Below are 107,131 nucleotides of genomic sequence, written 5' to 3' on the forward strand. Positions count from 1 at the left end.
GCAGAACCTCTGTATGTTCAACCTACCCTTGCCCTTTGCCGTGCTGTGAAACACTGGTAAACAAGACTTGCTAATATTAAGCATTAAAAACCCATAAATTAATATTCACAAGTTCTGTGGAACTCATCTAATGCTTCAAATTTGTAGATGGTGCTAGGAGGCAGTAGTTAAGAAAAGCTTGCATAATTTCTGTAAATTATTAGTTCTAATGTAAAGCAAGTTGCTCATAAATGGTGATGGTTAACAACTGGTAGGTTTTGCTGATGGGACTCTGAGCACCTTTCCCTGGACTGCTTCTTTGGCTGTAGTTAATAGTTGGCTTGTGAAGGACCGAATTAGGGTATCAGTGGTTCACTATCGGATGACTGAGAGGCCACATGAAGGGAACAAATGCCAGTTTTATGCTGTGGAGCTAACTAGTGAGTGCACTTAGTGCTGTGCCTGCACCCTGCATTACTCCAAGCTGCTATTCGCATCTTGGGTGCGGCTCTAAATCTGGCTGCTTAGGTTCAAAGCCCTAAAAGGGCTCAGACAGCCTTATCTCAAAGACTGCCTGGTTCTCTGTAGCAGCTTCTCCCACAGCAGTAAAGCTACTGAAGTACAGGTTTGGCCTCTACTTTATGAAATGCTCAGGCACAAGACAGAGGGTTGAACATTTTATGGTCTTCAGAAAAAGGCAAACCTGGTTTTCGTTTTCTGTTTGCTTTTTTAAAGCAATTACCCCTCTGACAGTTACGGTGTAAAATTGCTGCTTCTGATAAGCTTCCAGAATAAACAGAGCAGGTTCAACTCATAAGCAGCTTAGCTTCAAAGCTGTAGCAGGGGATAGATGGGAGAATCATTTACTGCAGTGGGTGATAGCGTTTCTGTGTGTATCTGCACATGAACAATCCCACGTGCATGTACCATACCTGCACACATGTCCAACTGTAGTAAAAGGAGCAGTGCTCAGATCTGTTTTACAGGGTTGGTTTACAAGAGGGTCTGTGTGTGATGTTGCTTCTTACACACATGCATGTTACAGACAGCTCCAAGTTCAGTGGAAGGGGTGATCTGTTTGAGGATAGGAAGGCTCTACAGAAGAAGCTGGACAGGCTGGATCAATGGGCTGACACCAGTTCTATGAGGTTCAACAAGGCTAAGTGCCAGGTCCTGCAGTAGTGTCACAACCACCCTGTGCAACGCTCCAAGCTTGGGGCAGAGTGGCTGGAAAGATGCCTGGTAAAAAATAACCTGGAGGTGCTGAATGACAGCCACATGAACCTGAGCCAGTGTGTGCCTAGGTGGCCAAGAAGGCAAACGGCATCCTGGCCTGTATCAGCAATAGCGTGGCCAACAGGAGTAGGGAAGTGATTGTCTTCCTGTCCTCAGCACTGGTAAGGCCACACCTCAAATACTGGGTTCACTTTTGGGCCTCTCAGTACAAGAAGGGCACTGTATTGCTGGAGTGTATCCAAGGAAGGGCAGGGAAGCTGATTGAAGGGTCTGGAGAACAGCTCTTATGAGGAGCAGCTGAGGGAACTGGAGTTGTTCAGAAGCCTGAAGAAAGGAGGCTGAGGGGAGACCTTCTTGCTCTCTACAACAAGGTTGTAGTGACGTGGGAGTCGGTCTCTTTCCCAGTTCGTAAGTGACAGTTTGAGAGGAAACAGCCTCATGTTGCACCAGGGTGAGTTTAGGTTGGACATTAGGAAAAATTCCTTCACTGAAAGAGTGGTTAAGCCTTGGAACAGGTTGGCCAGGGAAGTGCTAGATTCACCATGGAAAAGGTCTTTTCCAACCTTAATGATTCTATATTTAAAAAAGAGGAAACTTACTGAGGTTGTAAATTCAAGACTTAAACTCAGAATACCCATAATTGATGGTGGCCTTGCAAGAGCAGTCTGGTTCCTTTGCATGTTTGCATAATCTTACAGGTTTTCCACAGGTTTTTAGCAGAGTCATCCTGGGTTATACTTGCAACATTCAAATCAGTTTTCAAAGAAGCGTTGATTCTGTCATGGACTTCTCCATTATGTAAACTGCTGTAATTTCAAAAGGCTTTACAAATGTTTATTTCCATAATAGGTTTTCATTTTGCCATATAGATAATCTAATTTTTGGTGCCCCATTCTGAATACCCAACTCTCGAGAGTACTTCATGCTATACAGCATTTGAAGCATGGAAAGCACAGCTTTCACTGATTTCCAGTTCAGTTCTGGTGGTTCAGTGCCCCTGATCTGCAGCAGATGTCGTGATTATTTCTAAAGGTCTCATGTGACTAAATGGAAGGAAAATCATTCCTGAAACCAAAGCCATGAATACTCATGCATGTTTTATGCCAACCTTCCAGTCAGTAGGGACTAAAGTTTTACCAGTTACAGGTTTCCCAAACTCAGCACAATGTATCTTCACTATTTTTTCCCTTAGGAGAGGTAACACGGTGAAGGATGGATTGAGCATCTTGGAGGTGGAACAGAGACAGGCCACACACTTTTGAAGTCTTCCTGGTCAGAAGTATCCAGGAGGCCACTTTCCTTCTGCAAGGAGAAATCAATCCATAGTAAAGATAGCAGCCTCATGTTCTGCTTAGGTTCTGGGTTAAAGTACAAGTGTCTTGGTAACAATGCTTTGACATAGTTTGTTTTTGTTAGCTCTCCCACCTCCTTTTCTTACTCCTTGCTTTCACAAAATAAAACCTATGAACTGCTGCATGTGAGAGCTGGGAAACAGCAAAAGGAGGATTGTCCATTCAATCACAATAGGAAACAGCTTGTGCTCACATAATGAGACTTTCACATATCATGATGAGGTGTTCTACTGTCTCAAAATGTAATATGGTTTTAAAGCTTATCCTTCATAATATGTCAGTTAGTAGAAATATCCTTGCTGAATCCTGGTCTTAAAATAAAATTACTGAAACTATTAAAGGTGTCCCGCAGGAGGTTGCTTTGTTGCCCTTTGTATGGTTCACACTATGCCAAAGGCATAGATTACAAATGCTTTTCTATTTGATTGGTTGTAATTAAGTCTGTTTAGTGTCTATAATTAACAGTAGGAGCAAGAGATTCAACAAATTCTCTTCTTCCTCTTAAAATTTTAAGTCCTTCTTTATTATTTCATTTTGCTTGGAGAAGCTATGAAAAAGATACCTGCTGTGTGAAACTAAAATTAGAGATCCAACAGTGTGTGTGGGTTCAGGGACCAGGAGAGGGAAGTTAAAAAAGACAGAGCCAAGCCTGTGTTACAGCACAAACTTTCTGTTTCCCATTGCTCTTTGTTGGAATAGGATACTCAGGGGACACGAAAGATTTCTCTTCTCTCTTTAACTGCATTTATCTGAACTCCACCAGAGTTCAAGTTACAACCAGCTCAAGATATCTGACCTTGACAGCCCAAAGCCCTGCAGAACAGGTGTAGACCACCTGAGATTGCATCACACAGGCTGGGCATTGTGAAATAACTACAATAACTACTTGTAAAGTGGGTTTGTGCATCAATGCTGCTTTGTGAGTCAAGTCCTCATTAGAGTCCTTTGTAGCCTCTTGAAGTGTAGCTCCAGCCTGGCAAACTGTTCAAGGTGATGTTGGACAAACGCTGCTCTGCTCAAAAGTTATCTCCTCTTTGGAATAAATGCTCATTTGACAGGGATCTCTGGTAAAGATCTATGTGGTGAAGCAGCTTACAGCACTGCATCCACTTCTGTTCCCAGTGCCATTTTAGGCACCATGGGTCACAATTAATGATTGTTTTCAGGTGCATTTCACACAGGTTATCAGTTTTCTCTTGGCTTTTTGAGTCCTTCTTTTCCCACAGAAATTCAGCAGTAGAGTATGTGTGAGTGGTTGGGTAAGGTGTAAGTTACTCATCAGCACCCTGTTTTCTTGCAGTTCTCCTCCTATTTCCCACCCCTGATTCTGATCCATCAAAAGATTCCTTATTCCTCTTTGTGATGCCACTACATTTGCAGTTTTCTGAGATTTCACATATCTGAACATTTTCTTTCAAATACAGGTATTTCCTCTAGGGAGCAAGTTACCCCAGGGGAGGGTTGTGTGGCTAAAAATGTGAGGGATTTGTCTGTATGGGATTTTTAACCTGTTGCTAAGTCCATGGTGTAAAGAACAGAACTTTGGAAGAGCAGAGGGAGTTTATCAGCTGCTGCAAGATAAGATTACGTTGTGTCCAAAGTAATCTGATGTTTGTTGTCATGAAGCAAGTGCTTTTTAATGTTTGAGAGCCGCCTTTTCTACCCTGAGGAACATTTTGTTGGGAAATGTTTTGGTTCCACTATGTCTTTTAATCAAGCATGTCATTTCTTGATAGTGGCTCTTTCCATATAGCACCTCTCCTGCCTTTTTAAGGTTATGGATGTCATCATTTCATTTTGCAGAGGAAATGTTTCTCAACTTTTTGAGAATTTAACTTGCAATCCCTGCTTGGTTTTCCTTGAGAAGCTGCTCTCCCAGTTCCTGTTTGAAAAGTGTTAGGGGATTTAACCTTGGGGTAGAAAAATGGCATAAATTGGTGCATGCAGAGCATCCAGAATCCCTCTGGACTTTTTGAATACCTCTTTTTAGGTATTGGAAGATGTAACCACCTCCTAGTTTTAGGAGTGACTGGGTCATGGTGAATTCCCTCTCTCACATCACTCCCATCTTGGTTTTCTGCTCAGCAAGTGGGGACTCAGCAGAGAGGAGGCCCCTGAGTCGCATCCTGGATTCTACATAGGTGACAAGAATCCTGCACAGGAAGGGTGTGACTTGGGAGATCAGAATTCATGTGCTGTAATAGTTCACAAAATATTGTCATTATAACCTTAATTCATCAATAAATGATAAATTGATGTAGTAGTTCCATTGATTGTGGACCTGAGGTAAGAAACTCCCTTTTTACCAGGAGTCACATGGAAAAGATGAGGGTCTTTGATAGCAAGGACAATCAGCCATTGGAATGATCTTCCCAGGAGTCCCCAACATTGGACAGGGTGCTGGGCCATCTTGTTTAGACTGTGCTTTTCCCAAGAAAAGTTGGGCCAGATGTTCCTTGGGGTACCTTCCCACCTAGTATTCTGTGAGTCTGTGATAATAAAGGTATTATTAAACTGTCTGCCCTGCCATCAGCATATCCAGCCACAATGATATTCTGAGCAGAAATAAATCACAAGCAATCGAGCCCCGAGTTGGAGCGCCAAAAATAAAAAGTGTGTCGGTGTGAGCTGAAATTCCCCCCCCACTGACAATAACCAGGTTAGCCCAGTCTGGAAGCAAATGAAGGCTGTATTTACAAGCAAAGTCTAAAATCTACAATGAAATGCAATGAATATATACACATATACAAAATTCACAACATTCACAAATATATACAATCAACAGAAAAGCACAACCAATCTCCCTTTGCTTCCCCCCAAGGGGACCCTCCCAAAGGGGCCTCTCTCTCTCCCAGGAGCTTCCCCCCAGACCCCCTGGACAGAGAAGCAGAGTTAGTTAAGCAGAAAGTTGTTAACTTAGCTGCCAAGGTCAGTACGTGTTATCTTCAGCCAGAAGAGAAGAAGAAACAGCAGCCAGACAGCCCAGCAACTGCCCCCACTGCAGAATGCAGAATGTGCAGAATGCCTACTTTGTTTTGGGTAATAGTTCTTAAACATTTCTATCTATCCAATGGAAGTGTTTAGAACAATCGTTATTTTGCCTTCTTACACCCAATAGTGACTTATTTACATTCTTTCACTTTCTCTGTTCTGAACTTTGCAAGGAAAAATTAAAAGACAGTTTCAAACCATCACAGATATTCATCCTCCTTTAGCTAGGGGAAGGAATTCCAGTGGGTTCTGCTCGATGCTCAACACAGGGTGTAAGCGCTGCCCAAGATATCCCAGAGGTGCAGCTACCTGCCATAAACTTCCATTTAGACAGAAACAAGGCTGCATCTGAGCTGCCCAACTAAAACCACAGGGCTTGTATTGCAAAATTATGGCCTAGATACTGGCTGCTGTTATTCTTTCTGTGCTTTCTTAATAGTTTTGTGGTTATTTTACAGCTTTCCAGTTGTTCTTTAGCCTTGCATTGAAGTTATTTATGATGTTTCAGTCTCAATCTGTTGCATTAACAAATGCCATGTTGCAAGACTGTAGAGCAAGAGGGTTAGTGTTGAGGACCTGGTGTTCATGGAATATGTGTCAAAGTTGCTTTATTTCAGATGAGATTTCTTCTCAGTGTGCCATCCACGAAATGAGTATATTAGATGTGCTTCTGGATTTTATTTTCCTTTTTAAGTGTGTCCCAAAGGAGCCCCATTTTGCACAGCACCCCATGATGCAACCCAAAAGCTCAGAGAGAGATGGTGGGCAGGTTCACTTCGAAACCTCTGTCAGATCTCTTAACATCAATACTAATGTGAGTTCCCCAAACAGGAATGTGATCAGTCAAAAATCTCTTCTAGTAATGTTAACAAAAGCTCATTTTACTTGAAAACTGAAGTGCTGTTGTACCTTTTAGTGATTTTAGATGCTTCATCCAAGCATCAGTTTAGCAGCCCACAGTGAACTGAGACATCATTCCACATTCAGCATAGGATGGGTAATGAAAGCAGGACTGTGAATGTATTTTCTATCCCTTTATAATTCATGAGCAGTAACTTCTTAATTAGCAAGTTATAGAAGAAAAAGAAAAAGTTTTTTACAGGTCCAGTAGTTTTTTAATGCTGTAGCCCCAAAATGTGACTGAACAAGAGTGGTATATGTGGGCCCTCAGTTACGAATGATGCGGAACTGGTCAATGTTCAAAGCAGAGCTGGTAGGTCTGGTAGTCATCTCAAGTTTCCTCTCATAGTGGCTGCTGTTCCTTACAAAACAGTGACAAGTGGTCTGTTGTGAATCAGAATCTTTTCTTAAACTTTACAAAGCTCAAAATACTCCAACAGAGAATTAACTGGATGTTTTGTAATAAGATGGCAGATGTTTGGAGGAGAAGCTGTAAATCAGTCTGGAAAAATTAGCTGTGGTCAAATGACTGGAAGCTAATATTCTATCTACTCTAAGAATACTAAATCTTGCCATCAGCTGAACATTTCTCAGGAGTTGTTACAGTCTGTATCTGTGGTGGCTGCTGGCCATCCTGCCTAACATTTCATATTTCATATCGTAGTCTCATATGAGCAGCAACTACTGAAGCATCTGCTTGTTGGAGAAAGATTGTCCCTGAGGCCATGCTTTCTAGTGAGCAGTAATCTGCAGCTCGAGGTCTACCTTCTGCAGAAGGAGCAACAGAAATAATTTTTTTCTCTTGAAATTTTTTTGGTACAAGTTTCTAGGCCAGACACTTACATAGTCCCATTGGTTGGTCATATAATGAAATACATTTTAGTAGGGAGATGTGTTTAAAATTATTATGAATATTATTAATTACCTCAGTTTGAGCATCTAAAAAGAGAGAGCTTTCCAGAACAGAGAAAAGCTTCATTTCTTCTGGTAGAATAGGTTTTATTAGCTTGATTAGATAAGGCAGATGAGCAGGGAGGGGGTTGCATTTCCAGTCTGCTTGTTCCTTTGCCCACGGACTGTGTTGGAATGTCATGTATTGCTCCATGAAAACACATCTAAGTGTAATGGAAAGGTCCTTAGAAATTTTAAGGGATTTTATTTCATTTGGTAAAAAAAAATATTAAAAAAATCTAAAAGAAAACACTGTATTTGGTTTTAATCTGAGGGGGAAAGTGGGTTTAGACCAGACCTTAGGAAGAAGTTCTTCAGTATGAGGGTGGTGAGACACTGGAATAGGCTGCTCAGAGATGTTGTGGATGCCCCCTCCCTGGAGGTGTTCAAGACCAGATTGGATAAGGCCTTGATCAACCAAGTCTACCTGAGAGGAATCCCTGCCCATGGCAGGGAGATTGGAGCAGATGACCTTTAAGGTCCCTTCCAACTTAAGCAATTCTGTAGTTTTGCTCCACTCTGAAATCTCTTTAACATTCTGTTTCTCTTACTAATAAATCTCAGTTTGAAATAATACTATGATTTGAATTAGGCTTTGTCTTGTTTTTTTTGCTGACTCAACTTATCTTCATAATTTTGAAGTAACCAGACCTCTTTTAACTGTAATAACTAGGCATTTCCTAACTGCCATAACAAGTATTTGGTAAAAAGGCAATGTTCATTGGTAAAACTGGAGATCAAGGAAGCCAGAGTATTGTAAAAACCTAGACAAATTGTCAGAGAGAGGATTATATTTACCCCAAGCATTTTATCTGAAAATATTAAATAGCTATGGCAAACAGCCCTGCTGTCACTCCTTGTTAAGGCTAATTTTAGCTCTTCATATTAAAATAGACACTGGTATTTTATTTTTAAGATGCCACTTCTTTTTTAAGTATAGCTTTGAGGTTTCTGCAGTGCTGTGCTTTCTTTTGGCCTAAAGCCAAAGCTGATGTGTGGTAGCACAGAGAGTGCATCTGCAGTGCATAGAGAATGCACAGAGTAGCACAGAGGATTTAGTTTTGGGCTTTCTTGAGGCTTTTCCCTTTTCCTAAGGCAGTCAGGAAAGCATGACTTTTTTTCAGCAGTCGGTTCTCTGATCTGGCAAGACCACACTGCAGCACAAGGACTTTGATATTAGGAGAAGAGAGGTGAGGGTGACACCTACCCACCTGCCCTGGTTTGAGCAATAATAGTTATTCCTTAAAACCAACGTGCTCTGAAATGGTTTCACTGCACTTTGTCTGACACGTACTCACGGTCACGAGACTGTCCTCCTAGGTGAGGTTTCACCTTCACATTAACATTGACATGGTGCAGGCAGTTTGACAGTTTACATAAGAACACAGCTTTCTGAAGCACAGTACAGGTGGACAAAGGAGAAATATAATCCATGCAAAAGAGCTAATGAGGAGAAATCAAACCCAAATTCTGCAGTAACTCTGAGCTCCAGAATTCACAGATGTGAATTGTTCACTGGCATTTGAAATGTTGAACCTTTGATTCCCTGGAGGTAGTTGAATAGATGCTCTTTGAAACCAGTTTAATTGAAGACCATTAACTCCCTCAAGGCTAGCAGAATGGACCAGTACAGGTTAGGGGTTGACCTGCTGGAGCATACCTCCACAGAGAAGGACTGTGGAGTCCTGGTTGATAGGAAGTTATCCATGAAACAGCAATGTGCCCTGGTGGCCAGAAAGGCCAGTGTTATACTTGGGAATACCCTGTACAGTTCTGGGCTCCCCAGTTCAAGAGGGACAGTAAACTACTGGAGAGAGTTCAGTGAAGAGCTACAAGGATGGCTAAGGGACTGAAGCATTTCTCTTACGAGGAAAGACTGAGACACCTGTGGCTGTCTAGTCTGGAGAAGAGAAAGCTGAGAGGGGACCTTACCAATGTTTACAAAGCTCTGAAGGGTGGCTGTCAGGAGGACAGAGCCAGTCTTTTTGCAGTGATACCCAGTGGTAGGACGAGGGGCAGTGGATGTAAACTCGATCACAGGAAATTCCATTTTCGACATGAGAAAAAAATTCTTTACTGTGAAGGTGCCTGAGCACTGGAACAGGCTGCCCAGAGAGGTTGTGGAGACTCCTCTAGAGATCTTCAAAAGCAGCTGGATGCATTCCTGTGTGACCTGCACTAAGTGTTCCTGCTTTGCAGGGGGGGTGGGCTGGATGATCTCTGGAGGTCCCATCCAACCCCTGGAATTCTGTGTTTCTATGATTCTGTGATGACTGTGCTCATTTAGGTGAAGAAATCTAGGCTTATATTTGTAATACAATGATAGTTTTATTGGGGGGAGATACAAAATAAGAGAATAAGAAACGAAGGTTCTGTGATAGAATCAAAGGGGTGTGGTTCCACAGCTGTGGTTCCTATGGAAGTCCAGCAAACAAACAAACAAACCCCTCTCCAAACCAAACAAAACCTCCAACCCCCCTTTTTTATTTCCTCAAGGTGCAATGATTTCACTTGTAAGAGAAGTCTCTGCAGAAGCAACCTTTTTTTCATTGTGTTTGATCTAGAAATTGCCAGTCAGTTTCTTTTTGAGCTATAATATGAACTGTCATGCTGTGTGTATTGCAAAAGATGTTCCCAGAAGAGTGTGTGGATATGATAAAGTTTGTAAAATGTTAAAATTCTAAAGGATATAAAAAATAATTTGGGATTCTTCATGAAATTAAGGACCAAAATTTAAAGCCACAACATCCAAAATCATTCAAACCTTGCCTTTTCCCCTATTTCTTAAACTTGAGGTCATTAATTCTCTAGACTGGTAGATATAATTGCATTGGTATAACAAGACAAAGGGATGATGCTGTCAGAATTTATTTCTTCTGAAGTTTAGAACAATCTGATAGTCTAATTTTAGGAGCTATTTTCTCTGGCTACCTGTGCTACTTACATTTAAATAAATCACTCTGAACATCTTGCTTTATATTCTCAAAGAAAAGCCATTTTGTGCCTTGCATTGCACCCAGTTGATAAGCCTCACCATTAGCCTCAGGCATGTACTTGTCTTCCTTTTCCCTTCCCCTGGTTTATAGGGAACAAAAATCATAAGGAAAACTGGATGATTAGAGGCACTTCCAGCTGTGTTTAAGCCTGTGAGTGTGACATGCAGGAATACAATTTAGATTTGCACAGTGTTTCTCATCCCAAGCTTTGACAATGGGTCAATATCCTCATATAACAGGTGGTAACATTGTTGTAGGAGAGAGGAAATGACCAGTGTGAGGTTTTACAAGAAAGGAGCAATTAAGGAAACACCACAGGACCTTCATCCTATACGCCTTCTACATGGGAAGTTGTCTCCAGTAGTGGATGGAAGAGGTAATGCCTGGTTTACAGTGTGGTTTAGGAAGGGCAGCTCATCTTATTTTGCTGGGGAGTTTGGGGGGTGTAATGATGAGACTAATGTAGGATTTGAATGCTGTGGCTGTTTTTTGTGTGTTAAGACAAGGCCACTATGTTCCAACTTTTAAAGGTGGTGTGGCATCACTTACCTGGAAGCTATACGCTCAGAATTTTGGTTGGTATTTTACAAAGTGTGATGTTTTCCAAGTCAGGAAACTGGCTGCAGTATCAACATAATGCCCTGTCATTTTTTAACAGGCAAGGATCCCATTCTGTCACTTAAAGGATGCTAATGTGGCTGGGAAGATGGCATAATACTGCTGTATTATTCTAGTTTTCAAAGTGGCACAAGTCCCAGAGGATTTATACTCCCTGTGTACTCTGTTCTTTTCAAGCCACTGAGGAATCTTTGAGGAGCTTGCTGGGAATCCTTGATCCAGGGATTAATTGTTTAGGACCACATTAGAGCTGTCCTAGGATGTTGCTGTAGATGTGACCAGTCCCTCTGCCCTGGTGTTCCTCCTTCCCCTTGCATCCATGTTACCTCAGATACACATTCACATATCTTGTTTTGCCTTGTGCTGAGGATGAGTAAGTGGCTTGTACAGGAACTGACTTTAGCACATCCATTTACAAGGTCCCAGCACAGGAGAAACTCGGGGTTGGATCTTTTAGGTCTAATCTATGAGCCTCTCAAGTTTCCCAAGCAGTGCAAAATGCACTGAATAGGACAGAAGATTTCACCTGAGAGAATTTTCACCTCAACAGTTTTGCAGATGACACTATGCTAAGGTGGGTGGTTGACATGCCTGAGGGACAGGATGTCATCCAGAGGGACCTGGATGAGGTTGAGAAATAAGCCCATGTGAACTTCATGAGGTTCAAGAAGACCAAGTGTGAAGTCCTTGATCTGGGTCGGTGCAATCCTTGTTATCAACACAGGCTGGTGGATGAAGGGATTGAGATCAGTCCTGTGGAGAAGGATTGAGGGTGCAGGTGGTTGGAAAGCTGTACAAGCCACCAAGCACAGGAAAGGCATGGAGCTGTTGGAGCAGGTGAGCAAAAAAATGATCAGATGGGTGGAACCCCTCTGCTGTGAGGATAGGTTGAGAGAATTGGGGTTGTTTAGCCTGGAGAAGGCATCACGAAACCTTACTGCTGGCATTTCAGTACCTAGAGGGGTGTATAAGAAAGATGGGGACAATATTTTTAGAAAGGCCTGTTGTGGCAGGACAAGGGGTGATGGTTGTAAACTAAAAGGGGAGATTTACTCTAAGGAGAAGGAAGAAATGTTTTACAGTGAGGGTGGTGAAACACTGACTCAGGTTTCCTGGAGAGATGGTACATGCCCCATTCCTGAAAACATTCCAGGTCAGGTTGGACAGGACTCTGCTGTAGTTGCAGATCTCCCTGCTGACTGCAGGGGTATTGGATTAGATTGTCTTTAAAGGTCTCTTCCAACCCAAACCATTCTATGTTTGTATTCTGTTGAGGCAATAGTTAATTGCTTTGCATATTCCTTTTCCAAAAAGACTTCTGCCCCTTTTTGGTTCACCAGTACCTGTGCAGGTTTTACATAGATACAAATGTTGGAATTGTCCCTCTCCACCATTGGTTGGATATTCAGTAACTTGGCAGCTATCTAAGCAGCTAAATTAATTACCTAGATAGTATCTCAATTAAAAGGGCAAGCAATGAGCATTGTAGAAAATCTGGCTGCATTACAGGTTTCTGCAAAGAGCCAGAGTTAGGAATGCTTTGGGTTTGGTTGTGGTGGTTTTTTGTTTGCTTGGTTTTGTTGTTTTTTTTTTTAATCTAAGCAGAAAATACATACTTAATTTTTTAAAAAAAATAGCATAACACCTCTGTGAATGTAAGCAAATCATCACTGTATTAGAATACACGAATATTGCCATTATTGGCAGAGCACAATAGTACAGTGCCCAGCAGTTTTTAATCCAAGAATTAAGGAAAATAAACTGTCACAGTTCAGCAGTTTGACAACTTTGCGAGCTCACTGGTGCTAAGGTGCTTCATGCCTGAGGTTATAAACTCTGTGTTTTGTATAGCAATAACTTTTAATGGTGACAGAGAGATGTTTTAATATGGATATCTTCTTTGGGAATTTCACTGTTGAGAAGGAAATTGAAAACTCTGAGTGTCCAGAGGGTTGTTTTTTTTTACCCAGAAGGCAAACCATATCCTAGGCTGCATTAAAAGGAGTGTGGCCAGCAGGTCAAGAGGGGCGATTCTGCCCCTTTACTCTGCTCTTGTGAGACTCCACCTCAAATGAGGCATGGTGGAGTCTTCATCTCTGGAGACATTCAAGACCCTCCTGAATGTGTTCCTGTGTGACCTTCTGTAGGTGAACCTGCCTTGGCCTGGAAGTTGGACTTGATGGTCTCCAGAGGTTCCTTCCAACCCCTACCATTCTGTGATTCTGTGAATACTGTGTCCTATTCTGGTGTCCCCATCATGGAAAGGACATAGAGTTAGAGCGAGTCCAGATGAGGGCCACATAGATGATCCAAGGGCTAGATCACCTCTGCTCTGAGGATAGGCTTGAGGGAGCTGGGGTTGTTTAGCCCAGAGAAGAGAAGGCTCTGGGGGAACCTTATAGGTGCCTTCCAATACCTGAAAGGAACCCACAGGAAGGATGGAGGGGGACTTTTCATAAGGGTGTCTAGAGATAGGGCAAGGGAGAATGGTTTTAAGCTGAGGGAGAGTAGGTTTAGACTGGATCTTAGGAAGAAGTTCTTCAGTACGAAGGTGGTGAGGCTCTGGAATAGATTGCCCAGAGAGGTTGTCGATGCCCTCTCCCTGGAGGTACTCCAGGCCAGCTGGATGAGGCCTTGAGTAACCAAGTCTAGTTGAGAGGAAGGCTGGGGAGGAACTGTTTGGAAGGGCTTGTAACAATAGGACAATGGTTTGAAACTGGAACAGGGTAGTTTTAGGTTGGACAAAAGGAGGAAGTTCTTCACAATGAGAGTGGTGAAATACTGGAACAGGTTGCCCAGGGATGTGGTTGATGGTTGAGACCACGTCCCTGGAGACATTCAACATCAGGCTTGAAGTGGCCCTGGGCAGCCTGATCTAGTTGAGATGTCCCTGCTGACTGCAGGGGAGTGGGACAAGATGACCTTTAAGGGTCCCTTGCAACCCAGTGTGATCTGTGAATCTGTTCTGTGGTTACGTTTGGGCTTGTTTCTTGACATCACAGAATCATAGAATCAACCACATTGGAAAAGACTTCAGAGATCATCAAGTTCAACCTATTACCTAATACTTAACACCTTTTGACAACTAAACCATGGCTCCACATCCAATCTCTTTTTGAACACCTCCAGGGAGAGTGAGTCCACCACCTCCCTAGGCAGCCCATTCCACTGGCCAATTAGTCTTTCTGTGAAGAACTTTCTCCTCAACCTCAAGCCTAAACTTCCTCTGGCACAGCTTGAGACTCTGTCCTCTTGTTCTGTTGGTTGCCTGGGAAAAAAAGACCAACTCCCACCTTTCTACAACCTCCTTTCAGGTAGTTGTAGAGTGCAATAAGGTCTCTCCTGAGCCTTCTCTTCTCCAGACTAAACAACCCCAGCTCTCTCAACCTCTCCTTGTAGGCTTGTGCTTAAGACCTCTCACCAGCCTCATTGCCCTTCTCTGGACATGTTCAAGAATCTCAATGTGCTTCTTAAACTGAGGGGCCCAGAATTGGACACAGTACTCAAGGTGTGGTCTAACCAGTGCTAAGTACAGGGGCAGAATGACTTCCCTGTTCCTGCTGGCCAAACTATGCCTGATGCAGGCCAGGATGCCATTGGCTCTCTTGGCCACCTGGGCACACTGCTGGCTCATGTTCAGCCTACTGTCAATCAGTACCCCCAGGTCCCTCTCTGCCTGGCTGCTCTCCAGCCACTCTGACCCCAGCCTGTAGCACTGCCTGGGGTTGTTGTGGCCAAAGTGCAGAACCTTGCACTTAGACTTGTTGAATGCCATCCTGTTGGACTCTGCCCATCTGTCCAGCCTGTCAAGGTCCCTCTGCAGAGCCCGTCTACCCTCCAACAGATCAACACCTGCTCCCAACTTGGTGTCATCTGCAAACTTACTAATGGTGGACTCTATCTCCTCATCCAGATCATCAATAAAGATATTAAACAGGACTGGGCCCAACAGTGATCCCTGGGGGACACCACTAGTGACTGCCAGCTGGATGTGGCACCATTCACCACCACGCTCCAGCCAGTTCCTAACCCAGCGCAGAGTGCTGCTGTCCAAGCCACAGGCTGACAGCTTGGCCAGGAGTTTGCTATGGGAAACAGTGTCAAAGGCCTTGCTGAAGTCCAGGCAGACTACATCCACAGCCTGCCCCACATCCACCAGGTGGTCACCTGGTCATAGAAGGAGATCAGGTTGGTCAGGCAGGACCTGCTCCTCCTAAATCCGTGTTGGCTGGGCCTGATCTCTTGGTCATACTGTAGGTGCTGTGTGATTGCCCTCAAGATGATCTGCTCCACAATCTTGCCTGGCACTGAAGTCAGGCTGACAGATGTAGTTTCTAGGATCCTCCATCCGGCCCTTCTTGTGGATGGACATCACATTGGCCAGCTTCCAGTCATCTGGAACCTCTCCAGTGAGCCAGGACTGGTGGTAAATGATGGCCAGTGGCTTGGCAAGCTCATCTGCCAGTTCTCTCAGTACCCTGAGATGGAGCCCATCTGGTCCCATGGACTTGTGAGGATACAAGTGGGTCAGCAAGTCTTTAACTGTTTCCTCCTGAATTTTATTTTATTTCAGCATGGAGTCTTGGAATTAGTCCATTTAACTGATAAGAGAAGCCTGCTAGGAGTCAGAAGGACATGTTTTTTCAGGAATCAAAGAAGATGGATTGTAGGAAAGCTGCAGTTTAACCAGAAGAGCTGTCATGTTCCCAATTCTGAACTTTTTCAGGTGCTTCATCTGTCTTTTGTGAAGCTCATCATCTGTGAAATACTTGAAATGCCCACCACATACCTCTGACAAATGGCGAAACTAGGCTAAGTTTTGTGAGATCTATTGAGAGCTGCTGCTGGAAAGGTTCTAAGACATGCAAATGTAAATCTTTAATCAAGAATTTGTATTTGAAAGAATCACTTTCATGGCACAGGTATTCTGTTTGCTTGGCTTTGGCAGTTAATTTTGGGGGAAGTTGGTGTGAGAAAGTTCTCAACTCACAAAAGAGATGGTTTATATTGCAGCAAGTGTTTATTCACTTTGATTTTTGGGTTAGTTAAATGGGAGCCAAGCCTGTAGCAGGCAGTTGCAGTGGTTTAAATGAGTGGGAAGGTGGAGAAGTTAATGCAAAGTGACTTTTTGAATAGATTAGTTGAACTGTGTAGATACTTTGACAAAAAGTGGCATTGATTTTTGCTTCTTGACTACCATAAACTGAACTGAATCAAAGCTACTGTAAGCATTTTATTATCTTTCTTCTACAGCTTGTCTGACACACCATGGGCAGGTAGGCAATAACCAGCCAGGTTGAAACCAGCTGTTCATGAATCCTCAGGATCAGAGCTACTGAACTAGTTTCATTCTCCTCTCTACCATTTTTTTCCTTGAGCTGGTCACTTCTCCCTCTCACTGCAAAACCTCTTGCTGTGGTTAATCTGATAAATCTGAACTAGATAAAGCTTTAGTCAAAGGGCTGGTTTGGCAAACACCAGTTTCTTCCTCTTGCACAATTTGACCCTCTTGGAGTTTCTGTGGCCTGGTTGTGCTTTTGATAGTCAGCTAAGGTCTTTGATTCTTCTCTTGGCTTGCTTATGGAGTTCAACTACCTTTTATTTCTATATAAAAAACTATATGTAGATGTTTAACTATATTTCTTCATTAAAACAAAACTTTGTTTAGGTCTGGCTTTATTTAGTGAAGTCAGCAATGCTCACGGGTTGCACATGCTGAAAAGAATAATAATTGATTTGGTTGGATAGATGCAGCATTAAATGATTCTTCTGTAATAGTAATATCTGTTGCTTTATCAGATTAATTATTATTAATAATTATTAATTAATGCTGCATTGAAACTTCTATTAAAAAAAAACAAACACCTTTTCTGTGTAAGAAGCATTGTGCCAGGGAAAGTTTAGTTTGGATATTAGGAAAAAATTCTTTACAGAAAGGGTGGTGAGGCATTGGAAAAGGCTGCCCTGAGAGGTGGTGAGGTCACTGTCCCTGGAGCTATTCAAGAGGTGTCTAGATGTGGTGCTTCAAGATCTAGTTTTAGTGGTCATGGTAGTTGGGTTATGATTGGACTCGATCTTAAATGTCTTTTCCAACCTGAACGATTCTGTGATTCTGAGCAGTAACAGCAGTTTTATGGCTTTGGTGTACATGAGATGGGAACTAGAACAGAAGTGAGTGTTTTGAAGCAGCATTTACACAGTCATTGGGGCTTTCATAGAATTGTAGAAAAGACTTCTAAGAGCATCAAGTCCAGCCATCGACCTGACACCATGGCCATTAAACCATGTCATGAAGTGCCATGTCAATATGTTTCTTGAACCTCCAGGAATGGTGACTCCACCACCTCCCTGGGACTCCACCATCTCCCTGGGCAGCCTGTTCCATTGCAAATGGATTCCAACCATAGAATTGTTCATGTCATCACTGTCTCTTCTTCACATAAGTAGGATCAGGAAAACATGACCTGTATTTCAAACAGTGATGTGAACAGATGTGTGCTGAAGAACTTTGAAATTACTTTCACCATCTGCATTACTTAATTATTGCACCGAATTCTTTTCCTGGAGCTTCAGCTGTTAGCTGGAGTCTCCACAGTTAAATCAGGGAATTTAATTTTGTTTTCCTCTTCAGGGTGACCTGTCACTTTGACAAAATTCCTTCAGATTAGACCAGTTCCTTAATAACAGTAACAATTTGCCTTAATCTTGGGGATTATAATGTATGAACTAAAACTAGAAGAAAGTGAGGTTTTTGTTTCAGTATTCGAATACAGCAGATAAAATGTAGGTTGAGACTGATACAATGGAATAAATTCTACTTTCATCTGTGCTAGTAAATGCCAGTTCTCCTTAAATAATATCTATAGTGAAATGTGACCAACCAAAAAACATTGAAAATGATCAGAATATTTGAGTAAGTTGTGGGTGTATATTGCATTTGAGCCTTAAACTACTTCCAGATGAATTACTGCTGCTTCACTAGAGGCAAGTGAGCTCAATACATTCACATTCACTTTGGGGGGAACAAAAAACACCAAAAGAACAAATTATTCCCCTTTTCTACATTTTAGGCTTGTTTTGTGTCTTCCACTGAATCTTTTTTACATATACCTGAATAGTGGAAAGAATTCAGTAAGTCAGTCTCTCTACCCACTTAGTGCATTCAGAGATGCATGTCTATGAAATTGTTTTGAAAAAGGTCTGCCCTGAATACATCAGAGAAAATTTCCTAACTCTGAATGTATCAAAACCAGACTGAATCTTGTTAAAGGATGTATTTAATGTCCTTTCATATTTATTTTCTATTAGACCTGACATACTCTGGATTTTATATTTAAATTATTTTTCCCGCTTTATTATTCTGCTTTGCCTCAAGTAGCAGGGCTCATTATATTGCAGAAAGCAGTATCTTCTTATTTCAGTAGCAAACCAACATTGCCTAGAAGCTAAATAATCCTGTATCTTAAGTCTGTATTCTTTGGAAATGAGTGATTCATCTGCTAGAAATGTTACGAATCCTTGCTGCTTGCCTGGATACACTTGAAAGTTTTTTCACTGTTCTTATTTGACAGTCTATTACAAGTTGCTCTAATTTAGTGAAGGTCGTATTTAAATTTAGCAGTCTCCCCAGCTATTAAGACCTGGGTAATGCCAGCCTGTTTTCACAGGGGATGCTGTGGTAAAGACTACAAAAGTGTACCGGAGCTATGCAGTGACAGCAATGCATCTCTTGGAACAACCTATTTAGACATACTTTTCCATGAGGTACTCCTGAGAGTTATGTAGGGCATCTAAGGATGAGGTAAATAACCAGAAGTTTACTTTGGTTTATCCTAACCTCATCATTTGTTCACCCTTCCTAAAACTTGGTCTTTTTCAGTTCCTGAATTGGATACTGAAGAAACAACAAATTACAAATGCAGATGATAACCAGAGCATTGCCCCCTGTGTCATCTAGCTGGAGAGAAGTAGTTGGGTTTACAGAAAATGTTAATGTGCCTGTGTTCTGGATTGTATTACAGAATTTTAGCACACAGAATCCTGTGCGTTTATGTGTCTTCTCCAAATGCACCACAGAAAATTTAAGATCTGTAACTCTTGACTTCAAGGCTGTCTGTGGATATGTTTACTCTGCATGTTATGATTCCAGAAGCACAACATGGAGCTCCTAATTTAGAATCAGCAGTAGGAGAGGTTGGTCTTTGCAGACGGACTTAAGTGCTGCCTAATTCCAAGGAGTGGTGGCAGAGAGAAGCTCTGCTTTAAGGAGTGGCATGGCTAATGCCAGCTCTGGACTCTCAACCCTCTTACTGTAAGGCAGAGTCATTCTGCTTTGTGAGGTGTGTTGGAGTTCACCTGCTAAAAAATGGGAGCTCTTGATAGTAGTATAAATTTCTAATAATAAATGTGTTATAAGTCATAAAGGGACAGTGCAGTAGTAATGCAGATATTGTTGGAACTGGTTGCCCTATTTGAGGTCCCAGTGGGAAAGCTCAGAGTTAGTTGACTCAGGAGCTGGAACTTTACAACAACTTCAGTCTTATTGTTAGGGATATAAAACATGAGTGTCTTTTGGAAGAAGAGAGAACTTCAGAGGGGGACAGACATTTGAGCTGCTGGAAGTACAAGTCTGTCCTTAGGCTTTGTTGCTTTGTTTGAAAACCGAGGCAAGCCTAGAAAGGGGATGAAAGCTCAGACAGTGCCCTATTGTGTGTGGGGGGAAGTGGGGGGGAACAGTATGCAGATTCCGCCTGTTTTCATCCAAGCTTCAGCAACAATCACAGATATATATATATATATATGCTAAAGGGATGGGGGGGGGGGGGGGAGGAAGGATTCCTCTCTGAAATTAACCCCCAAAAAGATAAACATATTCCTTGCAGTCATTTCACTCAAGACTTCTGCAAGTCTCAAACCTGTTTGGTTCGTGTACAAAGGTTTTGTATTTGAAGAGTTTTTGAGAGTCTGAAATTGTCAGTGTTCATTGCAAGAGCACAATTGGTGTCATATAAAAGACCTAAAACCATAATGAACCCCTTTCCAAGAGGCAGTGTGGGAGGGAAGATCTACTGAATGGAAAGTTCCAGGCAGTGTTTATGTACCAAAATAATCTGAAGAGTTTGTGTTTGGGTTTTGCTGTGTGTGTAAAAGGAGCATGAGGACACTGTTTGTACATTGTGTTTGAAGTGCTGCAGCAGCTTTATCACAACTTGTTAGAGGAGAGCAGTATAATACCAGTCCAGACTGGTGTAGGAATGGAAAGAACACTCACAGTGAAAGAAAATTCCCCTCTTGCTAATGATTTAAGCACAACAGAGTACAAGTTCAGTCTGTGGGAAATGCTGGTGTGTTGGGATTGGTTTTGGTCTGAAGCCACGACTTTCAAAACAACTTGGTGAGAAGGTGTGAAGCATAATAATGCAGACTTCCTTGTTTATTTTTTAAAGTTATTTAGCCACGTATTGGTTTGCAAAGACCAGGTCCTTTGCCAAAGTTTCAAGCAACCAGGAACAAATGAGTTCTAAAATTCAAGGCGCAGAACTTCCTTCCCCCACCCCAAGTCTTATTTCTTTCATATTTATCATTAGTGTTGGCACTTAACTTTGGCATCCTGCATTTGTTTTTGTGTGTCAGTGTATTCTGCTTTAAAAGAGCCTTTCTTACCCCTTATTTTTCCTGCTATGCCTCTGTTTTCACATCTAATTGAAAACTATGCCAGTGGTTGTCACCTGTTAGGTGCCAGAAGTATTTATTTTGTGGGAAGTTAGCAAACAGTGCAGTTTAGAACCAGTGACCTTTTTGTAAGTAATTAATGCTTTTAAAAAAGAATATGTCCTTGATTATCCAACTCAACCCCTCACAGATTTATCAATTCATCCATTCAGCTGTGAAAAGCTTTTCCTTTTCTTGTGTGTATTACAGGCCAAGTGACAGCACTCAAACGCTTAAGCAGCAGTGGGCTGACTGTCTAAACTTGTATGTTCTGCTTCTAGTTATATAGGCTTAGAAATTTTATTTGTGTGAAGTTATTTTGGAAGCATTGATGACTCTGTAGCTTTTGTTTGATGTTTGCATGGCACTTGTGTGGTTTTACAAGATCTTCAGAAAACCACTGCTACTGAAAGTGCTGGTGGTTTGAAGTTCCACTGCAAGTCAAAGCAAAGTTTCTCACTTAAGATGTTTACTGCTTTGTCTTTCAGCAAAAAGACTTTGTGATACTGACAGTCACTGAATAAAAAAGGTTTCAGTCACAGCTTCTAAATAAGGAGCTGAGAAACTCAAATCCAGGTCTGAATTGGTGCCATTGCAGCCTTTTGCGTTGTGTCAGCTTTGCATGTATTATGGAATCTGTTCATAGCACATGAAAATGCACAAGCAAGCCATATTACTGAACTGCAAAAGCCCCACTGCTGATAAATCAAAGCAAGCAGCAGCTGTCATCCAGTTTTAGCCACGGTGCTTTTGAACGCCTTAATCCTTTTCCTAAACAGGAGGCAGAGAGAGTGCACTTTTTTTATACCTCCACTTCTATTCGTTTGAAGTGTTGGTGTAGCAAAATGCAGAAGTTACATTCAGCAGCCACTGCTGCATGGCACAGGACGTTGTTTTCCTTGCATCCTATTTGGCCTTTGCAGTCTTCCTTATATATGGTATGCTATTTCCAGTTTAGTTTTTATTAAAGTTAGAGGTTGCTCACATTGGTTTTTACTCTCTGGTGTTTAAAATATCAAAGTGGTTATTCAGTTATCCTTCACTTTCATTTGAATCCACTTCAAGTTGAAATGGAGTTGGTATTCCTTATTCCCTTTCAGTTGCTGAAGAGGTGTGCGTTGAGGTTGTACTCAGGAGATGAGTTACAGGAAAGATGTGTGTCTACCAGTACAGTATATTTTATTTGGTGACATTTTTCACATTTTCTACAAGATATATTCTAGAAGATGGTTACTACAAAATACCTTCTCTGGAGAAGCAAGCCAGATATGCTGCAAACATAAAGGCTGATATGTTACAGCTGGTTTTAGGATTTATATGGTGCAGTGTTCTGTCTCCAAAGTGAGTCAGGGCAGAAGTCTGCCCGGCTTTGCTGCCCAGCTCTAGCTCTGGAACCCTCAGCACAAGAAGGACATGGACCTGTTGGAGTAGGTCCAGAAGAAGCTGGAAAATTATCTGAGGGCTGGAACCCCTCTGCTGTGAGGACAGGCTCAGAGAGCTGGAGTTGCTTAGCCTGCAGAAAAGAAGGCTCTGGGGAGACCTGACTGCAGTCTTTCAGTACTTAAAGGAGGCCTAAAAGAAAGATGGGGACAGTCTTTCGAGCAGGATCTGCTGTGACAGGACAAGGGGTGATGGTTTTAAGTTGAAAGAGGGGAGATTTAGACTAGAGAGAAGGAAGAAAATTTTTATGGTGAGGGTGGTGAAACCCTGGCCCAGCTTTTGCCCAGAGAAGTGGTGGATGTGCTATTCCTGGAAACATTCCAGATCAGGTTGAATGGGGTTCTGAGCAACCTGCTCTTGTTGAAGATGTCCCTGCTCAGTGCAAGGGGGTTGGACTAAATGACCTTTAAAAGTCCCTTCCAATCTTACAATTATATAATGCTTTAGTCTGAGGAAGGGTATGAGAACTGAGCAAGCAGGCAGTGTTGCTTCCCTGGTATACTTTGCTGTCTCACTGGCATTTCCAAGTCAGAAACTGTTCTTCCTTTATTAATTTGTGTAATTACCTTTTTTATCTGCATTTTAAGATTATTTTCCGAATGCATATAAATGCATTTCAAGATAATTGCATTGGGAAATTATTTATATTGAAGAGGGTTATCAAGAGTATTGGAAATAATTTGGAAGAGGCTGTTGTTTTTTACGTTTGCTTGTTTGTGCAAAGTGAATTTGTGCTGTAAAGCGATCCCAACAGAGGAATGAAGTATGCAAGTGTAAAGCTGTCAGACCACAGCTACTTCATTAAATTGTCTGTCTTGATAAACTAATAGGATATTACTTAAAGTCTTTGCTAACCTCCAGCTTCTCAGACCAAAATACTTTGCTGTGATGAAATAAGTAAGCTATTGAAGTCAAATATAACGTTTTAAGAGTCCATCTGTTTGTCCTATTTAGCCAAATAGAATTGAAAAAAAAAGTGCATTAAAAAGTGTGTTGAGCTGGGCAGTACTGAAAGCCAGCTGAGAGGAAATGGCATTTGATAACAAGGTTTGGTGTGTTTAGAAATGCCCCTGTTATTAATGTTGCTCAAGTGCCAACTACTCCTACACTGGAGCCTGCTTGTTTGTGTGACAAGCCAGCCGTCACAACACACATGGAAGATCAGAGAGTGCATGTAGCATCTCTAGTCCTACCTCCATGGTCAGACAAGGATCTCCCAGCAGTGACATTACCTCCTTGTGGTTTACTCTGGGAAACCCATTTTACCTTCCCTCTCCATTAATACCCATTTCCAGACTCTTCACATTGAAGTGCCATCTCTTCACAGCTTTAAAATTCTAGAAGCTTCAATATCACTCATAAAGAAAATAATTCATGCCAAGAAAGAAAATGTGCATTCCGCATTTTGGTATGTTCATGACAATTTTTTGCCAGCTTACACTATGAGGTTGTCTGTTTGCTCTGCTCTTGACAGAGCACACAAAAGAAGCCTCACATTCAGTGAAAAATGGAGGTGTTATCTCATTACTAAGAAATCCAGTTGTAAGTAGTTTCAGTGTGCCTCCACCAGCTGTGCCACAGGCAGAAGACTTCCTATGGGCTGATGTCCCAGTGCCCAGTGAGCTAACACTGGGATGTCCAGAGCTGTGTCCAGCTACTTCTCAGGTCAAGGACGAGCTGCAGAAACCGAAGGGCACTTTCCAAATGTCATTAATTTGTGGGAGGAGGGAAGCATCTCATATTAGTTCAGTCTTTCCTTTAATTTTGTCTATCCCTGCCCCCACCTAAAGCAGTCATATGTGTGTAATACAGTCTTAGGAATCTAGAGCAATGTTATTTTGAGGTTTGTTAGATTGGAATGAAAAGGGGGAATAATTTTTATTTTTAAATTTCAAACTTCTGTTTCACAATTTGAAATAATAAAGCAGTAGGTGTGTGGCTCTTGCATGCTCTGTGTTGCATTACTGAAGTTCTACTATATTAGAAGTTGAATTTTCTCTTTAATTTTGATGTTTATCGCCCTCTTCAATGCTGAGCTTGTTACACAGGCACTAGAAACAGGTGTTCCTGGGCTGACCTTCATCCCAGTAAATGGCATTAATAAATATTTCTTTTTCTCTTGTATAGGTTATCGAATCGCTGGGGATTATTATATACAAAGCCCTGGACTATGGTTTGAAGGACAATGAAGAGCGAGAATTAAGTCCTCCACTGGAGCAGCTTATTGACCACATGACTAATTCCACAGAAACAGATGGGAGTAGGGATGAAGGCTATGATGCTCTGGATGACGGGGTGGAGGATGATGATGACGACGATGAGGAAGTCGAGGCCATTCATTCCTATAAAGACGTCATGAAGGTACAGCAATGGGCAGTTTATCTCCTATTTCACTGGTTTTATCAGCAAGAAAATAAACCCTGTTTTCTATGTTATTGTCTAGTGTGGTACTGGCTGTATCATTTTTTTATTTCCCTGGTCATTCTGTAAGGTTTGCTTGCAAAAATGACATGCAGGAGTGTTTCATGTTTGACAGTAAGCAACAGAAAATCCATGATCAAATTCATCATTGGATGTACCATTAACATCCCATTCTGATGTCAGCCATGCACTGTACAGTCAGCCTTCCATGTTGAATTACTTTGTGTACACTTGGACACTTGGTGGGTTGTTTCAATTAATTCACCTTTTCATTGGTGCAATATTGATTATTCCTTATCAGCTTCTTCCTTTGCCATCCTCTTCTGCTGAAGGATTGCTTTTATAAGAGTAACTTATTTGTAGGGGGTGAATCGGGCACAGTATTTCAGTGATGATCATCATGGTTGTGGTTCTGGAGCTGAGCTGTGAGATTTGGAAATAGGGTTGATGAGTTTTAATTGCAACAAGTTCTTTAATGTTATCTGGGCTACTGTGAACAGTCATTTAGAAGTATTAACCCCCTAATTTATGCAGAACAAATTTAGAGCCCAGTGAGCTCTTAGTACAGACAAAGGTATTAGGGAGCATGGATTTTGACAAAATTTGTCTAATAGGTTAAACTTGTAAATAATCTGAGAGTTTAATACAGGTTGGAAAATTGTGTGCTGTTTATTACCACTTCATAAATGCAGGTCATAGTTAAGAACCAGAGGCTTAGTATATTACAAAAATTCAGAGTGCAGTGGTGCACTCTGACTTTAGAAGAGTATCCCAGATTGTGCATCAGGACACTTCAACACACAGGTACAGGACCCTACTGAAACCTGCCCCTTCTGATGGCTTGACAGTAAAGACGGAACACTGGAATGGGAGTAACTTTTGAGATACTTTTGTATCCTCTTTGCACCAGAAATAAAGCTAAATGCTTCATGCCTTTGTTTTTGATCCCTGTCTCAGAGAAGCAAGGATTAGACAGAGAAATGAATTCTCTGCGCTGGGCAGAGTCTGGCTGGGTGAAGTACTCTGCCCTTCGAGCCCCTGCTGTGCTGAGTCTGTTCCCTCACTGTGGGCAGGAGTGAAGGTGGCTTTGCTCTCTCTTCTCTCTGCTACTCCCATTGCCCAGTCACCTTCTCTAGAGGTGGCCAGCAGCACACTGCAAAGCCCACATGACAGCTGCCCCAAACAGCACGCTGTTAGCATAGAGGATAGATGCAATGTATTGTGTCCTTTTTTCCTCCAGTATGGCAAAATACAGTCCCAGTTTTTGGGAATAGGCATCCATTACCTTACTTACCATTTTCCAGGTTAGGGGAGGGTTGAAGAATGGCCTTATAATCAGTTGGGTTGTTAGAGGTAGTTTTACTTAGTGCAAAGGCAGATGAGAGCTTTGTATACACAGAGCTGAGAGCAGTGGCTAGTAGAAGTGATTATTTTGTAAGGTTTTTACTTGATTTCTGCAAACAGGAAATGATAAGCTGGATAAGTGTTGCTGAACTCTTGTCAGTTCCTCTGGTGCACATCTCTGAAATAAAAAAAAGGGTAAGAAGATGCTTGGTCAGGTTTCAGCTATTAAGGCTGATGAATGGCATCTCTCTGGTCTGCTTCGTTAATGCCTTATCTCTGCTAGTCTGAAGAACCTGCCTATTTATAGGCTTTAAAATCAACATCTGACATTTTAAATTACAGCATCTTTTGCCATGAATTACTGCTTTTGTGTCTTCACCTCGCTGAACTGTTGTTCAGCTGGCATTTCTACATCATCCTAACTTCTACTCCCCCACAGCTGTCCAGTATCTGAAAGGGACCTGCAAGAAAGCTGGGAAGGGACTTTTTACAAGGGCTTGTAGTGATAGGGCAAGAGGGAATGGATTGAAGCTTGAGGAGGGCAGGTTTAGAGTAGATATTAAGAAGAAATTCTTTGTAGTGAGGGTAGTGAGACAACACAGGTTGTCCAGAGAAGTCATGGATGCCCCCTCCCTGGATATGTGCAAGGCCTTGAACGTGGTCTAGTGGAAGGTGTCCCTGCCTATGGCAGGGGCGTTAGAACTAGATGATCTTTGAGGTCCCTTCCAACCAAACCATTCTGTGAATCTATGAATCCTCTTTTCTGTTGTTGCATTTGCATGACATATTTGCTGCAGGCTCAGCTCTTTGACTGGGCTGTATTCCTGCTCTGTGTCACCACTGAACTGGCAGTACCAGCATTGTTCTGCCACAATTTTTACATGACTGCAAACTTGGCACATCCTTTTTGCTTGACTTTGTACCTTTTGAGGGCTAAGACCATGTTTTGCTTGTGGCTTTTTTTTTTTTTTTTTCCAGAAGTGATAATCTAAGTTGCAGGCTACGCCCTTATTTACCTGGTGACTGATTCATAACAGTAGTATGTGATCTTGTGATTATTGTCATTCTCTCTTGGCAAGACTCACTGTGGAGCTTTCTCCTTGCAGGTTATAGTGAATGAAGAAGTAGGTTTGCTCCTTGAATTGAGCAATTGTCATTTTTGCCTACCCTGCATTCTCTGAAGTGCAAGCTTGGACAGGGGTGAAGATGGGCTTTGTGCTGCTTATATTTATTTTTAAGGTTTTTAACTATTCAGTCTCCAGTATGGACATGATTTTGTCCTTAAATTCTTCTGTCCTTCTACAGAAAATCTCATTGTCAGGTCCACAGAATCATACAAAATCACAGAATGGCCTGGGTTGGAAGGGACCTCTGAAGGTCATCTAGTCCAACCCCCTCGGCAGTCATCAGGGGCATTCTCAACTAGATGATGTGGCCCAGAGCCCTGTTGAGCCTCACCTTGAATATCTCCAGGGATGGGACCCCAACCACCTCCCTGGGAAACCTGTTCCAGTGTTCCACTACCCTCATGGCAAAGCACTTGTTCCTAATATCCAATATAAATCTGCTCTTCTCTAATTTCAAACCATTGCCCCTCATCCTATCACCACAGACCTTTGTAAACAGTCCCTCTCCATCCTTCTTGTAGGCCCCCTTCAGGTACTGGAAGGTCTGCCTGCTACCAAGACTGAGTTTTTCATCATAAATCACTAGTATAGGTGAGCCTATTTTGTGATTAAAAAACAAAAATACATATGTGTCAGGTTTTTCTGTAATGTGGAGCAGGCAAAGTCATTCCTGATCCCTCCTGTAACCTGGAAAATGCTGATTAATGTGGTGGACACCCAAGAACTGGTAAGTGCTAAATAGCACTGCCAAGATAATCATTGGCAGAGGTCCCGTTGGGAGAAGGCACAGACAAGCTTCAGTGCTGCTCCTTGGTGTGTTTGTCTTATTTGGCTTTTGATTTCCTTGGCAGGACCAACCTGCTGCACAGACTCCATCCACTGTTTTGAAAACTGTATCTATGAAGAGAGGAGACATTGGTTGCCAGACACTTAAGTCTTTTAGTCTTTGATGTGTTTTGGGTATGGCAGCCTTAGTGCAAAGGAAGGGAGAGACAGTAAGGAGTGGATGTTTTCAGGCAGATGCTTCCCTTGTTTTGGGGCCTTCTTCCCTGCCCTCATCTGCAGTCCCTACACACCATGCACGTAGGGTACAGCAGAGCAGTACATCTTGGGAGTGCCAGGCTCGCTCTGCACATACACAAGGACATTGTACGTGTGTACAGTGAGCCTAAAGGACTAGCAATGCTGCAGGTTGGCAGCACATGTATGGCTTGAGGAGCCTTGAGTCAACAGAGGTTATGGACAGAGTGGGCCTGGCATGCTGGGTGGTGTTGGGCTTGCTAAGGGTGTGTGAAGTCCTGTCATGTGGCACCTTTATCACAGCATGTGGCCCTCCCTGATACCAAAAGGAGATGAGGCAGTTTATCAACCTCTTCCAGGGTATAGTCAAACCCTAATTCCACTCCTAATCTTAATGTTATCTCAGTCCTTATCTCAAAGATCTCTGCAGCCAGATGGCTTAAGCCAGCACCAGTTTTCAGCTTAACCTGCCAGCACTTTCTAAGCTGCACTTCATCAATATCCGCTGGCTTGAGTCTCAATCCTAAATCTAATTCCAGTATTATCCTTTATTCTTGGCCAGTACCCCCTTCTAATTCCAGATGTAAATAAGGCCACAGAACCCCTCAGTAGGGGTTTTCGGTTTGTACTGATATTTGCTGGGTGAACTGCCATCCCAGCCCTGTCATTGCTTCCAGCTTTCAACATCTCACTATAGCCAAATTACTACTGCCAGTATTAGACTTAGCTCTTCTTCAGAGCAGAGGTTCTCAGTAGTATCTGCAGGTCGTGACACTAACTTTTGTCACTGCCTCTGCTACTTTCTTCTGCAGGTCTTGTAGAAGTCATATAAGGAGGCTATAAATGATCTTTCTGAACCTATGTTTTGCTCATACTCATGTTCACCTTTTGTCCTGACAGTTAATTTTAACAGGAGCTTTATCTGTACCCATGCCACACCTTATTGTCTCAGAGTCAAATATAGGTGGATGGCCCCCAGTGCTCAGTGGCCTTGCCTAAGTAATTATTTCCAAGTAGTGCAGTAATAATATTCATTAATTCTGACCCAAACATAACTGTTGTGCAACTGCTGCTTCACAAAGATGAATTAGTGACCCAGGTCCCATAGTAAACAAACCTCATACATAGGAAATCTCTTCACAGAGCTTTGAATTTGTATGAAAATTCTTTTCAGAGCAGCATGTGCAGTATTGTGTTATCTTGCTAAAAGAAATCGTAGAATGGTTTGGCTTGGAAGGGACCTTAAAGATCATCTAGTTCCAACCCCCCCACCATGCAGGGACACCTCCTACTAGACCAAGTTGCTCAAGGCCCCATTCAACCTGGCTTTGAACACTTCCCAGGCTTGGAGCCTACACAACTTCTCTGGGCAACCTGTTCCAGTGCCTGACCACTCTTGTGGGGAAGAATTTCTTCCTAATGTCTAGTCTAAACTGAGCTTCTTCCAGTTTGAAACCATTAGCCCTCATTCTGTTGCTACATGACTTTGTAAAAAGTCCCTCTCTAGCTATCCTATAGGCCCCCTTCAAATACTGAAGGTCTCCCTGGAGCCTTCTCTTCTCTCAGCCTGTCCTCACAGCAGAGGTGCTCCAGCCCTCCTGTCCCTTTTGTGGCTTCATCTGGACCCATCCCAAGAGGTTCATGTCCTTCTTGTGTTGTGGCTCCAGAGCTGGACCCAGCACTGCAGGTAGGGTGTCACCAGAGTAGAGTGGGAGAATAAACAAGATAATGATTTGCAGTATTTTTATTGGTAGGAATCCATCTTTGTGCTTTGTTTTGTAAGCAAAGAGGAAGAATCAGTTCTGTTTCTTGTCCAGAAAGCACCCATATTTCAGATATTGTCCTTTGAGCTCTGTCATGGTCTCTAAATGAGAACCTTGTAAATTTAGGTGACTCGTATGCCTTGGTAGATCAGATATAGGACTGACCTCTTTCACCTGGAAGAAACTGAAATTTACAGTGGTGATACCAATCTGCTTCTGTTTTGTTTTGAGTACTGTGATGGTAGCTCAGATCAACGAGCTATGGCATGTGTAAATTTATAGTGGAAAAGGAGAAGATGTCCTTTCTACATGCAATTACAGGTGGGATGAGGACATCTACATTTAGATCTGAGAATTTTGGAGGCTCCCTCTGAGAACATACATTATTATAGTGTGAACCTGTGAGAGATGAACCAGAAAATGCACTGAAAAACAAGTCTGGATATTTGCTTGTGGCAGTTACAGAGTTCATGTTGCTGGAATTCAAAAGCCCATAATTTTTGCCTAGTCCATGGGGTTTAAACTAGGTTCAGCTTTCTGGGAGTGGAGTTCTGTTTAGGTCTGGGTTTGCTTGAGGGTTTTTATATGAGCCTGCAGAAGAGTAGTTATGTTTCAGTTCAAAACAAGCAACTTGGAGTGTACCTTGTAACTCACTCTCTAGCTGGTGAATATTTTGGAACCATACTGAGATAGTAACCAGTGCCCCAAATGTTGCCAGTGCATTTTGTGTTAAAAGAAAGACAGCAGCATTAAGCATAGAATCATATTGTAGAATCATAGATCAGCTTAGGGTGGAAGGAACCTCAGAGATCATCTAATCATCTCATCCAACCCCCACTGCTATGGGCAGGGACAGCTCTCAACTAGACTTGTTGCCCAAAGTCTCATCCCATCTGGCCTTAAACACCTCCAGGGATCTACAACCACTCTGGGCAGATAGCATTTTTCAAAACCATTGGAGTCAATACATTAAGACAAGTGATCAGCTCTCTTTTCTTGAGACCTGCTCTTAGTGCACTTCAGCATCACATTGCTATTCTTGATGCATCTTCTTTTGTGAGAAAGCAGTCTGTGTCTCCACATGATACAGAGGGTTCCCTTCACTTTTGTTGTAACAGTACTTGAGCTTGATTTGCTGGCTTATCCAAAAATTAATCATCTTCTGCCTGTGAATCTTCAGTTGGTCTTGAGACCCTTTTTGTAATGTCAAGGAACCTCTTGTCCCAGCCATTTGATTCCTTGGAAGTGCAACTGTCTAACTTCTGTACCTCTGAAATTCTGAGGGGCCAAGTTCTCCTCTGGGTGTTCCTTTTTGCAGTTTAACTCTTTGGATACATGGGTTAGCAGCAGACTTGGTAGTGTTAGATAAGGGTTGGACTCCATAATCTTAAAGGTCTTTTCCAACCAAAATGATTCTGTGATTCTATTTGTGCAGGCTGAGTAAACTGTGCTGCTGACTGAGCCATGAAGGGAGTCAGTGTTTGAAGCTCTGGTGGCTGTGCAGGCTGTGCAGGAGGACAGACAATGCAACACAGAGCAGAAGTGTCTCTCTCCATGTCTGAGTATTTGTAATGTGTTAGCAATATCTCTGTGTTGTTGGGTTTAAAAATAAAATTATTTAACAGCAATAATAGAGGTTTGATCTGAAGGGCTTTATAAACAGCTGCAGAGCAAATGGATTTATGGCAACTGAGAACTCTGCAACCAACAGATAAGTAGAAGTGGAAGTAATTTTGTACTGTTCACAAGGTTTGTTTTGAGAGGTTTAGCATAGAACTGAATTATACCAAATGTGCTTGGGAGGAAATTGTTCCCCATGACTTCCCATTAGAAAATGGGCTTTTTTTTTTTTCTTGCTTTATTCTCACATAGAGCAGTGGAAACAATCTCTTCCATCAGTGTGGGCTTAGATAGATTGGAGTTTCTTATTCTGGGCCAGGAGAGAAAAACAAATCACATTTTCTGTGGTGATTTTTATCTTCCCATTGTGGCTCCCAGTAATGCATCTGCACCAGTTAAAAACCCTTGTACCTATAATACACATAATTACACTGGTATAACCTGTCTGGGGTCTAAAATAGTCTTGAGGAATCCAAGAAGTTGTCCAACAACAGCAGGAAACACAGATGGAGTGTTCAGATTGTTTTAATGTATGGGGAGGTTACAATACACCTGAAATTTGTGTGTGGCCTTTATGCATCTGAAAGAAGCAGCGCAGGGCATGGACTTTTTTTACCTTCTGTTTTTTACTGCAGTTATTATAAATCATTTATACATGGCTAAAAGAAATTTGCAGTTTTTAGTGGAGGTGGAAGAATTCTTTGGTGGTAGTGTATAAAATGCAGGCTTGGTCATGACAGAGCTTCAGTTTTCCCTTCCAGAATGCCAATATGTCAAATGTGCAAAGCAATCTGCTGGCAATAACATGTTTGAACCTGAGGTTTAGTCTGAAGCATCCATCAAAGAACTTACGTTACCCTGAGCTGCCTAAAACAGAGCCGGGAGACTAAAGCAGATCAATGAGTGTTTACTTTCACAAGGTACGTTTTGTTTGATCAGATTAATTTGAAATCCTAACTAATGACTGGAAATCGGGGTAATGGTCAATTAACACAGTGCTGTAGTGACCCATAACAAAGTAAAACCAGAGCAGAGCTGCTGTTACAAAAGTGACCCATACCTTCTCTGCCCAACGAATGAACCCCAGTGCTCAGCCGGGCAATGCAGCCTGACCTGTCCAAAGCTTGGAGGGATCTTCAGCATGTGCATATCTTCGACTCACCTCCCCTCTCCAGGTGTTAAAGCTGATAAGTGCATATGAGGCCACCATGGATGTTTCAGATTCACTGCCAGTCTGGTAAAGGCAGTAGATCTGCTCAGAAAAATTAGCCAGGACAGCAGCTTGTCTTACATTAGGGTTTGGCAAAGGTTCATCTTGTTGGGATCTAGTTCCCAACCACCCAGACTTTGCGGTCTGGGATGTTCCTGGCATTGCAGATAGCTTTTTAGCTCTATTGACTCCTTGTGCTACTTGAAAAGTGCAGGCTGCTTTTATACAGCTTCACATGACATCTTCTATCATGACTGTAAGGCACAAGTGTTCTTTGATTTCCATGTAATACCAGCATTCCATAGGGAATACCCCATATATGTTATCAGTACTCCATGTATTATTTACACCGTGTGTGTGATACATGTTTTAGTAGCCAAGTAAATTAAGGGTGACAAGCAAAGCTGCTGTACAGTTTTCTCTCTCATGTACCATTATCTGCTCAACATTTGCAGTAGCTGCACTCACAGGCTAAAATCAAAAGAGGAGATTAACTTATTTCTGCAGTTTTCAAGTTGTGCATGTACATCTCTTGTTTGAAATGGGCAGTATAGGTGTTCTCGTCATGCTCCACAGGTTCTCCACAACCTCCACAAGCAGGGTTTATGGTGTGGGAGAGAACTACTTAATTAGGCCAGTTGATTTAACGGGGGGAGAAATATGTTAGCCCTTCCAGGCTGAAATGAAAGGTCCAAAGGTAGAATCTCCAAGTGCTTGTCCACTGTAAGTTTTGGTATCTTTAACTTATGTGAGGTGTTGGAGCCTCACAATCAATTGCCCCATCCAGGAGAGGAAAGGTAGTTGTGGAAGCTTTGCCTTTTCTAGCTCTGGCTAAATTTGAGGGTGCTCAGAAGTTTGTCTTGCTGATAGCAGTTGTGTAAAAACCTATGGGCATGGCAGCTGTCAATATTGCTAGTTCAGAGTCACTTTAAGGGTGGCATAATTGCATTGCCAAACAAAATGGAAGCAGCAGAGGTGCTACAAAGATAGATGCTTACTTAATTCCTTACAGAGGCATATTGTACTGTAAGAGCAACATGGGAAAAGGAAAGAAACAGAAAGGGCCCTTTAATTAAGCCACTGTGATCTTCTTGCTTTTGAATTATTCAAGAGGGAGCCTTGGGCTTCAGGCAAAGTTTCTTTTGGTGCGTGTATTTCAGTACCAGTAACAGCATTAAAAGAAATGAAACATTTGGAGGAAAGTTGTTTGAATTGACTTAAGTACCACTAATTTGCCACATATTACTCTTTCTGTTTTTGGATATGCTCTGGATTACTGTGTTCCCGTGGTGCTATTTGCTGCTCCTCTTTGCTCAGTGTACTGCTGCGTGCTGTATTTTAGAAAAATACTGAAGTGAGATAAGGTCATTTGATATAAAGAAATAAGTAATGTTTACTAGGTTGTGCTGACCCCAAGAAGATCTGAATCTGAAAGTCAGAACATCATATTTATCCCAAAGATTGTTCTGAAGACAGAGAATGTTTTACATTTCTTAGTAAAAGGATTTTGTTTAAAGGTTTTGTTTAAAACATGTAGTTGCAACATACTTCAATAGTATTATAACTGAAGCAGTCTTAAGAAGTAGTTTTCAAAAGGCTGTTGTCCACTGGATACATGACCCTCAGTGGATTTCATAGAATCGTAGCGTGGTTTGGGTTGGAAGGGACCTCTTACGGTCATCTAGTCCAACCTCCCTGCAGTAAGCTAGGACATCTTCAACTAGATGAGGTTGATCAGACCCCCTTCCAACTTGACCTTGAATGTTTCCAGGAATGCCACATCTACCACCTCTGTGTGCAAGCTGGGCCGGTATTTGATCAGCCTTAGTGTAAAAAAACTTCTTCCTTGTTGTCTGAATCTCCCCTCTGTTAGTTTAAAACCATCACCCCTTGTCACAACCTGTCCTGCTAAAAAGTCTGTCCCTATCTTTCTTATCAGCCCCCTCTTGAGTACTGAAAGGCCACAATAAGGTCTCCCAGTTTTAGGTGATTGATTTCTAAATATTTTTAATGGAGTCACACAGTGGGACAAACAGTATTCTTGTAGGTGATGGCTTCAGTGGGTAATCTTAGCTTTGCTTTACTGCATTACTTAGGCCACCCCATCCCAAAGCTTGTGCATCATCCGCACACACAAACCTTGGATGAGTAGTTGTGGAGAATTATTTAATTCTGCAGCCTTCCTAATAACTCACAGCGACTTGTGCAGTAGCCCCGAGAGAAACTCTTTGTTAAGTCTTACAGAGCATGTGTTGAAGGGGAAGGGTAGGGTAGCTGGGTGCTGTAGGAAGACAACAGGCCTGGGAGTTCAGGCGTTTTATATGGGGAGGTGAAGCAAGCTGGCAACACTGAGCGGTAACTGTGGCTCCTTGTTGTTTGGAGACCCAAACTAAATCTTACAAAAAAGATTTAGCTGAGGGATCAGCAGGGGCATGGAGCTAAGGGATTGTGCTGAAGGAAGCCAGCTGCACATGGGGGTAATGCTTTGTGTGCTACTCTGAGTTTGCTTTGTTTAAAGCCTGTCAGGAAGGCACTAAGAAGACTTTTTTTGGAAGCCTGGTCAGACAGAAAACAGAGGAGGGTTTTTTTGCCTTTGACCCCAAGAGAGAACAAACCCCTTTGTATTACTATTATTTATGTATTTGCATCTCTGAACGAGAGGCTATCAACTTGATTTTAAACACTAGAAGAGCCAGGCATTTGTTCTATTGTTACTGAGTTCATGATGGCAAGGAATAACAAGCTACTTTGGGTGATTTAAACCAAAAGAGAGCTGTATGGTTTTTCTGCTTGGATTTCTGTTTGGACAAAACAAGCCTGGAGTCGGGGCAAGAAGGTCCTCGTGAACAATTGTGTTTGTTTTTCCATTTTGGCATGCCAGGATTTCTTGATGTGAGCACTAAGACTGACACTTGCTTCAGATGAGAAAGTTCTCATGATGCCAAATCTCTTTATGAATTGATCTCTTCCAATCATTTTGTGTCAATCAGTCCACTGAATCATAGTGTAAAAAAGCTATTTTATACAGTCACAGACACCTGAATAGATGGCCATAAAATACCCTTGCCTTCAATCTACTTTTTAAAATGAAATGATTATAAAGTATTGTTTAAAACCATGATGGTGTTGGGGGAGGAAAATGAGCTATAGGGTTAGTTTTTTTTATAAAATAGGTTTGACTTCTGTAGTGGCATCTAATACTAACAAACTAATGAAAAACCTGAGGTTCAGGAGAGTATTAGTCAGACATCATTTATTAGGTCTTTTCATGTCTGGAAAGAGTAATCATGTCACACTAGAAATATTTTTAATAGCTCAGGGGTGGAAAAAAAAAAAAAAACAAAACAAAGAAATACCAAAGACAGAAACAACAGCAAAACAAAAAAAGGCATTTGGAAATAAAAATATTCAGTAAGTTAATTTTTCCCCTGTGTTTGTGTTTAAGTTCCTATCATGCTGGACAGAAAGTGAAGGGATTCCTGTACTTAAGCTTCATCAGGAAAGCTGGGGACAGTAGGTGTAAATCCTTTAATGTAATTTTAAAGCAGCTTTGAACATGACAAAGTACTTAAGTGAATGATGTTGATTGACAGGTTTCATTTATTAAAGTGATGTCAGTTAGTGTCTTAAACAGTTGTCCTGGTTTTTCATTCTGGGCAGTGTAATTGGAGGTCAGCACATGGTCTGCTTTACTTTGAAAGTAACCACTGTGCTGGGTTTAAAAGGGTGATGTCAGTGCTTCTCACATCTGAATGTATTAGTGAGCCAAGGAGAGGTGTTTACTGCAGTTCCTTGTCCTGGGGATGGTGCTTCCTGCCTTTGCAGGCAAGGCACTTTGCTGGGGACTTTCTAGTGAAGAGTTTGTCTGCCAGAGACACTTGGCTTCGTGGTGTCGCCTTCAGCTGAAGTGTTGAAATCTGTCCTTACAGGCCTCTTGTGAGGACAGACTGAGAGAGCTGGGGGTTGTTCAACCTGGAGAAGGCTCCAAGGAGACCTTATTGCAGCCTTGCAGTACTTAAAAGAGGCATAGAAGAAAGATGGGGACAGTCTTTTTAGCAGGACCTGTTGCAATAAGACAAGGAGCGATGGTTTTAAACTGAAAGAGGGGAGATTTAGACTAGAGAGAAGGAAGAAATTTTTTGCACTGAGAGTGGTGAAATGCTGGGTTTCCCAGAGGGTTGGTAGAAGCTCCATCCCTGGAACCGTTCCAGGTCAAGTTGGACTGGACACTGAGCAACCTGTTCTAGTTGAAGATGTCATTTCTGCAGGGAGGGGTTCAGCTAGATGACCTTTAAAGGACCCTTTCAACCCAAACCATTCTGTGATTAATTTTGTGATTCTGTAAAACCTTTTAAAAATAATAACAGTCCAGCAAAATAGTTGTAAAAAATACACCTCTGAACACTACAGGTGGGGTTTTCTTTCCTACATTGGCCCACTTTTTGTCATAAGTGGCTGAAGTAGGAGAGAGAAAGAAGGGACGTGCCAGCTCCTTTCAGGTGCTTTCCTGGTGGACAGGAGATGCATGGCACTCATCTGCCCTTGGCCTGGCTGTAGGGTCAAGCGAACAGGTAAAACAGGATGGGTGTCTCTGTCACATCCAGGACACTTCCTACCATAAAGATGAAACTTTGTAATCTCCCACTGGCTATTACTTCTGCCTGGGTGCATGGCAGAGGTGAGATAACTGGCAAGATAAGTAGGCCACCCCCCACTAACCTCTATTGTCTTACATGCCTACCACAATAAAAGGATTAATAATTTTCTTTACTGCTCTGACAGGTAAAGATAACCTCTCTCTGAGGTTAATTTGGCAACTGTCAAGGACTTCTAATGAAAATGCTGCAAGCAGAATGGTTTTCTTGGCAGCTCCCTGCTGGCATCACACAGAGTTTGAGGGAACCAAGCTCCCCTCACCTTCCCCACCGTCCCCACCTTCCATCTGAAGTTGTCCTTCTTGTGGGACTCTGGTGTATACTTAAGGATATTGGCAAGAAGTCCTTCAGAAACACTTAATTTGGGGCTTTTTGACAAGAGAGTGATGTGTTCATCTATCTTTCCTGGCAGAACAAGCTGCAAGCTTTAGCACTCATCAGTTTTATACCAGCCCCTTTGTAGATGTGATGGTATATCCTAAATTCAGTTCAGAGCTGTCAACAAACTCCTAGTCAAGGCACTTTGCCAGTTATCCATCACTTTCAAGTTCTTCTATATGAGCTGCTGTTAAAGTGGCTTTTATCTTGCCGAGGGTAGCAATGTTTGAAACAGATTTATATATCTCCATATCTCATTACCTGTACTTTGCTCTTGTTTATTTTAAAAAGAACTGCCCTGAGTTTTGGCCCTCAAAGGTGGCTTTATCATCAAAAATGTCAGTACAAAAAAGATTTACCCAAGAGTAACAGTTGGTCTTTGACTACACACAGGAGTGTGCTCTACCATGATCACCCCTTTGATAACCTTATTCTCCATGGACTGAGGTCGCTACAGTATTAATTACCTTCCAAAGATTTAATGCTTTCTACATTTCAGCTTTGGAAGGCATTGATAAACATATCACAAAAAACCATCTATTGCAACAGAGATGTAGTAAATGCCTCTACAAGTTCCAGGGCTTTTAGAAGGTAGCTTTGAAGCTGAAGAACTGAGCTGGGAGTTCCTCCCTGACTTGCAGAGATAGATCTTTCATGATATGTAACTGAGAACAGGTAAATAATTATCTATGGTGGAGGTCCTTAGAGCACTTGGCACAGAATAGTTTAATTATTTTAAGAGCTGTGTTTGGAAACCAAGCGCTCGTGCAGCAGTTGACTGGAGAACTAGGGCAGTGATTTTCTTTTCTTTCCTTCAAATAATAAGATTTTGATGAAGAGGTGGCTGGTAGCTGGGTTGTGCTGTGTATTTCTTTTTATTGCTGTTTCTCATTGTTCATTTTTCTCCCAAATCATTCTCTGTCAAGGACACATCCCTTTTTCTGCAGAACATGCTTGTATTTGCAAGGCTCCTACTTAGATAAGAATGGATGTGATGTGGTTGAAAAGTGCAAAATTATGCTATGTTAGTTAAAAGCAAGGTAATAACAATTGAGAAGGCTCTTCAAACACTAAACTCTGTGTTTCTTTTCCAATGCCTTTTTTTTCATATGTGCAAAGAAACTAATTCCAAAAAGCATATTCAACATTTGAAAGTTCAGGTACCTCTTTTTGAAAATAAACCAAACTTTGCTTGTTTTTGCAGTTGGAGATTGGCCAAGGTGCATGGCTTTGCCCCCTTCCTTAAGTGGCATATTTTGAAATAAGCAAGACAACTGTTGGAAAAAGCAGTCAGATCCTAGGGAAAAAAATAAATGTTCCTGAATTCAGTTCATTAGCAAGAGAGGATCTCTCTAGATCTGTATCTTTGGGTTCTCATCCTTTGTTGTTCATCCTCTTTGGAAGCAAGGACTCATTCCTGTCCCCTCCAAGGAATCATAATGTTAAAATAAAACCAATATATTTGAAGAGCAAGAGATTAGCCATTAGATTGTACTGGAATCTTCACAATTTCTTTATTAGAAATCATGAAGTTTGTATTTCATAACTGTGCCTACAAGATCAGGACCTAAAATATACTACAAGATGCATAATAATTCCCTACAATTGTCTATTCTAGATTTCTATATGGGGACTGAAATCTTTTTTGCAGATAAGAGTGAAAATGGACCAGCAAAGCATGGTGGAAAAATACCCTCCAGCATCCTTTGTGATTTGGTCAGCTATGGCTTTGATCCAGTATTTTTGAATTTTCTTTATAGGAAAAGATTCCTGACCAGCTCAGTGGGCTTTGCATCAGCCTCAGATCTCCATTGGCAAAATAGAATTGGTCATTTCTAGTGTCACAAGGGCGAGAGGACACATGCAGCACAGACTGTGAGGCAGCCATGGTGAGGAAACCCCTGCAACATCACTCTGGTCCCTGTGGTTTAGGCTCAGTGATATCTGGGATGTATGGAGTGGCCTTGAATGCCTGACAGAGTGGTGATTTTACTCCACTTGGCAAGAAATGGATACAGCCAAAGCAAAGCAGTAAAGCTGCCTTTCCCTCAAGTCTCTGAGCATTCAGAGCAGTATAAACACCATCTGCAATCCCTACAGGTGGTTAATCCCACCTGTATTCAGGGTGTATGTCAAAGACATTGAGTCTAATTCAATTTCTAGTAATTACCATACTGGAGACAATTTCTAGGAATGCAGTGTGCTTAGAAGAAAAGGACACCTCCACTGGAAAGAACTGAGGAGAACACTCAAATAAGCAAGGATATATATTTGAATCAAAATTGCAGTACCTTATTTTTAACCAGGTGGTCAATAAATTATGGGTGATAGTAATTTTGTTTGTGCCTCTCTTAGAGGGAGTATATGTTTTAAGTATTAACATTTATATAACTGGTATGCTTGCTAAGACAATGACAGTGTAAATTCAATGGCTGTAACTTTTAAGAAGAAAATGTTAATCATATTCACCTAGAAGAAGAAGAGGAAGAATTTTTCTGTAGGGCTTTTTCATGCAATCAGTTTCAAGACCTGATTTTCCTGACAGAAGTTACTGCAAATAAGGAGTATGGCACATGAAGGATCAGCATAGGTTTCCACACACTGGGATCTAATGAAAGGAAAATGAGGCTGCTTAGAAGTTGCTGGATTTATTCATTGGGAGTGAAGCTTAAAAGCTTGTAATGTGTAGTTATGCAGCTGGAAATTTGGATTTTTGGATGGGAATAAAAAGTCATGCTTCAGGACAAAACATGAAAGCCAGTTATTATTATGTCTACAGAGAGAAGTTTCAATGCTTTACATAAAAACAAACAAGCTTCCCACACACATATTTTAAAGCTCTATACATGAACTCTAAAGTGCTGCCAAGGAAAGTGCATGTTTTTATTTTAGTTGATGTATTTTAATTGGATTTTAAGTGACTCATGAATAAAACTGCCTTACATTACTGTATTATCTCTCTTTTAGTAAGTATGCAAACATCTGAACTCTGCAGGAATGAGAGTGATGGGCACTATTGAAAAATTGGTAGAGAAACCTCTCCTGCATTATTCTCCCTTTACTTTTCTCTGTGTGTCAGATTTGGTTTCTGATTTGAGAGTCATTCCTTACCATTTTCTGCTGAGCTTGGATAAAATTGGGTTTTATTCTGTTTGAAAAAAATCACTGTTTTCTCCTGTTTTTCCAGAGATGTTTTGGTTTTCCTTTCAAGCAGTACCCTGAGTGTAATGGCTGCTTTGTATGTTTGTATGGAGGCTTGAGGAGAGTGGAAGAAAGAAGGATCCTGCTCTCACTCTTTGCTGCATATGCCAAGCATCCTCACACAATCCCAACTCTCCTCTATTTTCTGCTGAACAGGCATAGTAATTCCAGTAGGAAGGCATCCTCCAGCCCTAAGGAGGGCCTGAGAAGCACAGCAGAAAACCATACAAAGAGACATTACAGGGTTGCAACTCTTTGTTATCAGGCATTCGGGTCTAAGTTATTTAATAATGTAAAGGGTGGTTCCACAGCTTAATGGGCTGTTAGCTAAATAACTACAGGTCACCCTGTGAATGTGTGCAGCCACTCCCCTTGTCCTTTAATTACCCATTTTTATCATGTTTCCCCATCTATGCCTCGACTCAGCTTCTGAAGCTATTTTCCTTACCCAGATGCTTCCATCCTGTTCTTCATGCTGCTGCTCCTGCACGAAATGCAGATGTGAGTGGTACAGATGAGAGCTGCCCAGTGTACACAGAGCTATTGCCTTGAGAGGCAGAGAGATTCAGAAATGGGTTGCTGCTGACAAGCTAACTCACAGTTTTGCTAAAATGTTGCAGGGGTCAGTTGACATTTCCTGTAAAAGAAGAGGGAAAATAGAAATTGTCTGATTTCTCCCTTGCTCATGAATAATCCCATTGATGTGCCACTGAATAGTCAAAGAAAGAGAGCTAGCAAGTTCAGATTACTGCATATTTATATGATTAATTCCTCCATTCTTCTGCTAAGGAACAACGCACCACAGTTTCTCTCAAACTAAGGGAGAATGCAGAATTGGTTTTCACTTAATTGGCTCTTTTGAAACTCGCCTCTTTGAGAAGCAGGATGTTGTTAGTCCTCTGTGTAAAGACAATGTGACAATACACCTAACACATAGTCCAGAAACAGCTGTATGGGGGGGGTAATTGAGGAGTAAAAATAGCTTAATAGCTTTCAAGAAGAAATGAGATTTTATGTGAATGCAAGAAGTCTGAACTAGGACATAAAATTACTCAGCCATTGAAGAAAAATAATATCAAAATGCCCAGTGGAAATGTCATTGTCTCACAAAAACACAACTTGACCTTCGTTTGAAGTCTGTTTTGATAGATGAGGTCTTCATTCTGTGCTTAGAAAGCTAATAAAGAGTAAGCATGGAAAAAGTACAGGATTTGCCTTCAAAATTGAAATGTAGTCAGTAATGGATGCTGTAGTTTGCTTTCCATTTCTGAACACCTGTGTGAGTTTAAATGTTTGTGGTTGTGTTAAATATTTCCTAAAGCCAGTCTGGTGTAAATGTAGCAGAATACAAACTGTCTTCACCTTTAATTGTTTCTGTTGCTGGAAAAGGTTCAGGTTTATAAGTGAGATGGTTCAGTGAGATGTTAGTCTTGCAGCTGCTGTCCGCTGAAATTTTAGCAAGACTTTCATCACTGCTTAAATTCAGTCTTTAATAGTGTGGAAAATTAATTAAGGCTCTTCAAGTAGCTGTGAAATGTAGGATTTTAAGAAAGAGAAAATAAATCACAGTGCTCAGCACCTCAAGGCAAACATTATCTGGAGGAAACAATGTCAGGAAAGAAACTCTGTTTAGAAGAAAACAGAATTCATTTATAAAATGGTTTAGGTTGGAAGGGACCTCAAAGATCATCTAGTTACAGCCCCGCCCGCTATGGGCAGGGACACCTTCCACTGGACCAGGTTTCTCAAGGCCTCATCCAGCCTGGCCTTGAAAAACTCCAGGGAGGGGTCATCCACAACCATCACTGTAAACAGTGGAAGAAAGTCCTGTATTGTGCACCAGTTTCATCCTGAACATTGCTGAATTGCTCAGGTGTGGCTTTGTGTTTCTAAAACCAACCACAGGATATGAAATGGCACTGCAGCATTTCCCAAACACAGTCTACCCACCTGAGTCTTTCAGCTTCCACACTGACTTAAGTTTTGACTCAGGAAAACGTCTGAAAACATCTCTTAGTCCATTCCCCTGTGACATGTAACCATGTATATAAATGGTTTGCTCAAGGTCTTTAATCTTTGGAGTCTGCAAAGCAGAGAGTAGTTAGTGATGATGAAGACTGCATGATACAGACAACTGGACACTTCTTTTATGGATCAAGATCTTATGCAAAGCACTGTTTTCAGTTCTTGCATCGTCCAATTCCCATTTGTAGTTTTGTCTTTCATTTCAGCAGCTACACTTGTTTGGGGTTTTTTTACAGTCCTGAAGAGGAAACCAACTAAGACCACTATAAATACAAAAGCTTTGTTCCTACCTTGGGGTTTTCATATTAGAAAGGGAAATCAGCAAAGACAGAATACATTTGCGAAGCCAAATGGGGAGGATCACTTAAGTCATTAAATGATGAACTTGTGTGAGTGGAGCACTAGATAGTTCTTCTCTTGTCAGCCCCAAAGCGATGAAAAACATGGATCAAAACAACAACTATCAGCACAGGGGGAAAGCCTGACCAGATTGAAGGAAAACTTGTAAATAATGAGGTGCTTGACATCAGCAAAATAGCAATTTGCTTTAATTTTGACAAAACCTACCTTTTCCTTGAGGTGGGTGAAATTACTGAGGAGCTCACATATCAAACACTTGGACATTCCATGCCACTTGCAAATTTAAAATACCAATTTAAAAAAAGTTACAAAGCTTCTGCAGGTAGCTCTGAGAAGAGTAACTTTCTGTGAGTAAATTATGTACTTTCTGTGAATTTGTTCTGTGGTTTATTAGCTATCTCTGCTCCAATCCATTTTGTCTTAGCAGTCTTACCTCATAATGGTACCCCTAAAGTCCTGTATCAGGGATCAGTGAGTGCTTGGCCCACTGCAGTCACAGATATTTGCCAGGGGCAAATCTCTGCCTGAAAAGTTTGAAAGAGGAGTTGTGAACTGGTAGTGAGAAGGTGAGCTGGCTCCAGGTGTCACCTCAAAACTTGCACAGTGCCTAATTCCTGTGTGCTACGCAAAAGGATAGTCCTAGCAGACAGAAACATCCCACAAACCCTATCAAAACACTTCTTGTTCCTGTGAACACTTTGTTCTGGATAGTAAAGAAAAAGAAGCATTTCAGAAAATGCTCAGTTGAGTTTTACAAATACATAGATGCTGTATGGTAAGATGTTTTTGATAAGGCAGATGGCTCTGTGGTGTTCATATTGATAAAAATAGAAGGTTGTGTATTAAAAAAGAAAAGAAGAAGAAAAGAACAAAGCCTAATCTCAAGGTCTAGTTTATATGCATGGAGAGAAAATCTTTCAAAAAATAATCTTGACTTGGAAGGGCATTTTTCAAACCTGTCTCATTACCAAAGCAAAGGCTGAGGCAGATACCTAGTACGGTTGCATGCTCGGTGATCTGTGGTTAACGTAATTTCTTTGTGTTGTTTAAGAAAAAAACACATCTTTTAAGGCTGTGTTAATAACTCCAAGGCTCTCAGAACACTTAACCAGCCTGGTTAAGTGTTGCAGGCTGGTAGAGTATATTTTGCATAATCTCCTTAGCTTGTCTTTGTGGCTCATGGGAAAAAGAACTTTTCTTCTCTCTGGAGCATCCACACAAGCCCTCTGCCCAAGATGATTGTGAGTGGAAACACTTACTGTCTTTTGAAATCTTAATTCTGGCAGGCCAGGTGTTTTCATGAAACTTCCAGTATATACCTAGCCATAAAGGTTTTCCCAATCCTGCCTGAATTTTGTGGGTGAAGCACTTGTATTTTTTATGGAGCCTTTGATGGAATGTATTTAAAAAGATGCAAGAAATGCTGTTAGATCTTTTTGGATTGTTAAATGGTGATTTCTGTTAACACTGCTTTGGCTTGGTACACTCTGTCTCCTAGTCAATTGAGGATGAATTTAGACAGAGGAGCTGGCAAGGCTGTGGTATTTACATAATGCCTTTTTTCTCTGTGAACCCTGAATGTGGATGGAAAGAGTCTTTAATCTTCTTAGCATCTAAGCAAAGATTGAATGCTTTGGGTCAAGCTAGGTTTTGGATAGACGCAGTTAGAAAAGAAAAGAAAATGTAGCTAGATCCCAGGTCATCACAATGACTGCAAATGGAGACATTTACAGACCAAGGTGGTTAATGTTTCAGTAGTTGATAATATTTTTTATATTTCACCAGCTTGCAAGAACCCCTTCATTTATTTTCAGGCATACTTCTTGAGACTTCTTGGAAACAGAACAACCAGCCCTTGTACTGAGCTCTGGGCACTGTTCACATTTGTTCTTCTAAGGATAGTTTTGAGTTGTAAGAGGGGGGATGAAAAGACAAGTGTTGGAATAAGCAGCATACAGAAGAGCTTCCTTTCCTGAGCACACTCTGAATGACTGGGGAAAAAAAAGCAGACCTGATCCTGATCCTTCTTGCACCATGCCTGCTATGGCATGGTAAGAGGGAGAGGAGGAGTTCATTAGGTGCCTGTCCTTCCTTACCTCAGTTATTAAAACAGCCAGAGTGCGATTCTTGTGGTGTGTTACAGTAACACAACTTTTCAAACACTGTCATAAAATGAGATGTGATTTTAAATTCATTTTTAAAGTGGATAAATATCCTGAGCTCAGGCTAGAAGTGACTTGATTTGCTTTGCCTGTCCAGATTTTTGGAATGTTTTTTCATGTAGAAGTTCTAGCTTGTCAGGCACACTGAACAACGTGCAAGTACAGTACATTACAATAAATCACAGAAGCACAGAATGCATTGCATTGGAAGGGACCCTCAAAAGTCACCTTGTCCAACCCCCCTGCAGTTGGACATCTCCAACAAGATCAGGTTGCTCAGGGCTGCATCGAGCCTGATCTTGAATGTCTCTAAGGATGGGTCCTGAACCACATCCCTGGGCAACCTGTTCCAGTATTTCACCACCCTCATTGTAAAGAACTTCCTCCTTTGTCCAACCTAAATCTGCCCTGATCCACTTTGAAACCATTGCCCCTTATCCTGTCACCACAAGCCCTTCTAAACAGTCCTTCCCTAGCCTTCCTGTAGATCATCTTCAGATATTGAAAAGTAGCCTTTCCAGGCTGAATAAACCCAACTCTTTCAGCCTGTCTTCATAGGAGAAGTGTTCTAGCCCTCTGATCATCTTCGTGGCCACCCTCTGGACCCGTGCCAGCAGGTCCATCTTCTTCTTTTTTTGGGGGCCCCAGAGGGGAAAAAAATGAAAAAATCAGTCTGTCTTATTTGCATTTCATTTTCCTTCAGATTTGCTTTCCCCAGTCCAAAAATGTATGCAAAGGCACTTGACTTAATGCTACCACAAAGAGTTTTTATATGTAATGCATCTTCACATAATGAAAGCTCACTCAGGGTTTGATTTTTCAGAACATGAAAGTTAGCTGCTGGCCCTCTTTTAATATCTGCAGCCTAATGTTTACAAACCAAAAGCTTAACTTTTTATGTGGTTGCTTTTGCAACCAAGTTCAGCAGCAGCCATTTAGTCTCCTTTTTGCTTGGCTTTGTGTTCAATAATAGATGTGAGTTTATATCCATCCCCTGCTTGAACTCACCACTGCTGCATTTCATTAAGTTTCTCAATATTCAATGCAAATTGTTTCTAATTAATATGCTTCTAAATAAAGGGGGGGGGGGGAATCTCAAAACCCTGTGTGCCATCTCTATAATAATAAGGTTTTATTCTCAGCTATGAAGACTTACGACATTTTATGACCTTTCTGAAATTGCTGTTGCTATTCATATGGTCATTGTTATTCCTGTAAGAGCTGTATTTTAGAATGAAACCCTTTTTGTCTGCACTATAATTAATAACCAGAAATAGCTTACTGAAAACATAGTGAGGCAGGTAAGAACTTGATTAGTTGAGAGAAAGGAACACAGAATTTGTTTCTTTAACTAATCTTTTTTTTCACGAAGACAAGAGAAATATTTAATAGCTCCTGTCTTTGTGGTGTGCATCATCACTGTTGCACACATTTGAGGTGTATCTGGTTTGGGTTTTCTGTCTTTACTTGCAAAGGAGATTGTATGATTTGTTAAAAAGGGAAAAAAGAAAGAAAAAAAAAGAGAGGGGGTGGTGAGAAGAAAAGAAAAAGGAAGGAAAAAAGGAAGGGGGAATTTTTTTTTTCTGTCAACTTTGTGCTTACCAAGAAATAAATCTGAAGAGCATAAGAGAATTTTGGCCATTATCATAAAGCAGTATAGAATTTGAAAGGGGATGGACCAAGGGCAGTTCTGTGAACGTCTGCTTTGTGTTCCCTATGTATAAGGAAGGAAGGAAAATATCCTCACACATATATAAACCTTCCTGATATATATTCTTTTTTTACCACTAAAAGTTGAAAGGTATAAGGGTACAATAAGTAGAACATGATACTGCAAGAGTCCAAATTGTGCTTGTAAAAACGAATCTTAAGAAATTGAGCAAATGGGACCACTGAGCTCTGTATTGTTACACTAATTGGAGGACATAAAAGCTAGCAAGGAGCCTATGGCCTTAGGAAACAACTTGGCAGTGAGACTGAGCCAGTCTGAACCTGACTGCCACCAAAAGCAGTGGCTCAGCCCTTCTTCCCTTTGCCCACTTGGGCAGCATGTTCCCCCTGTTCCATTTTGTCTGTACCACTATGGATGTGTCCTTGCCCTGGAGGATCACTGTCACTTGCTCTGCTTCCTTTGCATTGTTAATTTTTGTCTGGCTGAGTATTCCTCTTGGAGTTACGGCACAAACCCTGGTGCCAGCAAAAAGGCATCAGTGTGTATGGACACCTGGAGGCCACAGCACCACACCTTGCAGAGGCAGTCTGGATTTAAATCACACTGAAAGCAATATGCAAAAGCATCTCAAGCTTTACTTGCATTGTGGCCCTTGTAACCACAGTGTTCACTGTAATAACAGGAGAGATTTAGACCAATATGCCACTAGGCTAATTAAGGGCCCTTCTAAAAAGGCTTTTGTCTCAAGCTTTAGTTCTGAGATCTGACTGTAGCCACCTGCTCTCTCAGGTTTCAGCTTGTTCATAGATTCGTGGAATGGTTTGGGTTGGAAAGGACCTTGAAGGGTTGGAAGAGACCTTCTCTAGTTCCAACCCCACTGCCATTGGCAGGGACACCTCCCACTAGACCAGATTGCTCAAAGCCTCATCCAACCTGGCCTTGAACACTTCCAGGGAGGGGGCATCCACAGCCTCCCTGGGCAACCTGTTCCAGTGCCTCACCACCCTCACTGTAAAGAATTTCTTTCTAATATCCAGTTTGCCTTGCTCAAGCTTCAATCTGTTTCCTCTTGTCCTATCGCTACAAGCCTTTGTAAAAAGTCCCTTCCTGGCTTTGTTGTACTGGAGTTCTTAGTCTTAGTTTTCACTCTATAGCTATAAATACAACTGTATACATAATAAAACAGCTATAATAAAACCACAGTAACAAGACAGATATTAAGGCTTTCTTTAAGTTTTTGGGTTATTTTTAACATCTACCGCAGTCTGATTCATGGTATGGGTGCTCTAGTTTCAGCTTTGGTGGGTTTTTTGATTTAAAACTGTTTAGGGAACAATATAGAGATGTTACCTTGTTCTGTCCATTTCCAGCCAAGATGTTGGTGAAGAATACTTAGAGGTGATGGTTTTGACTTAGTGGAAAAAGATACTGTAACTATTAGTGTCAATGCTGAGCTTTTCTGCAGTAATAGAAGCTGCATGTTCATGTTTTGTGAAGCTGGATGTTGCTCATATCATTCAGCTTCTCTGCGGGAAATAAAAAGGCTGGTTTCAATGGAACTTCTCTCGATGGAAATGGGAGCTTCATGTTTTACTCTAAAAGCAATGCTGGTCTGACTGTTTAACCATAGCTGTGAATGATTCTTACTGATTTGAGAAGGCTTTCAGAGGCTTGCAGGCTTCAAACATCAGCACTGTCTGTGTCTGGAAATATTCATGAATATCTGAGGTGAAGCCTGTGTGCTTCCATGGTTCTTGCTGATTTTTAAAATCTTTGTACTGCTTGAAATACAGAATTTCAGATTGATGATTGCACTTCTTTCCTTGCTTCACCTTCCAGCCTTTCATAAACTGGTATGGTTGCATTACTCTTCCACATTCATAGGGACCTAAACAAACTTGATGTTGAAGCTGATTTAAATTAAGTATGTTTTCCCAAAATTCTATACTGCAAGACTGCATTTTTCCCTTCATAATTATGTATTCTTTTTTTGTCATTGTTTTATTTATTTGTTAAATTAAAAATGTTTTGGGCATTGAGGTGCTGGAGCATGTCCAAAGAAGGGCAACAAAGGTGGTCAAGGGTCTAGAAAATGAGTCATGAGGAGCAGCTGAGGGAACTGGGGTTGCTTACAAGCTGAGAGGAGACCTTCTCACTCTCTACAGCCACCTGCGAGGAGGTTGGAGCAAGGTGGGAATCACTCTCTTCTCCCAAGTAATAAGTGACAGGGTAAGAGGAAATGCCTTCAAGTCACACCAGGGGAGATTTAGATTGAATATTAGGAAAAATTTATTCACTGAAAGAGTGATTAAGCCCTGGAACAGGCTGCTGAGGGAAGTGGTGGAGTCACCATCTCTGGAAAGCACGTAGATGTGTTGTTTAGGGACATGGTTTAGTGGTGGGCTTGTCAATGATGGGTTAATGTTTGGACTTAATGGTCCTGGAGATCTTTCCCAACCTTTACGATTTTATGAAAAGGCAATGTCTTGGTTTGCAGAGGTTTCCAGGATATGGTCAACCAATCCTTTTATCACCCATATAGAACTCTTTATCAATGGTAGCAGAAGGTTTAGAAAACACACCCCAATCTTTGCCTAAACTTAAGTGTCTCATGGATTTTTGTGTCCTGAATATTCCTTTGCATTTGTTTTCATGTCAGCTCATGCTCTGCAGCAGTAACAAAAGCAGTGGGACGTTGTTTTGATATTGCTCTTTGTTCTTCTCTCTAGCTGTGTGCTGCCCACCTGCCAACCCGGTCGGAGGCGTCGAACCACTACCAAGCAGTATGTCGGGCTCTGTTTGCTGAAACCATGGAGCTGTACACTTTCCTGGCCAAAATCAAAAGTGCAAAAGAGGTAAGCAGTCTGAGAAGGTTTTCTGCTTTTGAGCTCATTACTGTGTGAATTAGGCTTACAACATCACTTCTGTGCCCAGCCAGAAGTGCTAGGGGAAATGATCTGTAGTGTTCAGGGAGAGCAGTTCTGCGGCTTAGGGGTTTTTTGTTTTGGCCTTATAACCGTTTACAGATCTCTTTTTATCAATTGTGACTGGTCTGTTTGGGAATAAATCAGAAGTTTTTCTTGGAAGTTTTTCTTAAAAGTTTTTCTTCTCCAGTGTTCCAGGGATGTTGTGTAGCTTCAGAGCTTTGCCTGTTGTTCCTCATCTCATTTTGTTTCTTCAGCTCCTTCTCATGCCTTATCTTTGTATGAAAATTGTCTGAGAGTGCTTTTGCTTATATTTTGTTCTCAGTCAGCAGCTTCCCTTACCTTTGATGTATGATTGGCTTCTTTGTCTGTCTCACAGCTGCACAGCAGAGCCAACTTAAAGGAAAATTTCTGCCTGTAGGTTGTGATGCTTATTTCCACTGCCTGCTTGGCTCTTCCTGTTGACTGGAAGGCCGTCTTCTGAACCACTGCAGTTAAATGGTCTGGCTGAAGAATAACTTGAGTTCGATTTTTAGTAAAGGTAGTTTCAGTGATCTGACCTGCAGAATAGTTCCATAAGCAACTGTATTAACCCAGTGCAGGTGTTGATTACATTGGAAAGCTGGTGGGTGAGGGGAAGGGCAGGAAGGGAAATATGCTTCCTGAAGCTGGTTTCTTCACCAAAGCCAACTTGTCAAGTAACACTTCCATAATTTTTAATAAATCCCTGAAGGATTTTCTTTCTTTTGTAATTCAAGAGCTACAATACCTTTGAAAAGCAGGATAAGATTTTACAGGCTGATCTAAAAATTTTGCTGCTGAAAGAGGCAAAGCTGTTCCACCCACACACACATACTCTCACCGTTTTTCTTCCTCTGGTTCTAGGAAACAAACACAGCAAATACCAAACAAAGCAACAAAAAAAAAGAAGAGTCATTCCTTGTCAGGTTAATGAGCTGAATCAGCTCATTAAAGAGTCAGATGAGCCTCAGAGCAGCACAAGAGAGCTTTTATCCTTAAGCTGATGGTGGAATATTCAAACCAAATCAGAGACATCAGGGTCTGGTGGTGTCGTTCCTTTCTGACTGAGAAGCATCCATCCAAAGAGGAGAATACTTCAGAAATATTTGTGTGTAGCATGAGGTCACATTCTTCCTCCATTTTTCTTCCAGTCCTACTCAAAATGAAATCAATTTTTAAACTGAAGCAGTGTCATACAAGGATTATTCTGACTGTGTCAGCATAGCTGAAGAGCCACTCGTTTTCTGAAGTGCTTGTGTTATGGTTCATATACATCCAGTGGTAGAGAGAGCAGTCAGGATACAGTATTGCTGTGCTAAATCTGTCTCTTGAACCTTGACATCATTAATTAATGTCACATCTCAACTTTTGATGACTGTCCCTTAAAGTTCTGGACCAGTGGATGATACACTGACTGAGGGACCTGTGCTAGAAACATCTCCACTGACAGCTATTGAAAAGTCCACATTGAGGCTCAAAGATAAGAAAGATCTTTGGGAGTTTCTTCTTTCTGCTCAGAAAGGGATTAATGTTCCAATAATTCTTGACCATTTTGACCATGGTAAGCAACAGTAAATCATGTCTGTTATCAGTGTCAAACACTGTCTTTTATCAACAATTTAAATTATTTTTAAAAGTAGTGTTTTGAATTTGCAAATTATTTAATCACCTTGTAATTGGACATAAAAACCCAACGTCTGATCACACCATAGTGCACACTATGAATTAATCCCAAATGAAAGAAACCATTTGCCTCTCAAAGGCTATTAGGGATTGAGTCAAAGCACATTTAGGTCAAAGGAAGTAATCCTTGTAGATGGAATTTTGGCCCTACTGAGTTCAGTAAGACTTTTATTGCTGCACCTAACCAAGGCCAGGATTTTTATCTTTTGATTTCATTTTATTCTGGGTCAGTCCCTCAGTAGGCTTACAGAAAGTGCCCAAGAAAATAATCTTACAAGCAGCTTCTGGAATCCCTATACTTTGATTTTATGATGTGCTTGATTCTTATTTATAGCTTTGATCCAACTATGTTATGATTTGTAATGTATTTAATTTTGAAAATAATTCAGTGTACAAATTAAAAAAATAATTATGAAGGAAATACAGAGCGGAATGCTGTAAATCTTGTTGCACCATTTTAAAATGACCTCTACAGTTTACACTTCAGGCAAGCAGGGATCATATGATCACAGTAAATTTGTGCCAGTAAACACTGTGGTATTGTTTATATGCTCTTCTCTCTTGCAAATACATAAATCTTAATTCTTGAGGAACATGATTAAATACAATTCAAGTCAATTAATTCCTTTTATTATTGACATAAAAATATTAGGGAGGGAAACTACTTCAATACGGACATTTGTAGTGATTATGTTGGCAGATAACTGGGGAGAAAAAAACAATGTTACATAAATCAGTTCTAATTATAAAAAAAAAAGACAAGCCATAGTCAACAAACAACCTTATACTGTAGTATTGTGTTTCTGACACTAAAGATGTCAGGAATTTTAAACTGTTAGTTTATTTCAGCATCTGACACCTTTATTTGGAGATCTTCCTTTAGAATCCCTCACACCTAGAGACAGTTAAGGATGTGAGATCAAAGTGAAAGGGGAAAATCCTCTAAAATTACTTAAAATAACTTTCCTATGTATAAAAATTACTTTGAAATCCATAAATTCATGGAGTGTTTTTGGTTGGAAGGGACCTTAAAGATCATCTAGTTCCACCCCCTCCTTCCATGGGCAGGGACACCTTCCACCAGATCAGGTTGCTCAAGGCCTCATCCAACATAGCCTTGAACACCTCCAGGGAGGGAGTATCCACAACCTCACTGGGGAACCTGTTCTAGTGTCTCACTACCCTCACTGTAAAGAATTTCTTCCTAACATCCAGTCTAAATCTGCCATCCTCAAGCTTCAATCCATTCCCTCTCGTCCTGTCAGTACAAGCCCTTGTCAAAAGTCCCTTCCCGGCTTCCTTGTAGGCCTCCTACCACTGGATGGCATCTGGGCATCTGTTTCCCAGATATATTACGTTAATATTTTTTACTCAGTAGGTGCTTCAAAAGCTAACGTTGCTGTTACGGATAATTTTTAACTGCAGAAATTCACTTTCTGGGAATGGACCAAAGCTGACCTTCTTATGCTATAGCCTAGGAGAGGTTTAGAAGGGAAATAAGCCGCAAAAGAGGAAAAAACCAAAATGCTGCTGTAATGCTGTTTTCAATCTGGCACTGTAAAACTTGTCAGCATTTTGAAAACTACAGGATTTCCTGAGGGATAGATCAAGAGGCAGGAGGGATAGAACTGTAGAACTGTAATGTATTTTGTTGCTAATACATACACGGAGTTGTCACGTGCTCTCCAGTCTATCATGTGAGCATCACTGTCTTGTAACAAATGGAGTGTGGCTTTAGAAAGGGTTTTATTGGGCTGCCTGTGGGTGAGTGCATCATCAGAAATCATGAAGCAATGAGTGAGCTGCTCAGGTCATCTCAATAGATGTCGCATGAAATGGTTTGGGCACTTTGTTATGTACTTGATGCCATGTGGTTTTTATTTCCAGTCTGATTCCCTGTGTATGAAAGTTCAGCAATAAAACTGTCTTGCAGACAGGGGAGATCCTAATTCTGCTCTTAAAGAGAATGGAATGTTTAGTGTAGTGGATGCATAGGACAGGACTCAAGGCAGAGTTGAGAAAGGTGCGATACTACCATTGCAGTAGTAATAAATAGAGTAACAGTAGTAAAAATTACATATTTCTGTGGAATAGCAGCAGCAGCTCCAAAGGCAGGGTTGAAACTCAGTTAACTAATATGATCTAACTTTGCATCTTTCCGCAAGGTGATGTTTTCCAGCAAGTTTACTGGGGTGTTTTTTTATCTTGCTGGCAGCATCTCTGCACTCCTCAGGTGCTATGAAAGGTGCCCTTGCTGCAGATCCACCCTGAGTTCCATCTGCTGCCACCCAGAAGTGGTCTTTTGTTGGGCCAAGACTTCCGAACTCTGTATCTTGCTGTTTAAGCATTTACAGCTGATGACAAAAAGGGAGCGCAGCGTGTTTCTCATCTCAAGCAGTGAGCTTTTAAAATTGCAGTGGCAAAATTCCACAGGAGGAGGACCTCTCCCTTTTTGTTTTTGTTTGTGTGCAGGAAAAAATGGTCAGTAAGGTGGGGCAAAATGCATGTGTGTATGGTGAGGAGAAAGATCATTTGAATATATGCTAAAAATGGACCTCATGTATAAGAAAAAGTTAATTTTCAACAGGATCATCCAAAAGTCATTGAGATCACCTTTTCTGGCACCTAGCCATAAACAGAACTGTAGGCACAAGTAAGTGATGTCCATGAGATAAAGCAAATGTTCCTGCTGCGAAGTACCTGAAAAGGTCACCCACATTGCTCAGAGGAGGCATCAAGTGTCATTGAGATTCAGGGAGAGACAGCATGAGCATAGGAATGCAGAAATTGCTGCTCTGAATCAGACTGAGGATCCACCTGGTCTGCCATCCACATTGGGAACCTACTTTACTGAGGAGTTATCTGCCCTCATCCTCCTTCAGCTCCCTTTTACTGCCCAGGCTTTCCTTCTGCTGGAGTTACAGCTCCATGAGCGCTTGATGGCTGAGCCAGCAATGTGCCTTTGTCACAAAGAAGTCTTACAGTTTCCTGAGCTGCACTGAGAAAAATACCGCTTGCAGGTTGGGGAAGGTTCTCCTACTCCTCTACTCTGTCCAATGAAGTCACATCTAGAGTATTGTGTCCATTTTCTGGGCTCCCCAGTACAAGAGAGACATGAACATACTGGAGAGAGTCCAGTGGGGGGTCGCAAACATGAAGGGACTGGAACATCTCTCCCGTGAAGACAGTCTGTGCAAGCTGGGTCTGTTCAGCCTAGAGAAGAGAAGGCTCAGGGAGATCTTGTCAACATTTATAAATAGCTGAAGGAAGAGTTCAAAGAAGATGGCGCCAGGCTGTTTCCCCTGGTGCCCAGTGACAGGAGCAGAGGCAGTGGCACACCCTGAAGCACAGGAGGTTCTTTCTGAGCATGTGAAACACTTTTTGACCATGAGAGTGACCAAGCACTGGCACAGGTTGGCCCAGGGAGGTTGTGGATTCTCCATCCTTGGAGATATTAAGAAGCTACCTGAACATGATGCTGAGAAACTGGCTCTGAATGGCCCTGCCTAAGCAGGGAGGCGGACCAGCTGACTGTAGAGGTCATTTCAACCTCAACCACTATGTAAGTCTGTGAGTGGTACCAGTAAATACCAGCCTACAGCAGAGCTAAGCATTCATGAGTGGGTGATGGGTGATAAACTCCACAACTGGTGGCGATACAGACCAGTATCAAATACAAGGAATGTCCAGAAGGCAGATGGCTTTTAATCAGCTGCTGCAGATTTGACTCATCTTAAAAATTTTTAGACATTGATATACATCTTAAAGCATCAAGATTAATATTCCTTCCAAACTAATTAAGACTGTGTGTTTATAATTGCCTCTGTCTTTGATGAGCATGGACTTTCACTGCAATCAAAAACTCATCCATAATTTCATTATCCATGCTTTGCCTTGCAATTAAGTTTTTGGTAGAATACAGATAAAGCTCCCAATCTGGCATCTTCTTACTGTTCTTTTAAATCATCTTGTCTTTCATTTCTGTCCTTCCTGATGTAAAGACATTCTTTCAGTCTGCCTGGATATAGTTCAGTCTGATCTCTATGACAACATAAACTCACAAGTTCCAATAAAGTACAAGAGCAGGAATGAGATTTTTCCTTCCTATTTTTCCCCTAGTTTCATGCCATGCAAAGACTCAATTGGAAAACAAAAAAGTCAAGTGCTACTTTCCGTTTGACGTGCCTATACTGGTGTGTTATTTGTGCAAAATATGATAATAGAGGTAGTTAATAGGTACCTAAACAATGTTAATGGCTAACTTATTTTGAAAATACCATTATTAGCCAAGTTACTCTTGATAGCCTTGTGACTGTAAAGGCTGCTAAATACCCTGCTCCTTGAAGTTTCATAAAGCACAGCTAGAAAGAAACTGATTTCACAGCTAGTGAAAGAAACTGATTCACCAACTTCTCTGCTCATACCTTCCCTTTTGTCTACACTTCGAAGCTTCCAGTGACTCCTCTTTTGCCACTGTGCTGTCATCAGGCTTGTAGCCCCATCATGATTTCATGGAATCATAGAATCATAGAATGGTCTGGGTTGGAAGGGATCTCCAAGGGTCATCCAGTCCAAGCCCCTCTCCAGTCAGCAGGGTCATCCTCAACTACATCAGGCTGCCCAGAGCCCTGTTGAGCCTCCCCTTGAATATCTCCAGGGATGGGACGCCAACCACCTCCCTGGGCATCCTGTTCCAGTGCTCCATCACCCTCATAGTAACGAACTTCTACCTACCATCCAATCTAAATCTGCTCTTCTCTAGTTTGAAGCCTTTGCCCCTTGCCCTATCATTACAGGCCTTTGTAAACAATATTTCTCCGTCCTTCTTATAGGCCCCCTTCAGGTACTGGAAGGCTGCTATTAGGCCTCCCTGGGACCTTCTCCAGGCTGAACAACCCCATCTCCCTCAGCCTGTCCTCATAGCAGAGCTTCTCCAATCCCCTGATTATTTTGTGGCCCTGCTCTGGACCCTCTCCATCAGGTCCATGTCCTTCCTATATTGAGGGCTCCAGACCTGGATGCAGTACTCCAAGTGAGGCCTCACCAGAGCAGAGTAATAAGGATTTGTTTGATCCCCCCAATGTGGGAGCTTTAATAAGGAAAATGTTGCTGATCTGGTTTTGTGGGGGGCTTGTCACTGTTCATTTTCTTTTATTTTGTTTTCTTAAGGGATGCAGTCACTGTCACTCAGTAACTGTTACAAGCACTTGGTTTGGAGATTTTTTTTTTCCCCTGTTCTTGAACAGTTCTGTTGAACAGCATGGTACCTATTGCCCTTTCCAAAGCTGAGCAAAATGCCTTGATCCATACCTCTTTATGTGAAGAACTTTGATATTGCTCTAGAGCTTTTCAGTGACTGATTTAACTGATCCTGTTTGAATTAAATGGAGTTTGGGTCTTTTTAAATAACTGGAGTAATGCTGCTGGCCAAGCCCTTGGAATTTAAACCCAGGTTGGATAGCTGAATATGTAAAAGCTGTTTTTCCTCTTCGTGCAAGTTATGTATTGTTAAATTGAGCCTAGATGTGCAGGATGATTTTATTAGTTCTGCACATAGCAGCATAAGAGTTCCTTGCATCAGTGAACAAATGATTACTCGTAAAGAAGATAACTGAAAACTGCTGTAGACTGTCCTGCAATTGGTGAAACACAAAGGCCAGATCTCAATTCCCAAGAATGCTGTCTTCCTTAAAACATTGCATTTTAGAGAGCATTATGTGGAAGCAGGTCTTTGATGCTGTGCTGGCAAGTGTCTTATATAAACTCCCATCTGTCACCAAGCGCAGGAGAGCTGCGTCTCAAATGTGGGACACGCAGCAGCAAATCAACTGCCTGCTTTTAATAGTGCAGCAAGTCTCCTTTGGAGACATCTGATATTTTTATTGCTAGCTTTTGTCACAAATTGCAGGGGATTTTTATAAAATGACCAAGTGCTGTAATGGTTTAAAAAAAGCTGAAGCTAGTGAAAAACATTTGCTTTTTACACATCTGCCCCTTACTTTCATATGAACACGCAGGCTGTAATAGGTGAATCAGGCCTGTGGTATGGGCTTGAGGTTCTGAGATTGGTCAGAAAAACCCTTTTGAGATGTTTCTGCTTTGTGGAATGGAAACCCATTTAGGCCATGTATTTATTCCACTGGAGTAGCTTTTTTTAGGCCCTTGTCCCCAGGGTAAGAACAAATGGCTGCAGCCATTGAGGTTACTCATGGGGTTTGGATCACAGTTAAGTTCTGACAAATGCTCTCCTGTGTTGTAAATGTGTTGGTTTCCATAATTTACGATGGAAACAGATGTGAAACCCGCTGATGCTAGCTGGGGATGCTGAAGGGAAGTGGTAATATTTCATTTAGTCTAGAAGTTTAAATATAATAATTCGTCACAGTGAATTTAGTCCTTCCAAAACTATGCCTGACAGGTCATGAAAATTTAAAGCCACCTTCCTAAGCACTGACTGCAAGGACTGAGCACTTGCTGTTTCTTTTTCTACCCAATCCTCCACAGCTTTCTGCCTTCTATAACGATAGAAATTCCTTTCCTTCCTGCTGTTCTTGACTAAATTGAATGGTGAGCTGTGTTTGGGGGTCTGAAGTAGGTGCCTGGGAGGTGAGTGAACTGTCCTTTGAAAGTATAGGTTAATGCTGGTATAAGAGAAGCAGCTGGAGCTAGGATGAGGAAGAGTAGAAGCCCAGCTTTGGCAATAGCCTGTGCTTATATCAGCTCATTAGGATCAAAAAACTTCATTTTGAGAGATTTCTCTGTTGGTTGGCAGGTTCTGCTCTCGCAGCTCCCCAATGTAGCCAGTATTGCTTACACCTGTGCTTTCTGAGATAGAAACTCCCCCTCCAGCTATGTTCCAGAGAAACTAATTAGATGGTTGCCTTATTTGGAAAATCTTTCAGCTATTCAGGGTTTTGGTATTTTCCCTTCTTATTTTCTGCTGTTAAGAAAAACAGGTTGTAATCTTTTTAGCTTCTTGGAATATTTATGTCAGTCAAAGGCATGAGCCTTTGGGCATAAGCTGTATGGTAGGGAACATGATTGCTGAGATCAGTAATTGTCACAAATCTTTTCAAACAGTTGAAGTAAAGGTTAAGCAGCTGGAACATGTTAATTTTTAAAAAAATTGTATATACTTTCCACTATGGAAAGGAGGAGCATATCTGAGCATTGTGAGCTCATTTACTGAAGTTAGCTTTTTGATTACAAGGAAAAGGAGAAAATATCAGAATTATTTTCTGTTTTACAGTTTATCAATAGATGTTAGGAGTTTGCAAGAAAGCACGTAATTTACAGTTCACAGAATCAGATGATGGTAGGAGCTGCAAGGGATCTCTGGGGATCATCTAGTCCAACCTCTGCTAAAGCAAGGTCACCCACAGCAGATTGCCCTGGATCACAATGTCCAGGTGGATTTGGAATCTCTCCCGTGAAGGAGACTGCAATCTTTCTGGGCAGCCAGGTGCAATCTTCCAGGCACCCTCCATAGGAAAGAAGTTTTTCTTTATGTTCAAGTGGAATTTCGTATGTCCTAGTTTGTGCCCATTGTTGGGCACCAATGAAAAGAATCTGGCCCCACAGTCTTGACCCCCAACCTCTAGGTGTCGATAAGATCCCCTCTCAGTCTTCTACAGGCTACACAGTCCCAGATCTCAGAGCCTCTCTTCATCAGAGAGATGCTCCAGTCCTCTCAGCATCTGTGTAGCCTTTGCTGGACTCTCCAATTCACAGATACTGTTTTTGAAATGGTTACTATGACTGTATGACACAGAAAAGAGGAAACCTGGGCTGCAAAATACATGTAAGTCAGGCCTTTATGATATCCTTCTTCCCATTTCTCCCTGTTTTCCCTTGGAAAAGGCTGATTGCCTGTAAGTGTCAGACTGGCTGCTAGCCACAGCAACTGGACGGATGCAAGTTTCCACAAAGACATTCTTTCCCACTTGGGTATCCTGTGGTGATACTGCAAGTCGTTCCAAAATGTCCCCCACATCATCCCATGATATATTTCCTTCTGTAGTGGTGGTGCTTTGTGCTTTTTTAGAATCTTCCTGTAAATTACTTACTTTATTTTTATAGGCAGTGATAGTATTTCTTCCTTAATGTGAAAGCAAGTGTGTTACTTATTTAAATAAGACAATAAATAACCCATCTGCTCTATTTCCAAAGCCTCTGTGGTGGCTGACTCATGTGTGCCATCTCTGGAACCAAGTTTGATTGATACTCTCGCTCTGTTAAATGTGCAACTTAAGTATTCTTCCAGTGCTGCCATTGCTTCCACAGATATGTTGGCAGTTTTGGAACTGCTTTCAGGAAAAAAGAAACATTTCACAGAATACACTGAGCTGTCTGGGAAGCCCAGCAGCTAAATTGAGATTGTTCAGTTTCTTTAAAGGAAGAGCTTGAGTGCTTAGAAGTGAGAATGAGATTTTTTCATATATAAGTATATCTCTCAGACCTCTGACCTGCTGCTTTAGTCTCATAAAGTAAACAAGTAGTTAACAGAGGATTTAACTGTCCATTTTGAATACATTAGTGGTGACTTAGAAAACACATCAAACATTGTTAGCAGATCAACATTGTTAAAGATTTCCTGGGAAAACCTCTGTACAAGTGAAGTGTTGAGAATTTGTTTGTATTGCTGATTCCAGATCAGTTCATAAAGAAGTAATAAAAAAAATAGCATTTTGAATATCATAGAATGTTAGGGGTTGGAAGGGACCTACAGAGATCATCCAGTCCAACCCCTCTGCCAAAGCAGGATCACCTCGTGGAGGTCACACAGGAACAGGCTGGTTTTGAAAGTCTCCAGAGAAGGAGATTCCACAACCTCTCTGGGCAGCCTGTTCCAGTGCTCAAGCACCCTCACCATAAAGAAGTGTCTCCTCGTGTTGAGGTGGAACCTCCTGTGTTCCAGCTTATACCCCTTGTTCCTTGTCTTATCATTGGGCACCACCAAAAAGAGGCTGGCACCTTCATCACCCATTCCTCAGATATTTATAGACATTAAGATCCCCTCTCAGTCTTCTCTTCTCCAGACTAAACAGCCCCAGTTCTCTCAGCCTCTCTTCATAGGAGAGATGTTCAAGTACCTTAATCATCCTCATATCTCTATATTGGAGTCTCTCCAGTACATCCCTGTCTGTCTTGAATTGGGCGGCCCAAAACTGGACATGGTGGTCCAGGTGTGGTCTCACTAGGGCAGAGTAGAGGGGGAGGAGAACCTCCCTAGACCTGCTGGATACGCTTTTCTTGATGCACCCCATGGAGCTGTTTATAAGATGTGTGTAAGATAATTTCTGCAGAGCCTTTACAATCTTGTCTGTGTGCAAACTTGCCTCTTCTTTGGTCTCCTTTAACTTTTAATCATCTTTCGTATTCTTGGGGGGTTTTTTTGCTGCTTTGCAGACAGACGATAATTTCCAGATATGTGTGGTCCAATCTTGCTCATAAATAGCAGTTTTTACCTTTGAAATATCTGTTCTTCTTCCTTGTCTGATTTTATTACTACTTATTTTTTTTACTCACCTTACTATTTATTTTATTTCATAATCTGTAACCATGTTATACAGACTACTTAATTTCAATACACATGCAAGTCTGTCACAGTTCAGTTGAGAGGACTTCTAGTATTTTATTTCTTCTCACAACTCACTTTCTGGGAATTTTTCCTCCTAGAGACATGAAATGTCCTGAATTCAGCCCATAAGAACAATTTTGCTATGGACGGGATCCTTACCAAGTCAGTTTTTCTGCATTGTAGCTTAACAGACCTGCTAGGTGGTTGGGTGTTTTGGGTTTTTTTTTCTGTATGTAGCCCAATTTAAGGAGTATTAAAATGGCTATCTGTAGATTTTCCTCTGTCGTGCTGTTACCTGAAGTCCTTCCATGCTCAAAACTTAGGATTTGTTTCCTGGCATTTAAGGTCCACTTTTCAATTAAGAGAAATACTCAAATAGCATTCTGAGTTACTTTCAGAGTATTGCTGTTCAAGTCATAAAACATTCAGTAGAATACCCAAGCAATATAATTCAGCAGATGTCAAAAAGTAAGCTGCAGTTTTACTTGAGGGCAATGCCATCATTCATTTGTTGACTCATTTTCTTTTCATTGGCAGAACCTGAAGAAGATTCAGGAAATGGACAAAGAAGCAAGTGATGAATCCAGCACAGATCTTGACGACTTAAAAAATGCTGACTGGGTAAGACAGCAATTAAATGATGATTCAGCATCATTGCCAGTAGTTGATACTTCTTTATAATGCTTACCTAAAGTTGTTTGGTTTATGTTAAAACCAGGGTCTGTTTTTCTAACATATCAATTATTAGTAACTCTTGACAAGTTAGAACCAAATGAAGTCTCAACCTCCCTTCTCAAACAGATGAAACAATGCAAGTATCCTAGCATTACAGTTCTCCTTTAGACTGTGTTCTTGGAGAAGCTTTTGCAATTTAGAGAGAGTGTACATTTAGGCAGGTATCATGTTGACTGCCCTTCAAAGTGGGAGCCAGGCAGTAGGCAGAGCCACCAATTGAGCTTCTCTTCCTGTTCTTCCCTCTCTCCAGCCATTCTCACTGCCCAGAAATTGAGAGGAAGATGTTATTGTGTGGTGCTCTTAGAGGCAGAGCAAAGGGAAAATGAATACTGAGAGGATATTGCTAGGTCTTAGGATTTGGAGTCCATTGCAAAATTTCTGTCAAAACAACTGTTGGGAAACTTGGCAAGAAAGTTCTGATACTATGGGAAACAAAGTTTTGGATTTGATCTGTGTTATTGCACATAGTACTAGCTATAAGTCTGGAAACTTTCCTGACATGCTTGCGGTAAACTTGAAACAGAAATACAGAGGTATGGTATGAAAATTTGAAATCCTTACTCTCCGTTATCTTAAAGATGAATATCACTTGAGGTGAGACTCTGCAGTCCTGCAAGTTGCAACAAAGTGTTATGTTCAAAATAGGCTTACATAAAATAAAATGGGGTTTGGTTGATGTGTTAAAAATAAAATGCTACATCTGTATGTATTTGCTGGTGCCCTGAAAGGGGAATCAAACAGTCATAAGGTTGGAAGGGACCTCTAGAGATCCATCCCCACTGCCAAAGCAGGATCACCTAGGGCAGGCCACACAGGAATGTATCCAGGTGGGTTTTGAAAGTCTCCAGAGAAGGAGACTCCACAACCTCTCTGGGCAGCCTGTTCCAGCACTCCATCACCCTCACAGCAAAGAAGTTTCTCCTCATGTTGAGGCAGAACTTCCTGTGTTCCTTCTCCTATTACTGGGCGCCATCAAAAAGAGGCTGGCACCTTCATCTTGACAGCCACCTCTCGGGTATTTATAGATGTTGATAAGATCCCCTCTCAGCCTTCTCAAGACCAAACAGCCCCAGTTTTCTCAGTCTTAATGGACAACTTTGGTTTAATCTGAAGGGATATTCAAGGGCAAGGTATCAAATAAAATGTCTCTTTTCTCTCCAGGCTCGTTTCTGGGTCCAAGTGATGCGAGATTTACGGAATGGTGTTAAACTCAAGAAAGTCCAAGAGCGTCAGTACAACCCACTCCCGATAGAGTACCAGCTCACACCCTATGAAATGCTGATGGATGATATTAGATCCAAACGCTATACCTTAAGGAAGGTCATGGTAAGTCAAGAGAATCATTAGCATTTGTCTAATCTAAAATCTTCTTTTCCTTTTTTAATCTTATCTTTTTTTTTTTTTCCCGAGAACCTTAAAATGGTGATTACATGCATACAGTAAATCATAAATTCATAGAATGGTTTGGGTTGGAAGGGACCGTAAAGATCATCTAGTTCAAATCCCCCTGCCATGGGCAGGGACACCTTCTGCTAGACCAGGTTGCTCAAGGTGTCATCCAACCTTTGTTAGTGAGAAGACCATGATTCCACCAGAAAAATTCAAACACGGGGAGGGGAATGGTGGGGAGACAAGAGAGACAGAAAACCTGCAGTTTATTCTATTAGAAATTGTTAGAAAAAAGAATAAAGGAGGAAAAAATTGAGACAAATACATGGGCAGCAAATAGATGAGTTCTGTTACAAATATAAATACCTTTTATGTATGAGCTAAAAGTATTTTCCTAATCAAGATCTGGATTTAGGCTGTCAGATGGCATTTATTTGCTGCAGATGTGGCTTAAATATGAAATAAGTGGAATAAAACCCATAGCCAGGAGATGTTACCTGTCTTTCCACTGATAACCCAGAGAACTGAGCTGAGTGTTCTCACTGCCCCCTGCAAAAGAGGACCTTGATGAGTGGGTGCAATCAGGATAGTTTGAATGGGAATGCCTGGGTTGCTCTTGTCAGACTGGCCATTAATTCATTGAGCTCCTGCCTCTTCAGAAGAGATTTTCTTTATTATATTGGTAGGTCTTCAAGGCACAGCTGCTGCTTTGCTCATCCAGATTCTCACTGCACACAAAATCCTTGCGAGCATCTATTTTTGTCCTGCTGTCTTGTTGACTAGGTAGATTGTCCAAAGTGAACTCTGGGCATAAACAGGAATTGGGTTTACACCCAGCTGCAGGTTCAGTACCTATAACACTGCCTGACGACTGCTAAATGACATTTGGTTAGGAAAATAACATTTCTTATTAGAAACCTTACATTCAGTAACTTGCATTCTGCTGCAGAGTCTGCTTGAACAATTTGCAAAGCATGAACAAAAAATGAGTGCAGCCTGAATTAGGGGACACCTAATTCTGTGTGGACACAGAATTAGGGGAGACCTGATAGCAGCCAGTACCTGAGGGGGGCATACAAGAAGGGTGGAGAGGGACTGTTTACAAAGGCATGCAATGATAGGACGAGGGACAATGGTTTGAAATTAGAGAAGAGTAGATTTAGATTGGATGTTAGGAACAAGTTCTTTACCATGAGGGTGGTAGAACACTGGAACACGTTGCCCATGGAGGTAGTTGAGGCCCCATCCCTGGAGATATTCAAGGTCAGGCTTTACAAGGCTCTAGTTGAGGATGTCCCTGCTTACTGCAAGGGGGTTGGGCTAGATGATCTTTGGAGGTCCCTTCCTACCCAAACAACTCTATGATTCTATGAATTACAAGCTTAGTTAGATCACATATATACAGCATCTTTTGACTGATCATCAAAGTTGATTATATATATTATGTATTCCCATCAGAGAAAACTGTCATGGTTTTGAGGAGAAAAAGACAAGAATCCTAAACCTGAATATGAAGGCAGCTTTGGAAGGATGGATTATGTTTCTTTCTATCAGTGAAAACAGGTGTTTGGCAAATTTTGTATTAAAAGCCATTTTTACTTTAAATTTATTTTTAGACTTGGTATCTTGTGAAAATGCACGTGCTGCTAATGATAACAAGAGGTTAAGTAAATGAGATGCAACATGAAGTCTTTACTGCTCATTTTATTAATATAGAATCATAGAATGGTTTGAATTGGATCACCTAGTTCCAACCTCTCTGCCATGGGCAAGAACGCCTCCTACTAGACTAGGTTGCTCAAGGCCCCATCAACCTGGCTTTGAATGCTTGCAGGGTTGGAGCCTCTACAACTTCTCTGGGCAACCTGTTCCAGTGCCTTACCACCCTTGTAGTAAATTTCTTCTTAGGTCTAATCTAAATCCAGCTTCTTCCAGTTTGAAGACATCTAATGCTGTGTTTAAAAAGCAGTTTGATCTCTCCCTTGCTGCTCAGTGGTCTGAGTGGAAATGAGGAAGGGAACATTTGTTCCTATTAGGGGCATTACTTAGGAATTGTCTTGGTGGTTTAGGCTATCAAAAGTGTTAACAGATACCAGTACCTGGAGCTGTCTATTCTTCCCATCTTTGGTCTTACTGCAAGTATTCAGTGTTTCCAAGACGTAAAATGCCAAGTACTGGGTTTTTTGTAAGCAACTGGTTTTGTTAGTTTCAGTGACGTTGGCATTTTAGTATCTATGAAAATAGTTTCAAATCTGGAGTCTCTCTGGCCCTACAAGGCAAGAATCCTTGTTTCTGTGGTTGTTGTGGGAACAAGATAACTTTCATTCTGACATTTACTAATCTTTAACTATCTTCCTGGAGAGATTTAATAGCATTTTTTTTTCTCCTGTGGAGCTTTCGCTCCCAAAAAGTTAGTAATTGTGAACATTTGTAGAGTTGGCACTTGGAAACTGGGAAATTTAAGAATTAAATTACAGGCTTAATCTTTTCTTACGATGCTTAAGTGTTAAGCTACAGCTTTTAATTCCACAGTGATTCACAGTTAGCTCTCTCCTGCCCACCAAGCCACCACTCCAATATGTGCACTACTCACTGTATTTCTTGAGCAGTGCTTAGTGAACAGTAACTGATGACTCTTACGTTACTTACTCATTGCATGGCCATCAGGTACCTTTTATGTAGTATCCAAAATCAGCAATCCATTGTATGGCTGATAAGTTCTTCACTGGTAACTGTGCTCTTGTCTTCATGTTTGAGCCCTTCACAAACAGTCATGATGCTGTGGTATTAGCTTGGCCATGCTACAAAAGGGGAATTTAGGCGTATAGATTTAAGCTGTTATTATCAAAAATATCCAGTAATTTTGTAGTGTCATAGAATGGGTTGGGTTGGAGGGGACCTTCAAAGATCATCTAGTCCACCTCCCCCACAGCGAGAGGAGCATCTTCAGCTAGATCAGGTTGCTCGGAGCCTTGTCCAACCTGAATGTCTTCAAGAATGCAGCAGCTCCCATCTCTCTGGGCAACCTGGGCCAGTGTTTCACTAGCCTCACTGTAAAAAATTTCTTCCTGAATCTCCCCTCCTTTAGTTTAGCAGGCCCTGTTAAGAAGGTTGTCCACATCTTTCTTATAAGCATCCTTTAAATACTGAAAGACCACAAGAAGATCTCCCCAGACCCTCCTATTCTCCAGGCTGAACAACCCCAACTCTCCCAACCTGTCATCACAGCAGAGACATTCCATCCCTCACATCATTTTCATGACCTCCTCAGGCCCTGTTTCAACACGTCCATGTCTGTCCTGTGCTGAGGACTCCAGAGCTGAACCCAGCATTTCAGGTGGGGTCTCAGCAGAGTGGAGCAGAGGGACAGAATCCTCTCCCTCAATTTGAATGTCCAGTTTGCCCAGCTGGACGTTATAAAGTCTGTTACAGTTTCCTATGGACAGATCTTAATTTTAGCAGGTGCTGCCTTCAGCTGCTCTGAGCAGAGAACCATCCTTTTTCATTTTTTGCCTTCATCACTTTCCTGCAGACATTTTGGAGTAGAGCAGCAAGCTTTACAGTTCCTAATCGTGCTTTATAGCAGAGGTAGCACTTTCCTTCTTAATGCTGTCACATTTGACAGTGAGACAACTAAATAATTGAATGTCAGTGGTAAGTGCTGTGGGTTTTGTGAAAGCCATGTGCAATGTACTTCTTGTTTGGCTTCACTGCTTTTAAAGCTCAGGCTTCAGCCAAAGGTTACTAAGTGCCACTTGCAGGGTTTTTTCAACTATAATTCCACCTTTATACATTAAAACAGGATGGTAGCAGGTTGTGAGTGAGGAGATTGATAACACAGTAATTTTTCTGTGCTCTGGCTTCTTAGATCTTTAAATTTCTGGCTGATTTTTTTTTTTATAATCACTGGTTATGCTTCTCCACACTGCCAGCTTTAATGTGTATTGCTGAACAAAAACTGGGTTACACACATGAAGACTTAAGATAGTTTTACAGTATTTTGAGTATCTTTCCTATGAAGAAAGACTGAGAGACCTCTGGCTATTTAGTCTTGAGAAGAGAAGGCTAAGAGGGGATCTATAAATCTCTGAGGGGTGGCTGTCAAGATGAAGGTGCCAAGCTCTTTTTGGTGATGCCCAGTAATAGGAGAAGGAACAATGGGTATAAACTGGAACACAGGAAGTTCCACCTCAACATGAGGAGAAACTTCTTTGCTGTGAGGGTGATGGAGTGCTGGAACAGGCTGCCCAGAGAGGTTGTGGAGTCTCCTTCTCTGGAGACTTTCAAAACCCACCTGGATACATTCCTGTGTGGCCTGCCTTAGGTGATCCTGCTTTGGCAGTGGGGTTTGACTGGAAGATCTCTGGAGGTCCATTCCAACCCCTAACACTCAATGATTCTGTGATTTATTTAAATACTGTTTTGCAGTTGGGGCCAATTCGGTATGTGAAAAGAAAAGAGAATTTTGTCATTTGGGGTTTCCCCTCCCGTGTGTCATGGCTACATTTGTGCAATGTATCTTTGATTTAGACTTCAGTCAAGAGCCCTGACTTTTAATTAATTAAAAGATGCATATGAAATTACTTATTACAGAGAGACTTTGAGTAAAGAAGTAGATGTAGTGTGAACAGAGAGGATAAAAACTTCCCTTGAGTGTCTTTCATATAACTATCTGAGTGCCAAGTATGAGAAGGTAGGTCCTGCCACCAGTGCTCCTGCTCTTGGCTGTGGAACATCTATTTGCCTGGCCACCAGCTCCCCATGTATGCTGTGGAAAATCACTTAAGCAAATCTTACATTTCTCCTTTTCCAATCAAATGGGAATGTTGATACTAATTATACCCTGATGGCTTTAAGTCAGGGCATAAAGTGCCCTGAGGTGAAAGGCTCAAAGCCATGTATTATTTATTTCCTATTGTCGTGCAGAGGCCTGTTCCCCAAGGCTGGGATGAAGATTATCAGTTGACAAAATGGCTGTTTTGATGGTAATACTTCAGCTATCATCTTTGACATCTGATGAACACTAATCCCAGGAAGAGACACTTCCCATTTCATTAATAATCCCACAAAACATGCTGGCCTCAAAAAATTGCTCAGGCTTTAAACAAAAGAAATCAATCACACCACTGAAAATATTACTGTCAGGAAGTGTCAAATCACCATTTAGTATAAACCTTTTCCATTTTCAGTTTTCTGCACTAATTTTAGGAAGCTGATGTGTCTTGCAGGGTTTATCAGCTTGGTATTCTGTGCCAAGCTGTGTAACATTCATTCTAGGCAACCTAAGGGAGTGGTGGTGGGGAACAAATGGAACTTGGGACAACGCCCTTCCAGAAAGAGTGCCCAAGAATGCAATTAAATGTTCCCTAGGAGGGACTCTGCATCTGTTTCCTTATCTGGGAAGGGCAGACTCTTCTCTGAGGGGCTGACTGGAACGTGTCCAGAGAAAGGACCATGAGGATGATCAGAGGGCTGGAACACCTCTCTTACGAGGTGCTGAGAGAGGCTGAGAGAGTTGAAGTTGTTCAGTTTGGAGAAGAGAAGGCTCCGAGGAGACCTTATTGTGGACTTCCAGGATCTGAAGGGAGCCTACAAGAAAGCTGGGGAGGGACTTTTTAGGGTGTCAGGTAGTGATAGGACTAAGGGGAATGAATCCAAATCAGAGAAAGGTAGATTTAGATTAGACATTAGGAAGAAGATCTTCACCATAAGGGTGGTGAGACACTGGAACAGGTTGCCCAAAGAGGTGGTGGAAGCCCCATCCCTGGAAGTTGTTAAAGGCAGGCTGGATGTGGCTCTGGACAACCTGATCTAGTGGAGGTGTCCCTGTCCATGGCAGGGGGGTTAGAACGAGATGATCCTTGAGTCCCTTCCAACCCTGGCAATTCTATGATTTCCTGTTGTCTGGTCAGTTGTTACTTGGGAGAAGAGACTAATCCAACCTTGCTACAATTGCCTTCCAGCTAGTTGTAGAGAATGAGGTCTCCTCTGAGCCTCCTTTTCTGTAGGCTAAGCAACTCCAGTTCCCTCAACCATTCCTCATAACGTCAGTGCTCTAGACCCTTCAGATAGTAAGGAGATCAAGAAAACTGGGGCCTTTAAAAAGCACCCATGTTCCCTCAGGAGCTAAAAACATAGCATCAGAGACTGTGTAGTGGTTGGCAGTGAGACATGGTTCAAACTGATGTTCTTTAAAATGGTGTTGGCAGCTTTTCCTCAAAGGAAGATGCTTTCTTCATCTGCATTCTCTCCTTGGACATGATTGCAGCCTTGACATTCAGTTTAGTCATTCCAAAATCCTAAATGTTGCTGATTAAACCTGCTGCAGTTGTGATTGTTGTGCAGCTATCCGCAAAGCTGAAAAGCTGTTATCTGCATTTTGCTTGTGCTCTGCATATGGATTGTTGCTCTGCTCAGGACTGGTGTGGTTTTCTGGCGTAGGAGTCAGAACACTGCAAGCTCTATCAGGGTTGCTGTGAGTTTTCAGTTGATCTCATCATCTGCATGAATATGAGTCGAAACCACAGAAATACATCTTTTGCTTTCTCTTTTCCAGGTCAATGGTGACATTCCACCTCGATTAAAAAAGAGTGCCCATGAAATAATCCTGGATTTCATCCGATCTCGACCTCCATTGAATCCTGTATGTAATCCAGTCGGCTTCATTCCTTACAAAAATGTGGCATTTTAAAGCACGTTTGTGTCCAGGGAATATGTTAAATATTACATTTTCTGCCATGGGCTTTCAAAAATATTGTCATCTGTATATAGAACATAATCTCTTAAAAGAACCCTGTGGAATATCTTGCACCCTCCCATTAACAATTGCTTTTCCCAGCAGCCTTTTATCTTTGGGAAATCACAATGAATTGGGGGAAAATACAATCCTCTTTCCAGTTTATAGCTGAGTGCATGTAAAATCAGACCACAGCACTCCGCACTTTTTCCCTCAAAACCCTGTGAAATCTCTTTTAGCACTGTTTGATGTAAATTTGATTATCTTCATATCCTGAGGCCTCAGCAAGAAAACTGAAACCAACCCCACCACGGCCACGTAGCCTTCATGAAAGGATACTGGAGGAAATCAAGTCAGAGAGGAAGCTACGTCCAGTCTCCCCCGATGAGATACGGCGCAGCAGGCTAGGTAAGCACGTTCCTGGTTTTTACCTGCAGCATCCACAGCAAACTTTCCCTGTAAGAAGCAGCAATTTTAGTGATGGGCTGTGCAGATGTCAAGGAAAGTAAAATGATTCTCATCCCTTCAGATATAGAAAGAACCTACAGGCTTTGCTAGGGCTATGCATTTGTTGTGCTAAGTTGTATTTTAAAACAAGATCCTCTATGGGTCAGCTTGATTCCCTTCAAGTTTTTCATGTCAGTATTAGATTAATTTAATGGCATTGCTTTGCTTGTTGCACATGAACAATTAAAATGACAGGCTGAAAGAATTTGGGCTGTTCAGCCTGGAGAAGAGAAGGCTCTGGGGAGACCTTATAGCTACATTTCAGTATCAGAAGGGGACCTAGAGGAAGGCTGGGGGAGGACTTGTGGTGGTTCAGAAGGTCTTGTGGTGATAGGATGAGGGGCAATGGGTTTGAAACTGGAGCAGGGGAGATTTAGGTTGGATGTAAGGAGGAAGTCCTGCACAATGAGGGTGGTGAAATACTGGAACAGGCTGCCCAGGAATGTGGTTGAGACCTTGTCTCTAGTGACATTCAAGATCAGACTTGATGTGGCCCTGGGCAGCCTGATCTAGTTAGAGGTGTCCCCTGCTGCTCACTGCAGCGTTGGACAAGATGACCTTTGAGGGTCCCTTCCAACCCAATGCAATCTGTGAATTGCTTCTCCCCAGAGCAATATTCCTATCTGCAAGTATTCTTTGCATGTCTCTTGATTAATTTTATTCTCTTTGTTTCCTATTATTAGCATCACCAGCTTCCTTATTTTAATTTGAAACCTGCTTTTGTTTGCTGAATCTTTCGCTTTTATTCAGTATCTGAATCTTTGCTTCATTGTCTATATTGTGGAACCTGTGATTGAATATATTTTGAGGGAGCAAATAACTCAGGCTTGCACTGCACTGCATATTCAACAATTATTCAAATATTGTGCTCTGCCAGTGCTCACCAATTTACATTAGTTCAATAGCTCTGATGACAGAAGCATGGCAAATGTAGCTTTACATTGTAACTCCCATTTCTTTAAGAGCACGGGGGTTTATCTGTAGCAGAAAAGCTGAGCTAGCTTAATTTTTCAAGGGCAAAAGTGGATCATTATGGCTGAGAAACATGAAATAACTCATCTATGTACTCTCTCTAACTGCCTTTTGCAAAGTATTTGTGTTTGCACACGTGCTTAAAGGCTCTCATCCAGATTTCAAGTTGATTGTGACAACCCATTGTCTCCAGAGAAAAACAATTTCATCACTCTTGCTTTGTTGCATTGTTTTTGAAGTGCTCAGCAGAGTTTGGTGATTGCTTGGGTGCATTTTTCAAAGCATGGTGTTTTGAATATTGTTTTTTTGGGGGCCTTCCAGATTTTGATTTGGATTGAGTTTATGCCTGCTGCTTCAATTAATGTTTCTAATAGACCTAGATATTTTTCCAGATGAAGGAAGCTTGTGAAAACACTGAATTACTCCTTCTTTTTCTTTCAAACATTCAGTTTCAGTATTTTAAATGTTCTCCATCTGGTACCTATCATTTTCTCTCAGGGACAGCAAATTTGATCTAGTAGATCTTTAAAATTTCTAACTGACAAAATGACTTATTTAATAAATAGTTTCTAAAGAGGATGTTACATTTTGGTGTATTACTCATTAAGAATTCCTGGGCTCATTCCGGGGCATGGTCTCCAATGAGGGATGCTTGTCTTCCATTAAATTTTCATTTTTTGTTAAAGAATTTCATTTTTGAGGTCTGAAACTGTGGTAATTCCCATTCAGTCAGCGAACTGTTCAAATTAAAAGCCATGTTATTGTAGGTGTAAAAAGGTATGCATGTAAGTTTTATTTTCTAAGTGTTTATTTGCTGCTGGCATAAAGGAGAAAAAAGAGCAATGGCTTTGAAGATAATTTTTTCTTATGTTAAAAATGAGATTTTGTTCTTTCTCACAATGAAATGATTGCTCTGTCTGAAATTCCTATTAGAATAAAATGTGTTTTATGCAGAATTGGGAGTGGAATAATGCTAGTGATGACTACTGAACGTAATTTAGTGTAACGATGTGTAAGGTAATGAGACTTAAGGATTATAAGTCTAAGTAGAAACACCATGTGGGGCATTTGCACCATCTGGACAGAAATATTTGTTATTAAGAAGAAGAAGAAGCAAAAAAAAAAGCACTGGAGTGAAATATTTGGGACTACAAGGTACATTACACATGTGCCAGAATTAATCCTTCTTGCTCAAGAGCACAACTACTCTTGAGGTGAGGGGGGTTGTATTGCTGCAGTTCCTCCTCTGTGATCTGGGTGGACCTATGCCGTGTGTTTCCCAGCAGCTACAGGCTTTGTCCATCTGCCCTGCACATGCATGCAGGTAAGATCTTCTCTATCTTGAACTGCCACAGAGCAAAGCCAGCCTGTGGCTGGGCACTTTCAGTCTAAAACTTCTTTGAGAATGGTAATTTAATCTTGGTGGCAGTTCTCACAAAGGGAGAGGTTTAAGTGGAGGAATTGGAGTGAGCTTTCAAATGACCTAAACTCATCAGAGTAAGCTATCAAGACAAACACAGCCTCCAGCTACATATCCTTTTAATTAAAATGAATTTGTGGCTCAAGCAAGTTGAGCTAAGGGACCTTGGAGAAAACTTTGCTTCCTGTGCATGTTTTATCAACCTTCAGTTAGGACTCAGCATTAGGTGAGAAACACCCTTATGCTTTAACATTTATTTGCCTTTATGCTAAGTTTGGACAAGGATTTAGGTATTATTTCCGTAGCTCTTATCTGGGGCTGATGTTGTCTAGTTAATGAACTGTGGGAAAAATACCTACGGTTCATTTACTCAGCCAACCTACACATACCACACAGACTTATTCTCATGAGCAAAACTTGTCCCAGCACCTTTTTTCTCCACCATCTTTTAAAGCAGTGGTATGTGCAGCTGCCAGGCCTTCTCATTCCCACTTGCACATTTATCACTATCACCTAAGTAAAACAGATCAGCTGATGTCAGTTTTGATGTGTTCTGGTGCATTCTTGTCACTGAGCTCAGCCTGCTTGTTTGGATTAGTGCATTGAAATTTTGGGTTCAGTTGAGAAGTATTTGGAGTGCCTGCTCCCTGTATTACACTGTTGAATTAGAAATAAAGGTAGGTCTTTTCAGAAATAAAGAACATCTGATCACTTTCTTATCTAGGAATAAAATGGTTAGAGGCCCAGAAAGAAGAGGATAATATTATGGATAGATTTTAAAGGCTAAGTCCACCTAAGGTTTTTAAAAAGAACAAGAATCGACAGAAATCACACTGTGTTTGGCCTTTTGTTCCATCCTCTTCAAGAAAACTACTGCTCAAGCTTATCTTGAGTGTCTCTCTTTATTAGTTTAATTATAATCATTGGAGATTATGCTTTAAAAAATTAGAAATATCTTTATTTCAGGTCACTGAAAGTTGTGTGAAATGGGGCTTTGCACTTTCACTTTTTTTCCAGCTTTTTCTCTGTCTTTCTTTCCCCTCACTTTTCTCCTCTCCCCTTTCCCTCTTTTTATGGCATTTTAATTGAAAATACTCCATTTTTAAGATACTTGCCCTTCGATATTTGACTTATTGAATTCCCCAAATCTCATGTTACAACTACACAAATATATTTATAATTGCTCTGTTTGCAAGCCCCATTTATGCTACTGTAAAGTTTGAGCTTTACTAACACATTTTGGATTTAGGCAGCAGAATCCAAAATGTCTCAAGTGGAATTAATTCTTTGTTTTCCTTACCCCTCTGCTTTTCTAACAGCTAAATTGTTTTCTTTTTGTTGTTTTTTGTTCCCTTTTTTTTGCAGCAATCCGACCACTTAGCATGTCTTACAGTTTTGACTTGTCAGGTAAAATGTGCAGCAACACCTGACGTGGTTCTTGTGCTTATTGTGACATTTGTTCCATCTGTTTGTTGAATTCCCATGTAAGAAAGAAACTTGAAGGGATTCTTCCATGATATGGTCAGTGAAAAGAAAAACGAAAATAAATTACTTATCCATACTTACATTTCCCTTGCCACAAAAGGATGCCGAGGTATAGGAAACAGCCATGTTTCACCTGAAATAGAGTGCTGGAAATCTCTTTAAATAAATAACAAAAATAAGTCATTCCAGAGCCATTCCAGGCTCTAAAAAGGATCGCAGAATGCAGTGTCACCTTCAAATCTGCTTTACTTATAAATTTGACCTTTCTGTCTTTACACTCACTTTTTGGCTAGGGCATCTTTTTCACTACTTCATTTCTCACAAGGATCTAAAAACTAGTTTTGAACCTGTCTGCCTTTCTAGATTTAATGAAGTACACCTATGAGTATTAATCCAGAACTGTCAGTTCTACTGAGTGTCTTTACTGTAAATGCTTTGTGACTTGTGAAATCAAAGATGGGGCTCTGAGCAACCTGCTCTAGTGTGAGGTGTCCCAGCCCATGGCAGGGGCGTTGGAACTAGATGATCCTTGAGGTCTCTTCCAACCGTGACAATTCTATGTTTCTATGATTCTGAGACAGTAACATCAGACAGATTTTATGCCAGAAAATAAATTCATTCCTCCTTCACTGTACAACAACCTTCCAGAATCCTCAGGTCTAAAGCCTCCATCAGTGAGGTTGGAAACATTCTATATTAGTCTCAGACTAATATAGAATGACTCTTCCTCCTTCTCCCCAAGCTCCTCTTCAAGCATGTGATTCCCTTTCCTCCTCTGTGCCAGTCCTGCTCATTTACTGCAAGATGACCTGGTTAAACTCACGTAAGTCAGGAACATGCTCTGTATTTTTTTAACCAGGTTGGTTTTCTGCTCTTTTTAGTGTTTTAAACCTGCTCACTTCAGATGATCAGAGAGCTCGCTGAGGACAGGGGATGAGCACGGGTGGATGGGATGAACAGGCTCTCCCTGTCAAAGGCAGTGGCAAGCTGTTGATCCAGCTCAAACCCTTTTGTGAAACCTTACACTCATGGCATATTGTACAGCTGTCTGATGGCATGCACATTATATATATACTTGGTGTCATGTTTTAATCCACTGAAAGCTGAAGGGCCCCCAGGGGGCTCAGATAACAATACAAACAGGCAAACTTCAGTTTTCGGCTAGGCCAAAAGTTCCTTCAGGTTTAAGACTAAAACTGAATGTGCCAGTGACCCACAAAAGGTGAATGTTCAGACCTGTCCTACACATGTCTGTCTGCTTCTTCTTTTGCTTTTTATTTCTAAGAATCCTGAGACATCCTCATTTGTTTAAATCTAGACAAGATTTTGTCAAAGGTCCTTTCACGATCCATTAATTCGTTGCCATCATGTTTTTGTTCCAAAGAAGTACCTTCATAGCAATCTGTACTGTATTTGGATTTGCTCTTTTTGACTGACCACTGAAGAACTCTTCCTGTTTTCTTTATCCATCTTCCAAATGTGATTGGTTTTGTTTTTTCAAGTTGTGGTTCTCAGCAAGTAGTATGATACGGCATGACTGAGTGATCTGATAAATTATCTTCAGAAGTAAACTCAAGATGATTAATAAAACATTCCAGTTAGATGTGAGGCAGCAGATGAGCAGCACAAATGACTGAGATGGGTTGGGATGCTAATAGGAGGCAGATAGGCAGGAGTTTTGAATGTTGTTGCTCTGCGTGCTTTTCCTCTTTGCTTTTTTTTGAAGGTGGGGAAGCTATGCTTTCATCACTCTTTCCACACACTTGCTTTTTCACTGCCTTCCTTGCTTTCTGCTTGATAGAACTGCTGTTGTGAAAACACAAACCAGCTGAAAAACTGAAGTGTTTCCTACCCAGTGCTAAAGGGCAGGTGCAGGCTTTTAGTGTGCTTGCTCTCTGTGACTGGGATGATGCAGACCAGTTCTGAGAGGACTTCTGCTGGCATCAAGCCAGTGTAGTTGGTATGTCACGCTGCACAGCTCCACTCATCTCCCTGCTGTTATCCTGAAAGGGAGAGGAGGACCTCATTTTACACTGCTGGTTCCTACTGGTAGAATAGAAAGAACAAGCAGTAATCACCTGTAATGTGGGTAGTCCGAGTATCAGCTAGAGACCAGAGCAGTCATTGCCCACTTCCTCTTAAAAGAAAAGTAGCTTAAAAGCAGCTTAATTTCGAAGCAGTGTGTTGAATGCAGCTCACAAGATCAGCCATTCCCACTCTCGACACTCAAGTTCTTACCCCAATGCTGTGTGGTTTGAAATTGCTGCTTCAGAAACAGTTTGTACATTTTGGAGGTAGGGGGTGCAGGAAGAGAAGCGAAAGGAAACATGATTTCAGCCCAGATTTCACAGGGATTATTGCTGTAAAATGATGTGTATCACTGTTAGCATTACACAATCTGTGCCTCAGACCAGTGTGAGGAGGGAGCTTTATCAGGTCCTGCTAATCTCTTAATTTAGATAACACAACAATAAATGTGATGCAAACACCAGCAAAAGACTAGCAGCTTGGCCTACCACTTTCTTAGTTCTCAGGTTTGCCTTCAACATGTAAATTCACTGAAAGGAGCAGCACATTGTTGTTGCTGTTTTTCGTTATATGATCTTTTCAAGTATATTATCATAGCTAGCAAAAAGTAAATTTGTATTAATTCTGCAAGCCCATTTTAGCCTTCTTTTAGACTTCAGAAATGGTAAGTTTGAGGAGTATGTGTGCTGTATAGAACAAAATCCAGGTTTCTGTTGTTATTATTTGCCAAGGAGAGCTGGTGAGGAGGCAGACAGCATCTGGTTACATGCCTGCTGTGGTTTGCATGTCATCTGTGGTCTGCTTAGTTCCTTCTTTCATAAGAGTCATAATCTTGCCTGTAAATAAAGCACATTTCATATTATCCTAGGGTGGGGTTTTTTTTATCTCCCTCTTCTTAAGGCAACTCAGGGAAGGGCAGCACAAATATCAAGTAATCAAATCCAGGCCTTCCCTTCTTCCATTTGTTTGTTACAGTGATAATTTACAAGAAACTCAAGAGAAACCGAAAACATTCATCCAGTTTGCAGGTGCTGTTGGTTGTGCTTGCTGCCTGAGAAGAGGGAGAAATGAGACCCTCCCAGGGTGTCTGACTCTAATAGAATATTAATCCCACACTCTTACTAGAACAAGCCTTTTTTAATATCATTTGAATCATCCTCAAAACATTTAGATGTTTTATTGAACCAGGGGGTGTAAACTACTATCCATTAAAAAAAATAAAATTAGGAGTTTGTTTCAAAGAACTGCCCATTAATTTCTTCCGTCAGATTCATTTTGGTAAGCATTAGTCCATTGCTTGTTTCTGACTTGTTTATCCTGACTAATTTTATCTTATTTATGATGATGTACAATTATCTGTCACCTAGTAATGCTTTTTGCCTGAATACATCATTAAAATAGCTTAAAGTAATCATTTGCTACCAAATTCTGGGTTTCGTTTTGGAACCAGATACAATTTTTTTTAACTATTTGCTGAAACTGTAAAGTTTCATGAGCCTTTCCTTAAATTATTATCACCCATTTATTCATCTACATCCAGTACTGTAAGTGCAGGAATGATAATCTCACCTTGAACACCATTGACCAAACAGATTTTGTAAATTGGATGGTTTTCTAATTTTACTTTTTGGGGAGTTTGATGGTTTTGTTTGTTGGTTTGGTTTGGTTTGGTTTGGTTTCGGGGGGATTTGTTTGTTTGTTTTAATTCTTCAATGCTGGCAAGTTGTAAAAAGTGCATGGTTTGGGTTTTATTTTTCCTTCAGAGGTGGAAAATGACATTTCCTACTGAAGGGTCCTTCAGAACAAATACTATGTTGGATTAGCTTCTTGATTCACCTAAAACTTCTGTGGTGTTTTAAGAAGACTTATAAAGGAATATATGAACAACACGACAATATATCTGAAGAGCTCTTAGATGTGTGAACAGCTCTTACATGTTATTTAAATTCACATTTAAATAGCTGTGGCTTAGGCTTTTGAGACAGTGGTTGGCTCTATAAATTACTTCCAGAATGGATCAGAAATTTCCATTTCTAAAGCCTAAAGAAATTTAGCCTAAATTCTTAGGAAACAAAAGGCACACAAAAAAAACCCCAAACAAGCAACAGCAAACCCACAGAAAACAACCTGTGGTACACCCTGGATATCCATTCTATCACCTCCCATAGGGCTGGGGGATGTCTGGTGGACGTCCCCTCCTCTTTCCTATCCCCAGCTCTATCATGTGATTTGGGTTTTTTTGGAGGGAGGGCAATACTGTTGGCCTTCCCATCATTTATTCTCCCAGTGAGTCCAACAGTACTTAGAGGCTATTCTTCACACTCCCAACCATGAGGCAGGGAGGTCACCACCCAAGAAGTTTTTGGGAGAAGAGGCACCACCTTTGGCTGTTGTGTTGGTGGTGCAGGGGCTGCTTCGTTGGATGGTCCACTCAGGAACCACCCTGTGCCATCAAAAGACAAATCAAAGGTTTTGCTCATTTGGGAAACCCTGAGCTTCTTCAGTCAGCTTCATGCTAGCTAATTATGAGTTCTGAAGCAGTGGTATTGGCAGCAGGGAGGAGTTTTTGTTTTGCTGCTGTCACTTTCTGGGATGGCCTTGAGCAGCTGTTAGAGCAGGAATGTACTTGATGTGGAGGACGCCCGTGCTGTACTCACAGGAATCCAGGAGGAGAAAAACAACCCCATGACCTGTAAGCCATGGTGCTAGTCAGGACACCCATTAGTAAAGCCTTTGAAGATAGGAACTAAGGGTTAGACAGTCTACATCTTTGATTGAAGCTCTTTGTAGGGAGGACCCAAAGGCAGTAATAGGACTGTGCTACACAGATTCATGGGCTTGGAATGTCACCATGAATTTAATAGTCCAAATAATCACCTTTTCTGATACACCCAGCTGCAGGTTTACAGAGGAACTATAATACATCCTCCGTCCTTCCTAGCCCACTTTCCAGCATTTAACAACAACCTTTAATTCTTTAAAATAGATATTGATTTAACTTAGTCCTTTCCTTATTCCTTTTCAGTGGCCGCTCTGGTGAGACTGTTGTAAACCAGACCTACTACTGCAACTGAGGCTTTGCCTAGACTGTGTAGTTTTAATTTTCCTACTACAAAAATGGCTTTTATCCATGTGTGTTGTGGCAGCAGTGACTGTTTCTGTTTATACCAGGGCAGCTGTGTAAGCAACTCCAAACCATGTGTGAGTGCTTACATTGGTGGCACTGGGAATACCTGAGTGATAGTTTCTGTGTCATGGTCCTCCTGATAACCTAAGGTATGAGCCATCTGACCTGTGCCTCTTTTCACCACCTGTAAAAATGGGGATAATAACTTGTCATTACCCTAGACTTAAATACCAGGAAGTACTTTGTCATTACAAGCCTGGGGAAGGAGTCCTATAATTACACGGGTAGAAAAATCCATTTGTAGAAAGAGCAGATGCTTAGGCATGCATGCAAATGGGAGATTAGAAGCTTCTCTTCTTTGTCCCTCCAACATAATTTTATTCGGATTGGAGTACTGCACTTTGTACTTTTACAGGGATAAAAGTAATTTATCAGACCAAATTCTAAGCTTTCCTAAAATATCAAAGCCTAGTTCATTATCTTAATTTCTAAGCTAGGCTACGCACAGCAGACCCAAGGCTTACGTTATCCAAGCTGCATCTTCTTTGCACGCTGGCAGAATTATTGAGTAATTTACTCAGTGGAGTTACATCCTTGTGAAACTCAGGTAGATGAAAGCAGAGCTGGGGCCTCATGTTTCAGCCTCTTACATGAAGGTTTTGACATCACAGACATATTTTTAATACAAATGACAATGAAAGCCTAAGAATTCTGCATATTTTTGGTGAATGCTAGTTAGTTAGCTCATTTTCATTCCTCTTCTCTCTGCTGCAGAATAGAGTGTGGTTCTGTCTTCACAGGATAAAGCTAGGTTTATTTCATTCCAAACCTCCTCATGCCTGGGTGCTGTAGTCTGCAGATTCACTGGAAACCCACTTGCCCAGATGGAATTGTGCATTCTTCTGATACTTGCTATGTAGTTAATTGCAGAGTGAGTTGAAGGACAGAAATTTTCAGGTTTAACACAGGATCTTTCTTTAAAGTCCACTGCTGCTGGTCTGAGGTTGATACTTAGTTTTGTGCACTGCTGCTTTTTCCACTGCTTTCATTCTTTCATAATGCTTCTGTAGCACAAGCCACTGCCTGTAGTTCTCTGAGCAATGTATTGCTAAAGCCACACAATTGCACACATCTAACTATCACAATGATTTGCTTTCCTTTTGTGGATATTGCCTTGACAGTAAGGCTTCAGAAGGCAAAATAAAAACTGGGTCCAAACACTAATTGTTCTGTTTCTTTTGCTAGATGTGCCTACGCCAGAGGCTGGAAGAAAATTAGTGGATGCCTCTGTAGTGAACGGTGGCCTGGGACCACAAGGAAAGCAGAACGCGGCCACACAAGTGACAGTGCAGCGCAAGAGGCTCCTTAAGGCTCCCACGTTGGCTGAACTTGACAGCTCAGATTCCGAGGTAAAAAAAAATGAGGACACAGCTTGCTTCTGGATCTGTCAGAACTGAGTCTTCTTCCTTAATCTGCTAGACTGATCAGCTGAGAAGTGATTTTGCAGGTTATCATTTGAGTTTTCCATCACTGCTGTGTCAGCCCACAGACCTTCAAAAGTAAAGGACCTCTGTAAAGGAAATAGTCTTTTAAAAGGTTAAATGCTAATTTTTGCCTTAAACCAAGCATTTACTGTCCTGTGAGGACAGGCTGAGAGAGTTGGGGTTGTTCAGCCTGGAGAAGAGAAGGCTCTGGGGAGACCTTATTGGGGCCTGTGAGAAAGATGGGGGCAGTCTTAGCAGGGTCTGCTGTGACAGGACAATGGGCAACGGTTTTAAACTGAAAGAAGGAGATTTACACTACAGAGAAGGAAGAACTTTTTCACACTGAGGGTGGTGAAACCCTGGTCCAGGTTGCCTAGAGAGGTGGTAGAAGCCCTACCCCTAGGACCATTCCAGGTCAGGTTGGACAGGGCTTTGAGCATTCAGCTCTAGTTGAAGATGGCCCTGGTGACTGCGGAGGAGTTGAACTAAAAGACCTTTAAAGGTTCCTTCCAACCTAAACCATTCTGTGATTCACTTATTTTCCAAATGCCCAGTGTCTCTCTACAGGGTACATTGTGCACAGGGAATGCAGGTAGATGTGTTTCACCCTTCTGGCAGCCATGCAGGAGCTGTCACTGCAGGACTGTAGTGACAGGACAAGGGGCAATGACTTCAAACTAGAGAAGAGGAGATTTAGATTGGATGTTAGGAACAAGTTCTTTACCATGAGGATAGTGGAATACTGGAACAGGTTTCCCAGGGAGGTGGTTGGGGCCCCATCCCTGGAGATATTGAAGGTGAGGCTCAACCTGATCTAGTTGAGGATGCTCCTGCTGACTGCAGAGGGGTTTGAACTAGATGACCTTTGGAGGTCCCTTCCAACCAAGACTATCCTATGATTCTATGACTCACAGTACCAGCTTTCAACTAAAGAACATGAGCTGTGCCAAAGGGGCTGCAGTTTGGTGCAGGTATCAGTGCATCGGCCTGCTGTGTAGGCTTGGGAGTAACACCCAACAGCTGTTTCACAGATAGGAACAAGCTAATACCACTTAGATGGAAAAACAGCTTTGGATTCATTCTCTTTCAAATGGAGAGTTGAAGATTTTTAAAAGCCTAAAAAAAGGAGAAAGCTTTAAAAAAGCTCTCTAGCCTCAAAAGCTGCATTATGTGTGATCCTCAAGAAGTACCAACAGCTTACATCCTCCAGAATGAGCTTTTGCTTCTGGACCAGCACTATTATTAATTGAGTTTGGACCTTTCTGACCAGTTAAGCTGCCTGGAAAGCACATGCAGGCAGGGTTCCTTCACAGAGGCTAATTTTAGCATGGGGAAGGCAGCTTTCCCTGACTCTCTCTCTCTGTAGTCAATGGGGAAGGAAGGGTTTCCTGACAGGCTGCTTACAAAGGTGACCAAGCTGCAAGAGAGGAGGCTGGAGAGAAATATATGTGGGGAGAAATTTCTCTCTTTGCATACTTTCTTGGTCTTTGAAAGGCTGGCACTCTGTATTAGGGGTTGTCCTATGGGTGACTTGTGTGGGTGAATAATTTGGTGCATCTGTTCTGGGAGCAGAAGCTCTTTTGCATTCTGAGATCTCTCAGCAATAGAGGCTGTATGAGGTTTTGGTAATATGAGTGAAGCTTGGTAGGACAGTAAAAGACGTGTCAGTGAGAGCTGGATTTGGAACTTAGAGCTTCCCAGCTTGTATCTCTGTGCATCCTGAAGCTACTGCAACCCGATGCTTCACATGGAAAAATGAGCAGAAGTCAGGAAAATAAAACTCTACATAGGGGAAACATGAAGTGGGTCTTTTAGGGAGGGAAAATAAGGTGTCTGATTGACTATTGATTAGGGAATACTGTGTAGGCAAGCAAAGTCCTATGGAATAAGCAGATAAATGGAAAATAAATCAGCCACAGGGAGCTGTCACAGAGAACAGCTGCTGTGCTGATTTGAGTCAACAGAAGTGGCTGGTGAAGCAGTTAAGACGATTAATGCTCAGCAGAGTAGTGGTTGGGGCTCAGGAGCAGTGCTGAGGTAGTGTAAATAGACTGAAGAGGGTTTGGGTGGAATTCCCTGTGATGAAGGAAGTGGGATGTAGCATATTTGAAGGAAGCATAGGTAGCTCTGTCAAAGTGTCTTCGTTCTGTGCTGACTCTTCTACTTTGTGTGTAGTATTGTCTATAAATGACTTGGCCACCTCTGTACCTGCAGTTTGAATTAACCTAGTGTTCACTGGGAGTGTTTTGCCCTAAATGACAGGCTGCAAATATCTGTCCTGCTGAGCTGTGGACCTCAAAATGAGCTGTGGTGCAGACACGTTTTCTTCCCCTTGCAGCCCCTTTGCTCTTGTCTCAGCTGTGTTGTGATGCAGACTACACCCCAACACTCGGTGTTGCCAGCCAGAGGTGAAAGGGGAGGTCTGACACAGCCCTGTGCCCTTTGCTGGCAAGGATGAACCTTGTACAAACCGCTCCTGCTTTCTGCCCTTGTCTTTTGCTGCATCACCACTGAAATCACAGTTTCAGAGGGGGAGTGGGAAGTGCCATTTGTCTTGGTGTGGCAGAGAGGAGTAGCAAGCTAACAGTGATTTTTGATGCAGATACAAAAATGACATCTTCTTAATGAAGCTGAACCCATCCAGACAAAAACTAGGTCAGTAACATATTGAAGTGTTTTAAGGTGATGCCTTTAAAGCTGCAGCTTTCTCAAGGCATGTAAAAGTCTATGTGTTTAGCCCTCTGTGGAGACGTGAGCAGTCCCTGACATTGAGTTGAACCTCAAATGTCACATGTCAGATAGTCCACCATAATAGTCAACAGTTAATGTACTGATAGGAAGAAATCTGTGATGCTCCATCCAACCTCCTGCACAAAATTTCACTCTCAAAAAAGCCTCCCATGTTTGAGGAACCATGGGGCACCAAGAGCATTTTCAGAGCATGAGCTTGTGCACAGAAGGGGAGATTGGAAATGACAAACCAGAAATACCTGGTGCTAAGTATGGTCATATGTCAGATATAACATACTCCTGGCATGGTCCTGCATCTGGGTCAGGACAGCCCCAGACACAAATCCAGGCTGGGTGCAGAGTGCGTTGATAGTAGCCCTGAAGAAAAAGATTTGAGGTGTTGATTGATGAGAAGCTCAGGATGAGCTGGCAGCGTGCTCATGCAGCCCAGAAGGCAAATCGTATCCTGGGCCAGACAAGTGTGGCCAGCAGAGCAAGAGAGGTGATTCTTCCCCTTTATTCTTAGGAGACCTCATCTTGAATACTGCATCCAGTTCTGTTCTCCCCATCACAGGAAGGACATAGAACTGTTAGAGTGAGTCCAGAGGAGGGCCACAAAGATGATGCATGGGCTGGAGCACCTCTGCTGAGGAAGCTGGGGTTGTTCAGGCTGGAAAAGAGAAAACTCTGGGGGCACCTTACAGCTGCCTTCCAGTGCCTGAAGGGAACCTCCAGAAAGGCTGGAGAGGGACTTTTCATAAGGGTGTCTAGTGACAGGACAAAGGTGAATGGTTTTAAGCTGAGGGAGAGTAGGCTTAGACTAGATCTTAGGAAGAAGTTCTTCAGTACGAGGATGGTGAGACACTTGAGCAGGTTGCCCAGAGAGATTGTGAATGCCTCCTCCCTGGAGGTGTTTAAGGCCAGGTTGGATGAAGCCTTAAGCAACCAGCTCTAGTTGAGAGGCATCTCTGCCCATGGCAAGGAGGTTGGAGTAGATGATCTTTAAGGTCCCTGCCAACTTGAGCCATTCCATGATTCCATTCTCCCTAGAGTGGCTGTTTCTACAGTTGTGATGGGAAGCTTGTAGGCAGGTTTGAGAGCACATTTAGCTGTATCAGCTGTTTTACCTCTGGAAACCACAGAATCACAGAAGAGTAGGGGTTGGAAGGGACCTCTGAAGATAACCTAGTCCAACCCCTCTGCTAAAGCAGGGTCACCCAGAGCGGGTTGTACAGAACCTTATCCAGGAGAGTTTGGAATCTCTCCAGAGAAGGAAACCCCACGACCTCTCTGGGCAGCCTGGGCCAGCATTTCACCACCTTCAGTGTAAAGCATTTCTTCCTTAAATCCATAGACGGGAGCAGTACACACCACGGTGTCCTCACACACAGCACATACCCGGGGGCTGAGCATGAGGCACAGATCACCTGACTGGCATTTACAGAGGCCTCTGTCCTGTGATGCATGGTGTTCATTGAGGCAATCCTGCCAGTTTTCTTTCCTGACTTGCTGTGACCATAGAAGCCAACCACTCAGCCAGAGGAGGCTTTCCTGCATGCAATTTTTGTAGCTCAGGAAATCTGTGAGAAGGAAGCTCAACCACTTGCTGAGGGTTTGGAGCAGTCACTTGTTTGATCTGTAAATGCTGACAGTTGAACTGCTGCCAGTCTCCTTAGTTAAAAGCATTCACATTAGAGCTAAAGAGCATTCATACTCAGTCCTTCAGCTCCGTTCCTTTGGGAGGCTTCTGTCATGATCTGTATCTTGCTGGTATCTGGTGTCTGAAGACAAAAGGTTTAGGTGCAAGCAAAGGATTTAATGATTTGAGTGGCCATGGTACTTTAGACAGCTGAGAGGTGTTGGTCAAAGCCCATTTCACCTTCCTTCACCTTGCATGAATTGCTCTGGGCTGTTGTGATGCTTGTGTAATGACTGAGATTGCTTCTGAATACAGAAGAAAGGAGAAATGCAGCAGGATTAGGGATTAGTGCAGCAGAGACCAGATTAGCTTCTCTTTCCCTGGGTCTCTTGTATGAGTGGCTCTCATTCCTTTGGAGACCAGGGAAATTGAAGTGCTGATTAATTCATTGCTAGCTTCAGGTAGAAAGCTTAGTTAACCTGTCTGCTGTAGCTGCAAATCTTGGAAGTCCTTGAATACAATGAGGAAAATCAATGAGTCAGTGGGCTCATGAACCTCTCTTCTGATCTTGTTCTTTCACAGAATAGTTAAATACACTGAGTTCCAGCCATGCACCATTTGTTTCAGGTTTCAACAAAACTGAGTGTTGGAAATTCCATTTACTTGGTGCTGTGTTGTTCTCAGGACTTCTTCTAGGGCTTTGAGTGATTGAGTGGTCCAAAATATCTTTGATAGCTTGTGATGGGATAGGGATGTGGTTGAAGTCCTGTCCCTGGAGACATTCAAGATCAGACTTGATGTGGCCCTGGGCAGCCTGGTCTAGTTGGAGGTGTCCTTCTGATTGAAGGGGGCTTAGACAAGATGACCTTGAAGGGTTTCTTCCAACCCAGTGCAGTCTGAATCTGTGATTTCTTTGTGCTGGGAATCGGTAGGATAATTTAAAACAATCCCTGATGGATTCTGTTTCTTTTCCTCTTGCCACACAGGAGGAGTCAGTGCCCAAATCAGGAAGTAGCAGCAGCATCTCCCCCTCTCAAACAGAAGACCCCTCTCAAGAAGGCACTAGCAGCAGAAAGAGTGAGTTTTGATGAGAGACCCCCCTGCTTTTACACACTTCTGTCGTGTTCTGTGCCATGAACTTGTCAAACTTTTCTAGAAAGCTGAAGCTGAGTGTTGTTGATGGAATACATCTCTAAAGCTTAGCCCTAGAGCCTGCTGAATAGATTAAATGTAATTAAGGATGGAAAGGCATCAGACTCCACTGTGTGTGAATATCTTTGGGAAGCAGAGGTTTCATACCTGATGTGGAACTGCAGAGGAAGACACAAGTGACTGGGGGGTGATTTGGCCATGTTCAGCTCATAAAAGAATTTGTTGCTGCAGAAACATCCTCTAATCTAACACCAATTTAAATGTTTCCTGCATCTCTGTTACTATGGCAAGTGCATGTTTGAAAGACACAGAGAATCACCACTGTTTCTCCTGAGTTCTTACTGGGAAGAGAGGAGGATCTGCATGTGTGTGCTATGCTTGGTGGGGAAATAAGTAGAATAACCCTGAAACACTGAATTTATGTGCAGCGGTGTCTGGACAGTAGCACACCCACACTGGTGCGGTTTGGGAGTATTCCTATTCTCTCAGTCTGGAAAATGTGATGAATGTGATACATGTCTTGAAGATGCTCTTTATGTAAGGCATGTAACCCCTCCCGCCCCCAGTGGTGGGCCAACCTCTCCCAGCAACCTCAGTGTCTGGTTAACAGTACCAGTGTACAAGCCCCACCAACCCACCCCAGTCCAATCACCCCCCCCATCCTAAACGCCCTGATTTTTTTATCATCCTGGTTTGAAAATCCTATAGCGCCTCCCGAAGTTCTTGCCCATATCCATCTCTACACCCCCAGCCTGAATACGGCCAGGCCACCTCAGAGAAGACAACTACCCATTGAAAAAGGAAACGCCACCCACACGTGCGAGACAGTTTCCTTCCATCCTTCAAAACCGAGCTCCCCAGAATCACCCTTGTACATGTGAGTGTTGATATACGGAGATCGAAACACGACGGCATGCTCAATGAGTAATGGTCAAAATAAAGCTTGGCCTGCAGTGTGATATAGCACACTTGCCACCTCCCAAGAGACTTTCTCCATTCCAAAACAGCCCTATGCAGCTACTGCCCAAACTGAACCATCCTGAAAATCCAGTTTGAACTTTTCTCTCATAGCGCATTACATCCAAACAGCCCAGGTCCCCTGTGCCTCAGGAAACCATTGCCACTGAGTAGGACTCCTGAGTAAGGCCCACATGGCTTGATTTATTATTTCAGAATGGTTACACAACTCCAGAGGGAACTTCACCTTGCTGATTTATTTCTGTATGAACCAGAGACAAATTCCAAAGCAAGTGGCATGGAATCTGGGGGTACTTTTGTAGTTGTCCACAGGTGTTTGTAAGTATGAGTGAGGGAATGTCCCATTTTTTCTGCCCCCGCCTTTAAGAATCTCCATGTCGTGTAAATTTTGATAACCCATGAAGCACTTATTGCCAGTCTCGCCCAGATCCAAGTTATTTTGTCCCTTGTTTTTGTGTGTTCTTGAGGTTTACTGCGGCCAATTCCCCCCCCAAGCCTATTGCTTGAAACAAGATAAGCACAGGTCCCACATTTAATCAAATACGCATTTAATTAAGAAGCCTGTTTTTTCCAACAGAGTATAAACAGCCAAGGGTATAAAATCCTGGCTCGTTGATGCTGACCTGCTGATTTGGTGCTTTGGCATTTCATGCAGGATATGTTCCTCAACTCTTTTCCTACCAGCAGGGTTTTGAAGTACGCCCCATGAGGTGCTGGTGAATAGAGAAATTAATAAACACACCCTAGTCTTAAAGGGAAGGGAATAGTCACTCACCCCATCACTTGCAGTGCAGGGTATTAATGCGCTTTGAAGAGTGTTCCTCTTGGCCCAAGAGATGGTGGCCAGGATCCAAACCTCTTAGATGAGCAGTAAGAAGAAAATAACCTCCAACATGCAAACATGCTTCCTGCTTTTCAGAGGGTCTGCCAGATTTGGTTCATTATATCCTTCCATCTAGAATCTAGTTTCTCATTCCAGGTGGAGGTCAGGCAGTAGCATGTTGGTAAATGCACAACATGAGCAGTCTTCTGCCAAAGACAACTTGGAGCAGAACATATTGCGCCAGAACCAAGCTGGAAGGTTTCTTCAGCATGCATTTGAAGACACTGCCGAATGAAATGGATTGTCCTGTCATTGCCTGCTGCACTCACTGCATGTGGAAGCACAACTTTTATTTTCTGATAGGCCCAGAGTCATTCACAGACATATGTTTAAGTGGCAGAGAAGGCACTGCATGTTACACTGAGGCATTTCCTCCATCATGCTTTTAGTGCATCTAAATATCTTACACTGAAAAAGTGATCTCTATTATATTTCAAGAGCTCACACAACTGAAAAATTCTCTTAATTTTATAAATTCTTTTAAATAGGTCAGTCAACTTCTTAACAGGACCTTTTTGAGCACTTTTTTTCCCTCTATCAATCTCTTCACTGACATACACCTAGAAAAACATATCCAAAATAAAACCACTGCAGAAAAATTAATTCAATTATTCCACTCCCCCTTAGAAATGCTAAAGGAAAAGTGAAGACATTCTTTACACTGAGGGTGGTGAGACACTGGAACAGGTTGCCCAAGGAGGTTGTGGATACTCCCTCCCTGCAGGTATTCGAGGCCAGGTCAGATAAGTCTTTGAGCAACCTGGTCTAATGGAAGGTGTCCCTGCCCATGGCAGGGAGCTTGGAACTACATGATCTTCAAGCTTCCTTCCAACCCAAACCATTCTGTGAAGCTATGAAAAAGCCATTAGGTCAGTCAGGCTAATGTGGGGACGTATGGGAGAGGTTTTACTAGCTCATTTTGGGGTTTTATGTTTTGTTGGGAGAACAAACTTCAGAGAACAGTCCCCTGTCTTGCCTTTGGCTGTGAAGTGAGAAGGAAGGAAAATCAGTAGCGGGGTGATGCTGTGTTAGTAAGATTCTATTTCATGTGATGCCTGGAGAGCGAATTCTTTACCTTGGCAATAGTGCCCTCTAGGGTGTGACAGCCAATCCCCACAAGACTTTTTTTTTTCCAGTGTTGGTAGATGATTTCTGATATGCTGGTATTGGCCCAGGTCCATGCTCTGGCTTACTGCAAACCTTTCCTTCCCTGGAGGGATGTCAGCTCCTTTCAGTGGCTGTGCCAGATGCTGCATATGTAACATCGCTGTTCCCAGACCGAGTGCTGCTTGCTGAGTGCAGAGTGTGACTGACTTTGTTACTTGACTTCTTCATCCCTTCCTCCAGGACTGATGGAGTTTCATTTCTTAATCACCTGCTCCTGTGACTGCAATTTCTCTCCAAGGTGAAGGAGACCTCGACAATAACTGTGCCAGGGAAAACAGGCAGGAGTTTGCTACCGTCTCTTAGCAGGATTAGCAAGAAACTGCTCTGTCTTGCATACTAACGACGGTTTTGTCAACTGGCATCTCATCAGACAGAGGGAGTTAGACCTAAGTAGGTGGGGAGGGGAAACAGGCTTGGAAAGATGCCCAGCGGAGTCCTTTTGATATGTCACCTGACATGCAGAGGCAGGGCAACTCAGATTTTTGGGGGGGCCAGCCTGGTGGTGTACTCACTGTAGTGAGCTGATGCGGTGCTTAATTGGTGAGATGAAGCCAGTGTCCTGAGATGTACATATGAATGTCTCATTGTTTTGTGAATTATTATCATTACCATTACTATTATTTTTCCTGACCCAGAGGACCAAAGCTAATGTTTTTGTTTACACACAGCATTCGCTTCTCTGCTTCCTATCTATTGTTCAGGTTCCTAGGATAACCAGTTTATTTCCAAGGATGACTTTCAGACCACTTTTTTCAACTATGCAAACAGCTTCTCTGCTCAGCTCTCATCCCATTGAAGCAGCCATGTGTGGGGTGGCAGGGGCTATGTACTATCTCTGTGAGAGAGCTTTTGCCAGCAGTTGGAAACCCACAAAGGTTTGCCTCTTTTTGCTGGCTTTGGAAATCACCTCTATCAGCATGTTCCCTCCTAGGGGAGCACTTCTAAGCTGTGGCAAGAATTAAAGCTCAGGCTGGGACACTGCACCTGATTGACATTGATTTCAATGTGTGTAGGATATTTGTGTGTCTTCAATCACCTCACGGGGAAAAGAAATCAATCCTGAAAGGACAGCAAACTAAAAATGCAACATCACAAGCTTATCAATGGGACAGACCTTAAATGTTACAGCACTTGAAGATCCTGCAGCAAAAATCCAGCAGAACCATTGCAATCCTTGGACTGTGTTGAAAAGAATAAGGCTTTCTGTTTCTAACGAGAGTGTAGAGTGGAAGGGCATTTGCAGTCGGTTTTACTTGAAAACCTACATGTGATTTTGATCCTCAGCATGCTTAGGTATCAGAACCTGCGGTAACTGGTGGCCGTGCACCAGGACAGGCGAATTCCCTAACAAAAAAACCCAATTCCCTTTATCCCTATGTATGCCTGAACAGGAATAATTTTATTTTTCCTTTCTTTTTCTTGTCCCAGCCGGTAAGTGAGAGTGTGAGACCTGCTGCAGGAGAGTTTATAGTTGAGATACCCAGGTGACTTCTTAGAAAATTTCAGTCTGCAGAAGCAAGCAGAGTTTAAAGTGCTTGCCTAATTGTGAGTTGCAGAGTTTAGAGGTTAATCCTGCACTTGCTCGTGTTGCAGTTTACTGGGGCAGCTCATTTGAATGCCTGGTGCCAGCCTTTAATGAAGAGTTTTACGAGGGCTCTCCTAGTGTAAGAACCCAGTGTTAGTCACAAGGAGCTTTTAGGGCTGTTGTTTGCTGAGAGTGACCTACAAAGCACTTTATTTCACATTAGGGAGATGCAGTTCTTACTACCTGCTTTTCCTAAGTACAACCAAAATTACACCTGAAGTTATTATGGTGTACAGAGTAAGACTGCACAGTGTTAAGCCAGTTCTCACGAGGAGCTTGGAAACTTCAAGTTCAAAATACTATTTTTAAGTAAGATTTTTTTTTTTCCTTTAAAAATACCAATTCTGACTTGTCTTTAACATTGCAATGAGTGTTCAGTACAGTCCCAGAAAGACCAAGACCATTTAAACCCCTTTTTGTCTGTAGCATGTTCCATTGTATGCAAGAGTTGCAGAGAGGCAGCTGCAGGTAAGAGGACTGGAGTGTAGATTCCTGATGGAAGTTTGAGCAAGAACTCCAAAGCATCATTGTGTAATGAAGTTTAGTCAGCTTTTAGCATAATTTTAATTAATTTCAATGCCTTAGAGGTAGTGTAGAAACAAAATATTTTCTTGTGTACCTTTTATTCCAAAAAAAGGGAAAAAACCCCACCAAAACCAAAAAAACCAAGATTTTTTTTCTGAAATCAGCAAAATATTTATCTTTGATTTAATGTTGCATTAACATTTTGTTGTCCTTGTGTAACCTCTGGAATTAAAACATTAGCATTTAAACGTGAACATTTTCTATGTTTGCCCTGTTGCCTGCTGGCTCTTTCTACGTGCTTTAGTGATGACCATTTTTGACTGGTACAACGACAGGCCCACACTATTCCCCTAGTGCCTGTTCTACACCTGTAGCAGATCTGCAGACTTTCTTCAAAGGAGCAAACTTCCCTGACGTCATCGCTCTGTAAATTAAAGGAATGATTAAAGGAATGGGCGTTCATGAGAGGGAAGGAAGAGCTTCAAGTAAGACACCTACTTCTAAAGGACTTAAAGCTCTGATTGATTACAAGCATTCAGTCAGGCTCATTCAGCTGGGGCAGCTTCCCTCAGGCTCCCACGATGCGGACCGGAGGGGTGTTGCTGGCATTGTCTGCGGGAGGCTTTGCCACCCACTTCCTCTCTGGTCTGCCCCAGCCTTCAGTGGTGCCCTCTCCATAGCCAGGCAGTTGCTATGGGAAGAACCCAGAAAGAAACACTGAGAGCTGCCTGTTAGCTATACACTTGCTCCTGAGGAGCAGAGGTCATCTTGTTTTTGCTGTGCAGTTTCACACCTCAGAGCAAACTGCAGTTGCTTTTGATGGAGCTTGCTCTGTCCAGAAAACCAGGGGCTCTCTGCTCCAAAGGCTTAGCTGGCAAATCTAACCAAGTTAATTTTAGGCTTTTGTGGGGTACCTTAAACAGAGTGAAGTTTCTTTGTGTTCCCTTTCTAGATAGGTAAGACAACAGCTTTTAAAAATGTGGTGGTTCCTAAATGCTAATGTTTGCCAGGTCTGCAACCTAGAAAGATTTTTCTTTTTAACCTAATGGAAAGACAGAACAGACCTCTGAGGAGATGGAAATGGAGCACTGCACAACTAATCCAATCCATTGCTTCAATTTGTAAACGAGGCCTCGGAACTGTCAGCCACCTCTTTGTATTTGTAAGAGACTTTCCCTTCATTTATTCAGGGAGCATTGCATGGCATTGTCACTCCTGCACAGTAGCCCCTCTGGGCTGACTGAAAAGGTTCACCGAGCATAAAGCGATGGGAGTTCCCACAGAGGTTTCTGTCTTTCTGTTGGAAATGTGTAATCAACTACAGGGCTGGATTACAAATTGGGTTGGTGTTCTTTATTCTCTGGTACCAAATTCAGGAGCTCTCTACTCAGTATTCTCCTAAATGCTGGAATACAGGAGAGATGCACCATTTTCTAAATGGGAAGTTGTGTTGCTAGCCTCTATGAGTCTCTGCCATTAATAATGCAACGTTGGGTAACCAGTTCTTCTGCTTTCTGTTGGGAGATTATTCTGTAAAGCTTAAATTACAGCTGTTCCCTTCCTGGGGCAGAAAGGAGAACTTTTCTGCCTGAATTGATGTAACTTTTAGTAGTCTTGGTGTGATTCTGGTGATGTGAGCACCAAGATGTGGTACCACTGAATAAAAATTTCTGCTAGAGTGGGCTACTAACAACTTTCCTTGGCCACCCTGGGTATCACAAAGTCTCAGAGAAGCTGCCTGTTATCAAAAACTGTGTTTAAAAGCAATGATGTCTGCCAAATTACCTTTTCCCTGTCAAATTGCAAGCCTGAATGTTGGGTGGCTTGAAACCAATCTTTATGATATCAGAGAGAGTCAAGCAGTTTGAGGAGGAAAGATGAAGCAAACTGCTGTTGTTGCAAGGGCTGAACGTCAGACTGTTTAGATCACACGCAGTCTCTGGTGGTCTGGAACTCATGTGATGCCCATGAAGGAGCCAGTGCTATTCCAGTTGGAAGGGAGAAATCCTGTTTCTGGAGTTACTAACCAGGTGGCTGGTTGTCTAGGCTGAAGTCTGGAAGAAGCCCTCTGACTCTGAAATAATACCCTTTCTTTGGCTTCCAGGAGGAGTTCTGCTACCCAGTGGAATGCCTGGCTCTGACAGTGGAGGAGGTCATGCACATCCGTCAGGTGCTGGTGAAGGCAGAGCTGGAAAAGTACCAGCAGTATAAAGATGTCTACACTGCTCTCAAGAAAGGAAAGGTAGGCCTGGCTCTGGGGAGGCTCTGAGGCTTATTGAGGGAGGCTGGTGCACATTTGTTTCTTTACCCTGTGCTGGAGAGAAAGAGAAGACATGCACCAGACATCCACTAAAACACATGGGTCACCTTCCTTGAAATTACCAAAACTCATCATGGAAGTCCTTTGTTTCTTTAGGTTGTCTGTGGACTGCAGGAGCATTTGCAGTTAGCAGAGCACATTGTGTGTGTGTGGGGGGGGTTAAACTTCACAGGCTGAAGTGATTTCTATCCTTCTGCAGCACTGCTTAGCATTTCTGGTCCAAAAAATACAGAGAGCAGTAGGGAATTACAGCAAGTTCTTCACATGACTCCTTGCTATCAAGCAAAGAGGGAATGAAAGCCTTCAGAGAAGTCTGACAACATGTGACCCCACGAGGAGGTCTATTATTAGGGAACCCATTAATTACCACATCATATTCTGTAAAGTACAGATTGAGAACTGGTATCTACCAGCAGCAGTTCTTTCCTCACACTTCTATCTTGTGCTTCAACACCTCCAGCAAGTGTATTTTGCCCTCACAGTGGTGTTTTACTTACAGGCTTGCCTGTGTCTACTATGCAGATTTAATCTAAAGATTTAACGCATCTAAGGTAGAGGAACAAGATTCTTAAAGTATCATTCATTATGTCCAGCTGTTGCCTGTTGTCATGACGGAGATTTATGTCCATTTGTTCTCATGTTCTTCACATCTAACAGTTGCTCTCTGGATTCTTCTTCTAGCTCTGCTTTTGCTGCCGAACAAGAAGGTTTTCTTTCTTTACCTGGTCTTATACTTGTCAGTTTTGTAAGAGGTAAGTATTTAGTATCTGGTAATAAATGAGTGATGCTTCAGAGGGGAAAAAAATGACTGACAGGTTAGAAACCTTCAGATGTTTCTGCTGTGTCCTCTGAGTTGAGTTGATTTCTGTAACAGTCAGTGTTACAGAAAAATGATGCCAAGGGAGTTCTTTCCTTAGTGACAGAATTGCCTCCATGGACTGAAACTCCTGGCTAAAAGTGAGAGGAACGCTCATTTCTTCTTTAAGCTGATGGGAGAATGAGATGGCATTTATTCAGACTCCCCAGGCAACAGTTCCATAATCTCTGTTGCTGGAGGAAACCTTTCAAGGCAATTTTCCTTGTGCATTATTTTTGGAGTATTGATGGGGGAAGAAGGGAAAGGGAATTTTAAATTGAATGGTGAAGTCTGGAGATGTGTGGAATCACTGACTTACAGTCTCACAAAAAGAGTACTCTTTAGAACAAAACCAATTTGCTTTTTTTCCCTCTCTTTTCATTTAGATGTAGTTGTTTAGCATTTCTCCTTGCTTTTGGCTTCATGTCCTGACTGAAGTTATTACACTGAAGTAGCTTTAAAAATAAATATGTTTGCATCAGGGAAGGATGGGGGAGGATTCCAGCTCCTGAAGACACTGCTTTTCATTGATTTAAATGTCATTTTTGCCAGTGAAATGATTCCTGCTCTCACTTTCTTACACAGGCCTGTGTGCTCGCACTGCTGCAAGAAAGTAAGTAACCTTATGGTGAGACCCCTCCTAAACTGTAGCTGCAGTCTTTGTGGTGACACTGCATGTTCCCTCTCTTCTCAACAGATGAGGTTGCCATCAAAGCCATATTCAACTCTCCCCATCTTCTCACTGGGACCTTCCACCTTGCAAAGAGGAGAAAGCTTTATGAGGCCAGAGAAACCCTCTACCAGTCACCACCATTCGCTGCGGAGCATGTCCAGGTGGGAAATGCTGCAAATGCTTCCTCTGTGTTTCACGTTGAGCTATCAATCTTTAAGAAGATGTTGTCTGCCTGGTTTGCTCATAGAATGGTCTGAGTTGGAAGGGACCTCCAAAGGTCATCTAGTCCAACTCCCTCTGCAGTCAGCAGAAACATCCTACACTAGATCAGGCTGCCCAGAGCCCTGCTAAGCCTCACCCTGAATATCTCCAGGGATGAGGCCCCCACCACCTCCCTGGGCAACCTATTCCAGTGTTCCACCACCCTCATTGTTGTTGCCAATGTTTCTAATGCTTGTAGTAACCTTTCTGAAGCTTGACAATCCCTGTCCTGTCCGCTCATTGCTTTATCTACAGCAATGCTATCAGCACATCTGAAACCTCCTCCACGTTATAGGTGAAAAATGAGTCTGGGCCAGCTGACAGGTGTGGTGCTGTGCTGCTTCAGTGGTGACCTGGCAGTGCTGGGTTAACAGCTGGACTTGATCTTCAAGGTCTCTTCCAACCTAGATGATTTGTGATTCTATAACTGTAGTTCTGGAGCACCTCTGCAAATGGTGTATTTTCCTGGTGTAAATAAACTCTCCAGAGATAAATCTGGCAGGCTGGAATCACTCCCTGAATGGGAATTCAGTGATGTCTTGCACAGATTTAGCTTTTATTTTCCCTAATTTTTCTCATTATCAGCAGTGCTGTGCTCAACTCTGGAGTCCTCAGCACAAGAACACTATACTGTTGGATAGGGTCCAGAGGAGGCCACAAAAATGATCAGAGGGCTGGAACCCCTCTGCTGTGAGAACAGGCTGAGAGAGTTTAGGTTGTTCAGCCTGGAGAAGAGAAGGTTCTGCGGAGACCTTCCTGTGGCCTATCAGGACAACTGTTGCACAGGACAAGGGGTGATGGTTTTAAATTCAAATGAGGGGAGATTTAGACTGGATATTACAGAGAAATTTTTTACAGTGAGGATGGTGAAACCCTTATCCCAGGTTGTCCAGAGAGGTGGTAGGTGCCCCATCCCTGGAAGCAGTACCAGTTAGGTTGTTTGGGGCTCTGAAGAACATGCTCTAGTTGCAGATGTCCCTGCTGACTGCGGAGGGCTTGGATTAGATGACCTTTAAAGGTCCCTTCCAACCCATACTATTCTATGATTTTAATGGTTGATTCTTTTTCACTGTGATATTATCAAGCTACCTACTGGTTTTGTATCTTATACACATGTGGTTGTCAAAGCTAAACCAAGAAATTAAATATAAAGGAGAAGTTCCTTTATGAGAGCATCTACAGTAGGAGCCCTGTGCATGAGTCACTGATGCTGGGTCAAATTAGCCAAGCGTGTCATCTCTTTATAGTTATGAGTAAGGTTGTTTTAGCCAAGGTCAGTGTTACCATGCCCTCAGTGACCCTGCAGTCTGGCTGAACCAGGCAGAAGCTGTCCTGTCTGGTATTTGCTCTCCTGGTGTTATTTTTGAGACAGGGGAGAGGAAGCTTGGGCTCAAGCTCATTCTGATGAGTGATGTTTCCTTGAAGGCGGCATCCTTTGGGCCACTGCTCAATAACATGACAGTTCCTGTTCTTCTGCCATCCAGGTTGACATCAAGGTCCAAATCTGTGGATAAGTCCCAGGAAGAGTTTCCTAAAGAGTTGATGGAGGACTGGAGCACAATGGAGGTGTGTGTGGACTGCAAGAAGTTTATTTCAGAAATCATCAATTCGAGCCGGCGCAGCCTGTCCCTGGCCAACAAGCGAGCCAGGTTAAAAAGGAAAACGCAGTCCTTCTATATGTCATCGGCAGGAACCTCGGAATACTGCCCCTCAGAAAGGACTATCAATGAGATCTGAGCCCTGTGCCTTTTGCTTTGCTTCTGTCTTCATGAGGTCATTGTCCATCAGCAAGGTCACTGAAATCAGGTTCTCATTCTGCTGCTTCGTCTCACTCGACTGGTGTGGATTTGCGTTAGGAATCCCCACGCCAGCGCTTCCCAGGGGAACGGAACACTGCGCCAGGAGCTCTGCAGAACGCCGCTGTGATGGTTTGAAACACGGACACAGCCGCGCACCGGGGCAGCTGCTGGCACGGGAAAGGAAAGCAAGGATTTAAACTTGTTGCCTCTTTCGTACATGGGCGTGGAAACTAGGAAGCCTTTTCTTGCTTTCAGTCTGATTTTAATCATGCTTTGAATCATTTTTCAGGAGATGAGCTGAAAATGTTCAAAGGAGAGCCCAGTCTCCAAGTGTCAGTGTTAGCACAGTAGTCAACAGTAAGTCACTGTGGTGTCACCAGCTAGTGATGCTCACATCCTAGCTGAGCCAGGAAAAGGTTGTGTCATGCACTAGGCCCCCAGTGTGAGCGGCTGTGCTCAAAACCATCTTTCCTTGAGCCACTGGGGTTGATCAGGGTTCAACACAGGACTCCACAATGTCTGTGTGGTAGGGCAAAAGAGGCACCGAAGCTCTTTGCCCCTGTGGTTGGCCATTCCCCTGAGCTGCTGTACTTCTTTAAGCCTTAGTGTACTTCCAGGTGTCTCCTGAGCAGCTTTTAGTAGTCCACTTTCTATTTTGAATGTATGACAACAATTACTAGTAGCAGTTTATTTTAGTAGCAGACGGAGCTGTACAGGTGATGGGGAGGATGGGAAATAAGGGAGGCTTCTCACCTGAACAGCTGGGAAGCTGTTCCAGTGGTTCCCGAGAGGGCAGGGCGGGTGAGGTGTACATTTGTATTATAACAGAGCACAGGGATGCTGCTCTGGTTGTGTCTGACAGCAGCATATCCACTGTCAGCCCCATTTTTTCTGGGGCTTGTAACATGGCTGTAAAAATTTGTGTTCTGCTGATAATTTGGGACAGAGCTGTCTCAGATTGGGAGCAATCTCTCTCTTTTTGGTTTTGTGTTTTCTTTAACCTTTTTTCGTTCTTTTTCCACTCACAGAAGAGTGCTAGGCTAGTTGCTGAGAAGCTCCAACAATGCGACGTTAATTGACATCTCATGCTTTTTTTTTTCACTTTTTTTTATATTCAAAATGCATTTTTTTTTTAATTCAGGCATAGTCAATAACTGGGGGGGGGGGAGGGCCAGATAATTTTGGTGTTTAAAACCAAGCTAACATAGCCAAATTATTAATACTTGAAAATCAACTACTGTAACTTTTTCGTAGATTTTTTAATACCCTGAGGCATATTTAGTATCTATCTAGTGGTGTATTACAGAGTGACATAGCAGAGAAGTTTCAGATCTATTTATTAACATTTCTATACTTTGCATTAATGAGAGATACCTCAGAACTGCTCCGAAGTAGTTGGGACTGGGTTTCCATGATGTGATTGTAAAGACCTGGTAATCAAACCAGATTCTCCCTCATGCATTGGAAAGCCACGAAGAAAGGCAGACTGCCCCACTGGTCCTGGTGAGGCTCTGTGTGGGGTGCCAGGGGTGCTTAGCTCCCTCCCATGTGGTAGCTGGGCTCCAGCCCCACCACGAGCCACTTTCTGCTGCCCAGGGTACGAGGGCTTCCCCGTCAGAGTGTATTTGCACATTACGTTGCAGCCTTGGGAGCAGCCACTCATATCTTATCTTTTGAGTTGATGTGAAAAGCACATGAAGAGTCTCCTTAAACTTTCCCAGGGAGCCATCCACTCCTAATCTCTTTGAATGCCCCCTTAGAAAATGAGAATTTGGACAGATGCAGGGCCAATTGGAATACTGGGGTGATTTTTTTTCTGAACTGATGCAGATGGGAAAAGCAGGGCTCAGGGCTAAGTCCCCTCAAAGTTGTCCCGTGCAAGGTCAGCTGTCATGGCCCTGTCTTTGGGGTTCCTCTGGGAACAGTGTCTCGCACATGAAAGCACCTGGAGTTCTGGTGTGAGGTGAGGGGTGTCTGGTGAGGGGATGCAGGACTGCAGGAGGTGAGCAGCACGGGTGGGCTGATCTGGCAGCTCTGCTGTTGGCTGGAGGGGTCACCTGTTCTCAGTCACATCAGCACTTTGTCTTGTTTCTGTGCCAAAGCCAGGCTGTATGTTCACTGCACAGTGCTTCAGGAAAAGGAGACTGGAGGACAAGCTGACGTCTCACTTGGCACCTCCCCTCTTGTCTTTCTTAGCCTTTTCGCCTGGACTTGCCCCAGCCACACGGTAGGCGTGCTCAGGCCTCTGCACAAAGTCCTCTTCCCTCGAGCCACTGTGGTGCAGGGTAACCAGCATGTTTCTCTGAGAGGGATTCAGGACGTTGCAGAGCTGGCAGGATGAAGGACTAAGTAAACCTTGAGTGTCTGAAGTGCAGAAAGATCCTTGGAGCCCCACTCCTCCCTGGCAGTGTCTGAGTGGGCTTGGGGAAGTGCTGGAGCCTCATCATCCAGGCTTTGCCCTCCTGGGCTGCCCAGCAGCCCTTGGCTCAGGGCTCAGGCTCTGCTGCAATGATATGGTAGCCATACAAACTGCCCCACATTGGGACAGGGCCTGGATAACATCCCTTTTTACCTGGAGAAAACACTCTGTGCTGCTGACATGCTGTGGTAGGCTCCAGAAAACACGCAGAGAGTCTGCCTCACCCTCTCATCCCTTCTTCTGTGACACAGCTGCTCCACATTCTCCTGCATTTCGCTGTGCTCTGGCAGCAGCAGCAGTGGGTTGGTTAGTCAGGTGAAGGCAGGGGGAGCAGGGCTTGCTGGCTGCCTGGCTCTCTGGATGTTTTTAGCTTTCCATCTTTCTGTCTGCACCAGCATCCTGAAACTGCCACAGACACTGGCCAGCCTGTCCTAGTTTCCATTGGAACTTCACTGGAGCCTCAGGGGGTGGGACCAGAAGCTTTGTAAATAGATATATTTATTAATATTTAGGAAGCCTCCCTCAATCATGCAACAGGAATTGACTCTCCCATGGTGTTTCATGAAGGAAATGCATCCTATTTATGTGTGCGTTGGCTGTTACCTTGAGTACAGTTAAAGCTTTCGGCCCCCTAACACCGACTGCCCTCTGCGTAAGCGTTCTAGAGCGAGTTGCTGCTGGTGAGAAAGCAGGAATGGCACACTCAGCTCCCTGCCATGGATTTTAAATTTTTTTTTGGTAGCTTTATTAACACGGCCAAAGTCTGTTTAAATAAATCATAGGGGACCCAAGGAGTGAAAAACGCCACTAGCAGCATCACTTGTCTTGTTTTGCCTGTGAACCTGGTTGTGGGGAATTTGGCTCTGCCTCACAGTGGTGATGAAGGGAACAAGCAGACCTTGGCTGCAGCTCTCAGACCTGATCTTTCAGCTGTTGGTGGTGACAATAGTGCTGGGGTGGTGGGGTGTTGTTGGATTTTTACCCTTTCCACGTTGTTTCCTTTATATGAGGAGGGGTGTTACCTGGCAAAAATAAAATGCCTTTCCATTATAGCCCTTGTCTGTATTAATTATTCATGTGGAAGCTGATTTAGAGGTTCTGTCTCTCTCCCTTTTCATGTTTTTGTAGCTTGGTAAGATCAGTCAGGCGTTCCTTTTGGCTAAGAGTTGTTAATGAAGATGATGGTGGGACAGCTGGACACCGTCTGGGATTCATGAAGGGAGAGAAACATGTCAGAGTATTCTGAGAATAGCAATAAAACTGCTTGTGTGACCCCAGTGCTGTGATTAGCACCTGGTCACCATTTCCAGCCAACTCCTTCTGTGGCCAGTGCGTTGCTGCTTCCAGTGCTGAGGGTCTGAACCTTGTCCTATGTGTTGCCCAGGACAAGGTCTCCACCCTCATCTTTGGAGGGAAATGCTAGCAGGCTTTTGCAGAGGTTTTTTAATTGATTTAGTTTTTAAACCAGAAGTGGAGACAACATTTTTCTCACAACTGTTGATGTTCTCTTCTCTTTCAAGTTCCCCTTTTTCCCCAGGCAGGTTCAGCATCAGCTTCCATGGTTAGTTACTGGCTGCATGCTCTCATAGGTTAAGAACTAATTTTAGAAGCTCCAACTTCAGGCTCCTGATCGCTACCTTCATGCTTTACCTCATCCAGCAGGTCTGTACCTCTCTTAGGAATGTTTCTTACAAGCTCATACTCATCTGTGAAACAGTGACAGCACACAGGCATGAGGGAAAGGTGCTGTGACTGTATGCTCCGGTGCTACAGCTTATGGGTTCTGTCAGTGGTACCACAACATTTTAGACCATTTCCCTGTGGGTAACTTGGAGCTGCTCTGGTTTATTTCTTCTTCTTTTGTATGTATGCATCTTAAGGGCAATTTGAGAATGTTTATGAATTCCAGCTGTAAAGATCTGTTTTGTTGTTTCTGTCTTTACTACTGTGCTTCAGGTTTTTTGGGTACCTGAAATTACTGTTCACTAAAGGTTCCTGGTAGAACAACCAGAGAGGGGCGTAAGCCCAGCCTGATGTGACACACAGAGAACCTGTTCCCTGACACCTAAGTTCATGAGCGCTGTGCCCATGGCAGCTCAGTAGAGTCCAACAACACAGTCCTTTCCCACTGGGTGAGTTGGTGCCAGCAACCTAGTGCAAGGGGTGAGCAGCACCCACCAGCTCCAGCAGCCCAAGCAGAAGGAGGCCATGGCCCTCCTTAAAGATCCCAGTCCTGTTCTTGTTGCTCAGTTTGACCTGGTATGAGCTGTGAGTCTTCCTGTGCACCAGGGCCCCACCAGCAGAAACAGGGACTACAAAATGGTTACCAAGTGTTTAAAGAACTTTGAGAGATGCTGAGGAAGAGATGAGAGCTCAGTGTTAGAGACAGCAGGATCCTGCACTGCAGGTTTCCACCAGCTTTTGGTACCTGAAAAAAGTGGTACCACTTCCAGGTGCACTGAAATGCAGGTAGCTGAAACTTTACAACACTTGACAAGCAGATTTGTGAGTTTGCCACAGTAGTCTGCACTCAACAGATGTGTCAATGAAGGGAGATGGAGCATAATCAGGACATGGAGATAGAGAGTTATCAAATGGACACAGGAAATCTTATGTGGTGGTGGCTTTGCTTAATTCCACTAAACTATAGTTCAGGTTTTTTTCCTGGTGTCCTCTAGTTGGGCTGTTTTGCAGAGGCAGTGCCTGGTGGAACTCAGTGTTGGATACACAGATAGCTCTGGCTCTGTCCTGAAACAGTGATGGAAGCTGCTGCAGTCTGCAAAGTTGTCAGGATGGTCTTTGTAGAACAGTTCTAGAGGACACCCCTTGGAATAGACCCTTCTGTAGCTTTGAAAAACACCACATTTTTAAGCAGGTAAGTCTTTGAAGGTGCCAGGATGCTTCATGTACAGTTCACAGCTGGCAAAGACCTGTTTGATTATTTACCCATGTGATTAAAAAAAAAACTCTGTAAGTGCAAAAAGGTGAGGAACCAGTATAGAAACATCCATTCCTGGTGCCTTGCCAAGCCCATGCAGCTGTAGCCTTTACATTAAGCTGCGGGTCAAGGAACCAGCAATGCTTCGGATTTGCAGGACAGGCTGTAAGCCAGATGTTGTTAACTTGGATTTCAGGGGCTGCTAAACCTAGAATTAATGGGCAGGGGCATGAGTTGATGCCTCTGCTGCAGAAACTTGGCTTCCAAAGTTTAGTGGAAATAAGGACTGGTAAAGTTCATGTGTATATATTGAGGCTGCATTTGCCCAGCTTACAGGGCAAGGGAGAAAGGCCAAGGTCCAGCTTTGGCGTAGACATTTAAGAGGGACATGTTCTATTGCAAGGAATTGGTGGTCACATCACCTGTGAAATAGAAAGCAAAGCAAAGACACAACGAGGAGTGTGTTTGAGCTGTATTTGAGATGGTTCTCCCTCCCCACTGCTCCTCCTTTAATAAAGGGAAGAAAGAAAATCCCAAACAGGAGATGCACTTTTTGGACATGAAGAGGCCCAAAGCACAAACCCTTCTCCTTTGAACTTCTGCTTCTGTGCTGTCACTGTGCATGTACCATCTCTGCAGCTTCAGGTAGACCAGGAGCATCAGCTCTAATGGGAAAGGCAATAGAATTGTCTTCTGCTTGTTTTCATGTTATGTGGTACTGAAATGCAATTTCTTGTTTATGCGTTACTAATAAAAAGCTCTTTAAAATGATCCAGCCTTGGTCTGGCTTCCTTGGGCTAGCTAAAGACAATGAGCACCCCTGCTTACACAGCACAGCTAGAAAAGGGCATGGTCCACCTTGGTGTGGTCAGGTAGAGCCCTGATCCTGAGCTGCAGCTCTTAACGAGATTAGAAACAAAATGAAAGAAGAGTAAGAAAGGAAAGTATCATACCAGCAGGGCCCCAAATTAGGAGCCCTTATGGAGACCTGACCTGCAGAGGCCTTCCAATAAAATCAGACTTCACAGAATTCCAGAGTGGTGGGAACTGGAAGGGACCTCTGAAGATTAGCTAGTCCAAACCCCCTGCTAGATAGAGCAGGCTTGCCTATAATCATTCAAGGCTAATCATAGGATCCCAGTTGTTTTAGATAACTTTCCTGTTCTACTGCAAAATGAAGCAGCACCAGATCCAGCTGGAGCTGCCAGTTCATGCAAAGGACTATTAAGACCAGCATGATGTATGGCCTACAGCAAGCACCAGGGAGTCTGGTGCTGAGTCCTGCTGCCTACCCAGTACAGACTAACACAAATCAATTACCTTCAGCCTTCTCTGAAAGCCAACAGCCTGTTGTCCATCACAGCCCTCACACCCTGGAGGGGCTTTTTTAAACTGAGGATATCATTGATGCACCATGGTGTACACAAGACACCTCAGCATCCAGCCCTCCACAGCTTACAGTCTAGAAAGATGAAAGAACAGGAAAGGTGTTACCCACTGCTCCACCTGAAGACTGAAGTGTCACATCAAGGACTGGCACTGGCCCTCGGTGTTCCTTTATTACATCATCAGATCCATGCCAAGTGTTGCAGTTCAGTGCCTGTACATGCACTGAGTCAGTCTTTCAGCAATACTGCCCCTTACACCAGGCTTGCCCCTTTGGCTTCTGTCTGCTGTCCTGGGGGGGTCGGGGAGGGGCAAAGGAAGAAGTCAGAAGTTTGGAGGGAGCAGGGAGGACTCACACTGGTGCAAGGGCAAGTAGGAAAAAAGGGACAATGAAGATAGGAAACCAAGCACACACCAAACCATTTGATTACACTGTTTCACATTAATGCCTCTTGTTGCTAAGATGAGCCTGCTGGCACTAGCGGGAACCCCAGACATCAGCCAGGAACCAGTGTCAGCCTCAAGTTTCATATCCTCAGCATGCTAAAATCCTTCAGGGACAACAGTTAACATGTCCTGTTGGCCACGCTCTGGGGATCACCACTGTCATCTTCCCTCAGCATTTCCCCAGAGTCAGAAACCAGCTGTCCCCAGCTTCATCTTACCTCCCTTAAATGCAGCAAACCTCCCTCCCCCAACACACAAAACTGTTAACTGCCTTCGTTCTGTTTCCAACTCCTAAGCGCAGAATTCTTACTCATAAAGAGACCAGCTACCCATTCATCAACATGGCTGCAAGTGCTGAGCTTTCTTATGTTTTGTCCCCAGTGCTTCAAGATCCTCCCAAGTCAATGAGTGTTCACTTCACACCATTTCTGCTTTAGAAATTTTGCCTTCCTACACACCTGGCTTTTTCTGCACTAATCCAAAAAACTTCACCCTCTGCTCCCATGAACAGCTGAGCTCTCCCTCATGTGCAGCTTTCTGCCTTTGACAGGCACCTCAGGCAATGCACGACACAAAACTGGCTTCAAAAATACTTTTTAGCTATTTCCAGTAAATAAAGAAAAGAAGGGGGAGTTCCCTAGGGAAGGATCAAGATAAGAAATACCAAAGGTAGAGGATTTTTGCCCCAAGTGTCAGTTCAGACTGTAACAGTGACAGAAGTGGGCTGGGAGGCTGCTTCAAAACCAAGAGTTACGCACAGCGGGACTGAACATACTGCACCAGATCCACAGAGAAGAGATACACGGTCAAGAGAGGAGGAGGGCAGGAGCCCCATATGCAAAATAAATGGGCAGAAAGCAGAAGAGTGAAAATGTCCAGGAGAGCTTACAGCAAATTAAGAATTGCTTCATTCATTGAACACAAGCTGATGTGGTCCCAGTGTGACCGTTGGCTGGCAAGGTCCTTTGTACACATTGGCACAATGAGCAACCACAGGGAGATCAAATGAGCCCAGAGCTGCAGGATTGTCACCTACTCCAAAGACAAGGTAAGAAGCAGCAGCACTGCCTGGCAGCAGAAAGAGGCAGCTGGGTGATGGTACTGGCTTCAGAAAAAATGATTTCTTTTCCCACCCAAAGCTTCACGACTTCCATTCAGCCTAGAGAAAAGCAGAAGAGGGCTGAGCACAAGCAGGCAAGGTGCTGACCCATGGCATATAAATAGAAAGGAGATGCTACAACACAAACAGGTAGGGATTTGTTTCTGAAAGAAAGAAACTAAGTGCAAAGAATAATCCAAAACGCTGATGTGTAACTGGTATGAACTGTAAGGCATGGTGGAGTTTGGCCCCAATCAGAGTATCAGAGCCTGTGACTTCTGGGAGGTGCTCTACAAGTCAGCCACTTTAAAGACAACATTAAGCAATCGTTTCAAAGCTTTAGACAATTCACCTCCCAAACTGAAGCACTACACAAACCTCTCCAAAGACTTTTCTGCTCCCCCTGACAGTTCAGTTTTCATCATCTCTAGTAAGCACATGCAGAAATCCTGTCGTACAGGTCTCCACATGCGCACACACTTACTCGTCCTTTCCTTTTGCTTGCAGAGCTCTGCTATAGCTGCGCTCTCCTTCCTAGCAGAAGGCCACCAGGAGCCAGACAGAACATTTTCTGCATTCTTCATCCAGGAAGTGGCATCACTCCTCTGAGAAGTGCAGCTGGCCTGCTCCAAGCTATCCAGCTTATCTTCTGAAAGGAGCTGCTCTCAGCCTTTAGCTCTAAGTCTCTGTTCCAAAATAAAACAGGCTTTAGGTCCACATAAAAAGAGTGACATAAATAATAGCTACTTGTTGAATTGCTTTCAACTAATATATGTATGTGTAAATTAAGTTTATTTGTTAGGATCATTAATTTAGTGAGGCAACAGTTACACCCAAGTTAATGTTCATTTTCAGACTCACCAGAAGATGAATGCTGAAACTTCCCTTAAGCTACAGACACCTTAGAATTACCAGATTAAAACATTTTACTCTTTTAGTCTTTAAGAAGTTACTCACATTCTTTACCAGCTCCCTAAACATATTCTTGTCACTTTAACAAGTAAACATCCTTGCAACATTTATTTCACTTTGTGTACACACCAAAACAACC

General features: G+C 42.4%; 1 protein-coding gene across 1 annotated transcript; it reads left to right on the top strand.

Annotated features, from left to right (window-relative positions):
* The first annotated feature begins 24,391 nt into the window (after positions 1 to 24,391).
* On the top strand, positions 24,392 to 97,729 carry SPIRE1 (spire type actin nucleation factor 1). Its single transcript, XM_054381602.1, has 15 exons — positions 24,392 to 24,535; positions 49,862 to 49,987; positions 61,878 to 61,961; positions 63,237 to 63,401; positions 70,021 to 70,107; positions 70,479 to 70,608; positions 80,985 to 81,148; positions 86,579 to 86,669; positions 88,300 to 88,316; positions 90,474 to 90,647; positions 93,987 to 94,124; positions 94,884 to 94,954; positions 95,644 to 95,671; positions 95,756 to 95,892; positions 97,477 to 97,729. The coding sequence occupies exons 1-15, from the start codon at positions 24,407 to 24,409 to the stop codon at positions 97,727 to 97,729; spliced, it is 1,794 nt and encodes a 597-aa protein (XP_054237577.1). The 5' UTR covers positions 24,392 to 24,406.
* The last annotated feature ends 9,402 nt before the right edge of the window (positions 97,730 to 107,131 follow it).

Source organism: Indicator indicator, chromosome 6 (genome assembly GCF_027791375.1).
Source record: "Indicator indicator isolate 239-I01 chromosome 6, UM_Iind_1.1, whole genome shotgun sequence".
Lineage (NCBI taxonomy): Eukaryota > Metazoa > Chordata > Aves > Piciformes > Indicatoridae > Indicator > Indicator indicator.

Bases quoted from the DNA above. Each gene is read 5' to 3' on its own strand.
- SPIRE1 (XM_054381602.1), top strand. From the start codon at position 24,407: ATGACTAATTCCACAGAAACAGATGGGAGTAGGGATGAAGGCTATGAT. The intron at 24,536-49,861 runs GTACAGCAATGG...TCTTCTCTCTAG, and splicing joins CCTATAAAGACGTCATGAAG to CTGTGTGCTGCCCACCTGCC. The intron at 90,648-93,986 runs GTTTGCCTCTTT...TTTGGCTTCCAG, and splicing joins GCAGTTGGAAACCCACAAAG to GAGGAGTTCTGCTACCCAGT.